The following is a 144,179-nucleotide window of genomic DNA, read 5'->3' on the forward strand; positions in this document are numbered from 1 at the left end:
CAGATCATAACCTATAACTTTTCAATTGAAAATATAAAAGTAGAATTCATGATTTTTGTTTTTATCCAAAGTTGCTTCTCCTTGTCAAGCTTAATTGAAAATCTAATAAGAATAAGGGAAAATAAAGTTAACTAAAAGACAGGGACAAAATACTATGAAGGTAAAACTTCAGATTACCTGCAGTTATGCACATAATTTCTGATTAGGGTAGGGAACTGATGAAATCGATTAGAAAATATTATGCTCATTCTTGATTTAGTTGTTTTCCTTGAAAAACTGTCAAAAATATTATTCATGTAAGTTTGGAAAATATGTTTGCCACCTATGAAAAGCACATATTGAATAGCTGAAGAAGTTAATTCTGTTTTGCTTCTCTTGACTTGTGCAAACTAGGTCAGACCTCTCAGTTATCCTGACCCACCTAAAAAGGTGACCTTCCTGGGCATATGCATGGCCTCATAGCACAGTGGCTGGGAGGACAGAGGTCTTTGTGGGCAGCCCAGTACTTCAAGGTTGTGTGGATCCCCCAGGATAGGGTCAAATTCAGACCTGCTTTTGTAAATAAAGTTTTGTAAAGACATTTTTGTGACTAAACTTTTACAGGTACTTTCATTCATTTCCATATTGCCTTTGGCTGCTTTCATCCCACTATGGCATAGTTGCATAGTTGCAACAGAGATCAAGCGGCCACAAAGCCTAAAATATTGGGTTGGCCCTTTAGAGAAAAAGTTTGAAGACTCCTGATCTGGGGTGAGAAATTTCACTGTTTTGTTGGTTTGTTTGTTTGTTTTTGTTTTCCCTTGGGGCATGCCATAATGCTTCATTTTTCATTATATAAAGGGCATGTTCTTAGAAAAACAGGATTCATGGTAATTTAGTGCAATTTAAAAAAAAGCATAGCTTTCCAGGTAGGTGGAACATCACCCCATGAGAGCACCATTCTTAATAATCTTAGTAGCTGTAATATTCTGAGTAATTTTTTTAGTCTCTCTGAACTTCAGTTACCTTATCTATAAAATGAGACTAACAATAACTGCTTTGCAGGTCTTTTGTGAAGATGAAATGAGATAATCTGTGAACAGGCTAGAAGGAGCCTTGTGGGGAGTGAACACATGTTAATCCCCCCTCACCTGTTCCAGATGCACCAAAGGCCCCCAGAATCCAAATCTGACAAATTCTCATTTTTTGATGGCACAGGCTTTTGTGTGTGTGTTTGTGTGTGTGTGTGTGTGTGTGAATTTCTAAATTTTTGCAATTTCTAAGGCAACATTGGTGACACAGAGATGAAGATCCTTTCCCATGGCATGACTGGCAGGCCCTAATGAGCTGGTGGGGGAAGGGGAGTACTAGCATTTCTGGAAATGTTTGGGGGGGGGAAATGGGGGCAGGGTGGGGGAGGAAGGGGGAAAAAGTCATTTCTTCAGGGCCTAACCTGATTAATAAGGTGATGAGTTTGAGATCATATGGGGGTGGATTTCTCTGCTTTCTCTTTGCTTCCTGAGGATTCTGGGTTTCCTGGGTTATTATTTTTTTTTATTAAGGAATATATTTTGTATATACTATTGGCAAATGACCACCACACTGTCTAGTTAACATCTGTAACCATACATAGTTACAATTGTTTTTTTCTTGTGAGTGGTGTGAACCTGCAGAGCATGAACTCTCCCATGTCTCCTTGGTGCAGCCCACCCTGCACTCCACCAGCTTCACACTTATGGTTGTGACTGCAACCTGGCTGTGGGCATGAACCAGAAGACTTTGCTCTGAACAAGAACCCAAGTTAGCCTAGAAAAACCTAGTCAGCTGTCTCTGCATACAACTGCTGTGGGCTAGTCTGGGAGGATGGGATTAAAATGAGCAGAAAATGGAGATGACATTCATATAAAATACTAGAATAGAATAGATGAGGATAATCAAAACATTTCTGCACATATAAATATCTGCAGCAACACACACACAAAGAAAACTGAATATATTACTCAAATCTAAATTAAATATGGACAAAGAAATTGCAGATATAAAAAATTGAATAAAATATTTTTAACCTGGGACATAAATGAACCACATTTTCATTTTCTTTTTGTTAATAGTTATGTTCAGTTTCTTTTGTTTGTTTGTTTGTTTGTTTTTTGCGGTACGCAAGCCTCTCACTGTTGTGGCCTCTGCCGTTGCGGAGCACAGGCTCCAGACGCGCAGGCTCAGCGGCCGTGGCTCACGGGCCCAGCCGCTCCGCGGCATGTGGGATCTTCCTGGACCGGGGCACGAACCCGTGTCCCCTGTTGAGGCGGACTCTCAACCACTGTGCCACCAGGGAAGCCCTCAGTTTTTAAGAGTTGGGAAAGATATAAATCTCAGGTAAGTTTCTCCAGGAAGGAAACTTTTAGCAGCTGTGTCCTCCTTCATTAATCCCCCCAATGAAGCCAGCTTTTCTGTTTCACAGAAAAGTTAAGGCTGGGTCATTGCCCAGAAAGCTGACTTAGATACTAGTACATCCAGGACTGAGCTGGAATTTCTGCCCAGGAACTAAAGAAGCTGTAGAAAGTCTTCTGTTCTGAGCTGGGCATTACCCTTCAGCAAAAATTGATCAGACCAAATTTACTAAAGAACCATCAGACTGGTAAAGCAATGGTTGAAGGGCTTAGAAACTTCTAGGATGCAGAAAAAGACAGCAATGCAGGGACATCAGAGTTGTGTTGAAATGTGTTAAGAAATGTCACTGTTAGGCACGTTCTGAAGTGTAGAACTGACAACATGAGTAGAAAACAAAGAGAGTGATGTTAGCTCATAGTAGAACTTTTAACAAGGCTGCCCAGAGCTGGCGTGGCATACTCTATGAGGGAGTGAGTTATTTTTCAGTAAAGATAAATCAACGTGCTATATCTTAACAATCAGCATGAGAGGATAGATGGGATTTAAGTGTCTGATGAATGGTTAGACTACATGACCTTAAAGACCTCTTTCTACTCTGAGATGCTAGGATTCCAAAAATAGTTAATTAACCCAAGGAAACCTTTGAACTGCTCTGTAATGATTCCTCAGAAGGAGGGAATTAACCCCTAAAGATATGTAAATCCAGAAATCTTCACAGATACAAGCTTATAATGAACAACTGGAATCAAGTAAAGGAACTAAGGCAGTTCTATCGTGTACAGAATTTGGAATAATTCATAGAATAAGGTTCTCTGTGAGCAGGATACTCTGAGAATTATGAAGTGAAGGTTGGAAATTAGGGAGAAACAATTAAAAGGACCATGACTACACGTCTGCTCAGTGAAGAGCATATTCCAGGTCACGATTCCAGGCCAGAAAGTGACTTTGGTGACTCTGAAGCTTCAGAAAGATTTTGTTCTCCCCCAATTAACAGTCTCCATCCCATGCTCCCCATCTTTGCATGTAAAGGTAAAATACGATTTTGTTCATCAAAAGAACAAAAACGTACATATGTGCTAAAAATTGAGATTCTTTTTTAGATTTCTCTAATCGTAAAACTCTATAACTTCATCAAAGTTGAATTATTCTTGTGTGTGTGTGTGTCTCTCTGTGTGTGTGTCCCTTCTTAGTGGCTTCCCTAAGCACTTATGATTCCTTGAGGTTTTGTGGGAGAAAGGAAAAATACTAATTATTTTAAAATAATTTTAAAAAATATTCTGTGCATCAGTCTACTTTTCCTGACTTCTGTAAAAGCAAAGCTTATCTCACTGCAAGGGATGAAAACTCAGGTCTACAGTGGTCAAGCATGAAACATCAAGTGGGCAGCTGCCTGCACTACAAAGCACCTGCCTAGTGACGTTGCCTTTCAATCAGTGTGCAGGCCTGTAGGACCAAACAAAACACCTCAGAAGGCTGGTTGACCTAAGAGTCATTGGTTTGCAACAAAAAGGTTTCTAATGTTTAGTTCTTCTTAGAAATAAAACGAGGAACTGCCTAGCAAGAAAAATTGGCTAAGGCTCACAAAGGTGGACGAGTAGCAAAAACTCCTCAACAAAAATGGTGAGAATTAAAAGGCTAAATGAGCTAGTGTTGCTTTTCCCAGTTAGCTGTTCCACCAGTTCATGGTCATGTACTGTAGACTGTATGGTGATGGTCTTGAAGTGTTGCAGCTGAAGGGATAGGGTGATCGGTAGAAGGGAGAGCTCCACACGTGAGGTTCTCACTTTTACAGACGCTGCTGGAACCCAAAGAGCTTAAGTGACATGTGCCAGGGGAACCAGGTCTAGAACCCAGTTACCATGTGTCTCAGAGTAGCTTATTATTTGTTATTAGAGACTGGAATATAAATTGCTCTTCCTTTTGTTTCTATGAAGAAGAATCTCACTTTAGGTGAGTGTCTATGATAATCAGTCATTGGCTTGGGTCTTCTCCTGTTTGGTCACCTTCTTCCTTACTGGCCAGTTGCTTGGAATTAGAACTTTATTAGGTCTATCAATAACAGGACCAGAACAGATAAGAACCAGGTGACAATTTTGGCGAATGCCGAAAAACAGGTAGATGTCCTTTTGGTTTGTTTTAACTTTTTCATAATTGCTTTGGATTCATTAGAGAAATATCATACCACTGACATTTCAGCCAGTTACAGAGACCTCTGGCAATGCCTTCAGACCCTTCTGCAGTCTTTTAGTCAAATTCTACTCAACCTAATTCCTGTTAAGGTTTTCAGAAGTATTAAATTTATCTCAGGCATGTTCCCCATTATCTTTGTTGCCTTAATGAGTAACATTTTATCACAGAAACTGACTTAACTAAATGTTATTCTTTATTTTTTTTATTAGTTGCAGAATTGCAAGATACATCAAAAATACTTTATGACTTACTGTCCCCATTTAATTGAGCTAATTCTTCCTCTAATTCATAATGAAGGTGTGTTTTAGTGTCATTATGAATATTGACTAGATTTCCCATACTATATATCAGTAAGTTATATTATGAGATTCGTGCCTAAAACTTTTAGGTACTAAGATCTCAAAGCATGTAAATTTTCTAAGAATACAGCTTCAGCCATTATTTAGGTCTGTTATTTCTGGTTGCCACTGTTCATGCATTAGTTCTTCTCTGAAGAATTTAATTCTCTGAGAATTTACATTATGCTTATTTCTAACATGTAAAACCAGAATTGTAAATGTGTTTTGATTTAATTAAGGCCTACAGCATTTTGATCAAATTTGTTGAATTAAAATAGCTATAGACCTTCAAATGTGGATTCAGGATGATTTTATAAAAATTTCTTTCCCCAAAAAAACTTCTTAGCACCCAAAATTCTTCTATCCCCAGCCAGTTAATCCATGGAAGAAGCCAGAATAGCCTCAGAACCAACTACCCATATTAGACCCAAAATGTATCAGGCAAAAATCCTCAAATGTGGGGGGATATTTTTAAAATTTGTTCCATTAAAAACAACAAAACACTGTTTCTATTAGTGATGTGGTCAATGGCCATACTTCTTTTGCTGAGAAAGATAATTTTTAGGAATAAAACTAGCAAATCAGAGATTGAGGGCCACAGTGTGGCCGGCACACATTCAGCAAGATGCTCAGCAGGTGGGAGTTTGTGGTTCCTTGCTGTGTGGCTCAGGGCTGGGACAGCCTTAACTCAGTGGAATATATTTGAGCTATTTGCGGTAATCTCTATGTCTGCTTTCCTCTCCAGACCCTACACAATCCTGTGGGTTTCATGGATCATCAAAGCAACATGCTTAATTTCCTCCACATATTTTAACAAAATGTTTGGTGCCTCTCCAAATTATAAGTAAAATTAATCCGTATGTTATTTTGTTGAGCTATTGTTTGATATTCAAATGGAGAGCATTCAAAATTCAACATTTTTGAGCTGAAAGATATCTCAAAGATAATCTAATCCAGCCCCAGCATTTCATTAAGGAGAAACCCAGAGCCCAGGTGATGTAACTTTTCCATTGTCTCACCGCTAGTGTGTGACAGAACCAGGAATACTGATCAACATTACTTCATCCTCTCTTTGGTTGGTTTGTGACAAATCATGCAGACTCAGGCATGAACCCAGCCCTTTTGGATATCACTATTTAAGGAAAGAAAACAAGAGTAGCCACTCTGCAGATATATTATTTAGATATATTATTTAGTCACATGCCCTACACAATTTTGTATTATTATAGTTTCTTCAGTGCAGTACTGCCAGGGACTTATTCCTCTTCTCCTTCCCTCCTGAAAAACATCAGAAATGCAGGAAATATGTTGTTGCCATAAAGTATATGTGGCATAATTCTCAAAAAAATACATATCTTAAATATCAAATGTGTAAACTTCATAGGAATCCTATGGCTGTCATGAGAATATGCCTTGCAGACCACCAACTACTGAAACAGTCATTGACCACGGGCCCAGCTGCTACACTGAAATTCATCACTACCTTCTGATGACTGACAGCAGCAGGGGTACTCGGGCAGGCCCATTGGTAGAGACATGGAACTCATCTGATGACTGGATTTGGCTCATGGACTCCCCGATGGCCTTGTTGAACCTTCCTTAGGTTTGACCACAGTGTAGAGGGCTACATGCTAGTGTGCAGTACTTCCTCCCATCCTGTCCTCTTCATTTCCCTGACTCCGGTTCACACTTGCTCACGGTCTGACAGCTCTCCCAGTCCTTTCTCAGCACCTTCTCTATCTTCTTTCCCATAGGAATTTCCTCCAGTAAAATCTTTACACATATAATTCTCTGGGCTGGAGAGTTTAAGAATCCTCTCCAGGGTTGCCAGAAAAAGGCTATTCAACCCCATTGCTGTTGTTCAACCTCTTAGTTCTTCTTCTTCTTTCTACTTTTTTACCTCTGTTGACCAGATAGCAACTTCTGTTCCATTGGCTTCAGTCCAATAGCCATCCTGTCCACATCGAACATACCTCTGCAATATATACACAATTAGATTTCAATTTTACTACACAAATCTGTTTACCTAGTGGGGCTCCGTAGGCTATCCATCTGCCTCCAGGATAGGATTAGAAGGCTTTAAATGGCAGCAGAAGGAAATACTTTTAGTCTGTTCTAAAGTAGCGGTTATCTTTAGCCATAATTTAGAAAAGCAACAACATTTGATAAATAGGAGCTTTAAACAGATCCATCTCCATAGACCTTTTGGATTCAAAATTATAATAAAAATCTTTAAAGTCAAATAATACGCAAGCAGAGCACAGTGTACAGAGCTCAGAAGCATTAAAAATATTGTATGAATACAAAGGTCTATTATTTACTGAATAACAGGAATAAGAATGAGTCTCGAAGAGTAAGAAATGTATTACAATTAGGGCCCGCTGGGCAGCTACCCCGAGATGGCCACTAGAGGAACCACCGGGGAAATAACATCACTGGAGTCCAGAAAAGAAATAGAAGTGAGAAGTAATGAGGAGACTGTGCAATATCAGAACAAACAGAGTGGGAAAATAATAGCACTCACATCTAATGCCCTAAGTTATTACTTGGCAAAAGGGAAAATGAAAGGCTCGTCTGTGAGATTAAAGGAGGTGCATATGTTAACAGCCCGCTATCAAAGCATGGGGGAAATCGCCTCTGTAATTCCAGCTTTCTGTCTGATACTGAAAACATTAATGGCATCAGGTCCCTTTGCACTGCCTTTCGTGTGAGATGCTCTGTATTTTAAAGATCATTAAAGCCATAGGATAATTACTGAATCTGAATTAAAAGAAGCAAAGTAGTTATGAAAGGAAGGAAATGATTCCATGCAGTCATCAATTCCAAAATCTATTCAACTTTACAGTGAAGGGAAGGACATTCTTCCCTTTTCACAGGCACTTGGATTTTCCACTGGCCTGGCTTCGACTCTCAGTTACTCATTAACCAGATTCAATTTATGGGAGCTCCAGCTACACCAGTTTTCTTTTCAGAAAAATCTTCTTAGAAATAGTTTGGATATTTTTTTAGGTGTGATTTTCTATGGAGGTAAAAGCTAGTATGGGTCAAAGATATAAGTAATAATAACAACAAACATACAGCTGCACACTGCTTTAAAGTATTTATTTGTATTTACTCTTGTATTCTTCACAATGACCCTTTAAGATATTATTCTTATGCCCATTTTATAGAAGCAAAATTGACACATAGGGAGGTGAAGGAATTTAATCATAATCATGCATTTAGATCACAGAAAATCACATCCTATGTGGCATTCACAAAATGTAGTCAACTGAGCAATCTGATTCTGAATCTTGCACTCTGCCCTCTGGGACCCTAAAGTTCATGCTTTCTCAGCACTGGCACTTCTCAAAATAGCCCTTTGCTCTACATTATTTCTCAAGCTCTCTTTCCAAGGGCTGCTTCCCACCTGCTCTCAAATACTCTGTTCTCTTCACTTCTAAAAAAATATTCATTTGAATCCACCACCTATATGTGGGCTGGTCTGTACTACCCTCTTTCCTTCAAGTGTATAACTTGCTGAAGATGTTCTCTTTACCTGATATGTCCACCCTCCCCCTACGCCATCTCTTTCTTAACAGACCCTGCCTATGCCATCCCTGAATCTCCCCATCCATGCCTAAATAGCTTCTTCTGTCTGAAACCACCTATGACCTCCTGCTAACCAAATCCAGGGGATTTGTCCTTGAGTTAACTCCCAACAGCATCTGACACTATGCCCTTCTCATTACTTGATTCTCCATCTGGAAGTTATATCAAACCTATCCTCTCCTAGATTTGTTTCTTTCTTTTCTAATTTTAGTTTTTCTGTTTTCTCACTGTGGGTATTTTCAAATGCTCTCTCCTTTGTTCTGGGTATTTCTCTCTATAGTTTCGCTTTCTCTTCATGTTCTGACTTGGTCTTCCCAAAATCTACATCTCCATAAGGTGTGACTAAATCAGTTACAAAGCAACTAAATGAGGAACTTTGGGTAAGGACTGAGCATCATATATTTTAAAATCTATCCAAGTGATTGGAATGTACAGGCAGAGTTGAGAAACACTGACAGAGGTCTACCTCTTGAGATTTTAAATCAATTTTATTTATTTATTTTTTAAAATAAATTTATTTATTTATTTATGACTGTGCTGGGTCTTCACTGCTGCACGCAGGCTTTCTCTCGTGGTGAGTGGGGGCTACTCCTCGTTGTGGTGTGCAGGCTTCTCATTGCAGTGGCTTCTCGTGTTGCAGAGCACAGGCTCTAGGCGCGCAGGCTTCAGTAGTTGTGGCAGGCGGGCTCAGTAGCTGTGGCTTGCGGGTTCTACAGCACAGGCTCAGTAGTTGTGGCGCATGGGCTTAGTTGCTCCGCGGCATGTGGGATCTTCCCAGACCAGGGCACAAACCTGTGTCCCCTGCATTGGCAGGCGGATTCTTAACCACTGCACCACTAGGGAACTCCCATAAATTTTATTGTTAAGGGAAAAAGTCATTAGATAATTTACAGTGTAATCACCTATTATAACAAGCAGTAGGGCATAGGGAGAAAGAGCTTCTGGGGGAGGCAATGGTTCCTGTTGTTAAAGGTTCTTTCCATGTACAAGCCACAGCATTCATTATTTTAGTTCAGTAAATGGATTAGATCATCATCCAATGAACAGGGTCCCTCTTGTATGCCACGTTACCAGAGATAGGAAAAATCATCTTTTTACTTGAGTTCCATGGACATAGACTCCAGAATATATGCTCTGCTAAAAATTAGGGGAGATGGGTGTGTTTGGCAATGCCCAATAGAAACAATTGTAAAGAGAATGTTAGATAAAATATATCATTATATATTTTTTGGCCCATCCTATAATCATGTTTCATTGCTTTCTAAAGACTTTCACTTATCTCTTTTGAGAGCCTCCTTCCTTTGCCTTCATCCAAATACCATCTTTCCCACTTTATATTACTGGGCTATTTAGCTCTGAAATCTCTTCTCAGCTACAAGCCCAACATTGCATACTAAAAGATTCTGCTATGCCCTGCCACAGGAAAACAGCAAGGGCCAAAAATAAATAAACTGGAAGATGCTTTGAAATTTTCATATTGTCTCACCAGTGCCTGTAAGAAACAGACTTATATTATCCATTAATACAAATCATGGGATAGCCTTTAGAATATAAAACGAGTCACAATCAAGTTTGGTTTAAAAAACTAATTTTTCTCTGACTTACAAAGATTTGTTTTTAATTACAGATATAGAAAATGTTAATAGTCTTTATCTCTAGGTAAGGCAGTAGGGATTTTTATGCTTCATTACATTTTCATGTACTTTTTTGAATATTTTACAATAAATGTATGTAAATTTTATAACCAGAAAAACCATGACTGTGAAAAAAACTCTAGTCCTATTTTTTCAACTGCGCTTCATTTCTCTATTTCCAAATTACTGCAGGATACTTCCACAAGAGTGATCAGAATTAATGAATCCCCCTGACCTTTCAGATCAGCCCCCTTTCCTAGTACTTCATTGTAGTCTCCTTTAAATTTTAATTTTTCTCCCTTTCATCTTTCATTCATGCCCCCGTCCATTCACTCATTCAATAGGGATTTATTGAACTTCATTACAAAAAACACTGGGCTCAGTGTTGTCTAGGCAGTCTATAAAAATCTTAATTATGGAGCGACTTTCAAGATGGCGGAGGAGTAAGACGTGGAGATCACCTTCCTATCCACAAATACAACAAAAATACATCTACATGTGGAAAAACTCCTACAGAACACCTCCTGAACACTGGCAGAAGACGTCAGGCTTCCCAAAAGGCAAGAAACTCCCCACGTACCTGGGTAGGGCAAAAGAAAACAGAAAAAAGAGACAAAAGAATAGGGATGGGACCTGCACCAGTGGGAGGGAGCTGTGAAGGAGGAAATGTTTCCACACACTAGGAAGGCCCTTTGCGGGCGGAGACTGTGGGTGGCGGAGGGGGGAAGCTTCAGAGCTGCGGAGGAGAGCACAGCAACAGGGGTGCGGAGGGCAAAGCGGAGAGATTCCCGCACAGAGGATCGGTGCCCGGCACTCATCAGCCCGAGAGGCTTGTCTGCTCACCCGCCGGGGCGGGTGGGGCTGGGAGCTGAGGCTCGGGCTTCGGTCGGAGCACAGGGAGAGGACTGGGTTTGGCTGCGTGAACACAGCCTGAAAGGGGCTAGTGCCCCACGGCTAGCCTGGAGGGAGTCCGGGAAAAAGTCTGGACCTGCCTAAGAGGCAAGAGACCATTGTTTCGTGGTGCGCAAGGAGAGGGGAAAGAGTGCTGCTTAAAGGAGCTCCAGAGATGGGCGCGAGCCACAACTATCAGCGCAGACCCCAGAGATGGGCATGAGGTGCTAAGGCTGCTGCTGCCGCCACCAAGAAGCCTGTAAGCAAACACAGGTCACTATCCACACCCCCCTTCTGGGGAGCCTGTGCAGCCTGCCACTGCATGGGTTAAAAACAAAGAAAAAAATATTAAAAGCACCAAGGGAAAAGCAACAAAAACATACAAGGGAATCCCCATAAGGTTAACAGCTGATCTTTCATCAGAAAGATGATCTTTCATCTGCAAGCCAGAAGGGAGTAGCAAGACATATTTAAAGTGATGAAAGGGAAACTACTACAACCAACATTACTCTACCTAGCAAGGATCTCATTCAGATTCAATGGAAAAATTAAAAACTGTACAGACAAGCAAAAGCTAAGAGAATTCAGCACCACCAAACTGGCTTTACAACAAATGCTAAAGGAATTTCTCTAGGCAGGAAACACAAGAGAAGGAAAAGACCTACAAAAACAAACCCAAGACAATTAAGAAAATGGTAATAGGAACATACATATTGATAATTATCTTAAACGTAAATGGATTAAATGCTCCAACCAAAAGACATAGATTGGCTGAATGGATACGAAAACGAGACCCGTATATATGCTGTCTACAAGAGACCCACTTCAGACCTAGGGACACATACAGACTGAAAGTGAGGGGATGGAAAAAGATATACCATGCAAATGGAAATCAAAAGAAAGCTGGAGTAGCAATTCTCAGACAAAATAGACTTTAAAATAAAGACTATTACAAGTGACAACGAAGGACACTACATAATGATCAGGGATCAATCCAAGAAGAAGATATAACAATTGTTAATATTTATGCACCCAACATAGGAGCACCTCAATACATAAGACAAACGCTAACAGCCATAAAAGGGGACAGTGACAGTAACACAATAATAGTAGGGGTGTTTAACATCCCACTTTCACCAATGGACAGATTATTGAAAATGAAAATAAATAACAAAAAACAAGCTTTAGATGACACATTAAACAAGATGGACTTAATTGACATTTAAAGGACAGTCCATCCAAAAACCACAGAATACACTTTCTTCTCAAGTGCTCATGGAACATTTTCCAGGGTAGACCATATTTGGGTCACAAATCAAGCCTTGGTAAATTTAAGAAAATTGAAATTGTATCAAGTATGTTTTCTGACCACAATGCTATGAGACTAGATATCAATTACAGGAAAAAAATGTAAAAAATACAAACACATGGAGACTAAAAAATACACTACTAAATAACCAAGAGATCACTGACATAATCAAAGAAGAAATCAAAAAATACCTAGACAAATGACAATGAAAACACGATGAGCCAAAACCTATGGGATGCAGCAAAAGCAGTTTTAAGAGGGAAGTTTATAGCAACACAATCCTACCTCAAGATACAAGAAATATTTCAAATAAACAACCTAACCTTACACCTAAAGCAATTAGTGAAAGAAGAACAAAAAGAAAACCCCCAAAGTTAGCAGAAGGAAAGAAATCATAAATATCAGATCAGAAATAAATGAAAAAGAAATGAAGGAAACGATAGCAAAGATCAATAAAACTAAAAGCAGGTTCTTGGAGAAGATAAACAAAATTGATAAACCATTAGCTAGACTCATCAAGAAAAAAGACAGAAGATTCAAATCAACAGAATTAGAAATGAAAAAGGAGAAGTAACAACTGACACTGCAGAAATACAAAGGATCATGAAAGATTACTACAAGCAACTCTATGCCAATAAAATGGACAACCTGGAAGAAATGGAAAAATTCTTAGAAAAGCACAACCTTCCGAGACTGAATCAGGAAGAAATAGAAAATATAAACAGAGCAATCACAAGCACTGAAATTGAAACTGTGATTAAAAATCTTCCAACAAACAAAAGCCCAGGACCAGATGGCTTCAGAGGCAAACTCTATCAAACATTTAGAGAAGAACTAACTCCTATCCTTCTCAAACTCTTCCAAAATATAGCAGAGGGAGAAACACTCCCAAACTCATTCTACGAGGTACCATCACCCTGCTACCAAAACCAGACAAAGATGACACAAAGAAAGAAAACTACAGGCCAATATCACTGATGAATATAGATGCAAAAATCCTCAACAAAATACTAGCAAACAGAATCCAACAGCACATGAAAAGGATCATACACCATGATGAAGTGGGGTTTATCCCAGGAATGCCAGGATTCTTCAATATATGCAAATCAATCAATATGATATACCATATTAACAAACTGAAGGATAAAAACCATGTAATCATCTTAATAGATGCAGAAAATCTTTCGACAAAATTCAACACCCATTTATGATAAAAATCCTCCAGAATGTAGGCACACAGGGAACTTACTTCAACATAATAAAGGCCGTTTATGACAAACCCACAGCCAACATCATTCTCAATGGTGAAAAATTGAAACCATTTCCACTAAGATCAGGAACAAGACCAGGTTGCCCACTCTCACCACTCTTATTCAATATAGTTTTGGAAGTTTTAGCCACAGCAATCAGAGAAGAAAATAAATAAAAGGAATACAAATCAGAAAAGAAAAACTAAAACTGTCACTGTTTGCAGATGACATGATACTATATATAGAGAATCCTAGAGATGCTACAAGAAAAGTACTAGAGCTAATCAATGAATTTAATAAAGTAGCAGGATACAAAATTAATGCACAGAAATCTCTTGCATTCCTATACACTAATCATGAAAAATCTGAAAGAGAAATTAAGGAAACATTCCCATTTACCACTGCAACAAAAAGAATAAAATATCTAGGAATAAACCTACCTAAGGACACAAAAGACCTGTATGCAGAAAATTATAAGACACTGATGAAAGAAATTAAAGATGATACAAACAAATGGAGAGACATACCATGTTCTTGGATTAGAAGAATCAACATTTTGAAAACTACTATACTTACCAAAGCAATCTACAGATTCAGTGCAATCCCTATCAAACTACCAATGGCATTTTTCGCACAACTAGAACAAAAAATTTCACAATTTGTATGGAAACAGAAAAGACCCCGTATAGCCAAAGCAATCTTGGGAAATAAAAATGGAGTTGGAGGAATCAGGCTCCCTGACTTTACCTTATACTACAAAGCTATAGTAATGAAGACAGTATGGTACTGGCACAAAAACAGAAATATAGATCAATGAAACAGGATAGAAAGCCCAGAGATAAACCCACACTCATATGGTCACGTTATCTTTGATAAAGAAGGTAAGAATATACAATAGAGAAAAGAGAGCCTCTTCAATAAGTGGGGCTGGGAAAACTGGACAGCTACATGTAAAAGGATGAAATTAGAACACTCCCTAACACCATACACAAAAATAAACTCAAAATGGATTAAAAACCTAAATATAAGGCCAGACTCTGTAAATCTCTTACAGGAAAACATAGGCAGAACACTCTATGACATAAATCACAGCAAGATCCTTTTTGACCTACCTCCTAGAGAAATGGAAATAAAAACAAACAAACAAAAAAACCCAATGGGACCAATGAAGCTTAAAAGCTTTTGCACAGCAAAGGAAACCATAAACAAGAGGAAATGACAATCCTCAGAATGGGAGAAAATATTTACAAGTGAAGCAACTGACAAAGGATTAATCTCCAAAATTTACAAGCAGCTCATGTAGCTCAATATCAAAAAAAACAAGCAACCCAATCAAAAAATGGGCAGAAGACCTAAATAGACATTTCTCCAGAGAAGATATACAGAGTGCTAACAAACACATGAAAGGATGCTCAACATCATTAATCATTAGAGAAATGCAAATTAAAACTACAATGAGGTATCACCTCACACTGGTCAGAATGGCAATTATCAAAAAGTCTAGAAACAGTAAATGCTGGAGAGGGTGTGGAGAAAAGGGAACCCTCTTGCACTGTTGATGGGAATGTAAATTGATACAGGCACTATGGAGAACAGTATGGAGGTTCCTTAAAAAACTAAAAATAGAATTACCATACGACCCAGCAATCCCACTACTGGGCATATACCCCGAGAAAGCCATAATTCTAAAAGACTCATGTACCACAATTTTTATTGCAGAACTATTTACAATAGCCAGGACATGGAAGCAACCTAAGTGTCCATCAACAGATGAGCGGATAAAGAAGATGTGGCACATATACACAATATTCCTCAGCCATAAAAAGAAACAAAATTGAGTTATTTGTAGTGAGGTGGATGGACCTACAGTATGTCATACAGAGTGAAATAAGTCAGAAAGAGAAAAAAAAATACTGTTTGCTAACATATATATATGAAATCTAAAAAAAAAAGGTTCTAAAGAACCTTGGGGCAGGACAAGAATAAAGACGCAGACGTAGAGAATGGACTTTAGGACGGGGGAGGGGGAAGGGTAAACTGGGAAGAAGTGAGAGAGTAACATGGACATATATACACTACAAATGTAAACTAGATAGCTAGCGGGAAGCAGCCGCATAGCACAGGGAGATCAGCTCGGTGCTTTGTGACCACCTAGTCCCATAAGATAGGGAGGGTGGGAGGGAGACACAAGAGGGGGGGGATATGGGGTATAGCTGATTCAGTTTGTTATACAGCAGAAACTAACACATTGTAAAGCAATTATACTCCATTAAATATGTTAAAATAAAATAAAAATCGTAATTATTTCCTTCTTTTTAAGTGTCTACCTCGAAGAAAAAACAAGAGTCTCTATGTTCAAATCTCAGCTCCTCCACAAACTCTAAAGACTGAGTAAGGAACAAATGGGAAAGTTTTAAATTTTGCTGATCACCCACATTTTCTAAAGTGTAGACAAAACGTGAGCTACTGGAGAGGTGAAATCCTAAGGAAGGTTTCTTGCTGGAGGAAAGTAAGAAAATCCATTTTCCACTCTCAGGTAGATGTCAATAGAAACCTGGCGTCTTTAGAAAATATCTCCGTGCTTCTAACGCAGAGGGCACGGTTTCTATCCCTGGTTGGGAAGCTAGGATCCCAGGATCCCACATGCCTAGGAGCCAAAAAAAACCCTCATGCCCATTCCCAGCCCCTGACCCAGGCAACCACTAATCTACTTTAAAGAAAAAAAAAAAAAGGTTTTTTGTTTGTTTGCTATTTTTTTCTCCAGTTTTATGGTTCTCTTCCTAAAGAAAAATAAAAACAGAGACTTGAGGATGGATTTTTTTTCTAAAAATTCAGATTCAGCAAATGAATCTTTAAAAATAAAGATGGCTAACAGACTCAATCATTTTTCCATACATAGGGTTTCCTGTGTTCTGTTCAACAACTCAGGCCACATGATGGGCCCTTTACCTAGGCTGAGGCTTGAGATTTCTAGAGCTCACAACCCTCATTACAGAGAAACACATATGCCCCTCAATATCCAAATGCTGAGGACATTTTCTAATATAAAATCTTCTTATCTCTAGGGTGCTTTCACAGACCATCTGAAAGTCTGCTCTGAGATAGGGGTCTTTTAATCCAGCTAACAAATTGCTTAGTTCTTAGAGGGAATGCTTCATTATGAATAAGCAAATGATACCTTTTGTGCAAATTAAATATCATTTCAAACCCCTTTTCATACTTTCACTTTATTAAACCTATTCAAATGATCTCCTCACTGGATATTTTTATTTGGCACTATCAGTGTAAACAAAATGTGTTACAGTAAATATTTGTTAACCAAATTTGCTATCACCCCACAATGGAAGAAAGAACTGCTCTTAGAGTATTTTGATTTGTGCATCTGGTTTGCTTTCATATGAGGCCATTTGCTGCCTTTAGTGGTCACTGATGACTCATTGGTTCATGATTCTACACCAGATAGAACTTATTTATCTCCACACGTAAACGGACCCAATCATTCCTGTTATGTCTTCACGTGTACAGTGACATTTGAAAAATAATTTAACAAAAGCTTAGCATCAAAATGTTAATTCAAAAAACATTTTTTATTGTTTGTTCAATTCATGTTCAATAAACAGAAAGGAGTAAGACAAAAAGAGAAAGGAGGAAAGAGCCCATCATGTGAAAATGTGAAGAACTTTCCATCACATTACCCACCAAAATCTCTCTCTCTCACACATACACACAACACAAACACACACACACAACACACACACACACACACACAAAACTCACACTTCTTAGGGGCTCCATCACTCTTTTTTTCTCTCACACTCTTTAAGAATGATGATTAAAGACACAGTCATAGGAAAAAAAAAAAAAAGAGAGCCACATCACCGTTTTCTCTAATAAAAATCTAATTAATAAAAAACCAAGTTTCCAAACAAATTTGAAGGGCTGTAACACTCCATAGTTACTCTATACACCCTTAAATCAGGATACCTTATATGCAGGTATGACCATATCAGGATATTGGGAGCAAAGAGAAAAATTAAACCTACTTTTCCTTGACCATATTTCCTGTTCAGAAGCCCTGTTCAGATTTCTTCCACATCTAGCACCCCAACTGTTAGAGCTGCCACCTCGTTCTGATGGGGCTTGGCATTCACGAGTCCCTGGGGACCATGCAAAATAAAAAGGTGGTGGGATTGCTGGGTCATATGGTAGTTCTATTTGTAGTTTTATAAGGAACCTCCATACTGTTCTCCACAGTGGCTGTACCAATTCACATTCTCACCAGCAGTGCAAGAGTGTTCCCTTTTCTCCACACCGTCTCCAGCATTTATTGTTTCTAGATTTTTTGATGGTGGCCATTCTGACTGGTGTGAGTGATATCTCATTGTAGTTTTGACTTGCATTTCTCTAATGATTAATGATGTTGAGCATTCTTTCATGTGTTTGTTGGCAGTCTGTATATCTTCTTTGGAGAAAAGTCTATTTAGGTCTTCTGCCCATTTTTGGATTGCTTTGTTTGTTTTTTTGTTATTGAGCTGAATGAGCTGCTTGCATATACCCTGAGAAAACCATAATTCAAAAAGAGTCATGTACCAAAATGTTCATTGCAGCTCTATTTACAATAGCCAGGAGATGGAAACAACCTAGTGTCCATCATCGGATGAATGGATAAAGAAGATGTGGCACATATATACAATGGAATATTACTCAGCCATAAAAAGAAACGAAATTGAGTTATTTGTAGTGAGGTGGATGGACCTAGAGTCTGTCATACAGAGTGAAGTAAGTCAGAAAGAGAAAGACAAATACCGTATGCTAACACATATATATGGAATCTAAGAAAAAAAAATGTCATGAAGAACCTAGGGGTAAGACAGGAATAAAGACACAGACCTACTAGAGAATGGACTTGAGGATATGGGGGGGGGTAAGCTGTGACAAAGTGAGAGAGTGGCATGGACATATATACACTACCAAACGTAAAATAGATAGCTAGTGGGAAGAAGCCGCATAGCATAGGGAGATCACCTCGGTGCTTTTGGACCACCTAGAGGGGTGGGGTAGGGAGGGTGGGAGGGAAGGAGACACAAGAGGGAAGAGATATGGGAACATATGTATATGTATAACTGATTCACTTTGTTATAAAGCAGAAACTAACACACCATTGTAAAGCAATTATACTCCAATAAAGATGTAAAAAAAAAACCAGAATACCAAAATAAATAAAATTGTTCCCTTGATTAAAAATAAATAAATAAATAAAAAGAGAAAATAAATAAAAAGATGGCTCTATTTAAGTGCACAAGCACTCTGAGCAACACTTCCCTCTGGCTCAGCACAGAGCGGATAAGCAAAAACACCCAGCTCTCAGGTTTGGTCTGTCGCCTGTGAGGGACTGGACTGCTCATCTAACATCCTGACTTTCCCAGCTGCTGCCTGAAGGTCGGGCTCCCTCCCCACAACATCCTATTGATGTAACTTTATTTTTGATAATATTTGTTTTGCGAATGATTTGATAAATCATATCTTTCAGAGAACTTTGAATTTGACTACTTGTAAGCCATTTTGTCATTCTTTGTCTGACCAATATACCACTTCCATTTCTATATGGAGGAATTTCCCAGTTATGTGTTTAGACCGTGTGAACGTATCCTGAATTGCTGCTTGCGCTCAGATACATCTTTTCCCACTTCTAGGTTCTTCATTTATTACAAGGGCTGGGTGTTTGGGAACTACATTTCCCAGAATCCCTTTCCAGCAGAGTTCTGCCTATATTTAAACAATAAGGCATTACACAAAATTTAGAAAGTTGAAAGAATACAGAAGCTCTTTTTTCTCTTCCAGCAGCAATGAGCTTCAGGAGACACTGTTTTAAGAGCATCATCTAAGAATTCCACCACAAATTGCCTACACAAATACTCAGGCAGCTGCCATTCTGGACCCTAAAACATATTGGTACATCTTGAGTGTCTGAAGGATAGAAGGAAAATGTGAAACTGGAGGTGGTGCCCCTTATTCTCTAATCTCATGCTCTCCAGTGGTTTTCTAAGCACCTAAATTCCTGTCCTAAACACTATCCTATCTGAAATACCTAGATTCAGTACTCCTTTGTTGACTATAAACTGGCTGATACAAAGGAATTCCCCACTTTGCCTTGTAGAAGTACTGTAGGCAAATTCTACTTTTCCTTACCATTTTAGACAGGGCTTAAGCACCTTAACTAGCCTAGTCTCATCTCCTTCCTGGGAGGCAAAGATAAAGAAGCAGTAACCATCAGTTGATGTGGTATCCAGGCTAACCAATTACTGATAGGTTTCTAAATGAAAAGTATTGCTGTGCTTTTTTTAACTTTTTATATCTACCCAAGTTTGGCCAATTTTCCAAGCCCGGTTTTCTACTCCATTATCAATGTTATATATTTCTAATACATTTCCTTTTTTTTTTTCTTAAGAGAAACAGGGCCAGTTTCTGTTGCTTGCAACCAAATTTGTTGATGATACAAAAGGAGAAAAAGAAGTCAGATCAATAGATCCATTGTTTTGTTTGTTTGTTTGTTTATTTATTTTTGGCTGCGTTGGGTCTTCGTTGCTGCCCGCGGGCTTTCTCTGGTTGCGGCGAACAGGGGCTACTCTTGGTTGCGGTGCACGGGCTTCTCACGGTGGTGGCTTTTCTTGTTGCAGAGCACAGGCTCTAGGCGCGCGGGCTTCAGTAGCTGTGGCATGTGGGCTCAGTAGTTGTGGCTTGTAGGCTGTAGAGCGCAGACTCAGTAGTTGTGGTGCATGGGCTTACTTGCTCCGTGGCATGTGGGATCTTCCCCGACCAGGGGTCTAACCCGGGACCCCTGCATTGGCAGGCGGATTCTTAACCACTGCGCCACCAGGGAAGCCCAGATCCATTGTTAATTTTGGAATTCCTTGCAGCAAACGTTAATTTGGAAGTATTGTGCTCAGGGGAACTGAAATATGAAAGTGGTTTGTTTCATAAATGGTTTTTGTAAATTACATTGTATGAATATGGGCTTACTATCTACCCTGCTTATATGAAAGGTGGTCTCTGTTTCCAAGACATTAACATCATAATGTCAGTGTTACTTTTTCTCCTAGAGAGAGGAAAACCACAGGTCTTTAGAATCTAGCCTGGGAATATTATTAAAGGATAACAGGCAAACCTATTTTGGATGACAATAGTAAATCTTGTGTGATTGATTTATTTTAAAGTAAGTTTGCAAAGCACTGGAAAGTAGATGATGAAATATGTCATTTAAAAGTTCTCTAATTCAAACTTCACAATATTATTCAATATGTTTGCTTTTGACTTTTAATTCAGAACCCACCTATTACTTAATGATGATAGGCAGTTTTGAAAAATGCTTTTCAGCGTTTCAGAGTTAATTGGCTATATTCTTACTTCTGTTATTAAAACATGCTATTTATGTTTTTAATATTTCCTTAAAGAAATCGCACCAATTTCTTTCCATGCTTATTGTAAGCTATATAATTTAAAATGTTACTTTTCTTTTGAGATTTTAAAAAACTTTCTCAAACTGAATTCCCTATAACTATAATATAATGTCACTTAGACTTTGTCTTACTTCAAAGCAGGACAAAAATCATTCTTAATGAAATCTGCTTTGTATTACCATATGTCTTCATTTAAGTTTGTTTGATTTTTATTTTTCTAATTATCAATCTAATAACTTCTTTCATTTTTCTTGAGTTTATTCTTCCATTTTTAGCATTTCTTCAGTTTATCTTTTAATCCACTGAATACACAACTTTTCTTATTCTCCCTATGCATGCTATTGTTTTTGTTTCATGTTCAACACATTTTGGTTTACGGAGAGCTATAGCTAAACTTCCCCCCGCCCACAAAAGAATAGAAAACTATGCTGATGTCACTTTTTCTGTTTGTCTTTAAGTAATGCTACATTTTATCCAGCCTCCATTTTTATTGAAGAAACTTTAAAAACTTAACTTGTGTCAAGGAATAATGGTATACAGCTATCTATCTATGTTTTTGATTGACATGGACACAGAATTATAATATGTTTAGCTTTGTGATTTTAAATCCAGGTGGATGAAGAAACAAATCAGTATGCTCCAGACTTTACACTGCTTTTCCATATTTAACCTTTATATTTTGTTTAAAAATCTTACAATTTTTTATATTTATTTTTATAAAAGAACACTGAGTGTGTTTCTGAATTTCCAGCTTTCATTAAGAAAAACTGAAACTGACCCACATGCTTCACATTATACACTGGACAGGGTTTGCAAATAGATTCCTATATATCATGAAGCAGGGCATTAACACTTAACTAGAAAATGGATGGTAGTCAGGAGTCACATGGAAACTTCAAGATGACAAATGCTCAGCCAATCAATATACAAAATTATGCATTTAGTAAATCTTTAGCTTTAGATAGAGAAAAACACAGACTAGAATAAAGAGATGGATAAGTAATTAGCAGTTGTGTTTAAATTATGAAAATATGGGTAATATGTGACCTTTGCTTTTCATGTCATTTTATTTTTTCAAGTTATTGAATACTCTGTATTACCTTACACAGGAATTAGCAGGGGAAAGGGAAAGAAAGGAAAGATTCACAGTGCTCAGAATGCTGGTGGAACAGCTAGCATTATTAGTCAGGTGTCAGGCAAGGATTGGAAAGACAGGCGAGTATAAGAGGTGAGAAATAAACAGGAGAACAGGAACTAGAATAAGAAGGATTTGGAGAAGTTGGAGGTCTGGCATCTTCCCAGACTGATCATTTATTCAGAACTCCTAAATCAAGCCTATTTGGTCCATAATATAATTCCTGTCCATTTAGAAACTGTATTGAGACACAGACAAGCTTGTGTCTAAGCTGGCTGCACTGTTTTTTGCAGAAGGAGGAAACTGTGATAAGAACATGGAGATTTCCACTATTGAGATATAGGTTGCAGATATGAACCCTGAAGTGTGGGCTACAGTGGTAATTTCGACGAAACTGCAGGAATAAGTCAGTGCAAAGAGAAATCCATGATATCATGTTTGAGATACTAAAGAGATTTACCAAGTCCTCAATCCTATCTGTTTGAATTCTGCTCTTTCCTCCTATACACTCCCCACCAACTGCTCACCTGTTTACTAACCTCTCGTTCTTTTCTCCCCCTAGTTTTATTGAGATGTAATTGACATATAACATTGTGTAAGTCTAAGGTGTATAACATGGTGATCTGATATATGTATATATTGTGAAGTGATTACCACAATAAGATTAGTTACCACATCCCTCACCTCACATAGTTTTTGTTTGTTTGTTTTTGGTGGTAAGAACATTTAAGATCTACTCTGGTAGCGACATTCAACTATACAATACAGTGTTGTTAACCATAGTCACCATGCTGTATATTAGATTCCAGAATGTACTCATGTTGTAAGTAAAAGTTTGTACCTTTGACCAACAGCTCCTCCATTTCCTCCACCCCTAGCCCCTGGCAATGACCAATCTTCTCTTTGTTTTATGATTTCAGCATTTATTCACAATAGCCAAGACATGGAAACACCCGGAGTGTCCGTCAACAGATGGAGGGATAAGATATTTATATAAATAAAATGGTTAATGGTTAGTGGTTAAGTAACACCAGTGCCTTCAGAGTCAGGATATGGTCTAGGATTCAAACATAGGAAATTTCCATCCAGGGACCACACTAACAATTATGCCACTAACCATTGTGCCATCTTACCTCCTACCCATTTTCCTTATCTCCTTTGCTGAGCTTCTCCACAGTCTGAACCTAAGTGCACAGATACTCCTACATCGTGGCAGCAGTTCTTATTGTAATAAATGTTAAAGAGCCTCTGGTGGAAATTTTATAGCATCAGAATCTCATCTTCACGATTGCTGATGTCGTTGCTTAATTGTCTCATTTTCCAGGGTCACTGAACGCTGTCAGGCTCTATCTGCAGGAATCTGTTTGCTAAAAGGCTCAGCAAAGAACTTGATATACTGCTACTGCATCAACATAGAACTGAAAACATGCAATTTTAGAGTTTTCACTTTTAAATCTTTATGTAGTTAGCTTGATACATAAAATTTACATTTGGACATTGTCCTAATAACTTTCTGTAAGAAAAACTAATTGCATTCTGAGAGATCAATTACATAAGCCTTAAATAACCAACTTACCGCGGTGAAAACCACTTATTTCATTTTCCCATAGTCATTTTTTTACATTATATAAAATGCACTTAGCTCTTAATGGCAATACTTTTACTTCTTTCTATGGTAATTCACATATATTACTTAATTTTTCACATGCCATTTTTATGAGAGCTGCAGATCTCATTCCCAGATAAGAAGAAAGCATTATTATATGAAAATAGGAAAATATAAGTGAACCTAAACAAAAACACAGTTTCTGGGCTCAGTGTCAGGGAACATGGAATAGACAAAATTGTCCCTATTCTCCCTATTAAGTACAACTAACAACCCTGGACATTATACATAAAACAAACGTAAGAAGACTCTGAAAGGTTAAAAACAAGAAGACAGATCATCTAGGGACCTAAAAACCTAAATGGCATGCTGGTGAGTTCCATGGGTTTTCTTTTTGCCTTGTGTATCCCAGCCCAAGTACTACAGAAGCTGGCAGCATGGAATTGCCGATGGGCTCAGACAAACAAAAGTCTCAAGAAAAGAAAAGCCTGGTTTCCCTAGAAAAGAACCAGGAAAAGGGCAGCCTAGAAAGACAGAAAACTTTCAAACACAAAGAAAAACTACAGCCCCACGCCCACCTCCACCAGCAAAGGCTGAGAGGAGAGACTAGACTTCCACCCTTGCTAGGCTTTGCTGAGGTGCCTTAATCCCCGACCAAAATGGTACCAGTCAGAGAGGGTAAAGTGGGAAGCCAGGTGGTAAGCAGGCCTCCCTAACTCCCATGGCATCAGTGGAAGGAAGGAAGGAAGGAAGGAAGGAAGGAAGGAAGGCAGGCAGACAGGAAGGCAGACCTGAATAAGTATAGAGTTTCTCTAGAAATATAACCACAGCTTAATTTCTTAGTTTCACTGCTGGTCCTTAGTTATTTTCTGATTTAAAAAAATGATCCTTAACTGACGTGTGTGTGTGAGGGAGAATGAATATATATGTATGCAAATTCAAAGAAAAAATCACAAATATGATGCACACATCTTGCTGATTTTTTTCTAATCAAGGTTCATTAAGCAGAAAGAAAAACTGTATACAAAAGAAGCTATTTCTGACCAAAACATCTTCATTTATATATGAATATGAATAAACTACTAATTTGAAATTTGCATACTTTAATTATCTAATCAAATTTATATATGTTACTGTAGCATTCTCTAATTTTGCATAATAAAAATTTTATTTCATCCTATTGGACAAAAATACTCTATATCTAAATTTTTACCATCTATCTATCATCTATCTATCTATAAATTTGATGGTTTTTAGGAAGACAAAAAATATATTCAGAATAAGATGCTTCCTGTTAGATTATTGTAAATATAATTGTGCAATTTCATGAGACTTTTCATGACTCTTTCTAATAGTGAATGTGTAATATAATATATATCAATGTAATATACATCCATTGTAATAACTGGATTCACTTTGTCTGTATTTACTGTAGCTATGGACTGAATTGTGTCTCCCTAAAATTCATGTATGAAAGCCCTAATCCCCAGTGTGATGGTATTAGGAGGTAGGCCCTTTGCAAGGTGACTAAGTTTAGATGAGGTCATGAAGATGGGGCCCTCTTGATGGAATTAGGGCCTTTAAAAGAGAGACACCAGAGTGCTCTCTTTCTGTTTCTCTCTCTCTCCCTTTCTCCATCTATTTCTATTTCTATCTCTCCAATCCAGGAAAAGAGCACTTACCAGAAAATGAATTGGCTCACCTTCAGACAATGAGAACATAAATTTCTGTTACTTAAGCCACACAGCCTGTGATATTTTGTCATAGTATCCTGAGCAGACTAAGATATTTATCATTAATCTTATGTCCACCAATTTTTTTCTTCCTTGTTTTCTAAATTAACTACTCCCTCATCTGTGCTCTTTATTCCTCTCATTTCTGTCTCTGGATGAATATTTCTCTAAAAGTTAGTGTTTAGGAAGTATAATTAAAAACATATCTTCTTTCAGCCCTCTATAAATGTAGAAGAAAGAAAAACAGTTTCATTATTGAAAAAGCATTAAACCAGAATGTGAGGCACATCACAGGCAGCCCACTAAAGAGGCTGTAGAGTCAGAAATCTCACCTTTTTACAGCCAAGCAGTTACAACCCATTACACACATGTTCTCAAGAGAAACGACAGATAATCCTCAAGAAACGGGACTTGCCAGCATCCTTTGTCACACATAGTTCATCCTAAATTCACCTGCTAACTGTGATGACCTTCTGTGTTGGTTAATTGACTTTATTCAAAGGAAAACTAAACTTGTCACATCTTTATGACAGGAAGTAGTTTTGCAACTTGGAGCAAGGTGCCCACTGAGGTGAGGCTCCTACCTTCCCACAAAGACTGGGAGACAGGGGTGCTGTCTTCCTTGATGATTACATTTCAAAGACACAGTTTCCAGATTCTTGAGAAAGACATTCCTGGTTTGAAAAGCTGCTGAGAGGCTTATTTGGTTTTTAAAATGGCTCAGATACTTTTCAAAGAGACAGAGAAAGAACTTAAAATGACCACGTTTTCTAAAGTAAATGCATGATGAAAAAGGAGTACGGAAAGTTGTGTCCTTATTTTCAACAGGGAGAATTAAGCCTCTCATTTTTAATTTGTATTTGCTTATAGAGTAGCATCTATCTTTTTTTTCACCTTCAGTTTCTCCAGCTTTATTTGCCCTTACTCCTCAACACGTTTAAGTTCCATGCTTAAACTCATGAACAAAACACAAAAAAGAAGGGGCTTCCCTGGTGGCGCAGTGGTTGAGAGTCCGCCTGCCGATGCAGGGGACATGGGTTCGTGCCCCGGTCCGGGAAGATCCCACATGCCGCGAAGCAGCTGGGCCCGTGAGCCATGGCCGCTGAGCCTGTGCGTCCGGAGCCTGTGCTCCACAACGGGAGAGGCCACAACAGTGAGAGGCCCACGTACCGCAAAAAAAAAAAAAACACTGAAAAGAAGGAGAAAGTCTTCTTCCTCAATCTGCCCCTAAACCATCCATTCCCTCTTTCACCAAGGATGTTTAATTTAGAAAACTTGCACAATGTAATAGTCTAGATGCATAATAATTACTTTATAGAGTTGAAAAGTAATTTTTCTCAAGTCAGGTTTAGAGGAATATTTAACCTACAGTAAAATTCACCCTCTTTAGGTATACCTTTATATGAATTTTGGTAAGCACATGTAGTTGTGTAACCACTACCAAAATTGAGCTATAAGACGCTTCCATCACTACAAAGCCTTCCCTCTTCTCCACTTTCAGTCAATCTCCTTAATATAAGCAACAGTGTTTCCTGATTCTGTCTAGTGGCTTACAGTTTTAACTCTGTAAGAAAGAAAAGAGAGGACGGGATGGGTTGGTGCCTCTCAGCGTCCCTCGGTCCTCCTTCCAGCCCCGGTCTTACTCTTTACCACCTGGTGGACCATGGACAATGGTCCTTAAATAAGACTTTCTCTTCTTGTTTGGGCCACCCAGGGGTCCTATTCTATTATGTCACGGTAGCCCACACTCAGCCTTTAGCCATGTATTAACTTTATATGCTTCCTGCTTATCTACTAATATGCCTGCTGGAAATTTTTTCTCCAGTTTTGCCACAGGGCAGGGAATTTGCTTAGCTCCTCATTCAGCAGTCCCAGAAGCCCCGCTTAGCATCAGCTTTTATATATTCTGCTCACACGTCAATCCACCTAAACATCAACTAAGCATTTCTGTCTATTATATGTCAAGAAATGTTGTAGACTACCAAGACATAGCTGTGCAAAATAGACAGTTTTCCAGTTCTCATGAAACTTGTGGAAGGAAAATTAATTAATTAATTTCTGGTAGCAATAAGTGCATTGAAGAAAGTAAACCAGAATGACTTGTTATGATTACGATTACAATTGATACTACAGAGAATGACAGGAGGAACATGTATGTTTCCATATGACACAGTGTTTAAAATAGTCCTATCAAAGTTACATTTGTTCTTTTATAGGTATTTTAGGTATCCTTTTGCTTAACATCAATTTATTCTGTTTTCTGAACAGGCTACAAACTTTTCTCACTTGCAGGACTCTTATCTTCTTTTTCTTTTATAATTCCTTGATCAGGCAATTCTTTCTGTAATGTGTCTTTAAACACGTAGTTTCTTTTAATAAACATTATCTGATTTAGTGATTTTTTAAAATAATTTTATTTATTAAAATAAACAACTTTGGAGAGGAGTGAAGATGGCAGATTAGAAGGATGCAGAATTCACGTCTCTGCACAACTAGGGCACCTACCAGGCACCGGTGGGGGATCACGGACACCAAAGGGGATGGGAGGAACCCCCAGCGACCGGGTAGGGTGTGGGGAGTGGTGGGGAGTGAGGGGGGAGGAGAAGTGGGGGTGGGATGGGACTGGTGCCCCTGAGGGGCAGCGGGGGGAGGGGAAGGGATCCCACACCTGAAGGGGGAAATTTGGGAACCACTGGGAGGGCAGAGTATCAAAAGAGAGCGTGGCCAGGCTCCCTTCCCCACTTGGACCCCCAGGAACCTGCTGAGATCTCCGGCCTGATCCTCTACCCACTGAGGCCCCCTCCAGCCACATGGATCCTGAGGGAGTGAGAAGGAGGGAAGGGGGAGCAAAAGTAAAGGCCGGACGTCCGGGACCGGCACCTCTGAGGAGCAGCTGTGGGTAGGAAGGAGTTCCATGCCCAGCAGGACCCACCCACGGTTAGGGGTCCAGGGGCAACGGGGGAGACCCTGGGGGAGACGTGGGGGGATGCGGAGGAATGGAAGGGAACACAGCCAGTGTCTTCCCTGTCCACTTAGTCACCAAGGACCCTGTTGGGCTCCCGGGCCTAAACCTCTGCCTTCGGAATCTCTCTCCTGCTGTGCAGAGCCCAAGCTCCACCCCTACACCCCACCCAGGGCCCCACTTCTACACTCAGAGACCCCCTCAGGGACACCCTCCAACTGTGCTGGGCCTAAACCTCACCCACACACCGTCACTTGGGGCCCTACCTCCAAACTCGGAACTCCACATTCCAGAGGTAGCCCTTTGGATGTGCTGCCTCTCCGCTTCCGAGGGGGGGGTGCTAAGCAGAGGCCCCGCCTCTGTCTAAGTTCCACTTCCGCCTAAACTCCACCCCCCCATAGCCAAGGTGTATTCTTTGTTTTTTTTCTTTTTTCCTCTTTTAGATTGGGGTTCTGTTTTGCCTTGTTGATTCATTTATATTTTTATTTTTTCTAATAAATCTTTAATTTTTCTAATTTTATTTTATTCTTTATACTTTGTTATTGTTCTGCTCCTTTTGGCTTGTTCCACTTTTCTTTTTTTCTTCTTTCTGTTGTGGTTTTGTTCTACCTTATTTCAGTTGTTACAATTATGTTTTTATTTTTCCTAATATATTTTTATCTTTCTAATTTTATTTTGTTTTTTATTCTTTGTTATTGTACTGCTCGTTTTTTTTTTTTTTCTTTTTTTGCCTCACCACATGGCTTGCAGGATCTTGGTTCCCAGGCTGGAGGTCAGGCCTGAGCTCCTGTGGTGGGAGCTCTGAATCCAAACCACTGGACTAATAGAGAACTTCAGACCCCAGGGAATATTAATCAGAGTGAGGCCTCCCAGAGGTCCCCAATGACCTGCAAACTACAGTGCTGCATGTCTCAGGCCAAATAACCAGTAAAACAGGAATACGGCCCCACACATCAAGAAAAAAAAAAAAAAGAAATGACAAAAAAATATGTTACAGTCAAAGAAGAAAGATAGAAACCTACAGGACCAAATAAATGCGGATGAAATAAGCAAACTACCTGAAAAGAAATTCAGAGTAATGATAGTAAAGATGATCCAAAATCTCAGAAACAGAATGGAGAAAATACAAGAAACATTTAACAAGGACCTAGAAAAACTAAAGAGCAAACAAACAGTGATGAACAACACAATATACGATTTTTAAAATTCTCTAGAAGGGATCAGAAGCAGAATAACTGAGGCACAAGAACGGATAAGTGACTTGGAAGATAAAATAGTGGAAATAACTACTGCAGAGCAGAATAAAGAAAAAAGAATGAAAAGAATTGAGGACAGTCTTAGAGACCTCTGGGACAACACTAAATGCACCAATGTTCGAATTATAGGGGCCCCAGAAGAAGAGGAGAAAAAGGAAGGGACTGAGAAAATATTTGAAGAGATTATAGTTGAAAATTTACCTAATATGGGAAAAGAAATAGTTAATCAAGTCCAGGAAGCACAGAGAGTCCCATAAGGATAAATCCAAGGAGAAACACGCCAAGACACATATTAATCAAACTATCAAAAATTAAATACAAAGAAAACATATTAAAACCAGCAAGGGAAAAACAACAAATAACACACAAGGGAATCCCCATAAGGTTAACAGCTGATCTTTCAGCAAAAACTCTGCAAGCTAGAAGGGACTGGCAGGACATATTTAAAGTGATGAAGGAGAAAAACCTACAACCAAGATTACTCTACCCAGCAAGGATCTCATTCAGATTTGATGGAGAAATTAAAACCTTTACAGACAAGCAAAAGCTAAGAGAATTCAGCACCACCAGATCAGCTTTACAACAAATGCTAAAGGAACTTCTCTAGGAAGGAAACACAAGAGAAGGAAAAGACCTACAATAACAAACCCAAAATAATTAAGAAAATGGGAATAGGAACATACATATCAATAATTACCTTAAATGTAAATGGATTAAATGCTCCCACCAAAAGACACAGACTTGCTGAATGGATACAAAAACAAGACCCGTACATATGCTGTCTACAAGAGATCCACTTCAGACCTAGGGACACATACAGACTGAAAGTGAGGGGATGGAAAAAATATTCCATGCAAATGGAAATCAAAAGAAAACTGGAGTAGCAATTCTCATATCAGACAAAATAGACATTAAAATAAAGACTATTACAAGAGACAAAGAAGGACACTACATGATGATCAAGGGATCAATCCAAGAAGAAGATATAACAGTTGTAAATATTTATGTACCCAACATAGGAGCACCTCAATACATAAGGCAAATACTAACAGCCATGAAAGGGGAAATCGACAGTAACGCAATCATAGTAGGGGACTTTAACACCCCACTTTCACCAATGGACAGATCATCCAAAATGAAAATAAATAAGGAAACACAAGCTTTAAATGATACATTAAACAAGATGGACTTAATTGATATTTATAGGACATTCCATCCAAAAACAACAGAATACACATTCTTCTCAACTGCTCATGGAATATTCTCCAGGATAGATCATATCTTGGGTCACAAATCAAGCCTTGGTAAATTTAAGAAAACTGAAATCGTATCAAGTACCTTTTCTGACCACAACGCTGAGACTAGATATCAATTACAGGAAAAGATCTGTAAAAAATACAAACACATGGAGGCGAAACAATACACTACTTAATAACCAAGTGATCACTGAAGAAATCGAAGAGGAAATCATAAAATACCTAGAAACAAATGACAACGGAGACACGACAACCCAAAACCTATGGGATGCAGCAAAAGCAGTTGTAAGAGGGAAGTTTATAGCAATACAATCCTACCTTAAGAAACAGGAAACATTCAAATAAACAACCTAACCTTGCACCTAAAGCAATTAGAGAAAGAAGAACAAAAAAACCCCCAACTAGCAGAAGGAAAGAAATCATAAAGATCAGATCAGAAATAAATGAAAAAGGAATGAAGGAAACTATAGCAAAGATCAATAAAACTAAAAGCTGTTTCTTTGAGAAGATAATCAAAATTGATAAACCATTAGCCAGACTCATCAAGAAAAAAAGGGAGAAGACTCAAATCAATAGAATTAGAAATGAAAAAGGAGAATTAACAACTGACGCTGCAGAAATACAAAGGATCATGAGAGATTACTACAAGCAACTCTATGCCAATAAAATGGACAACCTGCAAAAAATGGACAAACTCTTAGAAATGCCCAACCTGCCGAGGCTGAACCAGGAAGAAATAGAAAATATGAACAGACCAATCACAAGCCCTGAAATTGAAACTGTGATTAAAAATCTTCTAACAAACAAAAGCCCAGGACCAGATGGCTTCAGCGGCAAATTCTATCAAACATTTAGAGAAGAGCTAACACCTATCCTTCTCAAACTCTTCCAAATATAGCAGAGGGAGGAACACTCCCAAACTCATTCTATGAGCCCACCATCACCCTGATACCAAAACCAGACAAAGATGTCACAAAGAAAGAAAACTCCAGTCCAATATCACTGATGAACATAGATGCAAAAATCCTCAACAAAATACTAGCAAACAGAATCCAACAGCACATTAAAAGGATCATACACGATGATGAAGTGGGCTGTATTCCAGGTATGCAAGGATTCTTCAATATACGCAAATATATCAACGTGATACACCATAATAACAAATTGAAGGAGAAAAACCATATGATCATCTCAATAGATGCAGAAAAAGCTTTTCACAAAATTCAACGCCCATTTATGATAAAAACCCTCCAGAAAGTAGGCATAGAGGGAACTTTCCTCAACATAATAAAGGTCATATATGACAAACCCACAGCCAACATCGTCCTCAACGGTGAAAAACTGAAACTCTTTCCACTAAGATCAGGAACAAGACAAGGTTGCCCATTCTCACCACTATTATTCAACATAGTTTCAGAAGTTTTAGCCACAGCAATCAGAGAAGAAAAAGAAATAAAAGGAATCCAAATTGGAAAAGAAGTAAAGCTGTCACTGTTTGGAGATGACATGAAAATATAATAGAGAATCCTAAAGATACTGCCAGAAAACTACTAGACCTGAGCAATGAATTCGGTAAGGTAGCAGGATACAAAATTAATGCACAGAAGTCTCTGGCATTCCTATACACTAATGATGAAAAATCTGAAAGTGAAATTAAGAAAACCCTCCCATTTACCACTGCAACAAAAAGAATAAAATATCTAGGAATAAACCTGCCTAAGGAGACAAAAGACCTGTATGCAGAAAATTATAAGACACTGATGAAAGAAATTAAAGATGATGCAAAGAGATGGAGAGATAGACCATGTTCTTGGATTAGAAGAATCAACATTTTGAAAATGACTCTACTACCCAAAGCAATCTACAGATTCAATGCAATCCCTATCAAACTACCAATGGCATTTTTCACAGAACTAGAACAAAAGAGTTCACAATTTGTATGGAAACACAAAAGACCCCGAAGAGCCAAAGCAATCTTGAGAAGGAAAAATGGAGTTGGAGTAATCAGGCTCCCTGACTTCAGACTATACTACAGAGCTACAGTAATCAAGACAGTATGGTACTGGCACAAAAACAGAAATATAGATCAATGGAACAGAATAGAAAGCCCAGAGGTAAACCCACGCACATATGGTCACTTTATATTTGATAAAGGAGGCAAGAATATACAGTGGGAAAAAGACAGCCTCTTCAATAAGTGGTGCTGGGAAAACTGGACAGCTACATGTAAAAGAATGAAATTACAACACTCCCTAACACCATACACAAAAATAAACTCAAAATGGATTAAAGACCTAAATGTAAGGCCAGACACTATCAAACTCTTAGAGGAAAACATAGGCAGAACACTCTATGACATAAATCACAGCAAGATTCTTTTTGACCTACCTCCTAGAGAGATGAAATAAAAACAAAAATAAACAAATGGGACCTAGTGAAACTTAAAACCTTTTGCACAGCAAAGGAAACCATAAACAAGATGAAAAGACAACCCTTAGAATGGGAGAAAATATTTGCAAATGAAGCAACTGACAAAGGATTAATCTCCAAAATTCACAAGCAGCTCATGCAGCTCAATATCAAAAAAACAAACAACCCAATCCAAAAATGGGCGGAAGACCTAAATAGACATTTCTCCAAAGAAGATATACAGATTGCCAACAAACACATTAAAGAATGCTCAACATCATTAATCATTAGAGAAATGCAAATCAAAACTACAATGAGATATCATCTCACACCCGTCAGAATGGCCATCATCAAAAAATCTAGAAACAAATGCTGGAGAGGGTGTGGAGAAAAGGGAACCCTCTTGCACTGTTGGTGGGAATGTAAATTGATACAGCCACTATGGAGGACAATATGGAGGTTCCTTAAAAAACTAAAAATAGAACTACCATGCGACCCAGCAATCCCACTACTGGGCATATACCCTGAGAAAACCATAATTCAGAAAGAGTCATGTACCAAAATGTTCATTGCAGCTCTATTTACAATAGCCAAGACATGGAAGCAACTTAAGTGTCCACCAACAGATGAATGGATAAAGAAGATATGGCACATATATACAATGGAATATTACTCAGCCATAAAAAGAAATGAAACTGAGTTATTTGTAGTGAGGTGGATGGACCTAGAGTCTGTCATACAGAGTGAAGTAAGGCTGAAAGAGAAAAACAGATATCGTATGCTAACACATATATAGGGAATCTAAGAAAAAATTTAAAAAAAGGTCATGAGGAACCTAGGGGCAAGACGGGAATAAAGACACAGACCTACTAGAGAATGGACTTGAGGATATGGGGCGGGGGAAGGGTAAGCTGTGACAAAGTGAGAGAGTGGCATGGACATATATACATTACCAAATGTAAAATAGATAGCTAGTGGGAAGCAGCCGCATAGCACAGGGAGATCAGCTCGGTGTTTTGTGACCACCTGGAGGGGTGGGATAAGGAGGGTGGGAGGGAGGGAGACGTAAGAGGGAAGAGATATGGGAACATATGTATATGTATAACTGATTCACTTTGTTATAAAGCAGAAACTAACACACCATTGTAAAGCAATTATACTCCAATAAAGATGTAAAAAAAAAAAAAAGTACATACTGTATGATTCTATGTATATAAAATTACAGAAAATGCAAGTGATCTACAATGACCACAGCAGATCCAGTGGTCATGCGGAACCAAGCAGAGGGTGAAGTTGAGAGGGAGGATCACAAAGGACATGAAGAAATTTGGGGGATATTGGATGTGTTCATTATCCTGATTGTGGTGATTGTGGCTTTACAGGTGCATATTTGTGCCAAAACTTAACAAATTGTAGACTTTAAATATGTGTAGTTCATTGTGTGCTGATTTTACCTCAATAAAGCTGTCAAAAACAACAAACAAAGAAACGAAAAGAACATACATATCTAAATGTATGCATGCTCGTATTTGCCACTGTATTGTAGAGGCAGTAAAGCAATAGTTAAATGCTTGGCATTTATAAATATGTAAATTGAAGATATGTATATATCAATAAATATATATGTATCAATATATGTGTGTATATATATATATATTCAGGTACATATATATTTAGAAGATATATATACATACACATAAAGGCATATATTGACATGTATATGTTAATAGCATATAACATTTTAGTTGTCTTTATCAGTGATCAAAGGATTATGAGGTTAAAAGAGATAAACCACAGAAAGTGCTTAGCAGAGGATTATACTATTAGGCACATATTAAACATGTTTATTTCTTTATAGTCATAAATTTTATATATTGTTTGTGCCACTACAGATGATTTGGGATTGTGAATTATTTTAATAATAAAGGTAAAAATTTTAAACATTTATTTAAAGTAAATGCCTTATTAAATGGCCAAATGAATGCAGATATAAAAGTAAGTAAACTTCTCCAGAGACTTTAAAAAATAATCACTAATCAGGCAGAAACATAAGTTTAAAATCATCAACAAATCTAGAGCATTTGCGCAAAATCTCTGAAGTTTAATAGAATAACGATTTATCTTTCGGGAAGTAATTTGACATTATTTATGAGAACTGCAATTATCTAAATTGACAGGCAATTAGATGAAAGAAACTAATTTTAGTGGAAAGAAAATAGACACGGTTTGTGTAAATATGGATGACCTAATGGACTGCTAACAAACTCATATTTCAAAGGTTTTCTACTAATTAAAATTTTCATAAAGTTAACTAAATGAAATGTATGACATTTGGAAGTCATCTTTCAAAATTGCTTCAAAAATGTTAAATTACTTTTGGAAAATTTGCAAACTGTAACAAATTTGACAGGAGGCAAGAGAAGCATTTCCTTTTTCTATTAGCTCAAAAGGATGGCTATTTATTTATTCAGAAATAGAATACATATGTTCAAGGGCAAGAATAAGAAAAGATATCTCCTCAAAAGCAGAGATGGGATTCACAATAGTGGGGTGGAAAATGTTGATGGAACATTTCAAACAATATTCTTTTCAGCTTTGATGCTTAATTTAAATTTCTCTCTATCCAAAATCATAGTGCTTTCGTGCTAACATTCAGAAATAATTTAACCTGGTTTAATACCATGTTCAAATAATTGATAATTATCAATTATCTTTCATAAAATGAAAAAATGTTGTCTTTAATTCAATATTTTAATACAATTGAGAGAGATTTCAATTATATTGAATTAGAACCTCTTTTTTACTTTTAGGTTTTAAGTTCATTTCTTAACTTGATATTAGTGGAGACAAGTGAGTCTCAGTCAGAACACTTTAAAAATTCAAATTACTTTTTTTTTTAAAGATTTTTTTTGTGTGTGTGGACCATTTTTTTAAAGTCTTTATTGAATTCTTTACAATACTGCTTCTGTTCTCTTTATTTTTTGGCCACGAGGCATGTAGGATCTTAGCTCCCTGACCAGGGATCAAACCCACATCCCCTACATTCGAAGGCAAAGTGTTAACTGCTGGACCACCAACAAAGTCCCTCAAATTATTATTTTTTTTAAACATCTTTATTGGGGTATAATTGCTTTACAATAGTGTGTTAGTTTCTGCTTTATAACAAAGTGAATCAGTTATACATATGTTCCCATATATCTTCCCTCTTGCGTCTCCCTCCCTCCCACCCTCCCTATCCCACCTCTCCAGGCGGTCACAAAGCACCGAGCTGATCTCCCTGTGCTATGCGGCTGCTTCCCACTAGCTATCTACCTTACGTTTGGTAGTGTATATATGTCCATGCCTCTCTCTCACTTTGTCACAGCTCACCCTTCCTCCTCCCCATATGCTCAAGTCCGTTCTCCAGTAGGTCTGTGTCTTTATTCCTGTCTTACCCCTCAAATTACTTTTAAAGAATGTATAAATGTATAAGAACGTGTAAGCTATAAAAGGTAGCAAGATGACAATCTGTTTTTTACAATTCTTAGTTTGTCCTCTGGAGCAAGTATCGCATTGGAAGCTCAAGAATAAGAATAATATAAACACTACTTTATGAAATAAAGCATCACTATTCCTAGCAGAAGACAACAATCCATTTACTTTCTTGGGCTCTAGCACTCTTAAGTTCCTGGTTTAGAAACATTGGCTTTGTGAACAAAACTGGTGTGTTATAGAACGGGTTCAAGATTTCTTTTTCAAATCCTTTCTCATCTCAGCCTGGTTCAGGAGATTTGAGCATTTCTCAACGCAAAGTTGAAAGGGAAAAAAAAGGTTTGTAAGGAGTACTAAGGACAGGAAGAAACGAAGATGCCCTCTGCCTTAATTGTTTTCACCGAGGTGAGGATATCTGCCTGGCCCAGATACTCCTTTCTCAAGGTAAATATGACTGGGGTTAGATGAGAGATCAATGGTGTTCTTAGATTATGACATGGATGCTTCAGGGGAATCACAGAGGAGGTGTAGCTAGTTGTTAGAGCGTTGCCTGCACAGGCACACTTTGAAAGCCCACCATTCCCAGGTTAGGGGGCCCACTCCTATACACCCACATTTGTCCGTCAGAAACGGGCCATCTCATAAACGGTTCCACTTCCCCAAGGTAATTACATCAGAAACAGAAGATTGTCCCTCATTAACTCGCTTAAGTCCCTGTAAGTCCAGAATTATTGTCATAACTACCTTATTTTACTTGAAGGGTCAACACAGTTGACAGCCAGATCTCCTTATTCATTTTTTAAATAGAATATACTCAATAATTTAACTTGAAATATTCAATACTTGCTTTTACTTCTCTTTTTGCAAAGGCAGGTAAGAATACCAACATTCTTTGGGAAATCCCTCATACTCATAGGCTACTACATTCTCTTCCCTTTTCTTCATCTCATCAAAATAAAATAATCACAATCCAAATTTTTAAGAATTCTTTTTTACATAATACATGTTCAAAAGTAGGAAACATAACCAAACTAACTATATTTCTTACCCACTGCCAAAATAGTTCTTAAAACTCTTGCCTGCTTTTTATGGAGTATTTCTCTTGAATTTTGTTTATAAAACCATATAAAAATTGTGAATTATTAAAGGATATAACAGAATCTCTACATACAGCATATACATGTATATGCGTGTATGTGTAAATACATGTGTGATTATATCTTTTTATATGTGCATATACATATTATATATACACACATACATGTTTAATTTCTACCTGCAATGCATGATTCTTCTACCTTACTCTTTGAAGACAGCCTAGAAACCTTTTAATTCCTAGAAGATGACCCAAGTTATCTTTTTACTGACACAACATTAACCTTGTTATTTAGCTAATACCAGCATTTATTGAACACTTAGGATCATATTAAATTTTATTCTAACAACAATCCCATGAGGTAAGTTTTATTACATAAATATATTTTATTCATGATAATTTTGAGAAATTATTCAAAGTTACACAGCTATTAAGAAATTCAAACTCAGCTCTTTCTGACTGTAAATGGATGCTTATAAATACCACATAATGTGACTGACTTCTGATGGGTACTTCAGAGCTAATTTTGCATGGCAACCTAGGCAGTCATTTTTATAGGTAATACCTCTTAAAATAGGTCCCTTGTCCTAAAATATCTCCCCTGGTTATGGTTATACCTAAAATCCCACAGTATGTCATACTCCTTAAAGCAATGTATTCAATTACATATGTGAATGCACGTTCTATTATCACCTCTCTATCTTCTTTTACTCTTGTCTCAGATGAATAAATATTTCTTCCTCTTGCCTAGGTAACACTTCCACCTGTATTTTCGTATCCATCATTTCCTGCTTCCTGTAGGACAGTAGTTCTCGGACTGTGCCACATGGAGCCTGCAAATATTTTTGCTGAAAACAAAAACAATTAATTGCAATATATTTTTATCAAGTCCATGACATTTCTGTACATAAAATGGTCCAGTGTTAACATCCCAGGCGATAACATACAAGCAAGATACGTACACACACCTAATCTCTTAGTTATTCACACTGATAATAAGTGTTTGCATCAGGTGACTATGTTTATGTTTAACCCATTTGTCAACTTTTAAGCAGCAGCGCTATTCACTCTGATAATGCTTCTTCCAAGAAGCAGTGTCTTTGTCACACGTTTTGTCTCCAAATAACTGGTTATACTTATTGAAATAGTTCTCTGTATACTGTGCTGTGGGATATTCACATGCTGCTAATTTAGAATGAATCCATTCTACCTCTGACTTTCCTGGAAAAAAATGTAAGTGGATTTCACTAACATTTCTCAACTATAGAAACTAAAAAACTGCAATTACTAAAGGAACGTCTGCTGAAATGAAAGAAGCGGGCAGATCAGACAGGCAATTTCACTGGTGGCATGCAGCCATTCAGTGTAGGGCACACAGGCCTTCAATTTCATATATACGGAGGTAAACATAATGCAAGCATTTTCACTTTTGTGTGCATATCTGCATAAAACATCCATAGCAACTGGATCATTGTATTTCCATTTCAAAGTTTGCAATAACTTTGATACAGTCTTGCTTTTACAAATAAGTACTGATGTTTATCTCAGCTGAATTCCTTAAGAAAAAGGAACTAGAAATTATACTAAAACAAAGTGGCATATCCAGCTTGCCACTGAGAAGACTTCTCATGTGTCAGAAAGAATCTATTTTCGTACTTTACCTTTTAACTATTTGTGCTGTCTTTCATCCTGAACATTCTTGATCAAGGTTTAACCCGGCACACACAGAGGAGCACATGTTACTTTTGTGATCATCTGTTTGCTGCTTTGATCTGCTTCTGGATCTAGAGGAAAAAATAAGCAGAAATTAGTGTCCTTTTTATCACACATCTCTGACCTTGGAAGAAGATCCAAGGGCTCCTTATTTCCAATAAATCCAGTAGAGATACTCTGGCTGACAGTAAACCTATGGGTTTTGTATTAGTCAGGCTTCTCCAGAGAAACAGAACCAATAGGATATATACACACACACGCATCTGTGTATATATATATATATACACGTGTATATGGAGAGAGACAGAAAAAAAAAAGAGATTTGTTGATATTTATTATGAGGAATTGGCTCACATGATTATGGAGGCTGAGAAGTTCCAAGATCTGCAGTCTGCAAGCTGGAGAACCAGGAGATCTCATAGTATAGTTTCAGTCTGAGTCCAGCTTGAAGACAGTCAGGCAGTGAGAGCAAATTCTCCCTTACTCAGCCTTTTGTTCTAGTCAGGTCTTCAATGGATTAGATGAGGCCCACCCATAATGGGAACAGCAATCTGCTTAACCCAGTCTACCAATGCAAATGCTAATTGATCTAGAAACATCCTCACAAACACACCCAGAATAATGTTTAACCAGATATCTGGGCAACCTATGGCCCAGTCAAGTTAACATACAAAATTAACAATCACAGGTTTATCATCATTTTAGTTTTTGCTGGGAGGCAATGTAGCCTAATGGTTAAGAGCCTATCCTCTGAATGTAGTCTAACTGGGCCAAAAACCCACTTCTTGTGGATGGACCTAGAGTCTGTCATACAGAGTGAAATAAGTCAGAAAGAGAAAAACAAATACCGTATGCTAATACATATATATGGAATTTAAAAAAAAAAAAAAAAAGGTTCTGATGAACCTAGGGGCAGGACAGGAATAAGGACGCAGATGTAGAGAATGGACTTGAGGACACAGGGAGGGGGAAGGGTAAGCTGGGACGAAGTGAAAGAGTGGCACTGACATATATACACTACCAAGTGTAAAATAGATAGCTAATGGGAAGCAGCCACATAGCACAGGGAGATCAGCTCGGTGCTTTGTGACCACCTAGAGGGGTGGGATAGGGAGTGTGGGAGGGAGACGCAAGAGGGAGGGGATATGGGGATATATATATATATGTATAGCTGATTCACTTTGTTATACAGCAGAAACTAACACACCATTGTAAAGCAATTATACTCCAATAAAGATGTTAAAAAAAAAAACATCTCTCTGATCCATCTACCTCATGGGGTTATTGTAAGCATTCAATGAAAGTGTATAAACAATATAGGATAGTTTGCCATTATTATTGAATTATTACAGTAGTCTTTGTAGGAGTCTCCAGGGTACCTGACTTTAATCCCCTACTTTCAAAATTCTTCTCTTTTTACAGGCATAAAACTGTAAATTTGGGAGAGAAATAGAGCAAGTGGGAGTGCAGAACCTCATTGTAATTTTGAAGCTGACTGAACTCTGATAGAAGCCTCAGTCTCCAGAGGCCTGACCTAAAACACTGTGTAACTACCACACACGGAGAGCAACATGTGGCCAAGAATGCTGTCCAGAGGCTGCTGTCCTGATGGTCACTGTCATCTTAACCTCTGTTACACCGAGACTTTATGGGCCATAATTCTAGGATAGCTCTAATGGTCAGTTTGAAAGTTGATTATGAGTTATTTTGAAGGGGATTTTAGCAGTTTTAACTGCTCCAAGATCTTTTTATAAACACCATCATGTGTGAAGTAAACTAGACGATAGGGCGTATAGTTAATATAACCAAATTCTAAAATTGACAAATGTCTTTTGTACTCCTTGAAGTAATCCAGCTTTGCAACTCTCTGTGAAGTCATGATATTGGTTACGAAAATCTTTCACCATCCGATTGTTTATTTGCCGTCAACTTTCACCAACAGGGAGAGTGGGATATCTCAACTCAGGGGAGCCAAAGTGAAGGCAATTCCAGGGCACTCTCAGATTGCCTTCTGTGTGTGAACAGGAGAGAAATCCAATAACTCAAAATTTAAAATAAAATCTAAGAATTTCATTTTTTACTGGTTAGGTTTTCTAACTGGTCAAAGTGCCAGATGCTGCCACATATTGTCCATTTTTTCTCAGTTGGACTTTGAACTCAGAAAATGGTTAGGACATAATTTTTCTTTTTCAGTGCAGTTTAATGGGTTACATTTATAGAGTTCTTGATAGTGTTCAAAGAGTCTTCTGTGTTCTTTTTTTTTTTTTTTTTTTGCGGTACTTGGGCCTCTCACTGTTGTGGCCTCTCCTATTGCGGAGCATGGGCTCCGGATACGCAGGCTCGGCGGCCATGGCTCACGGGCCCAGCTGCTCCGCCGCATGTGGGATCTTCCCGGACCGGGGCACGAACCTGTGTCCCCTGCATCAGCAGGCGGACTCTCAACCACTGCGCCACCAGGGAAGCCCAAGTCTTCTGTGTTCTTATGCATTCTCTCATTATCTTCGTAAATTTAATATACAAGGTGTGTGGGACAGGCATTATTTTCACAACTAAGAGAGGGAGGGTGAGGGTGGAGAGAGAGGTTCTTTGGGATTGAGTTACGTAGCCCTGAAGCACTAACCTGGTTCACAGTCATGAAAACTCCATAAGGAAAGGTAATTTGGTAAGTTGGCCACTCATGCATGCTCTGCCCTGAACAATACCTGGCACACAGTAGGTGCCAAAAACTTTATGTGGGATAATCAACGAATCTGATTAGAAGAAGAACTGTGAATAGAATTTAGTTCTGCCAACTTTTATGTTGCACCTTTTATACTGGCAAGAGTCCTTCTCTGTCCTCATACTTCCCCGATTTTCCTCCGTCTATTCTTGATGCAGCTGTTGTTGGGTTTGCGGAGGCAAGGCCAGTGAGCCCTCTCCACTGAGGGGTACCGGAACCCCAGCCTCACAGTGATGGAGCACAGAAAGGAGGGGCGTCTATGGGGGACTCCTACCTGAGAGACTAAAGCTGACGCCCCCTGAGATGCCCAAGGACGTCAGGAAAGAAGGTCCGCTGGGTCCCTCTGTCCTGAGGGCGCTGGTCTCACTTTGTTGCTGGTCACGGTGGTGGAGCGGGATTCTCTAGTGGAGGCCCCGCATCCCCCGGCCCGCATGTGGCCGGGCTAGGCTAGCGCTCTGAGGCTTCCACACTCGCGGCCTCCGCCGTGCGTCGGGCTGGCTGCGGGGCACGCGGGACAGCTGCCCTCCCCTCTCGGACGCTGCCGCTGTGCCCACCCATAGGCCAGGAAGTCGGGCGGGGCTTCTACGGGGCGAAGCCTGCGAGGTGCAGGAGGCGGAGCCTGCTGGGGGCGTGGCGGCCGCGCGAGGAGTCTGCTGCCCAGGCTACGCTCAGAAGGCGCGGCTGTCTGTCGGCGGCCGCGGCCACAGCAGGAGCACCTTCCGCTCTTCCTTTTCTTCTCCACCTCTCTCTTCTCTTCCACCTCTCCCTCTCTCTCCATTCCCGGCCTCCCTTTCTCTCGTTTGTTTGTTTTTTTTCTTTTCCTTTCCTTTACAGCATTTGTTCTCCAAGTCACAGATTCCAACCTATTTGCGCTCAGGTAAGATATCTGTCACTACTTCTGCTACTGTGTAGGGCGCTTTGCACATCCCTCTCCCGGGTGTCTCTTGTGCAGCAGAAGCCTCAGCTGGGAAAAGGTGGGGGAGGGGTCTCCATGCCTTGGCAACTGGCCAGGTGGACCGAGCTGTCTGGCCCCCACCTGGCAGAAGCATCAGTCTCGGCCTCTCCACGTGTCATCATAGACGTCGGTACTGGGCTCTAGAAAAAGAGGGTGCCACCTTGTTAAGGACCACTTTAAAGTGCCAGGGATTACTGTTACCTGAGGTAAGAATGTAGAGTTATGCACGGATAATGGGGGTGGGAATTCGAGATGAAGCAAACTGTGGCAGTGACCTGCTTGTTGTGGAGTGAGGGGAGCTTTGGCACTTACAAATAATTTTCCCTGCAAGCACTCTAGAAACAACTTGAAAGCTAAGATAGATAAATATTCAGATTTCTAAAATGCAAGGAAAATCAAGATTAATGCAAGTGGATGGTGGGGCGTGAAGTAATGAGAATGGAAGAATTTTACCCTTTTCCGAATTTTAGTCTTTTCTCCTTTATTTCTCCTCGTTTATTAAAATGAGAGAAACAAATATCCATACCTTATATAATCCTTTTTTTCTTTCTTCTTTTTAAAGGTTGTTTCAGAGCTGCTGTGATGGCTGACTTCTTTCTCCTTTTCTTTTGTTGGGAAATTAGGTAGAAATTTTGAGAAAGTGTGTATAAGAGGGCAAGAGTTTGGAGGTGTGTGTCCTGGGAAGGGAAAAAGTAAAGTGACCCAACTCAGAAAGACCATCCTTGAAAATTGGAAAATTAGTATCATTCTACCTGGTACTACCAGGCTTTAGGATTATGTCAGCAAATAAAAACCTTTCAGTTGCAACAAGCCCACAGCCAACTGCTGTGAACCCCCTTATTATAGTGCTTCCAGGATATAGACCCCAAGGTTGAGGCATACATCCGTGTATACACACAGACATATGTAATGTTACAAAACAGCAACGAACTTTTTAAAGAAAAATAATTTGAGGGCTTAGAGATTGAACTATGCATGACAATTGTAAAACAAACCAAAAGGATGTGTGAATGTTGTTAAGGGTATGTGAAATTAATTTTAAATGTACACTAGATTTTAAAAAGACCAGCCAGGATTGAAAGTAGTTGCAAACTCAAATGGACAGTTGAATTTAAGTGATATTACCAGGAGTTTATTATATTTGAGAAAAAAAATCAAGCTTTCTGGTAGAAGAATCTCTTCTGCTACTAAAAATACCAATTTAAGTTTATTTTTAAATTACTTAAGGTCTCTTTTGCTTCACACACTTGATGACTTTGTCTCTCTCCATCCAATAAAAATTAAATTAAATTCCATTGTCATGTGAGGTAGTTCTCCTCCAAATCCACATAGGTTCTCGAAGATGAAGTGTGCAATGGAAATGGATCCAATAAGTAGGCAATTTGCCAATTCACTCCTCTTAACTCTTCTGAAAGCAGAGGGGTGAGGTTTTGTTAAAGCCTTTTCTCCATTCCAGTTCCTCCATGAGTTCCAAATCTCAAACAAGCGCAGATCTGAGACTGCCTAAACAAGATTGGCACTGCAAAGTGTCCTCTGACCTCATCTAGGATCTTCCAAGGATCAGTCTATCCTGCATTTACAGCATACACGATATAGGGAAAAGCAATATCAATGTGAAAAGTCTGAACATTGAAAGGGATCTGATAGGGAATTAGATCAAGTAAAGGATATACTGATCTAAACAATTAGTCCAGGGAACTATACTAGGCATCATAGAGATGTTTATATGATAACAAGGAAGAAGGAACATATACGTCAGAGAGCTTCACAATGGAATGGGAAAGACACACACACACACACACACACACGTTATACCTGAACAATTCTTTGTGCTTTGTTTCCCATATATGTGAAATGGGGAGGATGATAATGAAGACGATGATAATACAAATAGTAATAAAGTAATATCTGTCACTTAGTATTTTCTATATGCCAGGCATTGTTCTCAATGCTTTACTTGTATTAAATTCATTCATATCTCACAATAGCCTTATAAGGTAGCTACTGTTTTATCATTACCCCAGTTTACAGACAACGCGTGAAGAGACTGAGTAACTTACACCCAAGATCACTCAGCTGGGAAGTGACATCATGATTAGTGGTCCACACAAATCACAGATTTTGTTTTACTCCATTTGGAAGATTCCTTTGGATCAAGTTATTATCATTGCTATGCCATTCATATGGAATCATTCTACTACTCCTTGTGGTGCATGGTTCTGAGGTGCCACGGTGGGTGGCTAGTCCATACAGAGCTGAAAGGAAGGACCAATATGTGAAGAGTGTTAAAAATAGTGCCAGGTGTTTTAATTAAATGTGACAAGCAGTTGAGAGTCACCAAGCAAAGGTGACTATCTACATTATATTTGAAGAATCAGATGACTGTAATAGTATAAAAACGAAGGAAAATTAAGGGAGTACAGTGAAGATAGCATATTAGTTCAGGTGTTAATAGATTAGAGCTGAGAAACAAGGAGAAAAGGTCAATCCAAGATTATAACGCATAAGAATATCTATATCAAAACATGGAAGGTAAGTAAGAAGGAGGGAGCAGAAAACAAAGCTGTCTACAAAGTTACAAACCTTGTATGCAGAAAATTGTATGCTAGAGAAGGAAGACCTTTTGATTTAAAGGAGAAACTCACTGTGTGATAGGCAATGATATGTCCATGTGGAAATGTCCTGTAGAAGTGTTGTCCCATTATGTAAGTATTGAAGATTGGCTTAAGTAATACGTGGTGTCAATGATCTTTAACCAAAACCAACCAAACATGTCTGTATTTGAACAATTGAACAGAGTTAAACTAATGGCCTTTTTGAAATGATAGAAAATATACACCATGGGAAACCATGGATGGTTTCAGTTAGAGGGTGTTAGAAAGGATATATAGGATTCAGACATAAGTTAGGTGACTGGGGGAGGGTTTAAGGAAGCAGGACTTTGCTTGGGTTGAATGATGTCAGGAAGCAAAGGTAATTACCTTTGTGATTGAGGATCGTAACAGTTGTTATCTAGATGAGAAGGATGGAGCAAGACTGGAGCTTAGTTGGATTAAAAAAATCAGCATTTTCTTATAGTATGAGCCAGAATGTGAGAATAAGAGAATGTTGGTCATACTTTTAATTTGCATATATTCTCATACTTGATTTTAGAACAGCTTTATTTTGTCTTAATCCATCTCAGTTACAAAATCACTTTGTCCGACACTGGAGTTCAGAGAAATTGTTTGTAAGGCCAGGCTAGCTGTGAGGAAAGACCAACTCCTGGCACCACTGATGCCTGACGGATGGCACCAACCAGTAATCAGTTTGACCATCTTGTCATGGCTGCTTTTCTTTTTTTTTTATAATGGGTATTCTATACTGTTATAGTTATGTCATTATTTTAATTAACTAGTACGGCATACCTGTGGTTTTATGGTAGTAACATAAAAGTGAATTGAAAAATCGTTAGCCATTATTAGAACAGATGTTAGGTTTAAATGGTAAAGGGTTGAGTATGGTATGTAAAGCAGGGACATTTGGGAGACGCTGCCGTATAGGATGCTGTGATGGTTAATTTTATGTGTCAACTTGACTGGGTCATGGATGTCCAGATATCTGGTTAAACATTGTTTCTGAGTGTGTCCATGAGAGTGTTTCCAGAATACATTAGCATTTGAATCAGTAGACTGAATAAAGCAGATTGTCCTCCCCAACGTGGGTGGCATCATCTAATCCATTGAAGGCCTGAATAGAACAGAAAGGTAGAAGAAGGGAAAATTCTCTTTCTCTGCTTGACTGTTTCGGCTGAGACATTAGTCTTCTCCTGCCCTAGGACTGGGACTTACGCCATTGGCCCTCCAGTTGTCAGGCCCTCTAACTTGGACTAGAACTCACACCACTGGATCTCCTGGTTCTCAGACGTTCAGACTCCAGCTGGAACTAAAGCACCAGATTTCCTCGGTCTTCAGCTGACAGATGGCAGACTGTGGGACCTCTCAGCCTCAGCCTCCATAATCACATAAGCCAGTTCCTCATAATAAATCTCTTTCCATACATATATGCATCCTACTGGATCTGTTTCTCTGGAGACCCGTGAATACAGATGCTGTGCTAGATTGCGTGTGATCAACTCGACACCACCATTGCTCCATTCTAAGTCTTGGAGTTGTGTCTCTCAGAATCTCCTCCCCATATGACTCTGGATTGTAGTTTGCCAGTGAGAGAAACTCCTGCAAGACTTGGAATGCAGAAGTAAAGAAGAAGCAACTATTCTCAGGAGGTTGTGGTGCCCAAACATGGTAGCTTCACAGATGCCCAACAGAGTAATAGAGCCGTGTGGCCAGGGCCTCTAGACTTCCCCAAGAGCAGTGACTCTACTACTCAGTGCAGTGCTTCAGCCTAAGGGTGTTGGTGACTGATTTTCCAACCGTCCAGCCTCAGCATTCCAAACCTTTACTGCCTCAGCAACTTCATCATTTAATTAAGCACTAATTCCTATATTAAACCCCTTCCCCATTATACTTACAGTGTCTCTGTTCTGGTGAAACCCAGAGTGTACATATTTGGAACATAGGGGATTGAGTAAAAGTGTTTGAAAAGCTAGGCTGAAGAGTACTAGGTAGCTCCAAATATTGGCAGAATATCTCTAACAGTGACTTCCCTTGAAATCTGAATTTCTCCACTGTCACCTTTGTGACATATATGTGTGTATTTTGCCCCTGACATTCTGCTCATCAGTAATCTCTGAACATCTAAAATATGAGGAAATACATTGCTCACAATGATGATTCTTAATTAGTGAGAAGCCATATGAATCATCACAAAATCAAGTAGTATTCTGTACAATTTTATTAAGTATATATCAAGTACTTGATTTCCTCAAAGTTAGTAATCCAAATCTAAACCTAGGCATTTTGGTCGCTTTTTAAAAAATGATAGTAGTTTTTTAGACCATCTCATTTTCCAAACACACTAAATAATAAAAAAGAATTTCTGAATACTTTTTGTGTTTCCAGATTTTTATGGATCCATATATTTATGATCAAGTATATATATGTTCTCTCATATAAGGAATAATTTTAATTTGCTGGGTTGCATATAGAAAATTGCATTTTTTTCTCTTAAGACTGAATCAAATTTGCACTACTTCTCATTTCATATTTCAGGGAGACTTGTTCTGGGAAGGAAGCCTGTGGTAGAGCAGGAAAAGTTTACACTCATTCCTGATAGGTGACCTTGTTACTCAAGGTATTTCTGCAATTGACAGTTTCTGTGGTAGAAATACTTTTGCCATGACCCATTCCAAGATGACAATATTTTAATAACCAGCTCACAGATTCCTAAAATTTTATCAGTCAGTCTCCTGATGCAGTATGAGCCAGCTCCAACACATCACTGTTACTTCTGACACCCTGCAGAATAATTGGAAGGGGCAGAGGCACAAATACAATAGAGGAATGTTTGCCACAGGAAAAACGAAAACAAAAAAAGTTTCAGAAGTCTCCCAGGGTCCCCACACTCTCAGTTGTAGAAATTTAGAACAAAGAGTAGAAAAACAATTCAAAACCACTCCTGGCATAAGGAGGTCCTTTGGCTTCCAGAATTGGAGGCTGACACTTCAAAGGGTGGATCTGAGGATTGCAGTTTACAAAGAAGACAGAACCCTAGCTCTTTCCACGTTCCTTCCCCACTCTTGAAGCCAGTGAAGCCTAAGCATGGAAAGACTGTCATGTGTATTGGAAATGTGGTTTCATAACTAAGATCAAAGCTTTAATTTAGGGGAAAATTAAAATTCACTCAAGCAAAGAGCCCAAGATCTAGAAGTTGTGGCGTCTGCTTAGAAGTCTCTTAATTGTGTTCAGCTCCGCTTAGCCATTGGGTCTAAAAATAAAACAAGACTAGAGTCTCTTTTTTTAGCATTTCCTTTTAGTTTTATTTTATTTGGGCCTGTAAAGTTATCTGCACATTTAGAATTAGTAAAGGAACATTGAATTGAAAACTGTTTCTTCAGCAGAGCCAAGTTAGAAATCTTATTTTTCTCTTTGGGACAGAATGATGCATATTCACTAATCATTTTCGCTTACTTAATGATTATGTTTTGGGGTTTTTTGTTGTGTTCAGATCATGGAAATGGAAGCAAAGGAAGACATGTCCATTCTGGCCTAGAGCCACCACTGTGTGGTGACAAATAATCTGGAACCTTCTTTGTAGTAAAGCTGTGAAGAGAGATGCTTCCAAATACACTGACCACGACATGGCCTGTCTTCAAGGAGCCTCTGGCTGAAGCAGAACTTTCTTAATTTTCCTAATAGCCATTCTCCTATAGAGAAATTAAGCTTATATTTCTACTTATTTTGTTTGATTTAAACACTATTCTTTCAAAGACATTGGGTATGGGTGCCCTCTGCTGTAGAGAAGTCTAGGGAAATTGGCAGAAAAGAGCTTCAGGGGATAGAGACTTGATTGCTGAGCGGTGATGTTTTTGGTAAATACTTAAAGCTTTGTGTCCAAAGCTATTGGTTTCTTTAATAGAAATATTCAGAAAGCATTGCCATTGTAATTTGGTAACATTTCAAGACATTTGTGGAATATACTTCCTTGTTTTCTTTTATCTAATTTTCCAAACGAACAACTTGCTACTGTCCCTTTCATTGGCACAAACTGCTAATGAACTCTACAGAGCCCCTAGTCCTATGCTCGGGCTGGGAGTTCTGTGGGAGGGAGTAAACAAAATGAGAGAAAATCTGGCAAAAGAAATGAAACAAATATGACAACATGTTTTTAAAAAATATATTATAAAAGCCTCTGTTTTCTAAGGCAAAGCCTCACATTGTAATAGAGATTTACATAAATATTGACAACCATGGGGAAAAAGACATATAGAGGGTGCAGCACACTCTTATCAGGAAAACGTATTGATTTCTTTTACGTAGTATTAATAGGTAGTTCCAACTACAGTGTTAAAAAAAAAAAAAACTGAATGAAACCATGAAGGGCATGGAAACTCTCTTTGAACAAAGCCAAACTTTATATTTCCATGATGGTGGAAGAGGCAGCATTTACATTAGAAACGTGCCATGTATACTCTTCTGATTTTGGTGTACCTGCTAACTGTGCCTTGGGTTGCCATTATATATGTACGTGATTATTGCTCCTTGCCAGGACTGTGTGGGAAACGTATTTTTGATTGCCTATAGAGCCCCAACATCAGTCTTTCCTTCCCTTTCCTTGCAGTGCCCAGATCCTCCTAGTGTTTGAGTGTCTGCATTCAGAACTCCAGGAGTGAACCTGAACTAGTTTAAACCAGTTAAGATAATCCCATACTTTTCTTCCCCAGTGATTGGTTCAAAGATAGGCATGTGATCTAAAATAATCCAATACCAGTGAAAACCAGGTCTTTTGTTCAGATGGTTTGGAGAAGGATGCTATCTAATCTCCCTGAACGTGAAGGAGGAAACATGGTGCCCTGGATACTGTTAGCATCAATCATGTGTTTAGGAAAGGAGGTATCCTTAAGATGAAGCTGACACTGGAAAGGAAGAATTAAGGGACAAAATGGAAAACGGAAAATAGATCCCAGATTCTTAGCGAGTGTCCGCTGAGTCTCTGAATTAAACCACCAGCAAGCCTGTCTTCACACTGTGCCTTCCAATCACATGAGGTAATAAATTACCTTTTGGTTTAAGACACCATGCTTTGGATTTGCAGGTATTTGCACCACAGTAAGCCCTAAGTGATAATAGGTTACTTTTTTCTGAGAACTGTTCTCAGAAATAGACCGAGACTGATTCTTTTCTCAACCCCCCACCTTATTGGGACTTTGTAAAGAGAACGTTCACAAGTAGGCACTCAATATTGCTTCTAGAATTGCTGGGTTATTTTTTCTTTCCCACCTTTAAAACACCTTCTGTTTCAAAATATAATCCTCCAATCCAACCCAACTGTCTTTTTAAATTTTAAATCTCCATTATTTTCTCACTCTTATTTGTATCTAGTGTCACAGTTTGACTCATTTTTGTCATTAGCTTCGATCCCTTTATTCCTTCTTCAGGCTTCTCATTCAGTATTGTTTTTTTAAAAGTACTTAAATTCACTTTGTAGTTAGAATGAGAAGGTTTTCCTAGCTGCCAGAATTTGCTTCTACAGCTTAGTTTTATGACTCGGAGGCAGAGTTCCTGGGGAGCAGTAAACACAGAACAATCTATTCCTCAGTTCATTGCTCCCTGTGAGTTCCCTACTCCCTTCTTCATTATGTGTTTATATTCTCTCATTAAATTATAAATCCTCCTATAGAGTAGCTCTAGCTTGGTCTTTGAGCTGGAACTCAATAGGTGTCAGATAAACCACACTGTCCCTAAGTAAGAGAGCCCCAGTAAGAGGCTAACTCTGCTGAAGCCAATTCCTTCAGCCTTTTAAGGGACAAGAGTCTCTCAAACAAACCAATCTGAAGTAAAGCACTAGTACTATAAATGTTAGTAAATTAGAACCTTATTGTGCAGCCATTCAAAAATATCTGTGGAATTTTTTGAAATATGCTTTGATAAAAAAATTTCCATTCTTGGAATCCATTCTGAGAAATCATTCCATTATTTGTCATAGAAGAAAACACATAAATATTGACCAATATGGGATGAAAATAATCTGTAATCTTTAAAAATAGTGATTACTATCAGAACATGTTTGTGATCATTTTATGGTAAAAGTATATTATAAAAATGTGAGCCCAAACACTATTATTGGAAATTACAGTTGGCACAACCATTCTGGAAAAAATATTGCAATTTATAGTAAAAGTTGTAGATGTACCTATCCTACAACCCAATAATTCCACTACTACGTATAAACTCTAAAGATATTCTTGAACAAGAACACTAAAAATGTAAAAGAATATTCAAAACAACTTTATCCATAATAATGAAAAACAAGAAGGAATCAAAATGTCCATTAAACAATAAATAATTGTGATATAGTCATAGAATGGGGCACAATAAAACAGGAAGAGTTAATGAATAGCTACATACGTTAACAAAGACATAATCTTAAACAAGAAAAAAATACATACAAAAAATGATTTTATTTAATTAAAAACCAAAAAATGGGCAAATATAAACAACATATAATATGTAAAGATATGTAAACTATAAATCAAGGGAATAATACTATAGTAAAACTATAGTAAAATAGTAAAACTATAAAGCAAGGGAGTGATGAGCACAAAATTTAGGATTGTGATGAAGAGAGAGGAAGATGTGATTAGAAAAGCCCTCCAGTAGATTCACAGGTGCGACTAATGTTCTAGCACATGTATTGGATACCGTATTTGTTTTTTATTCTTCTTTAACTTATTCACACATGTTATATATATTATTTTTGTACAAGTTGTATTTCATTTTAAAACAAGTTGCATGACAATAGGTTTAGTATAAACCCATTTATATAATATTATGTATAAATGCATTTGTATATAATTGTATATGCATGCCTTGGTCCTAGCAATCTTACTTCTAAGAATTTGTACTAAAGGAATAATTGTATGTATGCAAAGATGTATGTAGCCTTAATTTTCAAAGCTTTATGGGCCTATGAATATAGATTTGATCACTATAATTGTTGACTAAAAAAATGTTCACAACCTCAAAGTTGAGTTATGTTTTATTCGGCAGGCATATACTGAGGACTTCAAACCTGGGAGGTGGCATCTCAAGTAACCCTGAAAAATAAAGGAGTTTTGTGACAAAGGGTATGAGCATACTACCTCTCAGAGTGTATTATGCAATATAATATGTTCTGAAAATAACAATATAAATGTAATTTACCTATGTTTGTTCATAACAGTTTGGGTTTTTATTTATACATTAGTATGCTTATATAGTTGTATTGTTGATAAAACATTAAGAAGGTATCCTAAGTTCTTTTAAAATTATTATTACATTTAAGGTAAAACCATTCTTTTCATTATGTCAGCTTGCTTTCTCCTATACTGTATTGAACCGGAATTTGATTATAGGACATTTCTTTTTACCCCATCCTTTACTCTGAAAAATTGCACCTTTGTAAAAAACGAATTAATAAATTACTTTTATAAATCACACATGTTGTTTACCTAAGCCTTATAGCAGTATCTGAATTGGGCCTATGATTCACATGGTGAAGCACTTTGTTCCTTCACCTAATTACAGCAGGACTGAACTTCACAAGTAATCAGATAATCAAAAACCTCTCCAGCAATGTGAGTAGGTGGAATACGTTCAATTTAAGCCTATTTAACAAAATATCTATCCTCAAATTTTAATTCTCCAAAATGCTGTGAAAAATAAATTGTTGACAGTACCATATGTATAATATTTATAAAAGAACTACGAAAGAAATCTGAGTTCATGAAGAAAAATAAACAATACAAATTTTCCTATTTTGCTAAAGAAAAATATACTCATGTATTTTTCAAATACATGAAAAATGTATTAGTCATATCTCAGATTTTTAGGAAAACCTTCATATTTATAAGAAATCAGAAATGAAATCTTTTAAAATATTTAAACATATAATGAAAAAATTTTAAACATCAAAGTAAAATGTGCTTCGTTAATTTTTCAAAATAATTTCAAAGTTCATCAATTATCTCTTGCTGTGTAACAAATCATTCCATATTTAGTGGCATAAAACAATATTTTCATTATACTCATGGATTCTGTGGGTCAAAAATAAGTATAGCACACATCAGGAAAAACTTGTCTCTGGGGCCTTAGCTGGGAAGACTCAAAGGCTGAGCTAACTTGATGGTGGTGACTGGAAGGATATGGTGATGCTTTCATTCACATGTCAGAGTGTTACTGTCAAGTAACAGTGGATCTCAGGTGGGCTTTCAGATAGAATATCTGCATGCGACCTTTCTCTGTGATAGCTCTGAGTGGCTATTTTGGTCTTCCTCACAGTATGCAAGTGGCTGCTAAGAACAAGGTTCTCAGAAAGCAAACCTGGATGCATGACATTTTTATGATCAACCCCCAGAAATCACATAGTGTTTCTTCTCCCCTCTGCTATTGGCTGAGGAGCTCACAAAAGTCCAGCAGGTTCAGGGTGGTTGGACATAGAGCCAGCCCTTCATAGAGGAGTGGCACAGTCCCATTGTAAGAATAGCATATTGGGTAGAGTATAGATCAACATGACCATCTTTTGGAAATACAACCTACTGCAGTCTTTCCATAGAGACATAACAATTCACCTCTCTCCCACATAAAATACAACTTATATTCTCCCACAATGTCCCCAGGACTCATCAAATTGTGAGAATGAGTTTTATTTTCATATCCCATAAGTCCTGGCTCCTTTGTTTTTAAGTCTCTTTCTTAGCTTATCTCTCTCTTCTCTCATTTTCTAGTAAGAAGCTGATAGCCAGATGTCTTTTCAGCATTGCTTTTTATTCTTAGCTAGATCTTCATATTTATTAGGTATATTTTCTTTTTTCATGTTATTGCAGAAAATAATTTTTCTAAACTTCTACCTCTACATAACCACTCCAACTTTGACTAACAATCTCCTTAAGGCTCTTCCAGCTTCTTCCTAGTCCCAAAGCCAATGCTACCTACATATTTTAGGTTTTTGTTATGTTAGCACCCTGCTCCTGGTACTAAAACCAATATCTATTGCTACCATAATAAACCACCTCTAAAACTTAGTGATGTAAACCAGCCATCTTATGCTCAAGGATCCTATGGGTCAGGAATTTGAGTAAGGAATGGCATGGATGGTTTGCCTGGACCCTGTGGTATGAGGGTCCTCAGCTAGTAAGATCCAAAATCTAAGAGTGAGTGTTAAATAAAAATATGAAACTGCAAGGGTGTAAAATAAAACTGTCTCTCAGAAAGGAAGACGTTACCAAATAAGGCTGATTCTGAGTTCACATCTCTCTTTGACTCACAAAGTAGATTGCATGTGTTCGTTGTTTTTGCTTTTGTTTTTATGATTGGTTGCTTTCAAATATAGTACTTCAACAGAACAGGAACCATTTTTAAAGAATTGTAAGATGTGTTGCATAATATCTTGGAGGATTCAGGTCAGATGACAGGCAGTATCATGTGTGCGTGTCCCAATGATATATAGATTTTTTTTGTTTACTATCTTCTACAGTGCCGTGTTTATTCTCTTAAGAAAAAAGTGCCTTTATTGTGCTCCTATCACATTCTACCTGCACATGTTGTAAATTATAAAGATGACAGAAAATCTCTCATCAAACTAAGTATAGAAGGAAGCCTATTAAACTAATTAAAAACATTTGTGAAAAATCTATAGGTAAAAATTATACTTAGTGATTAAATACTAAAATCTTTACCCTTAAGGTCAAGAACAAGGCAAGTGCTATCTGCTGTCACCACTTCTATTCAACATTTTACTAGAGGTTCTACCATATGCAGTAATGAAAGAACAAGAAATAAATTAATCCAGACTACAAAAGAAGATACAGAATGTTCTTTATTCACAAACACCTTGATCATCTACACACAAAAAAAGTATGAAATCTACAAAAAATTACAATACTTAGTGATTGAGTTTATTAATACACAAAAATCAGTTGCACTTCTACACTCTAGAAATATACAATTGGAAATTGGAAATTGTAACTAAAATATAATATCATTTACAATAGTATCAAAAATATGAAACATTTAGGGATAAATCTGACCAAAAAAATTGTCATTAAATAAACTGAAAACTACAAAACATCATTGATACAAATTAGAGAACAATATTCATAGATCAGAAAACTCAAACAGATAAAATGTAACTTCTTCCCAAGTTGATCTATAGATTCAATACAATCTCAATCGAAGTCCCATTAGGCTTCTAAAAACAGAAATGATTAGCCTATTCTAAAATTCACTTGTTTATTTTTGTTTTTATTTTCATTACTCTAGTAGGGGGGTCAAAAAAGATCTTGCCGTGGTTTATGTCAAAGAGTGTTCTGCCTACGTTTTCCTCTGAGACTTTTATAGTGTCTGGTCTTACATTTAGGTCTTTAATCCATTTGGAGTTTATTTTTGTTTATGGTGTTAGGGAGTGTCCTAATTTCATTCTTTTACATCTAGCTGTCCAGTTTTCCCACCACCACTTATTGAAAAGGCTGTCTTTTCTCCATTGTATATTCTTGCCTCCTTTATCAAAAATAAGGTGACCATATGTGCTTGGGTTTATCTCTGGGCTTTCTATCCTGTACGATTGATCTAGATTTCTGTTTTTATGGCAGTACTATACTGCCTTGATTACCGTAGCTTTGTAGTATACTTTGAAGTCAGGGAGCTTGATTCCTCCAGCTCCATTTCTATTTCTCAAGATTGCTTTGGCTATTCAGGGTCTTTTACGTTTCCCTTTTGCACAGCAAAGGAAACCATAAACAAGATGAAAAGACAAGCCTCAGAATAGGAGAAAATATTTGCACATGAAACAATGGACAAAGGGTTAATCTCCAAAATATACCAACAGCTCATGGAGCTCAATATCAAAAAAAACACAAACAACCCAATTAAAAAACGGGTAGAAAACCTAAATAGACATTTCACCAAAGAAGACATACAGATGGCCAAGAGGCACATGAAAAGATGCTCAACATCACTAATTATTAGATAAATGCAAATCAAAACTACAGTGAGGTATCATCTCACACCGGTCACAATGGCCATTATCAAAAAATCTAGAAACAATAAATTCTGGAGAGGGTGTGGTGAAAAGGGAACCCTTCTTCACTGTTGGTGGGAATGTAAATTGATAGAGCCACTATGGAGAACAGTATGGAGGTTCCTTAAAAAGCTAAAAATTGAACTCCCATATGACCCAGCAATCCCACTCCTGGGCATATACCCTGAGAAAACCATAATTCAAAAAGAGACATGTACCACAATGTTCATTGCAGCACTATTTATAATAGCCAGGATATGGAAGCAACCTAAATGTCCATTGACAGAAGAATGGATAAAGAAGATGTGGCACAGGGCTTCCCTGGTGGCGCAGTGGTTGAGAGTCTGCCTGCCGATTCAGGGGACACGGGTTCGTGCTCCGGTCCGGGAAGATCCCACATGCCGCGGAGCGGCTAGGCCCATGAGCCATGGCCGCTGAGCCTGCGCGTCCGGAGCCTGTGCTCCGCAACGGGAGAGGCCACAACAGTGAGAGGGCCGAATACCGCAAAAAAAAAAAAAAAAAAAAAAAGATGTGGCACATATATACAATGGAATATCACTCAGCCATAAAAAGAAATGAAATTGAGTTATTTGTAGTAAGGTGGATGGACCTAGAGTCTGTCATACAGAGTGAAGTAAGTCAAAAAGAGAAAAACAAATACCATATGCTAATGCATATATATGGAATCTACAAAAAAAAAATGGTACTGATGTGGCAGGACAGGAATAAAGATGCAGACATAGAGAATGGACTTGAGGACACGGGCAGGGAGCAAGGAAGCTGGGGTGACGTGAGAGTAGCACTGACATACATACACTACCAAATGTAAAATAGATAGCTAGTAGGAAGCAGCCGAATAGCACAGGGATATCAGCTCCGTGCTTTGTGAGCACCTAGAGGGGTGAGATAGGGAGGGTGTGAGGGAGGCTCAAGAGGGAGGGGATATGGCGTTATATGTATGCACATGGCTGATTCACTTTGTTGTACAACAGAAACTAACACAGCATTGTGAAGCAACTATACTCCAATAAAGATGTATAAAAAAATTCACATAGAAATACAAATGACCTAGATTAGAAAAAAAAACTTTCATAAAGAAGAATAAAGCTGTAGGACTTAACATTACCTGATTTCAGAACTTATTACATAGCTGCAGTCATCAACACAGTATGGTATTTTTATAGATATAAAGGTAGACATGAATTAGTGGACCAGTATATAGAGTCCGGGTATAGACTCACACATATATAATCAATCAATTGACAGAGAAGCATAGTCAGTTCTGTTCATAATGAAGGTCATTTCAAAAAATATTGTTAGAACAACTGGTCATATGCAAAAACAAACAAAACTTTGATGCATACTTTACAACATAAAAAATTAACTCAAAATGGATTATATGTACATGTGGGATACTTTACCTTTAGGTAAATCAGGCTTATTTAAATTTAGTATTTAAATTTAAATACTGGAATTTAGAGAGAAAGCTGAGTCCCAGCACTCATGGATGTAGATATAGCATCCTAGACAGCACTCCTTTCCTCCGCCCATGATGCTACTTGTGTTGGTGGTGCTACCATTTGCTCTCCCACTCTGTTCTCCACACTTGGTCCTCAATGTCGAAGGGGCAGCCCCAGTGAGCTCCTCTCAGACGTGTGTCCTCTCTCTCCATAGCCCACTGCCTCCTTCGGTTCTCCCTCTGTAGCACCAGGGCCTTGGCAGGACTCTTACCTCCCCAGCACCCCCCACTTAAAGATTTCCCTTTAGTTTAATCCAAAGTTAAATCTTAAAATTACAAAACTTCTAGAAGAAAACAGGAGAAAAGATTTAGTGACCCTGAGTTAGACAAATATTTCTGTCATACTTCTATTATTTCTAAATATTTCTATTATTTCTTCTACACAGCAGCAAATCAGGATCCTTAAAAGAAAAAAAATGACAAAGTGCACTTCATTAAAATTAAGAACTTCTGTTCTTCAAAAGACACCATTCTTAATGAAAAGACAAACTACAGACTGTCAGAAAATATCTGCAATCTCATATGTGATAAATTGTTTTAACCCAAAATATTAGAGAACATTCAAACCTCAATAATAAGAAAACAAAAGTCCACCCCCCAAAAAATGGGCGAAATATTTGAACAGACACTTCACCTAAGAATAAATATAGATGGCAACTAAGCACATAGGAAGATCCTCAACATCTTTTGTTACTCAGGGAAATGCAAATTAAAATCATAATGAGATACTACTACACACATATTAGGATGCCTGAACTTAAAGAGTTTGACCATACAAAGTACTGTTGATCATGAAGAAAAACTGAAACTCACATACACTGCTGATGGGAATGTGAAATTATACAACCACCTTGGAAAACAGCTTGGCAGTTTTTTTTTTTTTAGCTTAAACACACACCTACCATATGATCCTCCCTTCCACTCTACTCAGGAAAAATGAAAGTATATGTTCATACAAAGATTTGAATATTTGTATGCAAATGTCCATGTCAGTTATATTTGCAAAAGTCAAAAATTGTAAACAATAAATATTCATCAATAAGGATTTACTTTATATGCCCAATCTTTTTAATCATACACATTGTAATAGAAATATAATGAATTTATAGTGGTTGCTTGCTGTTTATCTCAGTTGTGAATAGGACTAAGCCAATTTTATTTTTCATAATTGTCTATTTTTAATGAATATCGGAAGCCTTTTAGGTAAGAAAAAGATGAGAAATCAATACCTTACACCTGGTGGTAGGTTACTACGAAAGTAAGTCCTAAGATCAAAGTATGCCATACATCAAAAACATCTACTAGGAAAGGGTTTCAAAAGGAGTTTAACTGTTACTGTAAACTTGAACTCCCCTCTCTCTTTCCTTTTATGCTTTCTGAGTAGCATCTTGCTAGTTTATTCAGAAGCCAAAATGACAATATTCTTTTGCTGTCATCAATTAACATTCTGATTGGATCATACAACATAATCTATTGTCACATGATGGATGACAATAGCAAAAAAGGGAATTCTGAACTGCACGTGCTACTCCAAAGGTAGGTATAAAACCTAACCACCAGCCTCACTTGGTTCATAAACCCTATTCATACAATAGGGTAAAGATGCCTGTACCACATGTAGCCAATTTACATGTTCTGAAAATTACTCAACTCATGAATAATTTGGTTAATATTCCTCATATTTACTAATGAATTCCTTAGTGTACAGATTTGAAATGTAAGCCAAAGCAGCTAGAGACTTTTGGTTGTTTCCTGGTCTTAAAGTGTGTTTTTCTAATTGAGACACTTCAAATTTAACTAACTTCTCCTTTAATGTAGATAAAAATTACTCCACATATATACATACCACACTGTAAATGCTGAATCATTCTTTAAAAATTTATAACTAAATTTTTATGCTAATAATGCTTTTGTAGACAAAACAAAGCATCGTTTTGAATCCTTGTATGCTTTGCATATTTATTTACCCCCAATTTCGTCGCAGAGCCTATAGGTTCCAGACATTTAGAGACTTATCTTCATCAAAATATATTTATTTGTGCTCTAATTTCTTTCAAAACACTCTGTTCCTACTGGCACCAATCTGTTGCATTATCTGTTGTTGAAATAGCTAGCTTAGTCATATCAAGCCCTCACTGGTAACAGTGTTACTTTGATGGGCTTTAGCGAAATGGACACTTTAGTGACCTCACTGTGTTAATGTAAAAACATCATTGGCAGCAAGAACATTTCCTAGTACTTCTCAGCACTACCTACAACTGATTGAATATGGCATGTTGAAAGACTGAAAATTAAAGTAATCAGCAGTTAGTTTCACGGGCCTGATTAAGATGTACATCATAGATTGGTCATTAGGGAGATAAACAAGTGAATGTGACTGACAAGTGTAGTGGGAAGAACTCTAAGATGGTCCCCAAGATTCCTATCCCCTGAGGTACACACTCCGTGTAATGCCCTCCCTTTGGGCATAGACTGATGAGATAGTTAATTCCTTGATTAGGGTATGTTAATATGACAAAGGTAGGGTGATTGTGCAGGTGTTATTAGTGCTCTAAATCAGCTGGCTTTGAGTTAATCAACAGGGAGATTACCTTGGGTGGACCTGATCTAATCAGGTGAGCCCTTAGAAAGGGAGTCCAGGCCTTCTGTAAAGAGATTTAAAGTAGAGACATTCTTCCGCTCGCCTTAGAGATAAAAAAGCCCATGTTGAGAACTGCCTATGGAGAGGGCCAGGTGGCAAATACCTGAGAGTACTCTCAAGGAGTTGGGAGGGCTCCCCAGCCAATAGCTAGCAAGAAAAGGGGGCCCTCAAGCACATGGTCCCAAGTAAGTGAATCCTGCCAACAACCTGAGGGATTTGGAAGTACATATTTCCTTAATAGAGCTTGAAGATAGAGACATAGCCAGAGGACACATTGATTTCAGCCTGGTGAGAATCTGAAAGAAAGCCTCTGCCAACATGGCCAACTCCTGATCCATAGAAACTGAGATCATAGACATATGTTGTTGTAAGGCATGGATTTTCTGGTAATTTAATTCACAGCAGTAGAAAACCCATACAGTAGTACAGAGATGAAAGCACAATCCCTGGTAGGGCTCTTTGCGTCCTCAAGATGGAATATCCAATTTGGGAATTACTGCTCTGGCAGTATATGCTCTTATGCCAGGTGACATAAAAAGCTACCAGTGTGAACAGATATTCCAACTTTCCATGTCATCCATGACTGTTACATCAGCAGCTCTCTCCCAGCTCACGCTTAGAGCTGTGTGGGAAGTCACTTATGATCGGCTGATGGAGAAGGAAGTGACCCAATGGCCCAAGCTTTTTGGGTCATGGGTAGGTCAGCTTGGTATGTGGGTACAAACTGAAAATAGATAGTGGCAGTTGCATTATACCCTCACTAATGAATGGCCTGGAAAGATAGTGACAGATGAAATCCTCCTACTGAGCAGTATTTTGGGCAATGTACCTGTTTATCCATTTTCTGTGTGCAGATAAGTGACCAAAATTTAGAATGTACAGGAACATGTGGGCAGTAGCCAGTGGTCTGTCCAGCTAATTAGTAGTAACAAAGGAAAAACGTGGAAATTTGGGGGCAGAGGCATGTGGATGAATGTATAGGAATGGATACGAAGTGTAGAAGTCTTTATATCACATGTAAATGCCCAACACTGTAAAAGAGCATTTACAATAAAGAGACACAAGAATAAATATATAGATAAAATGACTTGTTGGGTTGATACAAAACAGCATTTGCCACCCTAGTGCTGGCACGATAGGCATATGAATGAAGTGGCCATGGTGACAGACATGGAGACCATGCATAGGCTCAGCAACATGCCCTGTCCCCTTCCAAAAGCCATCTAGCTACTGCCTCTGCCAACTGCCCCCAACATGCCAACAACAGAGGCCAATGTTGAGCCCCCTATATGGCACATTTCCCTTGAGGAGACTGCTAGTCACTTGGTGGCAAGTTGACTGCCTTAAGTTCACTATGACTGGAAGGATATGCAAATGGGTATGAATTTGCCTTTTCTGTATGTAGGGCCTTGGCTAGTCCCACTATCCAAGGGTTTATGGAGCATTTGATCCATTGTCACATCGTATCAACCAAAAGTACTGCTGCACAGTAAAAAAAGGTGTGGGAAAGGGTCTGTGATCATGGATCCACTGGTCATAGTCATGAGTCACCACCCAGGAGTTCTTCTGGAATCAAAGAATTTTATATAATGCCAAGTCCCCAACAGTAAAATACATGGTTCTGGAAGCAAAGGGATGGAGAGGAGTGATTCCACTTACCTCTCCTTTCAAAGACCAACTTAGGAAATTTGTGCTTATTGTCTCCACAGTCCTGTCCCCGGGGTTAGATGCCCTGGTTCCCAAAGAATGAACACTTTTACCAGGGTTTGCAACATGCATCTTGTTGAACTATCAGCCTGTGTCCATGGACCAGCAGTCAAGAAGACAGCATAGGATGTTTGGCATCCAGGTGATCCTCTGTCACCTCTTGGTACTCCCCTCTGTTCAATTCTGACAGTAAATAGAGAAATGCAGCATCTGGGATCGAGAAGGCCATGTTAATCAGGGGCTCAGATCCTGTTGAATGAAAAAGCTATCATGAATATTTTCCATTCCCCTCTTCTAGCAAGGTCACTTTCTTTACGAATCTTAATGTTACAGGGTATAACATCTTAACTTCTGTTTTGACTTTTATTTTATTTTATATTACATTAGGAATTACTAACAATGGTTATTTAACTCCAGCTCAGAGAGATGAGGTTCATTATTTCCACGTAGAAAAAATAATGAAAAATGGGAGCAAGATACCACTTGAAAATCATTTTAGAAATTAAGTATTTATTATGCTGCAATTTGGGAGGGAAATATTCTCCAAGAGTAAAATTTTGACCATGACTGCTGATTGATTTCCTTGATCTTTTTTTTTTTTTTTGCGGTACGCGGGCCTCTCACTGTTGTGGCCTCTCCCGTTGCGGAGCACAGGCTCCGGACGCGCAGGCTCAGTGGCCATGGCTCTCGGGCCCAGGCGCTCCGTGGCATGTGGGATCTTCCCGGACCGGGGCACGAACCCGCGTCCCCTGCATCGGCAGGCGGACTCTCAACCACAGCATCACCAGGGAAGCCCCTGATTTCCTCGATCTTTAAGAGTAGACAGTTTGTTATGACACTTACTAAGATGATAAAAGCCTTTTGAAGTAATTTTCTCTAAAGAATAATAGTACTTTGTTACATAATCTCAGGGTCAGTAGTAGATTTTTATCTGTTAAAATTAGATGTAATCTAAAAATATTAGAAGCAGTCTAATAAAGTTGATTTTTTAAACCATATTTCCTACAAAAAATAAAAATGAAAGGGAGGATTTTAAAGCCATTTGGAATGTTTATTTCTGAGTTTTCCTTTTCCTCCCCTTTGTTGTAAAGTAAAACAGCAGAATGTTAAGATTTGAAAGTGATTTTCAAATCATTTGGTTAAACTCCCTCACTTTTTAAAGAAAGAAACTAGAAAGGTTATTTGAATTACCTAAGGTCATGATGGTTATTGCCAGAACTCCCAATTATAATGTGTCAAAATCTATTGTAAAATATTCTCTGTCACTGTGTTCTTGGAATAATTATGGTAGATGTTTATTTTTTCCATATTTCTTGATGACAAATTTCTTGCCTTTTTAATTTGTGTGCTTGTTTTTTTCAATATCTAAATACACTTTAGCCTGTAGTCTGCACTTCTATTTCCTTTCCTGAAAAAAGATATAATATTTAGAGAGGCTTGCTTTACATGTGCCTATATAATATTAAAATATGAAAGAATCACACATAAAAAAGACTATTCACTCAATATATTCTTTTTTCTAATTCACAAGATGTTTAAAATTTCCTACCCATGCCTCTGACACAAAGATGCTGCTCCAAAGGATACCAGCGTCTGCAGCTCAAAGAAGAAAACTAGGAATATAAACAGATTTCTACTAAAATTCTTATTTTGCTTAGATCTTGATATCTCTCAGCTCTTGGGTAGTTTTTTGCTAGACACAGGTGTTTTTTGTCTTTTTTTTTGTTTTTAATTCTTACTTGAACTATTAGTGATTCAATGGAGCTTGTTAATGTTTAGAAAATTTCTAATAACCTACTATAGCTGTTTTTCCCCTGCGTTTTGCTTGTACTTTCCTCTTTTTCTTTAAAATTACATGAAATCTAATAGTTTAAATTTATTACTGTTTGATATCTTTAAAAATAAGTTAGTAGCTATAAAAGAGAACACATGAGCTTAATTTAATTTTTGGTTTTTCTGCATTTCACCCCTTTCTACCAGAATCCCTCTCCTTTATACTTTCTTTACAGATGTAGTCCACACTTTGGAAAATTTGAGGTGCTTGTAATGCAGTGCTTCTATTTGACATCTCTTTTTCAGTGCTTTACAATTCAATTTTATTTTTATTATCTTTTTTAGCATGCTGCTACAAATGGGATTTTATATAATTCTTGCTTACTGTATAATATGCATTTCATAATGTCATTGACAGATGAAGTCAAAAAGTGAACGGCCCTCGTATGATTTCCTGCTTTGAATATGTGTGCTACAAACTTCAAAAAGAAGCACAGTTCTATTTACATTTGCAAAATGATTTGTACTTCCTTTATAGGAGAGGTTTCTATGTGGATGATAAGAGGTATTCTCTCTGCTGCAGCTTATTAATTTCCATACTAATAATAACACTTCGCCTTTATATGTCGTATTTCTGTTGGGAACTTCAGCACTTTCCTGTGACTGGTGTCAGGGAATTATAGCTGCCTCTATCTGGGAACACTTCAATTACTTAATTATAGATGATTTTGTGTAAGGCATCATATATTTTATGCTCAGCATGCTTTAAGAACTCTTCAATAAGGAATATAGTTACTGGAAAATGTATTGTTTGAATCTTGGGCGTAAACAGCTTCAGTGTTAATCAAATAGATTGAAGTAATAAAACAATATCTGCTACTTATTGATTAGAGAATTAAGTTTGTCACATTCTTTGAGAAAACATGGTAAAAAGCTTTAGCTGAAAGTAATTTGGGGTCTCAGTTGTTTATTTTCTCTGCCAAGTCACTTAGGAATATATTCATTTTCTTAACTTTTTGCAGGTCTCCATTTACATCATTTTGCATCATTGCCTTTTAAAATGCCTCACAACTCAATCATAAGCTTGACTATCAAAAAGGGCCTTAGGGAGCAAAAATAGATTTTGTGTCTGTTAAACTTTGTAAAATGACTCATTCTATCTGTCTTTATAGGTCAGCATGAAAAGTAAAAGAATTTCATCAAGATTTTTCTACTTCATAAAAGGATTGATGCTGTTTATTTTTAATTTCATAGAAACCTATATTCAGCTAAAAACTTTGCATATTATAAGCTTGATGTTACGTTCAGAAATGGAAAGTATCATGGATGGCTAAAATAATCTATAGTGAGAGGAAAAGCACATTCTCAAATATCACTAAAAGAATCGTTAAATAAACCTTGAAAATAGAGTCCAAACTGAAGTCATCATCTACAACCAATTGTAAATTTGTAAAAGCCCATTTGCAGCATATTCTTTCTCCCATACCTTCAGAATCCCTGACCCTGGTGTTCTGTATCCTTAGCTGAAATCTGGTTGCCAGGATCTTCAATGGGGGTGTCCCAGTCATTCTTGATGGTTTTAGAATTGTGCCATGAACCAAATGTTTTCCAATTTCTGCACATCAAAATGTCTCATCTGGGGACTTCCTTGGCGGCCCAATGGTTAAGACCTCATGCTTCCAATGCAGGTGGCACAAGTTAGATCCCTGGTGGGAAAATAAGATCCCGCATGCCCGTGCCGTGTGGCCAAAAAAAAAAAAAAGCTCTCATATGTATGCTTAATTTTCGAAATAGCTGTCTTCTTGTTTGTAAATGGTATGCCAACTAGATAAACTTGTTTTCTAGTTATAAACTAATATATCTATTCTTGATTTATTTTTTTAGATGTTCATTTCTCTCTATATTGTGGTTTATAGGAAATACATTTATATTTAAAGGTGATTAGTGTCTGCACAATACATTAACCTAATGGTTTCCAAATTTTTCTTTTAAGAAAATATTATTTTTAGCCACTTTCAAAGAAAATCCTATGTTTCCTCTACTATATAAAGCAAGTAAAAGTACTCTACTCTGGAGCATAGAGGACAGTGACAACTCCTCTCTCTGACTCTTGCTGCCTGAGATGGCACAGAGGCACTTTTGAGAAACTCTAGAGCTCTACAGAAAATAGTTGTTCAATCTTCCTTGAGTTTCTCCATGGTTGTAGGGATGGAGGAAATCTGTATGGGGAAGGGGCTGATAATCTCATCCAAGCATCAAGAAAGACCAGCCAAGTCAATTACACAGGAAAAGGAGAATCTAGATTTAGAAAATGGGAGTCTAGGTTTAGAAAAAAAATTGGCAATTCTTTAGATGTGTATATCATTGACCCTGAAGAATTCCATTTTCATTATCAAAAAGTGGTCATGAACGTTCATTGAGTTTATGGTGTTATTCAAGTTTGCTTGAATAGGGCCTTTGAAACATGTTTGTCTGTTGCAAGTGTTTAATGAGCTTGATTAAAAAAACAAAAATAAAACAATTGCAAACTGGAAAACAAAAAAGAAAACAGTATTCAAACCATCTCCTTAATTTAATTTATTAACTAATGTGGAGGAATTTTAGAAATAGACAGACAACCTCTTTTTAAGTACACATTGAGCACATGCCATGACTATAAAGATGAATACGATGAACATATATGTGATTATTTCATGAAGAGGCTGAACCTAAATAATTACACACAGATATTTTCTGAAATGATTTCCTCATTTAAATCCTCAAAAAGATTGTAAACTAGAGAATTTGTTGGAGTAAAATTTGATTAATAAAATCAGCATTAAAAGAGTGCTGATCCCTACATCTTGGAAAATTATAAAACGCCTCCTTATTTTTCTATTTCTACACCTCTTCCCATTGTCTACTGCATTGGTAAAACCTTATCATGAAGAACTGATTAAAAGTTTAAAAACAACTTAATTTTGCTTAACATACAATTTGTCACTTAGTTTAAAAGAAAGTAAAAATATAAAAGGAGTTAGAAGACAAAGCAAAATCAGAGTGTTACTAGAAACTTTGAAATCTCCTCAAGTATTCATGAGAGAATATCTGGATTTCATTTTTCTTTCTTTTCTTTTTTTCTTTTTCTTTTTTTTTTTTTTTGCTTTTGCTGTTTATAGCTGAATGCCATCCTTAGAATAACACAGCTGCCAGCTATTTTGAAGAATGAAAAGTGAAAGCAGGACACATTAGAGAGATGTATCAATGTTGCTCTGAGGCAACAGTGCTGATGTGTTTATGAGCCCAGGCCTCTATAAAAAGTGTTGGATGTTAATAATCTTACTAACCCTACAAGAGTTTTCTAGTTTCTTTTCTGTACTAATCCTCCACAATTTCCCCAGAGATAGCTAACATATAAAACTTGGTTCCATTTTAGTTTTACATATGGTGGCTTCCAAGAAACTAGTCTATAAGCTTGCTCTAAAAATCTTATGGTTATATCCTGTATATTATTATTTTTTAATAAGCTTCTTTTTTTTTTTTGGAAATTGTATTAAGTGGAACTTCCAAGTGAAATTGAATCAGAAGATAGAGTTGATACTAATGGCTTAGAATACAGTGCCTAGTGCATGGTAGGGCCTGGTGTCTGTTAACTGGTTGAATAATATGTTAATATATACGTTTTCCAAGGATTAGGTGTATAAAAGCAAGTATAACATAAAGAGGTCAACCAGACATCTTTCAAGTTGAGAGTTACAGAGCAACCAGTTATTGCATACTGATAAAAATGAACATAGTTATAAAGAAAAAGACATGCTAAAAGAAAAATGCAAAAATGCTGAGTTGTAAGCTCATTACTGGAAGTGCTAAAATTGTCCCTCACAAGGATAAAAGTTTACAACTTTTACAATATGTAGGGCACATAATCGATGATTGATAAAGATCACAACACAGAGGAAGAAAATAATAGGGAGTAGATCATTATTTGAATTTAATATCTCTTTGGGGAAGACAGAATAAGGACTTGGTGAGCCGAGTGGCAATGATTAAGCAGAACTATTGTGAACTATTTTTCTTCTTAGTATTGGTTAGATGGAAACACTACTTGCTTAAAAGACTGGAAACCTGAAGGCGTTTAAAAAGAAACCAGATTGTTTATGCTTACAAGTCTCCTCCCACCACACACAAGTACACGTACCACCTCCACACATACACCAACACGTGCAAAGGGGCTCTGAAAATATTTCAGGTTGAAAGCAGAACATAAATTTACTTTTTAGATGCAGTGCCACCTTCCAGCACTGTGGTTCCAAATACTTCAGACTGAAAAGTGACTCATATCAGACCCAGAAAATTAGGGATATGGAACATGCTTGAGCAGTTTTTATATAGTTATGCTTGTTCTTATTAAATTTCCATTCCTATTACTCATTGCCACCCCTCCTTCCTTGAAGTGTTTGTTTCAAACTACATAACAAGATCACATAATTGCAGCTTGAATCCTAAGGAGGAGAGAATCAATTAAACTGGCACATTCCCCAGATACCACGATTGCCATGGGGGAGGAGTGGGTGCCCAAGCTGTCACACTGAATGTCTGCCAACTTAGCTACACTGGAGTGAGGACCCTGCATGCTGCAGGCACAGACTCCTGCCTCGGGTCCTCCTCTTCCTACCCCATGATTATCCCTCTATTGTAGCAGTTTTTTATTCTGGACATGAACATAAGCATTCACATGTTTATCTCTTCTAATATTTTTAACTCCCTGATATGGAGATCAAGTTTTAAACACATCTGTATCCTCTGAAAGGATTAGCAGAGTATGTCTGATGCAGAGCAGGCCCAGTGAAAGTGTAGTGATTGGATGGTGACTGAATGAGTGAATGAATGCAGTGAAAGAATAGTGACTGGATAAGGGAGGGAGAGAAGGAGTGTGTTGGGACAGGAGAGTTACATTTAGAATATCCTTTTCTGCAGACAGTGTCTTGACTTAATTAAGATCATAGTAGAGGGTATTAGCAAATGCCTTCTGAGCCCAGAAAGATAAGGCGAATGTGCAAAATTTCTGGGAGTAAACCCATTAGTAAACCAGCAGGGAGTGTTGGGGCCTGTGACACACACTATCTAAAAGCATTCTAACTCAAAAAAATTATATATATGTGTGTGTGTGTGTGTGTGTGTGTGTGTGTGTGTGTATATATATACACACACATATATATAACCTCTAGCTAAATCTGAAGGCAGGCTGCTTTGTCACGTTAAGGATGAACTCTAATGATAGATATTTTAAGCAAAGGAGTAGCCCCTGGGATCCATGTTAGTGGAGGATGCCTTTTACCGTGTATTATTTTGTCTATGGAATGCCCATAACTATTGCTGAGCTAAAGTGGCAGGGCTTATATTGCATTTAATTTTATTTTTCTATCTTCGGTAGAAATAAGAGAGGAGGAGAAACTAATCCTGCATTTTTTTTTTTTTTTTTTGCGGTACGCGGGCCTCTCACTGTTGTGGCCTCTCCCATTGCAGAGCACAGGCTCCGGACGCGCAGGCTCAGCGGCCATGGCTCACAGGCCCAGCCGCTCCGCGGCATGTGGGATCCTCCCGGACCGGGGCACGAACCCGTGTCCCCTGCATCAGCAGGCGGACTCTCAACCACTGCGCCACCAGAGAAGCCCTAGTCCCGCATTTAAAAAACATTTTTACTATTGAAAATATCAAGCATGTACAAAAATAAAGAGAAGAGTTTAATAAACTTTCAATATCTCCATCACCCAACTTCAAAAATTTTCAACTCATGGCCACCTACTCCCAACAGGGGTATTTTAACACAAACCCTATATATTATACAATTCTACCCATAAATATTTCATATACATAAATATATACGTATGCATATATGTAAACATAAACTAAAATGCTATTGTTACATCTAAAATTTAATAATTTCTTAACATTATTAAATATATAATCCCTATTTGAATTTCCCTGATAGTTTTGGAGGAGCTTTCTATACTTCATTCATTTAAATCAGAATCCAAATAAGGTTTACAAATTACATTTGCTTGAATTGCCCCTTAAATATATTTTATTCTATAAGCTACCCCTCTTTCTTATTTTTTCCAATTTATTTGTTGAAGATATTAAGTAATGTGTCTGGAAATTTTGGTCTGTTTTTGCTTTTTGCATTGATACAGTGTCATTTAATATTCTTCTCTGGCTTTTCTAACCAGACATTTAAATGATAATTGATCTCATTCAGGTTCAATTATTTTAAAGTAAGCTTCTTGGGCTTCCCTGGTGGTGCAGTCGTTAAGAATCCTCCTGCCAATTCAGGGGACACAGGTTCGAGCCCTGGTCCAGGAAGATCCCACATGCCGTGGAGCAACTAAGCCCATGCGCCACAACTACTGAGCCTCTGTGCTGCAGCTACCAAAGCCCATGTGCCTAGAGCCCGTGCTCCACAACAAGAGAAGCCACTGCAATGAGAAGCCTGCACACTGCAACGAAGAGTAGCCCCCGCTTTCCGCAACTAGAGAAAGCCTGCATGCAGCAATGAAGACCCAACACAGACATAAATAAATAAATAAATAAATAAATAAGTGAATGAATGAATGAAGTAAGCTTCTTATCAATGTTCACAGCTACTGATTTGAGCATGATTTCTTCATCTTTTTAATGGATAGGATTTAAACATCTAAATATTTTTTGAATTTTATTTGTTTATTTTTTATACAGCACGTTCTTATTAGTTATCTATTTTATACATATTAGTGTATATATCAACCCACATCTCCCAATTCATCCCACCACATCACCCCCTCGACCCACTTTCCAGCCTTGGTATCCATACATTTGTTCTCTACATCTGTGTCTCTATTTCTGCCTTGCAAACTGGTTCATCTGTACCATTTTTCTAGATTCCACATATATGCCTTAATATACGATACTTGTTTTTCTCTTTCTGACTTACTTCACTCTGTATGACAGTCTCTAAGTCCATCCACATCTCTACAAATTACCCAATTTAGTTCCTGTTTATGGCTGAGTAATATTCCACTGCATATATGTACCACATTTTTCTTATCCATTCGTCTGTCAATGGGCATTTAGGTTGCTTTCATGACCTGGCTACTGTAAATAGTGCTGCAATGAACACTGTAGTACATGTCTCTTTTTGAATTATGGTTTCCTCAGGGTATATGCCCAGTAGTGGGATTGCTGGATCATATGGTAATTCTATTTTTAGTTTTTTAAGGAACCTCCATACTGTTCTCCATAGTGGCTGTATCAATTTACTTTCCCACCAACAGTGCAAGAGGGTTCCCTTTTCTCCATACCCTCTCCAGCATTTGTTGTTTGTAGATTTTTTGATGATGCCCATTCTGACTGGTGTGAGGTGATACCTCATTGTAGTTTTGATTTGCATTTCTCTAATAATTAGTGTTGTTGAGCAGCTTTTCATGTGCCTCTTGGCCATCTGTATGTCTTCCTTGGAGAAATGTCTATTTAGGTCTTCTGCCCAGTTTTTAATTGGGTTGTTTGTTTTTTTAATATTGAGCTGCATGAGCTGTTTATATATTTTGGAGATTAATCCTTTGTTCGTTGACTCATTTGCAAATATTTTCTCCCATTCTGAGGGTTGTCTTTTCATCTTGTTTATAGTTTCCCTTGCTGTGCCAAAGCTTTTAAGTTTCATTAAGTCCCATTTTTAAATTTTTGTCTTTATTCTCATTTTTCTAAGAGGTGGGTCAAAAAGGATCTTGCTGTGATTTATGTCATAGAGTGTTCTTCCTATGTTTTCCTCTAAGAGTTTTATCATGTCTGGTCTTACATTTAGATCTTTAATCCATTTTGAGTTTATTTTTTGTGTATGGTGTTAGGGAGTGTTCTAATTTCATTCTTTTACATGTAGCTGTCCATTTTTCCCAGCACCACTTACTGAGAAGATGGTCTTTTCTCCATTGTATATCCTTGCCACCTTTATCATGATTAGTTGACCATAGGTGCATGGGTTTATCTCTGGGCTTTCTATCCTGTTCCATTGATCTATATTTCTGTTTTTGTGCCAGTACCATATTGTCTTGATTACTGTAGCTTTGTAGTATAGTCTGAAGTCAGGGAGTCTGATTCTTCCAGCTCCGTTTTTTTCCCTCAAGATTGCTTTGGCTATTCGGGGTCTTTTGTGTCCCCATACAAATTTTAAGATTTTTTGTTCTATTTCTGTAAAAAATGCCATTGGTAATTTGATATGGATTGCATTGAATCTGTAGATTTCTTTGGGTACTATAGTCATTTTCACAACATTGATACTTCCAATCCAAGAACAAGGTATATCTCTCCATCTCTTTATATCATCTTTGATTTCTTTCATCAGTGTCTTATAGTGCATACAGGTCCTTTCTCTCCTTAGGTAGGTTTATTCCTAGGTATTTTACTCTTTTTGTTGCAATAGTAAATGGGAGTGTTTCCTTAATTTCTGTTTCAGATTTCTCAGCATTAGTGTATAGGAATGCAAGAGATTTCCGTGCATTAATTTTGTATCCTGCTACTTTACCAAATTCATTGATTAGCTCTAGTAGTTTTCTGGTGGCATCTTTAGGATTCTCTATGTATAGTATCATGTCATCTGCAAACAGTGAGTTTTACTTCTTCATTTCCAATTTGGATTCCTTTTATTTCTTTTTCTTCTCTGATTGCCGTGGCTAGGACTTCCAAAAGTGTGTTGAATAAGAGTGGTGAGAGTGGACATCCTTGTCTTCTTCCTGATCTTAGAGTAAATACTTTCAGTTTTTCACCATTGAGAATGATGTTTGCTGTGGGTTTGTTGTATATGGCCTCTATTATGTTGAGGTAGGTTCCCTCTATGCCCAATTTCTGGAGAGTTTTTTTTATCATAAAATGGTGCTGAATTTTGTCAAAAGCTTTTTCTGCATCTATTGAGATGATCCTATGCTTTTTATTCTTCAATTTGTTAATATGGTGTATCACATTGATTGATTTGGGTATATTGAAGAATCCTTGCATCCCTGGGATAAATCCCACTTGATCATGGTGTATGATCCTTTTAATGTGTTGTTGGATTCTGTGTGCTAGTATTTTGTTGAGGATTTTTGCATCTATATTCATCAGTGATATTGTTTTTTTTTTTTTTTTGTAGTATATTTGTCTGGTTTTGGTATCAGGGTGATGGCAGCCCCGTAGGATGAGTTTAGGAGTGTTCCTTCATCTGCAATTTTTTGGAAGACTTTGAGAAGGATGGGTGTTAGCTCTTCTCTAAATGTTTGATAGAAATCACCTGTGAAGACATCTGGACCTGGACTTTTGTTTGTTGGAAGATTTTAAATCACAGTTTCAATTTCAATACTTGTGATTGGTCTGTCCATATTTTCTATTTCTTCTTGGTTCAGCCTTGGAAGGTTATACCTTTGTCCATTTCTTACAGGTTGTCCATTTTATTGGCATAGAGTTGCCTGTAGTAGTCTCTTAGGATGCTTTGTATTACTGCGGTGTCCATTGTAACTTCTCCTTTTTCATTTCTAATTTTATTGATTTGAGTCCTCTCTCTCTTTTTCTTGATGAGTCTAGCTAAAGGTTTGTCCATTTTGTTTATCTTCTCAAAGAACCAGCTTTTAGTTTTATTGATCTTTGCCATTGCTTACTTTGTTTCTATTTTATTTATTTTTGCTCTGATCTTTATGATTTCTTTCCTTCTACTAACTTTGGGTTTTGCTCATTCCTCTTTCTCTAGTCCCTTTAGGTGTAAGGTTAGATTGTTTATTTAAGATTTTTCTTGTTTCTCAAGGTAGGATTGTATTGTTATAAACTGCTTTTGCTGCATCCCTTAGTTTTGCATCGTCATGTTTTTGTTGTCATTTGTCTCTAGGTATTTTTTGATTTCCTCTTTGATTTCTTCAGTGATCTTTTGGTCATTTAGTAACGTATTGTTCAGCCTCCATGTGTTTGTGTTTTTTACGTTTTCTTCCCTGTAATTTCTTTCTGATCTCATAGCATTGTGGTCAGAAAAGATACTTGATATGATTTCAATTTTCTTAAATTTACCAAGTCTTGATTTGTGACCCAAGATGTGATCTATCCTGAAGAATGTTCTGTGTGCACTTGAGAAGAAAGTGTAATCTGCTGTTTTCGGATGGAATGTCCTATAAATATCAATTAAATCTCTCTGGTCCATTGTGTCACTTAAAGCTTTTGTTTCCTTATTAATTTTCTGTCTGGATGATCTGACCATTGGTGTAAATGAGGTGTTAAAGTCCCCCACTATTATTGTGTCACTGTTGATAGCTGTTAGCATTTGCCTTATGTATTGAGGTGCTCCTATGTTCGGTGCATATATATTTACAATTGTTATATCTTCTTCTTGGATTGATCCCTTGATCATTATGTAGTGTCCTTCCTTGTCTCTTGTAACATTCTTTATTTTAAAGTCTATTTTATGTGATATGAGTAATGTTACTCCAGCTTTCTTCTGATTTCCATTTGCATGGAATATCTTTTTCCATCCCCTAACTTTCAGTCTGTATGTGTCGCTAGGTCTGAAGTGGGTCTCTTGTAGACAGCATATATATGGGTCTTGTTTTTGTATTCATTTAGCAAGCTTGTGTGTTTTGGTTGGGGCATTGAATCCATTTACATTTAAGGTAATTATCGACATGTATGTTTCTATTACCATTTTCTTAATTGTTTTGTGTTTGTTTTTGTAGGTCCTTTTCTTCTCTTGTGTTTCCCACTTAGAGAAGTTCCTTTATCATTTGTTGTAGAGCTGGTTTGGTGGTGCTGAATTCTCTTAACTTTTGCTTGTCTGTAAAGTTTTTGATTTCTCCATCAAATCTGAATGAGATCCTTGCCGGATCTCATTGTTGGATCTTTGTTGTAGGGTCTTCCCTTTTATCACTTTAAATATATCATGTCACTCCCTTCTGGCTTGTAGAGTTTCTGCTGAGAAATCAGCTGTTAACATTATGGGAGTTCCCTTGTATGTTATTTGTCATTTTTCCCTTGTTGCTTTTAATAAATTTTCTTTGTCTTTAATTTTTGTCAGTTTGATTACTATTTGTCTGGGCATGTTTTTCCTTGGGTTTATCCAGCCTTGGACTCTCTGCACTTCCTGGACTTGGATGGCTATTTCCTTTTCCATGTTAGGGAATTTTCAACTATAATCTCTTCAGATATTTTCTCAGTCCCTTTTTCTCTCTCTTCTCCTTCTGGGACCCCTATAATGCAAATGTTGGTGTGTTTTATGTTGTCCCAGTGGTCTCTTAGGTTGTCTTCATTTCTTTTCATTCTTGTTTCTTTATTCTGTTCTGCAGCAGAGAATTCCACCATTCTGTCTTCCAGGTCACTTATCCGTTTTTCTACCTCAGTTATTCTGCTATTGATTCCTTCTAGTATATTTTTCATTTAAGTTATTGTATTGTTCATCTCTGTTTTGTTCTTTAATTCTTCTAGGTGCTTTTTCTTTAACTCTTCTAGGTCTTTGTTAAACATATCTTGCATCTTCTCGAACTTTGCCTCCATTCTTTTTCCGAGATCCTGGATCATCTTCTCTAACATTATTCTGAATTCTTTATCTGGAAGGTTGCCTATCTCCTCTTCATTTAGTTGTTTTTCTGGAGTTTTATCTTGTTCCTTCATCTGGTACATAGTCCTCTGCCTTTTCATTTTGTCTTTTTTGTGAATGTGGTTTATGTTCCATGGGCTGCAGGACTGTAGTTCTTCTTGCTTCTGCTCCATGTGAATTTTTAAGAAAAAATATATTATGTACTCATATTGATATTTCCACTTCAAACTTAGAGCTGAGATGAGTCTCCTGGAGGCAGCATATAGCTGTTTCGTTTTTTAAATCTTTCCAGCCACCTGTGTCTTTTGATTGGTGAATTCAATCCATTTTCTTTTGGGGAATTATTAATAAATGAGGACTTAGTACTGACATTTTATCTTTTGTTTTCTTGCTGCTCCACATCACCATTGTTTCTTTTTCCTTCTGTTTAGGTCTGACATTTTAGTTTTGTGGTTTTCTCTGATGTTTTTCTCAGATCCTTTCTTTTTTGTATTTCATATCTCTGTTCCACTTTTGTGTTTTGTGGTTACAATGAGTTTTGGATAAAATGTCTCATAGATAAAATATTCCTTTTTCCCTGATAGCATTTTATCTTCATTTGTCTCTATGGGTTGTGTCATTTTCCTCTTCCACTTTTGTGCTTTTGGTGTCACAAATTATCCCATTTTATTTTGAGTTTGTTATCAAATTGAAAAATCTATAGTCATTTTTCCTGCTTTTTTTCCTCTTTAAACTTTATGATATAATTGTTTAACAACCTCTTCTGATATAAAGTTGCAGTTTTCTGATTCTATTTATCACCTTACTCAAAATTTTGTGTATTTCTGCCTTTTTGTTTCAGGTAGCAGAGCTCCTTTCAACATTTTTAGTGGTGATGGACACACTCAGCTTTTATTTTTCTCAGAAAACCTTTATATTTATCCTTCATATCTGAAGGATAACTTTTCTGGATAGAATATTCTTATTGACAGTTTTTATCTTTCAGTATTTTGAGTATGTCATTCCACTCTCTCCTGGCCTGTATATTTTCTGCTGAGACATCTACTGATAGCCTAATGGAGATTCCTTTGTAGGTTACAGTCCTTTTTTCTCTGCCTGCCTTTAAAATTGTCTCTTTGTCATTGATTTTTTTAAAATTTAATTTAATTTAATTTTTTATATAACAGGTTCTTATTAGTTATCTATTTTATACATATTAGTGTATATATATGTCAATCTTAATTTCCCAATTCATCCCACACCCAACCCCACCTCCCCTTTCCCCCCCTAAGTGTCCATATGTTTGTTCTCTATGTCTGTGTCTCTATTTCTGCCTTGCAAACTGGTTCATCTGTACTGTTTTTCTAGATTCCACATATATGCATTAACATATGATATTACAATGGAATATTAGCCATAAAAAGGAACAAAGTTGGGTCATTTGTAGAGATGTGGATGGACCTAGAGACTGTGATACAGAGTGAAGTATGTCATTGTTTTTTGACGGTTTTAATGTAATGTGTATTGGAGAAGGTCTTTTGGGTTGAGATAATTATATGTTCTTTTAGCTTCATGGATTTGTATAATCTTTTCTGTCCCCAGGTTGGTAATTAGAGGCCTTTCTTTTGTTTTTCAGTAGGTGGCGCTATAGCACAAGTTTTGGGTTTCCCTTATTGCGCTGCCTCTGGCTATATTTGAGAACCTGCATTTTACCCCCACCAACACCGCCGCTGGAAAGGTCGCCTGGTGCCCTCCTTGTCACTGCTTGTGCCTCTAGGGTTGCTGGTGCCTTGTTGCTGTCCCTGTCACTGCTGTAGTTGGTGTCGCTGCATGGGGCACCAGAATGGTAGGCACCTCTGCTGCATCTGGGGTCGCCTTTGTTTGCTGGTACCACCAACATGGGGGGAGGGGGTGGGTAGTGGGGAGAGCCAGGATTGCAGGCACCTCCACCGTGTTCAGGGTTGAGGGAGATGCTGCTGCAGGTGAGTGGGGTGGGGGGTACGCCTGGAGTCACACACGCCTCTGAAGCTAGAGGGAGGCTCAGGCCCCACTGCCAATGCTGCTCCGTTCCCTATGGCCACCAGCACCACTGCGGCCAGGAGGCCAGATTTGTATGCATTGCCTCTCCTGCTACTACTGGATTTTCTGGGTCTGTAGTCTCAGCTATGGAGGCAGGAAGGCCAGGATTGCAAGCACCACCTCTGTTGTTTCCTCAGTTCCACTTCCCCTATGTGTTCCAGTCCACCACTTTTAGATGTCCAGATGTGGGAACTCTTCAGCATCCTGGTGTGCTGGGAAGAGGAACCTTTGATGAGTTATAGGTGTTTTACTGGTTGTAGATTGAAAGGGAGAGACAAAGGGAGCATCTCATGTCTTCAAGATGTTGATATCACTCTTCTTTTCATAGTTTTAATCATCTCTACAATTTTGATGTCATGAAAAGCTGTATTTATCTGTAATTAATACGTGGGAATTTCCAACAGACATAAAGCCAATATTGTATTATGCTGACTTAGTTAACTTGCACAAATTTGATCTAACCAGTAAATTCCTTGGGATTTTGCTGTGCAATTCACTGAACTATTTTACTAAGAGCTTATGGATACTGATTAATTTAATTTAAAAAAAACCCTTTGTTCTAGCTAATAGGGGAGCTGAATGGTAAAAATTAAATAATTGGAATGAGATTAACTAAATTGGTTGACTCTTCAGATATAGTATCTGAAAAGCATCCTTACTGATAATAATGTGTCATCTTCAGCTTAAATTTAACATAGCACGTTTCATAAAAGTGTGTAGTTTGTGGTACACATATGTCAGTTATGCTCACTCATAAAATAATGTAAGGAATCATCCTAGGATGCTTTTTTTTTTTTGGCCGCACCACACAGCATGTGGGATCTTAGTTCCCCTACCAGGGATCGAACCCGTGCCCCCTGCAATGGAAGCACGTAGTCTTAACCACTAGACCATCAGGGAAGTCCCATAGGATGCTTTCTATTGTTTTAAATAAACTAAATGAATGAACAACTTCTTAGGTGCTCACTTTTAATTTACCAAAGTATCTGGAAAGATACAATAATGGGAATAATAAACAAATACATGCAAGCAAAGTGTGTTAACTATTTATCTGGCTTTACAAAGGATGAATAGTGGTAGAGGATGTTGATCATTGGCAAATCCATAAATGAATATTCTGAATCAGTTGCTCCAAAAATATCAACTCTGACACATATGCTGTTAATAAGTACCCAAATGTTCCGAAATTGTTTTATCTCTTATCATGCCACGTATGAACCTCTGGTTACCTGCCTGACTCCTGAAGGGCAGTTAAATGGATTCAATAATTGTTTCTTGAGCTGAAATAAACTGAAGGGTATCTTAACTATTAGCATAAGTAATACATTCTACCTTAAAACAGTTGTTAATAGAAAAATACTCACCCAAATTTTGAATACTGCTGTCAAAAACAAGATATCCAATTAGCATGTACTTAAGAAATTAAAGATTATAATCTTTTTTATATTATTTACATGGTGTGGTAGACAGAAAAATGGCCACTCAAAGATGTTCATGGGCTTCCCTGGTGGCGCAGTGGTTGAGAGTCCGCCTGCCGATGCAGGGGACATGGGTTCGTGCCCCGGTCCGGGAAGATCCCACATGCCGCAGAGCGGCTGGGCCTGTGAGCCATGGCTGCTGAGCCTGCGCGTCCGGAGCCTGTGCTCCACAACGGGAGAGGCCACAACAGTGAGAGGCCCGCGTACCGCAAAAAAAAAAAAAAAAAAAAGATGTTCATATCCTAATCCCTGAGAAGTATGAACATGTTACTTTACATGGCAAAAGGGACTTTGAAGATAGGACTGAATTAACGATCTTGAGACGGGGAGATTACACTGGATTATCTGGGTGGGCTTAATGTAATCACAAGTCCTTATAAGGGTGAGGCAGGAGGGTCAGAGAAGGAGATGGGATGATGGAAGCAAAGGTCAGAGTGTTGTGAGAATGAGGGCCACGCGCCAAGGAAGCAGTCATCCTCTACAAACTGGAGAAGACAAGGAAATGAATTCTCCGCTAGAGCCTTCAGAAGGAACATAGCCCTGGGAACACCTTGATTTTAGGACTGTGACCTCCAGACTATAAAATAACAAATTTTTGTTTTTTTAAGCCACTGAGTTTGTGGTAATTTGTTACAGCAGCAGCAGCAAACTAATAGGCTGCTTAAAGCAGAGCAAATTAACACAGCACTAGAAAACAAAATCTGGTAAGTTCTTTTTAAATTGATTTTATCCTAAAAATTGACCTGACTTGGTTAACAAGGCATAAAGAAGAAAACTGAAAGGAAAATGGATTCACCAGCAGGATATGACTTTCTTTACATTTGTGCTAATGAAAGCTGTGGAACATTCCTAGACTTACACTGCTCTCCGTGTACTCGTTGGTGGCAAAAGAAGGACATCAGAAGTCCTCAGGCTACGTCCTTACAAATGCCTGTCTCACAACCATCTCATTCATTGTTTTCATGGCTTTTCTGCTTTCACATATAATACAAGGGATAGCCAAGTTACTAATATTTGAGAACCACTAGCAATATCTAAACTGTAGGTTTGATTGTCCTAAGTCAAATTTTTGCAATTTTTCCCAGCTTATTGAAAATTTAGATCATGAAGAGCTGGGTTGGAAGCCTGCCTTTTCTACTCACGACCATGTATCTTGCCTATATTGTTTAACCCTCCTAAACCTTAGCATCCTCATCTGTAATATGGGAAAGGAGAGCTATTGTATGCTTGATAGAAAGTAGTTCAAAATATGTGTTCAGTAATGTAGAGGGATTCTTTTCCTTTCATCACTGAAATCAATTGCCCTATTATCCCATTAATTTAAAGCTCTGAACCTTACTGTAGTAAAAGCATTAGAATATTTAGCTCAGCTTGCTAGTGTAGAAAACTGGATATAAAAATAAATATCTGTTTAACCTTAAGAAGCTTCCTTAAGCATTTTGACTCTCACGTCTCTCATCAGTAATATGGAGATGATGAGAAATGTGAAAATATGATGAGTCCTTTCTGGCATATCATAGGTGTTCAATAAATGTTATTTTATTTTCTTCTCTTTATTTAAAATAATTTATTTTAAAATTATGGAAGCATATATTACTTTCAAAGGACAAAGGAATACTAAATATTGTGGTTTGTTTCACTTAATGAACAGCCCTCACTATCTAACAAAGTAAAGAAGAAATATCTTAGAACAGATATTTTTGGTTCTTTGAATTCTGATAATGACCATGGCAGATAGACAGGATTTTGCCCAATGTATTCCCACTTCAAATTCATAAGCAAGTTATTTCACAGTTTACCAAATGCAGTCATTAAAAAAATCCTAATATTCACTTAGGAATAATCCTAGCATTCACGTACAATATTTAATCTATGCTAGCCCTGTTCATCTCCCTTTCCCCAACAAATATAATAAGCAGAACAGGAGATGGGATGATGATCTGAACTGAAATCTGGTCTGATCTGAAAAACAAATTCTTGGCTTGGTTTATTTCCTCTGATAAACTCTGCCCAATCCTATAACATCTCCACATTGAAACTAATCTTAAATACTTGAGCCCAGACACCAAAACCTCCTAAATAGTTAGTTACTACAAATAAGAGAAACATAATGGGCTGTAGAGCTTTTATTTTCAGTCAAAAATAAGACATATTCATACTTAGAGATAGACTTTTTTTTATCATGAGTCTCAAGCAAGAGTTTGATATAAGTTCCTTGTTTACAAAGGAAGAACACTGAGCTATGTATAAATAGCCTGGTGAACATGGAATGAAGAAAGTGTTAGGCAATCAAATAAAACACTATGCAGTGACTTAAAATACTAAGAAACATGATTCAAAGACAAAAGAACATGTCTGTGTATTTTGATTGCATTTATTTTTGTTTCTTTTATTTATTTATTTTTTATACAGCAGGTTCTTACTGGTTATCCATTTGATACATATTAGTGTATATATGTCAATCCCAATCTCCCAATTCATCACATCACCACCAACCCCCTCCCCTTGATTGCATTGCTAAGACATAATGAGCTTGAGTTGGTGGTTAATCAAACACAGTGGTTTTCTAGCGAGCCACTTTATCTTTTTCTTTGTTCTCCAATTACTTCTTAAATTTGATCGTTTGATCATAAGGCTGAAAAAGAAGAACTTCATTACTAATGAATGGAGATATAGAGCATACAAGTGGCTTGCACATGGACTGCTCATGGTTAGATGAGGGCAAAGTCAGATTTTCTAATTTCCAATGTAGGACTTGGTCCTTTAGCAACACTTCCTTTCTGGGCACTGGTTCAAATCTCCAGTTCCTTTTCTAGGAGTAATATTACTTTTAGACGCACAGTCCTTGATACCAAATTAAGATTTGTCAAGCAGAAGTTTTACAAGATCCCCTTACCAGATGCAAAAGAGATTAAAAAACAAAAATTGCTTTTGGCATTCCTTGACAAAGAAGCAAGGATTATCAATGTCTCTTCTCCTCCCAACACCCACCCAAAGAAGCCTTTTTTGGGAATGGAAACCTATTAAATATGTAAGAGAGAACTAGAGGTTGAGAGGGGAAGACTAGTTAAGAGCACAGTCCCAACAGCTCTGGAGGATTTGGACCTGATGTAAGAGTTTAAAAAAGAAAGACAGATATACAATAGTGTTTGGCAACTATATAAAACCACCAATATATGTATATTAACTTATTTTAATATTTGATTACATATAAATATTTAAATATTGATAAATATATAAATATTCAGGAAATAGTAATTTATCAAATAGTTTTTGATATCTGATGCTCAGTAGTATTAGAAATATATATTACCCATGAGTATCCTGGTCTGATCTAAGATTGAAATTATTGATCCTTTTTTCTATATATGGTGCTTTATTCATTATGTCAGATTGATATAGTCTTTGCTGCCCTTAATTATATTTAAGTTATAAAAAATTAGTCTTGTAGGTTATTAATCTAAAATTTATTTTTAGCATCAGAAAAATATTATAATATTATATAGTTTCCTTATTGTTATGCTAGTTGCTCACAGTTTGTTCCCACTAATTTAACCCCACCCCCAAGTAGAATGTAAGCTCTATGAGGGAGGCATTATATTTTGTTGTCATTGTTCACTTATCTAACCCAAGTGCCTTGAAGAGTATCTGACAAGAAGAAAAACTCAATGATATTCATTGAATCAACTGATGAGTCATTTATGATAAGAATAAAGTGGCAAAGTCTTTGTGTGACAGCAAATCACTTACGCTTTTACACAAAGGAGACTTAAATGGTGACAGCTCACTACAGTCAAAATGTATGCTCTGAATGATAGTGCGTGAATGGCTTGGCGATTTTCACTTGACATGGCAACTGTCTTTCCCAATGTCTTTTAATTGTAGTATATAAAATGCCTCAAGTAGGCTTATCTAAGAACCAATGTGTTTTTAAATCTTAAGGCTTACTCATGACTCCTTTGGTCTTTGTCACCTTTTTCAAAATCATGATACAAACCAAGTAAAACGGGATGGGATGATTCAGCTCCATGATTCATCCATGTTTTTCCTCTCTGTCTCTGTTAATCTTTTTTTTTTTCCCTCTTGGACTTACTCTACCATAATTTATCTTTGATTTTATACTTTCCCTTATTTCTCTCCCTGTCTTTTCATTTTCTCTAATAAACTAAAATTCTGTCAAGTTTATTTTTATTATCATAATTCCTTTTTTAAATTATTATTTTTAATTTTTATTTTATTTTTGGCTGTGTTGGGTCTTTGTTGCTGCACACGGGCTTTCTCTAGTTGCAGTGAGCGGGGGCTACTCTTCATTGTGGTGTGCGGGCTTCTCATTGCGGTCGCTTCTCTTGTTGTGGAGCACGGGCTCTAGGCGCATGGGCTTCAGTAGTTGTGGCACGCGGGCTCTAGAGCGCAGGCTTAGTAGTTGTGGCACACGGGCTTAGTTGCTCTGCGGCATGTGGGATCTTCCTGGACCAGGGCTCGAACCCGTGTCCCCTGCATTGGCAGGCGGATTCTTAACCACTGTGCCACTAGGGAAGCCACTGTCCAGTTTTTAAAATAAACAAAATGAAGAAATAAATTAAACATAAAACATTGTGTACTGTGTTTCATCCAAAATTCTTATTTTTTATATATAATTATCTTTCAGTATAAACTATAAATTATTTATCTTTGTGATGGAAGCCATCTTCCATATATATGTATGTGTCCGTACACCTTTTTTTTTCAAAAATCAGACAAGCTTATTATAAAAATTGAGAAAATAGAGAAGAGTACTAAGAACTCAAAAATTTCACTACTCAAGAACCACCATTATTAAAAAGCGATTACAGAATCTCAGTTTAAGACATGTTAAGCCTAAAATGTCTATTAGACCTTTAATAGAAATATCAAATATGTAGTAATATGTATCAACTTGGAGTTCAGGAAAGACGTTCAATTTGGAGATGTATGCTTGAGAATCATCAACACATAAATGGTATTTAAAACCATGAGACTAGATGAGATCATCAAAGGAGGGAGCATAGATAGAAAGATATCAGATGTAAAGACTGAGCCCGGAGATACTTCAGTGTTAAAAGATCAGGGAGACAGGAGGAACCAGCAAGGGAGACTGGAGAGTGAAAAGAGAACAGAGGGGGAGGACAACAAGGAGAAGTGATGTCCCGGAAATCAAGTGAAGGAAGTCACTTCATGGGGTGGTCAATGGTGTTGAATTCTGCTGTATCCTCTGTGATTTGTAGATACCATAACCCTCATTATAATCTACCTGAATTGTGAAATAATAAATATTATTACTCAAAATTGTGTTGAGCACTACTTAGCGTCAATATGATGGGTCGATGCAATTATATATCCTGTTCCCAAAGGACTTGCAGTCTGATAATGATCTCCTGTTCTTTAGAGATTCTTCCTCTTGTGCGGAATGAATGAGAGACAAGAACGATGAGCATCACTGCCAGTAAGAATCCCACAGTATGAGTATCTTCATCTTCTCCAAAGAATATTCAATAATTTACATATCTGACATTGATGTCAGATAGTTCAAGATTTTCAATAGAGGCAATTATTCTAGGTGAAATTTAAATCTGTATCATCAAGATTATTGTGAGACTAAGGTTATGAAAATTAATAGTGCAGAGTCTTCCCTTTAAAATTTCTTAACATTTAACATCAAGTAAATGTTTAGTTTTTAATTAGAGGTTAATTTGGTTCATGACTTTTTGATAGTTTTAGAAAATCTTCAAACTTTCTATGAAGGTTTTATACTTCATACTTTTTATACTTTAAACATTAAGTTGTGCAGACGTAGAGAATGGACTTGAGGACATGGCAGGTGGGGGAAGGGCAAGCTAGGATGAAGTGACAGAGTAGCATGGACATATATACACTACCAAATGTAAAATAGATAGCTAGTGGGAAGCAGCCGCATAGCACAGGGAGATCAGCTCGGTGCTTTGTGACCACCTAGAGGGGTGGGATAGGGAGGGTGGGAGGGAGACGCAAGAGGGAGGGGATATGGGGATATATGTATACGTACAGCTGATTCACTCTGTTATACAGCAGAAACTAACACAACATTGTAAAGCAATTATACTCCAATAAAGATGTTAAAAGAAAATAAGAAAACAACGTTGAGTTGTTCCCACAGAGAGGATTTTGCCATAGGGATCTCAGTTGAACAAGTATAATTAATATCACATAGCCTTCAAGTTTATACTTAAACACATTTAAAATAATTATTAAAACTTTTGAAATGATGAAAATATTGGATGGGAATTTCTTTATAAAAGAGACTGAAGTGTCTCAGCTCCAACTCTAGGGAAAGTGAAAGAAGAAGGAGAGGAGGGGAGATAATTTGAGAGGGGAGGGAGAAGGAGGAAGGAAAAGAGTAGAAAAGGAAAAACCTATTCGGAGACTATTTGATAGCTGGAGCTTCTGTCTATAGTTCTTGCTTCTCTTCCTCCCTCAGTTACTCTCAAATAGCACATTTAGAATATTCTAGATGACCTTGTCATTCATGATTTTCCATTTCCTTGGAAAACAGAAGTAAGATAAATGAGAAAGAAAATTCTTCTTTCTTCACAGTTCAATTATGTTCATTGTTTAAATAACATCTTTATTATCACACATTTTTCAGCAAACTGCTCTAATTATAAGACTGACACAGTTAAAAAGATTAACACAAACACACAGATCACTAAGCATGGGAAATAGGCCAGTCTTCAAGTTTTAAAGCTACTCATTACATTTTTTTTAACATCTTTATTGGAGTATAATTGCTTTAGTGGTGTGTTAGTTTCTGCTGTATAACAAAGTGAATCAGCTATACGTATACATACATCCCCATATCTCCTCCCTCTTGCATCTCCCTCTCACCCTCCCTATCCCACCCCTCTAGGTGGTCACAAAGCACTGACCTGATCTCCCTGTGCTATGTGGCTGCTTCCCACTAGCTATGTATTTTACATTTGGTTGTGTATATATGTCAATGCCACTCTCTCACTTCATCTCAGCTTGCACTTCCCCCTCCCCGTGTCCTCAAGTCCATTCTCTACCTCTGTGTCTTTATTCCTGTCCTGCCACTACGTTCATCAGAACCTTTTTTTTTTCTTTTAGATTCCATATATATGTGTTAGCATATGGTATTTTATAATGTTCAATAAATATGGTGGAAGCATTTATACCCACATCAGACAGTGGCTTTGCAATTTCAAATGTACTATGATGAGCATTTTAAAGGTGATTTAAGTACATAACATACATACAAAATTGCATTTATATCATAAAGTGAACGTGTACAGATCTCTTAAAACTATATCAACATCATTCAGAGAACCAAACAGAACATTACCGGTATCCCATGCCCCCTTCTATCTACTAACTTTCCCTCTAGGGCAAAAAACACTCTCCTGATTTTAAAACCATAGATTAGTTATGTCTGTTTTTGCAGTTTATATTAGTGTGGTCATAGTTTATTAAATGATTTCATTTCTGGCTTCTTTCACTCAACACAGTGATTTTGAGACATTCCATGTTTTTGTGCTTAATTGTAGATCATTCTTTCTCAGAGATGTATAGCAATGAATGCTAAAATACTATACAGCTGTACAGCATTTCATTGTGTGACTATACCACAATTTATTCATTCATTCTACAAAGATGAGCACTGGGGTTGTTTCCAGTTTGGGGATCTTATGAAAAATAATACTATGACATTCTAGTAAATGTGTTTGTAAAAATATGTACATACATTCCTGTTGGGTATCCCTAAGAGTGGAATTTTCTGAACCATAGGTTAAGCATAAGTTCAGTATGTATAAGCATATAGTAAATACAGCCAAACTGCAGCAATTTACAACCCTAAGAGAGGATATGAGACTTAAGGATGCTGCTGCACATCCTCAGCAATACTTGGTATTTTTAAAAATATTTTTCATTTTTGTCATTCAGATGAGTATGTGGTTGGAGCTCATTGAGATTTGAATTTGCCTTTCTCTGATGACTGAGAAAAGTTGCACATGCTTTTATAAATTCATAGGCCATTTCAGTATCTATTATAAAATGCCTGTATCAGACCATAAGGTATTTTAGCTATTTTTATGGGGTTGTCTTTTTATTAATAAAATTGTAGTTGTTATGTACATATGCTTGGTTAGAGTTCTTTGTCATTATATGTAGTACCAATATTTCACACTGGGCTTTTAGATTATTATGTTGTGGAATTTAAAAGCAATTCAAAGCAATAACAAAGTTTTCTTCTTTCACTATATTTTTCTCTTTAATAAATAAATATTAAGTGATATATGTTCATAGAAAACACTACTTAAAATTAAATTTTTGTAATTTAAAAAATTTTCATTATTTAGCCATAATCATTCAAATTAATTACCAAAGAGCATATTCAAGAAATAGTTTGTCATTTGAAGTGTTTCAGCTTCAATAACAAATTATGGATTTTGTTGTTTAGCTCAGAAACGTATATTCTGTGATAATAAAGTTTATTAAAGTATAGTGTATTATGTCCCTTCAAAACACTGCTGTCACCCTGAGACGCCCCCCCAAATGATGACCTCATTATCAATTCCACTACCCACATGGAGGATAACTTATGCCTTTTACAAGCTGACTGAATTCTGATCTTATTTCCTAGTCCTCTATTCCAGCCTGGTGACCTGTACAGAGCTCACCTGACTAGGGCTATTTCCCTTCGTAGAACACCTTTCCTTTTCTCTGTGATTCTTCCAATTATTTTGCTTATTTGATTTGTATTGATCTTCAAGGCAGATTCTTGTCTGATCATCATCTCTGCGAAACTTTAATTGTATTTGTAATTGACCTTCATTCATCACTCCATTCTGCAAACAACACCTTCATGTTTCTCTTTTTTTTTTTTTCATTTAAAAAACAATATATTGGAAGGAGCTTCAAGATGGCAGAAGAGTAAGACTTGGAGATCACCTTCCTCCCCAAAAATACATCAGAAATACATCTACATGTGAAACAACTCCTACAGAACACCTACTGAACACTGGCAGAAGACCTCAGACCTCCCAAAAGGCAAGGAACTCCCCACGTACCAGGGTAGGGCAAAAGAAAAAAAAAAAACAGACAAAGAGTAGGGACGGGACCTGCAACAGTGGGAGGGAGCTGTGAAGGAGGAAAGGTTTCCACACACTAGGAAGCCCCTTCGTGGGCGGAGACTGCGGGTGGCGGAGCGGGGGAGCTTCAGCGCCGCGGAGGAGAAACCAGCAACAGTGGTGCAGAGGGCAAAGCGGAGAGATCCCCACACAGAGGATCGGTGCCGACCAGCACTCACCAGCCCAAGAGGCTTGTCTGCTCACCCGCTGGGGCGGGCGGGGGCTGGGAGTTGAGGCTCGGGCTTCGGTCAGAGCGCAGGGAGAGGACTGGGGTTGGCAGCGTGAACACAGCCTGAAGGGGCTAGTGCGCCACAACTGGCCGGGAGGGAGTCCGGGAAGATGTCTGGAGCTGCCAAAGAGGCAAGAGACTTTTTCTTGCCTCTTTGTTTCCTGGCACACAAGGAGAGGGGATTAAGAGCGCTGCTTAAAGGAACTCCAGAGACGGGCCTGAGCCATGGCTATCAGCATGGACCCCAGAGACGGGCATGAGACGCTAAGGCTGCTGCTGCCACCACCAAGGAGCCTATCTGCAAGCACAGGACACTCTCCACACCTCCCCTCCTGGGAGCCTGTGTAGCCCGCCACTGCCAGGATCCCGTGATACAAGGACAACTTCCCCGGGAGAACACACAGCGCGCCTCAGGCTGGTGCAACGTCATGCTGACCTCTGCCGCCGCAGGCCTGCCCCGCATCCGAACACCTCCCTCTCCCCGGCCTGAGTGAGCCAGAGACCCCGAATCAGGGCCCCTTTAACCCCGCCCTGTCTGAGCAAAGAATAGACACCCTCAGGTGACCTACACACAGAGGCGGGGCCAAATCCAAAGCTGAACCCTGGGAGCTGTGCGAACAAAGAAGAGAAAGGAAAATCTCTCCCAGCAGCCTCAGGAGCAGTGGATTAAATCTCCACAATCAACTTGATGTACCCTGCGTCTGTGGAATACATGAATAGACAACGAATCATCCCGAACTGAGGAGGTGGACTTTGGGAGCAACAACATATATATATATTTTCTCCTTTTTCTCTTATTGTGAGTATGTGTCTGCTTCTGTGTGTGATTTTGTCTGTATAGCTTTGCTTTTACCATTATCCTAGGGTTATGTCTGTCCTTTTTTTATTATTACTTAAAAGAAAAATTTTTTTCTTAATAATTATTATTTTTTATTTTAATAACTTTATTTTATTTTACGTTATTTTATTTATCTTCTTCTTTCTTTCATTCTTTTTTTTCTCCCTTTTATTCTGAGCTGTGTGGAGGACAGGCTCTTGGTGCTCGAGCCAGGCATCAGGGCTGTGCCTCTGAGGTAGGAGAGCCAAGTTTAGGACAATGGTCCACAAGACACCTCCCAGCTCCACGTAATATCAAACAGCGAAAATCTCCCAGAGATCTCCATCTCAACACCAAGACCCAGCTGCACTGAATGACCAGCAAGCTACAGAGCTGGACACCCCATGCCAAACAACTACCAAGACGGGAATACAACCCCATCTATTAGCAGAGAGGCTGCCTAAAATCATACTAAGGCCACAGACACCGCAAAACACACCACCAGACGTGGACCTGCCCACCAGGAAGACAAGATCCAGCCTCATCCACTAGAACACAGGCACTAGTCGCCTCCACCAGGAAGCCTACACAACCCACTGAAGCAAACTTAGCCACTGGGGACAGACACCAAAAACAACGGAAACTACGAACGTGCAGCCTGTGAAGAGGAGACCCCAAACACAGTAAGTTAAGCAAAATGAGAAGACAGAGAAACACACAGCAGATGAAGGAGCAAGGGAAAAACCCACCAGACCTAACAAATGAAGAGGAAATAGGCGGTCTACCTGAAAAAGAATTCAGAATAATGATAGTAAAGATGATCCAAAATCTTGGGACTAGAATGGAGAAAATACAAGAAATGTTTAACAAAGACCTAGAAGAACTAAAGAGCAAGCAAACAGAGATGAACAACACAATAAACGATTTTTAAAATTCTCTAGAAGGGATCAGAAGCAGAATAACTGAGGCAGAAGAATGGATAAGTGACCTGGAAGATAAAATAGTGGAAATAACTAATGCAGAGCAGAATAAAGAAAAAAGAATGAAAAGAATTGAGGACAGTCTCAGAGACCTCTGGGACAACATTACATGCACCAACATTCGAATTTATAGGGGTCCCACAGAAGAAGAGAAAAAGAAAGGGACTGAGAAAACATTTGAAGAGATTATAGTTGAAAACTTCCCTAACATGGGAAAGGAAATAGTTAATCAAGTCCAGGAAGCACAGAGAGTCCCATACAGGATAAATCCCAGGAGAAACACGCCAAGACACATATTAATCAAACCATCAAAAATTAAATACAAAGGAAACATGTTAAAACCAGCAAGGAAAAAACAACAAATAACACACAAGGGAATCCCCATAAAGTTAACAGCTGAACTTTCAGCAAAAACTCTGCAAGCAAGAAGGGACTGGCAGGACATATTTAAAGTGATGAAAGAGGAATACCTACAACCAAGATTACTCTACCAAGCAAGGATCTCATTCAGATTTGATGGAGAAATTAAAACCTTTACAGACAAGCAAAACCTAACAGAATTCAGCAACACCAAACAAGCTTTACAACAAATGCTAAAGGAACTTCTCTAGGCAGGACACCCAAGGGAAGGAAAAGACCTACAATAATAAACCCAGAACAATTAAGAAAATGGTAATAGGAACATACATATCGATAATTACCTTAAGCGTAAATGGATTAAATGCTCCAACCAAAAGACATGGACTGGATGAATGGATACAAAAACAAGACCTGTATATATGCTGTCTACAAGAGACCCACTTCAGACCTAGGGACACATACAGACTGAAAGTGAGGGGATGGAAAAAGTATTCCATGCAAATGGAAATCAAAAGAAAGCTGGAATAGCAATTCTCATATCAGACAAAATAGACTTTAAAACAAAGACTATTACAAGAGACAAAGAAGGACACTACATAATGATCAAGGGATCAATCCAAGAAGAAGATATAACAATTGTAAATATTTATGCACCCAACATATGAGCACCTCAATACATAAGGCAAATACTAACAGTCATAAAAGGGGAAATCGACAGTAACACAATCATAGTAGGGGACTGCAACACCCCACTTTCACCAATGGACAGATCATCCAAAATAAAATAAATAAATAAATAAATAAACACAAGCTTTAAATGATACATTAAACAAGATGGACTTAATTGATATCTATAGGACATTCCATCCAAAAACAACAGAATACACATTCTTCTCAAGTGCTCATGGAACATTCTCCAGGATAGATCATATCTTGGGTCACAAATCAAGCCTTGGTAAATTTAAGAAAATTGAAATCGTATCAAGTATCTTTTCCAACCACAGCGCTATGAGACTAGATATCAATAACAGGAAAAAATCTGTAAGAAATACAAACACATGGAGGCTAAACAACACACTACTTAATAACCAAGACATCACTGAAGAAATCAAAGAGGAAATCAAAAAATACATAGAAACAAATGACAATGAAAACACAATGACCCAAAACCTATGAGATGCAACAAAAGCAGTTCTAAGAGGGAAGTTTATAGCTATACAAGCCTACCTTAAGAAACAAGAAACATCTCAAATAAACAACCTCACCTTACACCTAAAGCAATTAGAGAAAGAACAAAAAAAAAACCCCAAAGTTAGCAGAAGGAAAGAAATCATAAAGATCAGATCAGAAATAAATGAAGAAGAAATGAAGGAAATGATAGCAAAGTTCAATAAAACTAAAAGCTGGTTCTTTGAGAAGATAAACAAAATTGATAAACCATTAGCCAGACTTATCAAGAAAAAAAGGGAGAAGACTCAAATAAATAGAATTAGAAATGAAAAAGGAGAAGTAACAACTGACACTGCAGAAATACAAAGGATCATGAGAGATTACTGCAAACAACTCTATGCCAATAAAATGGACTACCTGGAAGAAATGGACAAATTCTTAGAAATGCACAACCTTCTGAGACTGAAGCAGGAAGAAATAGAAAATATGAACAGACCAATCACAAGCACTGAAATTGAAACTGTGATTAAGAATCTTCCAACAAACAAAAGCCCAGGACCAGATGCCTTCCCAGGCGAATTCTATCAAACGTTTAGAGAATAGCTAACATCTAGCCTTCTCAAACTCTTCCAAAATATAGCAGAGGGAGGAACACTCCCAAATTCATTCTACGAGGCCACCATCACTCTGAAAACAAAACCAGACAAAGATGTCACAAAGAAAGAAAACTACAGGGTAATATCACTGATGAACATAGATGAAAAAATCCTCAACAAAATACTAGCAAACAGAATCCAACAGCACATTAAGGGATCATACATTATGATCAAGTGGGGTTTATCCCAGGAATGCAAGGATTCTTCAATGTACGCAAATCAGTCAACGTGATACACCATATTAAAAAATTGAAGGAGAAAAACCACATGATCATCACAATAGATGCAGAGAAAGCTTTTGACAAAATTCAACACCCATTTATGATGAAAACCCTCCAGAAAGTAGGCATAGAGGGAACTTTCCTCAACATAATAAAGGCCATATATGACAAACCCACAGCCAACATTGTCCTCAATGGTGAAAAACTGAAACCATTTCCACTAAGATTAGGAACAAGACAAGGTTGCCCACTATCACCAGTTTTATTCAACATAGTTTTGGATGTTTTAGTCACAGCAATCAGAGAAGAAAAAGAAATAAAAGGAATCCAAATTGGAAAAGAAGAAGTAAAGCTGTCACTGTTTGCAGATGACATGATACTATACATTGAGAATCCTAAAGATGCTACCAGACAAATACTAGAGCTAATCAATGAATTTGGTAAAGTAGAAGGATACAAAATTAATGTACAGAAATCTCTTACATTCCTATACACTAATGATGAAAAATCTGAAACTGAAATTAAGAAAACATGCCCATTTACCATTGCAACAAAAGGAATAAAATATCTAGGAATAAACCTACCTAAGGAGACAAAAGACCTGTATGGAGAGAATTATAAGACACTGATGAAAGAAATTAAAGATGATACAAAGTGATGGAGAGATATACCATGTTCTTGGATTGGAAGAATAAACATTGTGAAAATGACTCTACTACCCTAAGCAAGCTACAGATTCAATGCAATCCCTATCAAACTACCACTGGCATTTTTCACAGAACTAGAACAAACAATTTCACAATTTGTTTGGAAACACAAAAGACCCCAAATAGCCCAAGCAATCTTGAGAAAGAAAAACGGGGCTGGAGGAATCAGGCTCCCTGACTTCAGACTATACTACAAAGCTACAGTAATCAAGACAGGATGGTACTGGCACAAAAACAGAAATATACCTCAATGGAACAGGATAGAAAGCCCAGAGATAAACCCACGCACATATGGTCACCTTATCTTTGATAAAGGAGGCAAGAATATACAGTGGAGAAAAGACAGCCTCTTCAATAAGTGGCTCTGGGAAAACTGGACAGCTACATGTAAAAGAATGAAATTAGAACACTCCCTAACACCATACACAAAAATAAACTCAAAATGGATTAAAGACCTAAATTAAGGCCAGACACCATCAAACTCTTAGAGGGAAACATAGGCAGAACACTCTATGACATTAATCACAGCAAGGTCCTTTTTGACCCACCTGCTAAAGAAATGGAAATAAAAACAATAAAAAGAAATGGGACCTAATGAAACTTACAACCTTTTGCACATCAAAGGAAACTATAAACAAGACGAAAAGACAGCCCTCAGAATGGGAGAAAACATTTGCAAATGAAGCAACTGACAAAGGATTAATCTCAATAGCATACAAGCAACTGATGCAGCTCAATATCAAAAATACAAACAACACAATCCAAAAATGGGCAGAAGACCTAAATAGACATTTCTCCAGAGATATACAGATTGCCAACAAACACATGAAAGAATGCTCAACATCACTAATCATTACTGAAATGCAAATCAAAACTACAATGAGATACCATCTCACACCAGTCAGAATGGCCATCATCAAAAAATCTGCCAACAATAAATGCTGGAGAGGGTGTGGAGAAAAGGGAACCCTCTTGCACTGTTGGTGGGAATGTAAATTGATACAGCCCCTATGGAGAACAGTATGGAGGTTCCTTAAAAAACTAAAAATAGAACTACCATACGACCCAGCAATCCCACTACTGGGCATATACCCTGAAAAAACCATAATTCAAAAAGAGTCATGTACCCAAATGTTCATTGCAGCTCTTTTTTCAATAGCCCGGAGATGGAAACAACCTAAGTGCCCATAATCGGATGAATGGATAAAGGAGATGTGGCACATATATACAATGGAATATTACTCAGCCATAAAAAGAAACGAAATTGAGCTATTTGTAATGAGGTGGATAGACCTAGAGTCTGTCATACAGAGTGAAGTAAGTCAGAAAGAGAAAGACAAATACCGTATGCTAACACATATATATGGAATTTAAGAAAAAAAAATGTCATGAAGAACCTAGGGGTAAGACAGGAATAAAGACACAGACCTACTAGAGAACGGACTTGAGGATATAGGGAGGGAGAAGAGTGAGCTGTGACAAAGCGAGATAGAGGCATGGACATATATACACTACCAAACGTAAGGTAGATAGCTAGTGGGAAGCAGCCGCATAGCACAGGGAGATCAGCTCGGTGCTTTGTGACTGCCTGGAGTGGTGGGATAGGGAGTGTGGGAGGGAGGGAGACGGAAGAGGGAAGAGATATGGGAACATATGTATATGTATAACTGATTCACTTTGTTATAAAGCAGAAACTAACACACCATTGTAAAGCAATTATACCCCAATAAAGATGTTAAAAAAATTTATTTCATTTTCTCAGGTATACTAGATTTCTCTTTAAAGCAACATTAATGTAAGAATAGAACATTAAAATGATATAGGAAAAATAGCTGTACATTTTGAAAGAGTAACATTTGTATACATTATTTCCATGATATTGGAAATAGATTAGACTTTGAAGTAAGCTGTGCACACATAGTTCACTTAAAACAAAATATCTCTCAATGTGTTTATTTTCCTCTAAAATGTATTAGAGCCACTTTTCTTAGAATACTAATTAGGAATAAGAATTTTGCAGAGAATGCTTTCGGTGATGAATTCTTACTGCACACTGTCTGCTCACCATACTGAATTGCTAATCATAATCATAGATTTTATGAGATTACTACAATGTACTAGGAAAGAGCACAGTCTCTAAAAATTATATAGACCAAGGCATCTTTCTCACTAAGTGTGTCTCTGCCAGAGATGTAACTTCCTCTCTATCAGAAATGGGGTTGAACAGACCATGCTGCAAGAGGGATTTCTTTTTATTTAAGCATAGTCTCTATTCTTCTACCCACCTATGTAGCCTCATTATCTGAAAGGTCACTAAACATCTCTGTGATATTTCCTTTAGGCTTCCTGAAAAGTGCTTTTAGTTTTATCGTGTTTAAATGCAATTTTGGTTAACCAGAAATTGTCATTCTCTCTCGTTATCCAAACATCAGAGAAGGAGAGTTTGGAGAAAGTAAAGTGAAAGAGGAAGATCAATTTAATATTTGGCTCATTTTCATGTTATTGGGCTGTGATGACCTAGGGTTGACCTATATAACTTTTCAAGATGGTTTCTAATCCAGCCGAGCCAATATAAATAACTTTGTTAAGTAGACTTCATTTGCTGTCTGAGCAGGATGACTTAACAGGCCACAGTTTACATCTCTCTGGTGACTTCTGTCAGAATCATGAGGTTTTGTGCCAAAGGATCCTTTCATTTTTGGTAGCCCATCTTCTCTCTTGGTCTTTATTATCGTCTCCTCTCTTTTACCAGACCCACTCAGCATTGCACATGTGGGCTGGAACCACACTTCAGGCAGTCCAGCTGATGGACAAGAAAGACAGCATTGAAGTGAGAAGAAAATGAAATACATGCTTTGAGTTTGTAAAAATTCAAATCAAATTATAATCCAATCAACCTTTTTTCAAATCAAGTATTTCAAAATAAGGATGACGCTCTCACTGGTAGAATGTATATGTCTGTTAGATTGGTCATAATGCACCTAGTGTGGATGCCTCAAAAGGGCAGGAGTACCAGAAATATACAGAGTTTCAAGTCCCCTCTGTAGAAGTGTGCTCTCATGGCCACTCTACCCACCAATTCTGGTGCTTACTGAGCTACAGTGAGCACCTGGAACATGAACTTCTCCTGAGTCTCAGTTGGCCTCTTGTTCATGACGGGCAACAGGACACTGCACAGCTGGCTGCTAGAGTAGACACAGGTGGTGTAGCTCAGGGTATTGCAATGGAACAGTGAGTGTCTGATATCTCACTGTGCTTGTGGATTGTGGAGACCACCAAGACTCTGCCAGATGTTGGTCTTCTCAGGCCAAGGAAGCCTGAATAATGCAGTGCACACCCAGAGCTGGGGAAGCACTAGAATAACCTTAGAGAGGATGAAGCTGGACAAGTATAAGATGAGCCTGATTTTTCCATTTTCATACTGTTCTTGTCTATGAAGTTTAAAAAACTCACAGAATGAGTTGGCAAGTGTTTTGGTTATCTATTGCTGCATCCAAACAAACAAACAAAAAGCCCAAAGTTTTCTTGCTTAAAACAACAACAATAAGAGGATTCCCTCTTTCAGGAAGATAAAGTAGACATCATTTCCCCTGTCCCTCCCATGAAGTAAAACAAACATAAGCCTTTGAAAGGTAAAGATTAAAGGCAGAAAAGCTAGGACTTGGGGGTCCAAAAGAAAGACATGGTGAGGAGTTTATGAGGTTTTTGTTTTTCTTCTCATGTATCTGAGGCTGAGGCTGGCTGAAGAAGCCAGCCAACTGGAAGCAACCAACAGTCACAGAAAAAATGCCTCAACAAAATCCTTTCTCTAGCCAGAGGATCAGGAAAGGGGGAGCAAAGCTCTAGCAGGACTGCCATAGAAAAGAGAGAAGACAAAAATCTCTAATACCTGGAATGAAAGAGGGAATATCACTATAGACCCAGCAGACATCAAAAGGATAATAAGGAAATTCTACAAACAACTACATACACATATTTTACAAGTTAGACAAATGGATAATGTTTTTGAAAACACAAATTAACACACTCAGCATGAAGTAATTCAAATAGTCCAATAACTATTGAGGAAATTTAATTTAAAATTTTTAAAAACTCTCCCCCAGAAAGAAATCTTCAGGTCCAGATGGTTCTGGTAGAAAATTATACCACCAATGTAAAAAATTAACACCAATTCTATAAAATCTCTTCTAGAAAATATAAGAGGATAGAGCTCATTTCACTTTATGAAGCTAGTATTACCCTGATACCCAAATCAAAGACAGTACAACAAAGGGAACTACAGACTAATATTCCTCATGAATATAGATGCAAAAATCCTTAAAATATGTTAGCAAATTGAATTTGGAATATATATAAAAATTATATATGTTGACCTGGTAGAGTTTATTGAAAGGATGCAAGTGTTTCAATAGTCAGAAATCAATCAATGCAATCCACCATATTGACAGACTAAAGAAGAAAAATTACACGATCATATCAGTTAATATAAAAAAAAGCCATTGACAAAATTCAACACTCATTTATGATAAAAACTTTCAGAGAAATAAAAATAAAGGGGAACTTCTTAAACTTGATAAATAGCATCTGCAACAAAAAAGAAAACATAGCTAACATAATATGTAATAGCAGAAGACTGAATGGTTTTTCCCTAAGATTGGGAAAAAGTTAAGGATGTTTACAATCACCAGTCTTATTCAGCTTAGTACTAGATATTCTTGCCAGTGCAATAAGGCAAGAAAAGGAAATAAATGGCATACATATTGGAAAGGAAAAAATGAAACTGTCCCTAGTTATATTGACATATACATAAGAGATAGATAAATAAATAAATAATGAGATTAATCATTGGATTGAATTTAGGACACTTGTCTCTTCCATTTGCAGAAAATTCTCATCATCTATCTCATGTCTTCCATTTTTGCTTCTCCACCATTTTCTCAATTCTGTTCTTCTCTAATTCTTATTAGAAAGATCTTGGAGTTTCTAAATCTCTTTTAAATGCCTGAAAATATTGCAGATGTTTTATCTCATTTATCTGGATGCTTTTTAGTCAACAGCTCAATTCTGTTTTCCAACTTAATTGTTTTTCATGTCTGTGAAAACTAAAGTTTATCTTGGTTGTGTCTTATTTATTTAAACGACTAAATTTTTATTGCCAAAATTTCTTTTTTATTATTTTTATATCTACTAGTACTTATTTGAATTCTACTCACTGTTTTCTTTTATTTTTTAAAAAAAATTCTGGTACACAGTAGTTGAGAATCCAGTTTCTGAAGCCAGATTTCATGGGTTTGAATTTGAGCTCCACTACTTACTTACTATGTTAGGCCAGGCAGATCACTTAAACTCCCCTCTCTTAGTTTTTCCATTGCTAAATGGAAATTGTTCTCTTAAGGTTTTTGTAAAAAATATTGAGTTGTTAAATGTAAAGCTTTTAGGACAATGTCTGGCATGTAAAAGTGTCCTCATAAATGTTGGCAATATTATCATTCATTTTTATTAATGTCATTTCTTAATTTGCCTCTTCTAGAGTCTAAAAGAAAATTTTCAAACATTCTTCATGTTTTAATTTCAGCCAGACAAAATGCATATTCTGTTTATAAATCTCTTGTTGATGTTGTTACCAAAACCTTTTTTTCACTTACATGCTTTGGAATTTTCATTTGAAAGTTCATTTTGAGTAGGAAATCTTAATTCCTTTTCTCTCTTTTTCCGTTCATTTCTTACATCTCATGTTCATCACTATCCTGCAATCAAGTCCTATTGCAGAGCTTATTGTTCTATATTGTAAACAGCTCGCACACAAAAAAGTTGAGTGACATTTTGATGTAGATTTGTTCCTTCATTTCCCATCTTAGCTACATGTTTAAAGTTAAAAACAAAAATCAATTCTACTGATCAGGCTTTCTTCCACGTTCAGCCCCTTCCCACTCCATTCCCAGAGCCAAACATTTATATCTCCTAGGAGAAAAACCTTGGTTATAGGTTCAGCTGTCAATCTCATGATTCTATGCTTCTCTCTGAGGCTCAGAAAGAAATTTAGTACACCCTGTTTTACCCTTGTTTGGTTCTTGGAAGAACACTTCAGGAGGTTTATTTTCCCTCTAATTATAAAAGAAATGTGGGTGTAACAGAACTACAGTGGAACTCCCATCTAAGGCAGAAAATGCAGAATCCCATCCTCATCCCCAAGTACCTTGGCAAAGAACTTCCCTGAATATGTTAGAACCTCTATAGAAAACAGAAGACAGAAAAATGAAGGTCAGAAAAACAGGGTAAGGAGAAACTTTTTGTTTTTGTTTATTTGCTATAAAGCAAACATGTTTTTCTTTAAACTTACTCTATAAAAGTTAAAACATGGTAAAAGAATTACTTACTGCATCAATATAGTTATAGCGTTCTTTAACATGAAATTCATTATTTCATTATTATTACTACAATATTCTTTCCAACTCCTTTAAAAATCCACTTGTTGTGTCTCTAGTGTGTAATATAGCACATTACTGCTCAATAATGGAAGCCACACACTCTGAATTTTGTTCCAGTTAATATTGGCATTGGGACAATATTTTCCTCTTGAAATTAAGCAAAGTATTTCCTTACCCATTTTGCAAATATGTTTTGTAGTCGCAAGTAAAATATGCATCATTAAAAAGGAAATTATTTTGATTGATTTTTTACCTTGTTTATATAAATCTAGAACTACCTGTTTTTTAGCTCTAATTAAAAAGAACAAAATTGATTTTCTAATCATAGCCAATTTTATAAAAATTGGTTTTATAAAAAGGACATAATCTCCCATCAAGACATAGGAAGAACTTGAACTATTCCATTTAGGATGTTCTTCATCTCTAATTCTCAACAGCTCTGAACATTAGCTTTATCTCGTAATTGGCTTTTAGTGCTTCTGGCCAAGCAGGCCCTGTTGAATAAAATCTAAAAGTGCTCTGTTTTATAGATCATTTGGAAAGTAGTATGATCTTGTTGCTCTTTCCTGAACACAAACTGAAGTGCCTCCTTTCCTCTGCAATCACTGCTTTGCCTGGAGAATGGCTTCTGTGAAAACACTGCAGGAAAGAGTCTGGCTTCAGAGCTATGGCTCCTGTAAATTCTGAAAAGGACCTATGTGTTCCTTAATTGCCCTGCAACATACTCTTATAATATATACTGAGCATCTTATAAATGTGATATCTAAGGCTAAAATATTTGGCATAATACTTTCTTGCCGGATAAATGGCTTGAGAGAAAGGATAACAGCTCCTTATTAGTGCTGGGAAATAATGAGGTTTTCAATCCTATTCATTTCTGTTGGAAAGGAACATGATATATTTCTCAGTCATTCTCTAAAGATTAAAAATCTAACCTTAACCCTAGTTTGAAATCAGTGAAAGTGATTTTTTTCAGAGACCCAAATCTGAAGACGTTTGTAGATCTGACTTTGTTGTCCCTTCCCAGGGTTATAAGTCAGTAGCAGGTATTCAGAGACACAGACATTTTTCTTCATACAACTCAATGATCTTACACGCATTTTCTCCCTAAGAACAAGAATGAGAGGAGCTCACTCTTAATATCCTCCACATGGGCAAAAAGGCTTTGGCTACACACAGTGGCTCTGTCACTGGAATGTGAACTCCATGAAGGCAGAACATATTTTCAGTTTGTTTACTGCTGAATCCCCATTGCCCATAAAAGTGCCTACTGCAAAGTTCAATAAATATTTATTGAATAAATAAATTTATCCATCCATCCATTAATTTAATTAATTAATTAATTTATTTTTGACTGCGTTGGGTCTTTGTTGCTGTGCGCAGGCTTTCTCTAGTTGTGGTGAGTGGGGTCTACTCTTCGTTGTGGTGCACAGGCTTCTCACTGCTGTGGCTTCTCTTGCTGTGGAGCACGGGCTCTAGGCACACGGGCTTCAGTGGTTGTGGCACGTGGGCTCAGTAGTTGTGGAGCACGGGCTTAGTTGTTCTGCGGCATGTGGGATCTTCCCGGACCAGGGCTCGAACCTGTGTCCCCTGAATTGGCAGGCAGATTCTTAACCACTGAGTCACCAGGGAAGTCCCCATCCACTCATTTTTAATTCATTTAATCTCTTTGGATACTGACAGATATTTAATGATTTAGATAGTGTCATTACTATGATTTCATACATGAATTTCGTGTAGGAATATCTTACTCTGGATGACTGAGAAAGCATATCCTGAGAAGGAAGCTTATTTGATAATACTTGAATGGAAAGAGCAATTCCAGGATGGAAGGGTGAGGGGAAAGAAGGAATGAGTCAAGAAAAGTAAATATGAGGGCAACCTTACTGAACAGATTACATGTTTATAACAAGTGCATTTTGTTCTCAGTGTCAGGTGACATCTTCCCAAGATATCTTTGGGGAAAAGGGAGGAGAATTTGTCCACTGACTTCCTCCTCTCCCCTGTCTCTCATTAGTCCAAGCTAATCTTCCACACTTTCTGGTAGAGTTACCTGACCTCTCCAAAGAGTTGTTTGAGAAGCAATGGTCCTGAAGACCCTGATCCAGCCAGTGTACAGAGGCAGTGATTACCCCACCAGTGGGCACTGTGTGGGTAGCTGTATTGGCATACTGGCTCCCGATCTTAGGCAAAACAGAAACTATTTCTCAAACATCTCCATCCAGAAAACTGGACAAGTGTACCTGTCTAGGTTGAGCATAAACTGAATTTGCTACAACTAGTAATCCAAATCCCAGTCCAAGTATTCTACAAGGTATGAGTGGCTGAACTGGGACTTGAACCTTAGGTGTTTGATTACATACCTACCTTGTTACACATGAAGTTTTCTCCTCATCTATTTCTAGTTTTCAGTACATATATTTAAGTCAAGAGGGAACTGTGCAAAAAAAAAAAGGGAGAAAGTAGGATTGAAGTCATATTAAGTACACACACACACACACACACACATATACAGGGCAGTATCTTTTGAAGTCTGCTTTTTCTCAGAAGTTCTTCTCAGGTTCGTTAATCAGTAATGCATCTTCAGACAAACAATTAAAATTTAATCTGAAGAATCGGGTTCATCTGCTTTTATGTTTAATATATTGCCGTGTTTTCTTTTTAAACACATTTCGCTACTAAAAAAAAAAGTTTGGGGAAGAATAGAATTGAAGACACCATCGACTGTAAGTCTGTTATTTACTCACTGAAATCATGTATATGGATAATTAACACTTTGGAATAAACAGAAAACTTTTCTGTTCATTAAACTATAAGGGGTTCTGAGGAATCAGAAGACACCCAGAGTTTATAGCTAATTTACTCTCCTTCAACTTCTGATTATAGCATTTATATAGCATTAGGATCTAATTTGAGCATGAATCATAATGCACCTGGGGACAGTTGTGAAAATATTCTGAGCTCTTTGCTACCAGTGGGTGGAGTAGAGGATAGTTATTATAGGTGCCCTAGGACACTGCCAAGATAAGAATCAATAACATTTAAAAAGTAACGATTAAGACGCAGTTTGTAATAGCTACTTCAGAGCTCTTCCTAAAGACCAAAAAATGTGTTGGGGCAGTGACGCTTACCCATTTACATAACAGGAGATCATCTAATCAGACTAAGAACTAACTCACTAAGGTCTAGAGTCTCTTTTCGCGGCACAGGACTGCATACAGCTACCAGGAGGAAACACTTGAGTTTTACTCTGTTAAAGCCACCCTCTGGAGCTGCTGTTTCATTTCTGATACTACCTATGCTCATTCTAGTAATGGGACAACATATGAGAATTCCCTAACCTTTCTGTCTCAGCCCCTTTCTTCCCACCATCCAAAAGATTTTATCTTTACTTGCCAATTTTTACATCCAAAGTTTTATTTTTTCTAAAAGTTTTATCATTTTAGTTTTTATATCTAGTTCTATGATCTCTTCGAGTTAATTTTTGTCAATGGTGAGAGGTAACATGTAGATATCCAGTTTTTCCAGTACCAGTTATTGAAAAGATTATCTTTTCCCATGTGTCAAAATTACATTTCTGTAAAATAAACTGGCCATATATAAATGGCCTATTTCTAAACTTGCACTTCTGTTCCATTAATCAATATCCTTATGCCAGTACACTGTACCTTTGAAATCAAGTAATGGAAGTTTTCCAACTTTCTTTTGCCTTTTAAACAATTATTTTGATTAATCTAGATTTTTGGCGTTGTCATACAAATTTTACAATTGGCTAACAACATTCATAAAAAATAAATGAAAGAAGTTTACTGGGAGTTGCAATTTTCTGTAAGATGATGTAGCCTCATTTCTCTCTGATGAGTACAACTAAAATCCTTGGACATAATACAACATGTAATCATAAAATTACTCTGAAAGGTAGAAAGGCATACTAACTAGGGACCCCAGGACTTCAGGTGGAGCTGCCTCATTGCCTGGGCAGGACACTTAATAGGCTCTGTTCATGCCCACAGCCCCTGTAGATGTTCAACAATTAGATTAAGCCAGTACATCATATCCAGGGATGAATGGAGTCACACAATCTCTAAGACTCCCTCCAACCAGGAGGCAGAGATGTGCTCATACAGTCCTTGTGTCTGCAGCCACATGCAGTAGGGTGATGGAGGGGTGTAGTTTTTTCTGTGGTGTTCAGCTGGACCAAAGCCTGCGCCATCAAAATGTCTATCCTGCAGGACCTCCTTCTCTCTCAGTCCCCTGCCCAGAAACAGCAGGCTTATCCTGCTTTGTTTTCATTTTGTTTCTGTCTGTGCCTGTTAGTGTTTTAGGGTTGCGCACTTCTTCTGTGCCAAGAGCAGGACAGATAGAAGACAAAACAAAAACAAAAAACAGGGGGCTTACCACCGAATTTCTCCTTGAACACCCGAAGTTTCTTGACAGTCTACTTTCTTATCTCTCCCTTTTAGAGTCTTCTGCAGTTTGCTTCATTCATCTTTACCATGATTTTAACTATCATAAGACCTCCACAGTTAATTTCTAGTAATTCAAATTGATAAATCTGATTTGAGATACTTTATGCACAGGGAAAAAAAGCCTTTCCTTAATTGTAATCAGAATTTATGTATGTATGAACATATTTGAATTTAAAGTTTGGAATCAGGAAAATGACCTTATTGTAAGGATAGATCATTTTACATACGTAGAGATTTTTCTCTCTCTCTCTCATTTCCCAGGGATAAATTATTCCCTAATTTGTGAGGTCCTAATGACATAGTTATGCTATGAATGATTTTTCCCTTAGATAAAATTTTAAGGATTTTTCAATGTAATGACTACACGCAAAAGGATAAATAAATAACTTGTATAATATTATTTTGAACTCTTTAGTTAAATATTTTGGCTATATCTTGTCTCAGCTATGAAAAAAATTTTAATTTACAGCAACTATTGAGGAAAAATAATTCCTTGTTTTGGGGAGAATTCTAATTTTGTAAGTTAGACTTAACATGATTTTTATTCTGTTTTCTTTTATTTAAATTTTTTCATGTATTTGTTATTTTAGCATAATAATTTGCCTCAAAGATGAGACCAGACCAGTGTCTATATATCTTAATGAGTAGAAAAATCTGTGTAGAAAAGTCTGTGCCCTTTTCATAACAATAACTTTTTAAATATAATCAATTTAAATATTTACCCTATAGCAGCAATCTTAAACAATCACAAGCTGTACTGCATATGAGTATATTTATTGTGGGGCATTCCCTCTAAAAATAGTTATCCCATGTTCCTTTTTTTTTTCACTCTAAGTATCTTACAGTTTTGTCAATTATATCTCAATAAAACTCAAAAACATTGACAACAATAGTACTAAAAAAATCATCATGAAATACTTCTAACTCCACAGAAAAGTGTAACAAATAAACAGGCATTTGACACCTGATTGAAATGGCAATATTTCTCCAAATGTGCTTTAGATCTGTTTTAAAAGTAAATAAAAACTGATATATACAGTTGAAGCCTGCATTTGCACATTCCCTATCACATTTGCTCCCTCTCCAGTGAAGCTGAGATGGGTCCTCCATGCACAAACAACATTGATCTTGTGTTTTTTAAATTAATAGTAAACTCAATTTCAGTTGAATTTACTATTGTCAATAGTACTCTTATTATGATTCATATAGATCTAATAAGGTTTCTTAGCTGAGATTTAAGTTCTAGCTCTTCTTCAAATCTGCCAATTCCTTGGTCTACTCCCCAGCTCATGTTCTTGAAGGAGCACTCCCCATGCAGCACAGCAGTCGCATCGATAAGGAGCAGGGCAACCTGTGGTGGCTGGTACAGGCAATACAGGCATGGCTTCCTGGAACTGCCCTGAAACCCAGTTGCTCAGTCTCCTTTTTTTTTTTTTTTTTTTACATCTTTATTGGACTATAATTGCTTTACAATGGTGTGTTAGTTTCTGCTTTATAACAAAGTGAATCAGTTATACATATACATATGTTCCCATATCTCTTCCCTCTTGCGTCTCCTTCCCTCCCACCCTCCCTATCCCACCCCTCTAGGTGGTCCAAAAGCACCGAGGTGATCTCCCTATGCTATGCGGCTTCTTCCCACTAGCTATCTATTTTACGTTTGGTAGTGTATATATGTCCATGCCACTCTCTCACTTTGTCACAGCTTACCCCCCCCATATCCTCAAGTCCATTCTCTAGTAGGTCTGTGTCTTTATTCCTGTCTTACCCCTAGGTTCTTCATGACATTTTTTTTTCTTAGATTCCATATATATGTGTTAGCATACGGTATTTGTCTTTCTCTTTCTGACTTACTTCACTCTGTATGACAGACTCTAGGTCTATCCACCTCATTACAAATAGCTCAATTTCACTTCTTTTTATGGCTGAGTAATATTCCATTGTATATATGTGCCACATCTTCTTTATCCATTCATCCGATGATGGACACTTAGGTTGTTTCCATCTCTGGGCTATTGTACATAGAGCTGCAATGCTGGAGAGGGTGTGGAGAAAAGGGAACCTTCTTGCACTGCTAGTAGGAATGTGAATTGGTACAGCCACTATGGAGAACAGTATGGAGGTTCCTTAAAAAACTACAAATAGAACTACCATATGACCAAGCAATCCCACTACTAGGCATATACCCTGAGAAAACCATAATTCAAAAAGAGTCATGTACCAAAATGTTCAGTCTCCTTTTTAATGCCATTGATCATTATCAGAGACCCCAGCTCCTTTACTCTCCTGTCATCATGGTCACTATGTCCATATAGTTCTCAGCATGAAAGTCACAGATAAGGGCATGCAGACATGGTTCATGGTGCAATGTAAATGAAGAGAACATATTAAATTAATAGTTTTAGATAAAATTAGTCATGGGGAGAGAAAAGGTAAAAGTGAGACCTCCACCTCCATAAAAAAGCAGAAATTTAGTAAACCCGATGAAAGGAAATACATAGTTCTGTGTTTCCAGTGAAAACAACTAGGCTAATGACTACAATATGACTATCTGCAGGCTCATTTCAGCTTGATCCTACTTTATTTTGACCCTAATCTAAAGTAAAACAGTATAAACTCCCTCATAACTGTTCAGTTTCAGTTAATAATGCTCAAAAAAGAACCATCATGGGAGGGAGCTGAACATCATTAAAACTAGGATCTTTCACATTTCCTATCCATGCTTCTTAAAGAAAAATGAGAAGTTTTATTGATTTCTTTTTTAATAGGCTGTTGAAATGTATTTCCTAGGTGTATTCAAGAGCAAATAGAATCAAGAAAAAGAGCTTAGAGCTAACATAAATATCTTTGAATTATAGAGTTAGCATAAATATCTTTGGAATTGTAAAAAAAAAAAACCACACAAATATTACAGAAAATCTCTGATAACCTAGCAAATAGGTTATTTCTTTCTGTGTTCAAAGACAACATTGTCTACCCCCAAGTCATAAAAATATTTTATTGTATTTTTTTCTGAAAGGTTTATAGGTTTAGCTTTAACTTTTACATCTCTGATCCATCCCAAATTCGTTTTCATGAGGTAGAGGATGAGGATCATTTTTAAAATGGATATTCAGTTAGTCCAGCAACATTTGTTGAAAGTTTTCCTTTCCTCACTAGATTACACTGGTTCTTTGTTGAGAATCAGCTGAGGGTATAATAGCATTTTTTAAAAAAATCCTGACAGAAATATTCTTCCCAAGAAGAATAAAGTCAACCATGAACAGAAATGCCCCAAACTGCTATTTCCCTAGCATAAGCCCATCTATCATCCACCCACACCTACATATATAAACAAGTATAAATTATTTGTAATGAGGATAATAATACAACATGGCTACTAAAAACACTAGCTTCCCTAAAGGAACTTGGTTAGAAGGAGTTTACCTTCTCAAGGAAGTCATTTTTAAGACTTGCATACCTACCCTCAAGATGTCTCCTCTTTTCATTTAGATCTCCCCCATCCAATACAGACAGAATGTGTCATATTCATATTTTTTTTCTAGTATATATTATATATAACATCTCATATTTTCTTTTACTGTGGCATATATTTTTGGGCATTGATGTCATTATCTACTCATCTTTCTCCCATACTTTGGCTTTGAACTTCCTTGGGCAATCATTTTATTTTGCAGACCTTGCTCCTCATTTCTACTCCTATATCACAGTGCTTGAAATGCAAGTGTTTAATAAAAAATAAAAAAAATATTTAGGTACAATCATTTGAGCTCAGCTTTAATACCACCAGTTATCAGAAGAAAACTCTATTATTGAAATACTTTACATTCAGCTGAAAACATTTGAAATGATAACACATAAATAATCTTTTCTCAGTGTGCCATTCTATTAAAATAATGTGGGTCACCTGGTGAAGCCAAGCTGCAGCCTAGACCGAGTGAGTCAGAATTTCTGGCAGTGGAGACTGACGGTACCAAATTCTGGAATTACAGATTAAAAAGAAACTTGAGGCTAGTCAATAGAAACATTTCAGTTCACAACTCCTATCGTATTTATACTTGAACACGTTCATTTTTGTTTCCTTTAATGCAGATGGAGCCATTTCACTGGAATAAATCTTTCAGGAACAAGTGCATTCTGTTAACTACAGCTTTAGATATATATTTTTCCTAAAGAATATGAATAGTTAATCATAAGGAAGTTTAGTCTGTCTTAGTTATAATTTATTAACTCACTTTCAAAACAATATATTTTATATTGTTTTATATTTCTGTACAGTGACATTAAAATGACAGTTTACTTAAAGCAGATAGGACATTTTCATATTTGGCAGCAGTTACCTCCAAATAAAATGTTTCAAACTTGTAAGTATACATGTACAAAGATGTGAATATGGAATTGACAGGGTACGGGAAAATAATGGACAGATTTGACCAACTCAGGATAGGTAAAGTCTTTTAAACTTAGCAACACCTTAGATTTTGTACAAGGGAAATAGATAAGGAAAATCAAAATGATGCATTATGAGGATCTTTCCTCTGCAGAAAGTCTCAGGTTTCACTAGAATCAGTTTATGTCCTCAGGAAAAATGTCTAATGATTGATGACTCAGTTTGGAAGGATTCTGCCCTCTCTGGAATTTTAGTTCATCTAGTCTTCACTGCTTCTACTTTATTCTAGTGCCTTTCAAAATATTTCTGTAATTCATCCAGCTTACTTTTAGTTGTTGCACTGGGAACTTTGGCCAGTCGCAACCTATTGTACCCTGCCTGGAAATGGCTGTAAGCCCTAAAATTCTACGGTCCACCGATGGTGAGGAGAAGATTGTAAAAGCTTGAGAAGAACAACTTTGTTGAATTAGATCTCATTCACAATGTAGGGTGTGGCTCAAAAACAGTTATGCTGACTTCCTCAGAAAAGCGACAATGTGGACCTGCCATCATTTTGTCTATTAGGCATGTTTTTTTTCTCTTCCATTTTAACTACACATCAGTTTATTGGGAATATTGCTACATGGTTTGATTACTACATAGAAACAAAAGCCAGTATCATGGAGATTTCATAAAAGTCAATCATTGTAATGAATATAACTATGGGGTATAAATAGCAACCAAATTTTAAAAATTAAACAAAATGTACTATATTCTGTATTTTTATATCATTTAATACTCTATGTTTTATATGATAAAGATTTTGAGAATTTGGATTAGATAGTATCATAATTTATAGGCTTTTATAAATAACATGAGAGATTCTCACTATATTCAAAAAGTTAAATAACAATTTCTAAATTGTTTCTAAAGTGAATAATTTCTAAGTATGAAAACACCTTGGTACTGAATACACCAAAGTTCTGTGGGATGGTACTTTGATTTCTCAGTATTATATTGTTTCTCCATCCTACCAGTCATTACTTCTCAGTGATTATAGAATCTGGGTGAGAACAAATTTCTAAACCATTTACTTCTGCCTGTCTTATGTGATACTGGGTAAAAAAAGTTTGTTGTATCAAATCTGTTCTATATATAGATAACACCACACATACACAATCTCTTTTAAAAAAGATATTAATACATTACTAGATTTTAGGTATCGTTTCATTACCCAACTATTCTAGAATTTATCACTCCATTCCTCTCTTTGATATTCTTACTTCTCTGAAAGAACAGAGTGCCAGGCTACTGTGCTCTTCTACTTTGTTACTTCAAAGTTTCTCTTATCTGTAAACTGAGATTCTTAGGAAATTTTATTCAGAAGCACTAAGCACTTTATTGCACTACTGCTGAACCATAATCACTGAGCTTTAATTGCTGAGTCATTAAGGACAAGGCCATTTCTAGCAGGGGCTACAAAAGTGTGGGAAGATCATTGAGAATACAAGAATAGCTGCCTAAATTATTCATAGTACTGAATTTTCATCATTTAGAGATGAAAGCATTTTCTGTGCTAATCAAGAATCATTCATCCACCTGGACCCATGACTTTCTCTCCCTTTCTCTTTGACAATTTTTCTTTAACAATTTCCTGATACTGGTTTGGGGTTCAACCCAACCTTACTGACTCATGACTGACCCCCTTTTAAAAAATGGCTATTACTGTAAATGGCAAAATTCCCAGTTAGTCCTACAGTTAATTTTTTTCTTCCCTCATTTTATTGTGAACTCATACATATAAGATTATCAGCTGCATCAACTTCAGAGTGTTCTCTTCCAAGCTTTCCTTTTTGGGAAGGCTATGAAGGTAGGTAAGGAAGTAATTCACCTTTCTGCACTATTACAGCCCTACCTCCACACCTCAAGAGGATTTGGTGAAATACTGCTTTCTGCCTAGACTCAGTGCATCTGTAGGTGGATCCAAAACATCTTTCAATATCACACAGCCAGTTGTCTCACTTCTCACACTTACATTAGTATTTTTCATTGAAATTCATGTTTTCCCCCTCCATGTAACACACCTGAATTTTTAATGTCTTAAATGCAAACTGGATAAAACTTATGAAAAGCCAAAATAATCAGGATGCAAAATGTTTGATGAATTTCAAATTTCCCCAAAGGCTAGGTTTCAACCTCATATGTAGAGAGTACTAATTTATATAATCATAGGTTAGTGGAACACTGCTATAAAATAGTGGCTTAGAAACCTGAATGTTATGATAGGGCATTTTAAGCACTTTATGGAACTACTATTGAATTACAGCCACTGAGCTTTAAATTGCTGAACAGTTTAAGAACAAGGCAATTTCCATCAGTGACTACATCAGCATGGGTATATCATTGAAAACACATTAATATCTGCCTAGATTATTCATAGTACTATATTATCACCATTTAGAGATGAGAGCATTCTATGTGCTAATCAAGAGCCATTTGGCCACCTGGACCCATGCTTTCCAACCTTTTTTCCTCTACCCTGTTTGTTTTTTTTTGATAGATTTCATGTAACATTTACTCAGGATACAGAAGAGCATGAGCTGCAGAACAAAGACAGCAGCTGCCTAAGTGTTCATGCCTAGACCAGGCATGCCCTCTAGGCGTCCTCTATGTGTCATTCAGGGACTACCCTGTGATCCAAAGACCTATTCCAGGTGCTCTTAGGAACTGGTGTCTCATTATGTTCATTTTCACTCTAGGACAGCAGTTGTAATTTTTAATTCTGGCTTAAATATATAATCTACATAAAAACTCACTAATTAGAGAAGCTATCTTGAATTAACATATTGAAAGACAGGATGTATCAACCAACAGCAGTTGGTCAAAATGTAACAATTTCAATGGAAAAAGTACCCACAACTGATTCTCAAGGTTTCATTCACTAGTGCTTTCTAAGGAATTAGGGCACTAGCTAGCAAGGGTTAATGTGTGCTCTGCAAAAGTGACTTCTGTGTGTTTTCCATCCTCTCCTTTTCCAAATGGAGATTTCACACACTTACCTATTCTTTCATCATCAGTGTGCTGAGGGCACATAATTTGACTTTTAGTTAGAGCATATTACTTGGCTTCTTGCTAGAAATCAGTTCCATGATGGCAGGTATCTCTGTCCTTTTGTGTCTCTAATATATCCAGAGAACCTAGAACAGTGCCTGGCACATAACTGATGCTCAATAAATATTAGTTTGATGAATGAATGAATGGTGAAAAAGACTGTAACTCACCAAGAGATTTAGGACTCCAAGGTAGTTGCAGCACCTAAATGAGAAGTTAGAGAAGCCTCCCTAATGAAAGATACACATGTGTATAGAAGAAGCATGAGTTTCCTTCTCATCTTTAATCCCCACTTCTTCTTTGCTAAGAGAACTCTGATGTTGCTTGGGGCAGCAAAGTGCCTACCTAAACACACACTGTCCCAGTCTCCTTTGGAGTGGGGAGTCAGATAAAAAGGGAAAGAAGTGGACCTTTCTTTCCAACTATAATGGGTAACAAAAGGAGTTTGGTACAGATTTCAGCCTGGTATTTGTACTTCTGATCTGACATTGGCAGTTGCCTAAAATCATGCTTCTTTTTATATAAGAAAAATAAGCACTTACTGCACCAATGAAGTTGAGGGTTTCTTTAACTTGCACATGAATTCATTTCTAAAACATATCATCAGTACACCTCTTTTCCACTCCTTCACTTTTAATTTTCCCTTGATATACTCTAATTTGGACTCTGACTCCAGATATTAATGAAACTGCACTTATTTCTCTTACTCAATCTCGCTCTAACATAAAACATTTTAACCTTTGCTTATCCCTTATAATTTTCTCCATGTTAGGTTTACTGACACCACTAACCTGCCTTCCTACTAATCAACATCCTCCTTTTAATCTCCTTCATGAGTCTCATCAATATTGGTACTCTCCAGGATTCTATACTCAGTTTTCTCTATTTCTCACTTTACTATTGTCTCTTCAAATATACTAGCAGGGTTTCGAATGGCATCTACATGCTGATAACTTTTATTTTTAATTAAAAAATCATTGAGTATAAGAACCCACAAGCATGCAGAAAATAGTGTGAATCCTAAATTTAATGAGTCATCAAAAAGTAGAAACTTAGCAATCACCACTCAGATCAACCAATACAGTAACAGAGCACTTCAATATCTCCATCAGTCTCTGTGGCCCCAAAAGTAACAACTATCCTGATTCAATGACCATTGATTTGATGAATTTTGTCTGTTCTTAATTCATATAATTGGTGTCACAGAATGAGATTTTTGTGTCTGACTTTTTTTCCTCAACATAATGTCTGTGAGAATTCATCCATGCTGCTCTGTGTATCAGTAGGGTTCTTTTTCCTTATTGCTGTATTTTATTTCTTGGTGTGAACATATCACAATTTGTTTATCCATTCTATCCATGGACATTTTGATCATTTCCAGTTTTTTGGCTATTATAAATCATGCTACTATGGACATTCTAGTATATGCCTTTTCATGCAAATATGTACTTATGGATGTGATCCTCTAAGTGGAATTGCTGGTATGACTGAGCAGGACCCCCTCCAATTCCTCCTCCTATCTCTTGTGTGTAGAAAAACTTTAGCCTCCTAGGCCTTCCCCAAGTTCCAAAGAACAAATTTAATCAGAGAAATAAGAAAATGCAGAGATAAAGGAAAACAGTCAAACAAGGCAAAGTAATAATAGTTTGGCCATTAAACAAAGTCAAGGACCTTTAAGTCCTCCTCAAGGGCTACAGATAATATCCTGAGCCATATACTTCAACTGTTTTGCATATTCTGAAACCCCCACAATGTGGAAGAAGTTAACTATATGCTGACTACAAGCACATAGACTCCAGACTAGTTGGAACCAGAAGGTTGATGATATGTTGACTCCCGATTACCTCACCATCAACCAGTCAGAAGAATGTCCACAAGCTGATCATGCACCCCACAACCCTGTCTTTAAAAACCTTTCTCTGAAAGCCATCAGGGAGTTCAGGTTTTAGAGCATTAGCTGCCCACACTCCTTGTTTGGTTCCTGCAATAAACACTGCACTTTCCTTCACCACAACCCAGTGTCAGTAGATTGACTTTACTGTGTGCAGGAGAATGGACCCAAGCTTGATTCAGTAACACTGGTCCATGGGATGTGTGTAGGGTTCACTTTAGTAAATACTGTCAGTTTTCTAAAATGGTTGAATCAATTTGTAGTCTCACCAGCACTGTATGAGAGTTCTGGTTGTTCCACATCCTTCCACATCCCTATTAGCCCTTGACATTTTTTCTCTTTTTCTTTCTTTCTTTCTTTTTTTTTTTTTTACATTTTAGCCAATCCAGCGGCTATGTAACTATATAGAATTATGATTTTAATTTGTATTTTCCTGATCACTAAAGAGGCTAAAGAGATTAGCTAGGTTTGCTACATTGGCTAGCCATTTAAATATCATCTTTTTTCTATTATTTCTTCAAGACTTTTGAACTTTTTTTCTATTGTTTTTCTTTTTTTTCATATTTACTTATAGTCATTCTTTATATATTCTAGATGCAAACCCTTTGTGAGATACATGGATATGTTATCTTCTATCATTTTGTGGCTTACTTTTTACTCTCCTAATGTCTCTTAATAAAGAAAAGTTTTTAATTTTAATAAAGTCAAATTCATTATGTTTTCTTTCATGTTTAGTGGTTTTGTGTTCTGTTTATGAAATATTTTCTTAATCTGAGTTCATGAATATAGTATTTTTATTATTTCTTCTAAAAGCTTTCTCTCGTTTTTTACCTTTTATGTTTACATACAAAATAATTTAAATTTATTTTTGTGTAAGGTATTATGTTAGAGTTAAAAATTATTTCCTTTTTTTCTATATGGATAGAAACTGTACTAAAACAACATCCTTAAAGTGCTAAAAGGAAAAAAACAGTCAACTCAGAATTGTATATCTGGTGAAATTATCCTTCAGGAATGAAGGCAACATAAAGACATTTTCAAATAATGGACATATACAAGAATTTTTCACCAGTAGTCCTAGTGCAGAAGAACAGTTAAAAGAAGTTTGTCAGCCTATAGGAAATTATATCTAAAGGAAACTTGTACCTTGAGAATGAGGAAAGTACATGAGAAATTGTAAATATCTGAAAAAATATAAGATAAAATTTTCATCTTAATACTTCAAAAACAGGTATGACTATTTAAAACAAAAATTATAACATTGCCTTGTGGGTTTCAGTGTAGGAAGCTGTAATTTGTATGACAGCTATAACACAAAACAGCTACAAAGGGTGGATGAATGTAAGGGACTGAGAGAGATACAAAGTTTCTAACTTTTACAAGAAGTGATGCAATATTAATTCAAAATGAACTATGAAAGATATATATATATATATCTTTCATACATATACGATAATTTCTAGAGTAACCAAAAAATAGATAAAATGGAATAAGTAAATTAAAATAGAATACTAAAAGTGCTCAAATAATTCAAACAAAGGCAGGAGAAGGCAAATGGATGAACAAAACACAAATAATAAAATGGTAGGTATAAATCCTACAATATCCATTGAATGGCAGAGATTGATAGAGTGGATAAAAAAGCAAGAACCAACTCCATGTTGCCTACAAGGGAACACTTTACATATAATGACATAGGCAGGTTGAAAATGAATGGATGGGAAAAGATACACCATGTAAACAGTAAGCATAAGAAGGTGGGAGAGATATATGAATATCGGATAAAATAGACTTCAAAACAGTGTATGACTAAAGATACTGAGGAACACTGCATAATGGTAAAAGGGATATTTCACTAGGAAGACATAATTCTAAATGTGTATGTTTAAAGTTTTAAAAATACAATAAAATTTTATTTTTAATTTGAAATCATAATTATACTTCCATCAATTAAAATAATAGGGAGGAGAGGGGGGAGAGACAAGATGGTGGAGTAGAATGACGTGAGCTCACCTCTTCTCGCAAAAACACCGAAATCACAACTGCTGAACAACCATCAATGAAAAACACTGGAATTCACCAAAAAAGATATTATACATCCAAAGACAAAGAAGAAGCCACAATGAGATGGTAGGAGGGGTGCAGTCACTATAAAATCAAATCCCATACCCACCAGGTGGGCAACCCACAAACTGGAAAATAATTATATTGCAGAGGTTTTCCCACAGGAATGAGAGCTCTGAGCCCCATGTCAAGCTCCCCAGCCTGAGGGTCTGGCATCGGGCGGAGAAGCCCCCCAGAGCATTTGGCTTTGAAGGCCAGTGGGGCTTGATCGCAGGAACTCCACAGGACTAGGGGAAACAGAAACTCTACTCTTGTAGGGTACACACAAGGTCTTGTGTGCACTGCGACCAAGGGAAAAAGCAGTTCTCCATAGGAGCTTGGGCAAGACCTACCTGCTGGTCTTGGAGGGTCTCCTGGGGAGGCAGGGGCCAGCTGTGGCTCACTGTGGGGACAAAGACACTGGTGGTGGTAGTTCTGGGGAGTACTCACTGGTGTGAGCCCTCCTGGAGGCCACCAGTGTTCCATACACTTTCTAAAAAAGAATACTTGCACTCAAATCCTTGTCTCATGGTCCTCTTACTGGAAGACTAAGATTAACACAGATAACAAAACCTTAAATGAATTCTCAGTTCCTGAAAATACTGAAGAAAAATAGGAAGCCAGTCTCAATTATTTAGCTTTAGGTTTGCATAAGCAAAATACACAAATGCAAATAATATGTTAATAAATACATAAATATGAATAAAACTAGTTTCTGTGTAACTTTATTATGCAAATAAAATTTTACTGTGAGATTTTAAATTTTTAAATCTTATTCCCATCTAAATTCAGCAGTTGATTATTTCATTATATTGTTTCTCTGACTTTATTTACAATGGTTTGACATTTGAAAATAATACTCTGGTGAAGAGCAAGCCATATGATTTGTATTTCACTTTTTCAGAGATTTTTTTAATTATACCACCAATAGTGATTATAAATGTAAAAATCATAATCTCAAATATGTATCTCCAAAATTAAATCTGATATTGAGTACAAATAAATGTGTAAAAATAAAACCAACTGGGCAAAATGCCCAGAAAACACTTCAGACAGCAAAATAATTAAACAGAAATCAAATGTCCCACATGAAAAACTGGGAAAAATTAAGATTTAATATGACTAGAGTGTTGAGTGATCTGAAGATTGTGGCACGATGCCTTGAGACCTAATGTCTCTATTCCGCTCTTAACCATTAATGCAACATTTGCCAGGTGGTTCACCTGAAATTGGTCATTAGTCATAATATTCTTTTCAAAGTTGTAAAAACGGAAATGAAAGGAAGACTGCTCCCCTTTAAAAATGCCAATAATTGGTTTAAAAAGCACAAAATCTGTGAGTCCAGCTAGAATAAAAAATGAGTTATTATTAAGAATAAGACTTGCCTAAACCTTTTATCTACCAATATATTCTGAATGATTCCTTATGGCTATACCCATAGATGATTCAACCGTTTTGAGTACTATACAACATGCTAACTTATTTCTTGTAGTTGTACTTGTGGGTGAAATTTATGCAAAAGAATATTAACATTTATTTTAGTAAAAGTGTTTATAAATGGTGGGAAATGTAGCATGTTGAGGGAAGAATATACAGAAAAAGGAGATACTATAGTTAAATTTCAATCAGGTATATTTTCAAAAATCTATGTGATGAAATTTATTAATTCAATAAAAATTCCAGTATTTAAGCAAAATCATATTTTTACTTTTAAAAATTACTTATCTTACTCATTTTCTGATCTGATCATTAGCATCAACTACTTTTGCCTCACAGAGTTATCTGTAACTTGAAATTATATATTATAAGGAAAATGTTAAAATAGAATGGATTTGTCTAATATTATTATTAATAATTTTATTAATTTTAGTATTCTGATATTCCTTTGCTACTTTCTGCCTGTATAGCTGCTTCCTAACTTTAATGACACCAGTGCAAGTCCTATCCTTTATTTTATTTTATTTTATATTGGAGTATAGTTGATTTTGTATTTGGTAACAGCAGCTCTAGCAAACTAATGCACAACCCTAAGTGATTATAGTTAGTATCACCAGTAATAGAACAAACATTATGTTCTCCTGATAGAATGCACCAAGAAAGACATAACATCACTTCTGTGGGACTTTGGCAAAAATGAAAAACCTGAATTTTATAATGATGAAATGGCTGATAAATTTATATTGAGGGACATTCTATTTTTTAAAAACCTGGCTAGTATCCTTCATATATGAGTATGAAAGACACGTCATGAAAGACAAGGAAAGACTGAGGAATTGTTCCAGATTAAAAGAGGCAAATGAGACATGACACATAAATGCAATGGTGGACATAGATTAGATCTTAGACCAGAAATAATACATTAGTGGAACTATTAGCAAACTCTGAATGAAGTCTCTAGATCAGCTAATATTATTGTATCAATATTAATGTCCTCATTTTGATAATTATACAAGATATTAATATTTGAGTAACCTTGATGAAGTTTATACAGAAATTCTTTGTACTATTTTTCCAACTTACTTGTGAGTCAGAATATTTTTCATTGTGAAAGTTAAAAACATTCAAACAAAAACAAAAGCAAAAATAAAGTCATGCTACAGATGCAAACCACCAGAGAAATTTTCTTCCTTATTCATCTGCAAATTAAACCCTTCCAATTCCACAAGGTAGTGGATTAAAGGCAATTTTAAAAAGTTACGTGTTACCCCCTTAGGCAGTATTATAACCAAGCCATCATAGCCCAGTGATTTGGCAGTAAGATTCAACTATTAATTCCCTCTTCTTATGCCATTTAAAAATTCTTTCTCTGAGTATATTTTCTGATTTTTAATTATTTTGAACTCCTCAAAGATAAGAATGAACTCTTCTGATTATCCACAATTATATTTAAACATGGTAACATTGAAGGTACATTTCGGAATCCTGGAAAGGATTTCATTATATCACATTGATAAGTCACAGAAATGTTTGACCTTTTAGATACTGAGGCTACACTGGTGGTACAACAGAGAGTCTTCTGGTGACACCAAATGATTTCTCAACACAGGGTGGTCTCCCCAGCCACAGACTGATGAAGAGGTTCTCTTTTCAGAGATCAATAACACATATTGATAGAAAGGCTGATCATATGTACAGTGTGCTCCCAAGATAAAGTAAGAATTTTCATCCTCTTAAAATGACAAATTTCAGGCTTCTACATACACTGGACTTCTCAAACATTAGGGGTTTTTTATTTTTTCTTTGCTTTTTTTGGTTTTTGTTTGTTTGTTTGTTTTGGTATGGGTGGCTAGTGGGGTATGGAAATGTTTCAAACTATAAATGAAGTCTATCTACCATAAAGAGAAACGGTTTCTCACATGCAGTTGGGTATTTGGTATTGCTACACTACAACAGCATCTGGTAGGGAGCACCTACCGTCTGGCACAGTTAATTTACAGTTAAGCTTCTGAGTCATTGCCTGCAATTTAGAGCAAGAGAGAAGCTGTACACAGAGCATTCAGCTGGGTAAAGTATTAGAGGAAACATGATTTAGGTTGTGTTCTCTAAAAGGGAAAAGAGTTACCATACCTATGTGTCCATTCACTTTCCATGGGAGCACGATGCACATCTTTTGGTTCTATCAGTGTGTTCATTGCTTCTTGTGGCAGACACACCTAAACTGACCCCCAGTGAGTCATACCCTCGTATGATCTCCTCGACTTGAGTGTGGGTGGGTCCTGTGACTTGCTTCTAACCAATAGAATATGGCAAAAGTGATGAGATGTCATTCTTCCCTGGATTGAGTCACATTATATAAGACTTCCTCTTAGTGGACTAGGTAGAGAGGCTCCCCTTGCTGGCTTTGAGTAAGTAAGCTGCCATGTTCTGAGGTCCTGTGGAAAGAATCGAGAGTGGCTCCTAGAAAACAGACAGGAAAAAAAAAAAAAAAAAAGCAGGGGCCTCAGTCCTAAAGCTGCAAAAGGATGAATTCTGCTAACCATCTGAGGCAGCCTGGAGGTAGCTCTTTTCCAGCAGTGCCCCAGATGAGAATGCAACCCTAGCTCACATCTTGACTTCAGGTAGTGAGACCCTGAAGCAGAAAATCCAGCTAAGGGTACTCAGACTCCTGACTCAAGGAAACCTATGAGATAATAAATGTGTGCTGTTTTAAGCCATTACATTTGCAGTAATTTGTTGCACATCAATAGAAAACTTACCTTCCCTCCGCCCAAATCCTTGTATTATGAAATACTTGACCTTACTTCAGTAGATAGCCCTGTATTTGTCCTTCACTAGAGGCATGGAGTGCCTCTAGTGCCTGTCCAAATTCTCGGCAATCGAAAGGTCTTGATCATTGAGAAACGGAGCCAAAGGATAGGGAGTAATGAGTTCTGACCTTGGGCAGCCTCTCATCCATCAAGCGGTCAGTTTTTAATTAGTAGGTATTTTTTTGCCATTTCATGAAAACAATTCCTGTCCTCAGCTTAAAATTGGAGAAATCCTAGGTAATACAATATAAAACTTTTATAAAAAATAAATTGTCTAATGGAACACTCTAACTAGCCAAAAATTTCCCATGCCCAGAAAATGGGGCAGACAAGTATGAGTCTTTTCTGTGTCCTTCTCAAATGAAAAAACCAAATGAGTTTTGTCTTGAACCTGTGCTTTGGGACCTGCCTTCCTTTCTGAATACAATCACACACACACACACACACATTCAATCAGTCACTCACTTGTTCATTCATACATTGTATGGATAAAAATACCGATAACTTGAGAGTAGCAAAAAGGTAATTTTGACCTTCTTTACTCTACAAGCAGTTAACAAGAAACTGGACTTACTTTATAGCCAATTGTGCTGGATTGAACCATGTATATAATGGATGATTCAGATTTTTGGGGGGTTTTGCTGGTGTTTTAAGACAGTCTGTGCTTCAGTGTTACTAACAGTCCAGTCCTAGAAAGAGGATTCTACTTTTGACTGAACTAAATTCTGATTTATGAAACAATCCATCACAGCACTTTCTTTGATTCCGTTGGCACAATTAATGTTCCAAGTTAGCAAGGAATCAAATGTTGACCTGGCATTACCTCATAACCCTCTCAGCCTCATAGATTTGGTTTAAGAAGCAAAAGGTACTTCCACGAGATTTCTTATGGAGTAAAGAAATCAAGTACTCATATTCTTCTATTGGTACGGCCCTTCATGCAACATTAATGCAAAGGAAAAATACTGACTTTCTGAATTAGCTGATGACTACCACAGCACCTGGGTTGTCTCCTGGGAGAGATTCTAAGTGTGTTTATTTGCTCTCTGGTCCAGTGCTAGCTCTACCATAGTCTTACCCATATAAATGGCACAGTTTACCCATCCTCCTCTTCTCTCCAACCTAGAATTCTGACGTCATTATCTATCCTTTTTGTGTTACTGGTGAAAGAATCAAGTCACTTCCCTAATTGTTCAGTTCTTACTAGAGAATATCCAATCTTGAACAGAGGGTCTCTGCTATAGAATAAATAAAAATGGAACTGTTCAGCAGAACTCAAAATAATATTTTCCTTATATTTTATATAAACATTGCAGTTAATGAGACCCCTTGGAAGCTGGAAAGACAACAACTGATGGGAATTCTGACACAATGGACTGCTGTCTTTGGCTCAATATTTCAATAGTTAAAATGGAGTGAAGAATGTGGTACAAGATATTCTTTCCACTAATTGGTTACTGATTTTATTTAGTTGTTAAAAGAGGAACAATATAATAACACAATGCTATTCCATTAAAGTTAAAATAAATTTTATAAAACTTGATTCCAGCAGAGGTGGACAAACAGGGCATTTAAAGAGCTAATTAAATATCCTTACTTGCAGGGCCAGAGCAAATATTTTCAGTGCGTTTTGGTTCTTCTGTGAGAAAATGAGTCTCTGTGAAACAATTGCTTTTCCCCAAAGACCCATTCACTTTCTATTTCTTTGCATTGAGTGCCTTTACATTGTTTATCCACAAATAGCATGATGGGCTTAGGAGATTCTGCCAATATCAAAGTTCTATAACCTGATGAGAGGGAGATCTGCTGACTACACACCTTAGAACTATCAAGGGGTCTGTGGGTAGTTGGGTCTACTGTGCTCATAGTACTAATCTCACTAGATGTAGAATCACTACTGTTCTGCAGCTGAGCACAAATTTGTCCTCTGATTGATGTATCCTGTCTAACAAATAGGCAAGGAAGAGTGCCTCATAAATGAGATACTTTATTCAGTGGGTGCCCGCCCTGTTGCACACTGTGAAGGAAGGCAGGTTGTTTTGATAGCCTTCTAACTCAGAGATTCTTCAAACCCAGACTCACCTGGGACCTGGGCATATTAATCCAGAAGCTCAGGGCCCATGTCAAGCATTGCTATTTTTCTATGTGCTCCAGGTAGTTCTGATGTCAGGCAGGGCTGAGAATGCTTGCACTGAATAATGCCCATGGAAGGAGAACAACTAGGCAAACAGCACTGTGAGATAGGGTCACTTGGCCTGACTCCAGGGCTCAGCTGTGCCTGGGCAGAGGGGCCCTCCAGACAGTGGAGGCTCCAGAGGTACCCAGCTTTCCAGGTTCCACAGCAAAGATGAGCACGAACAGGAACAGTAGGCACCAGCATGGCTTTAGAGATGTTGGACGACAGTGGCCTTGGCATGGCCATCTGGGTTCCGGACATAAGCGAGCACCAGGAACAGTGGCCACGGTGACGTGGCTCACACGGCATCCCAGATAGCAGAATCCTCCATTGCAGGCATGGCTGGGGAGATCCCCATCGGGGAGGAAAAAAAGGCAAATGTCAAATCTGGGAGCACATGTGAGACGTGCCCTGGAGAAACCAAAAAACGACTTAAGGAAGAGGCTAGAGGGCTTGAAACAATGAGCAGGAATAAGAAACATAAATTTTGTTTATTATGACTAATATGATCACATTTTCCCCTGGGCTGAAGAGTTCTATATATTCATGGGTAATCTACCCACACACAAGTTTTAAAATAGTAAACAAACTTCTCAGAGCCTGATTAGGCAGATAATCAAAGTTGTCTAATACCATATGGTTTTACATTGGCAATACATTTGGGCTAATCCAGTTTTCGCTCATGAAAAAAAATGTTATGGAGATGTAGGAAGCCGCACATCACAGTGGTTAAAAGTACATGGTCTGAAGCCAGGTCTAAATTCTGGCTCTCCAAGTAATTAGCTATATAACTTCGGTACTCCGGTTTTTCATTGTGGAGTTGTGGAAATTAACTGAGATAGTACATTTAGGTATTCAGTTAGTATACCTGGTACATAGTAAATTTTCAAGGAATCATTACATTTTCTCATATACTTTGATATAATTCAGTGAACAAAGACTGATTTAGAATCTTAATTGATATTTGGATTTGGCTCGTTCTACCTGAACTATGTCATATTTCTAAAGCATACACTATGAAATACAAATTCTAAACTTTGAGTTATTTTTAGTGGTTATAATAATAAAATGTGCACCTTTAACTTACCATGATATATTTTCAACTAACATTAGAGTGCTTTACAATGTCTGAACTTTATACCAGCATGCTTTCACTTCCCTTTCTGTCTTTTGTGTTCGTGTTGTCCTATATTTTATTTTTATGTGTAATAAACTTCACAATGTATTATTACTACATATGCTTTAAATTAAGAAACAGCCTTTAAATATATATGTATATATATTCTGAATATATATATTGAGTATATGTTAAAATTATAGATCTATAGATCTATTCTGCTTTCATTTTGCTGATTTTCTAGGATCCATTGGTTGATATCTTTCATAAATCTTGGAAAGTTCTTGGCCATTATATCTTTAAATCTTTATTTTGTCCCTTTGTTTCTTTACCTTATGTGCCTCCAGTTGCCCATGTTTTATACCATTTGATGTTGTCTCAGAGATCTTGACATTTCCTTTTCCTTGCAGATTTTTTTATTCCAATATATCCTGAATCATTTTCCACAGCAACACGCAGCAGAACAGCACATATGCTAGTTTGAGAACATTATCTCCGCATGTGCCCTGGGGATCAATTCATTTTCTTTTCAGGGATTCTCTGTAAGTTATACATCAAACCATGCTTCTGGAGTTTTTATAGATTTCTCACTTTCCAGTTATTATGTTGTTTTTAATTTTTTTAATTTAATATTTATTTTATATTGGGGTATAGTTGACTTACAATTTTGTGTTAGTTTCAGGTGTACAGCAAAGTGGTTCAGTTATACATATACATATATCTATTCTTTCTCAGATTCTTTTCCCATATACATTATTACAGAATATTGAGTAGAGTTCCCTCTGCTATACAGTAGGTCCTTGTTGATTATCTATTTTAAATATAGTAGTGTGTACATGTTAATCCCAACCTCCTAATTTATCCCTCCCCACCACATTTCCCCTTTGGTAACCATAAGTTTGTGAGTCTGTGGGTCTGTTTCTGTTTTGTAAATAAGTTCATTTATATCTTTTTTTTTTAGATTCCACATATGAGTGATATCATATGATATTTGTCTTTCTCTGTCTGACTTACTTCTCTTAGTGTGACCATCTCTAGGTCCATCCATGTTGCTGCAGATGGCATTATTTCATTCTTTTTTATGGCTGAGTAATATTCCATCGTATATATGTACCACATCTTCTTTATCCTTTTGTCTGTCAATGGACATTTAGGTTGCTTCCATGTCTTGGCTATTGCAAGTTCCACCCTTGACATAAAATCTTTAAATGGGACTTGCACACAGTACCTACTGCACATAAGTTATTAAATATCTCTAGTCTCATTTCTAGTCTCAAGTATGCAATTACCCTAAAATTTGTACTCCTTTTTATTTTTCCTACTTCTTTTTTTTTTAAAATAAATTTATTTATTTATTTTTGGCTGCGTTGGGTCTTTGTTGCTACGCATGGGCTTTCCTTTAGCTGCAGCGAGCAGGGGCTACTCCTCGTTGTGGTGCATGGGCTTCTCACTGCGGCAGCTTCTCTGTTGCAGAGCATGGGCTCTAGGCACATGAGCTTCAGTAGTTGTGGCTCGTGGGCTCTAGAGCACAGGCTCAGTAGTTGTGGCTCATGGGCTTAGTCGCTCCACGGCACGTGGGATCTTCCCAGACCAGGGCTCGAACCCATGTCCTCTGCATAGGCAGGCAGATTCTTAATCATGGCGCCACCAGAGAAGCCTTTTCCTACTTCTTAGAACATAAAAATGTCAAAACTTAATACTAATACATGTGCATAAAACATGTTACATAGATTATAAGTATATCTATAGAAATAAATCCTATATTTTATTATTGTTGTCATTATATTCATGTCCTATAGATCCCTACAAAATCCCACTAAATGCTTGTTGATTGAATAATCCCTTACCCTATGTGCAAATACTGTTAGTGATATAATCAAATATAGTATCCATGTTAAACAAATCAAGACCTTTAACTGTTAGTGTAAATTCTTTGCTACGACATGAAATCAAAGCCCAGTGTCTTTCCTTCTTTAGGTACTCAATAAACTTACCAAGATTTAACGGAATGTATGAATGAGAAAGATGCATTAAGACAATTGCATAATCCAATGTTAAAGCCTGTTTTCAATTGTGATGCTGTCATGTTGCTTCTTTTCCTTTTTTCCCTCTCCCCTGACAAATTTTCCACTTGTATTCTCCCTTCTCTGTGCCTGGGAGGCTGTACGTGTGGGCTCCCTTGCTGGCTGACTTTAGATGGGGTTTGACCAATGCATGGTACCTGTGGGAGAGTAAGAGAGGAAAGGGCTCAGGGCATTTTTTGCCTTGTCTGGTGGAGCTTCTCTGGATACACTACCTTTCTCTGTGATCATAGCTTCTGCAGGGTAGCCCCTCTTTCATGGTTGCTGATTTCACTGGAGAAATGGTAACTTTTTTTCCTCCCCTTGATGGTCTAGTCCCAGGGATGTTAAGAGAAGCCAAAGTTGGTAATTCCTGTGAGTATCAACAACTCTTTATTTCTTTTTATTTAGCCATGTCCACTCTTATGTAGGTTGCCCCTTTATTAAATTCTCTCCATTTAAACAAACTATCTGATTCTTCTACCTCCTGGGACCCTGACTGATGCTAATATAAAGAACCTTCTTTTATATCTTTTAACAATAACTCACCCATATTAAATACCAATCTGTTCTTGAATTTTAAAGGTTAACTTTCAAACACTCCTCTGGATCTCATTTGGTAAAATGGAGATTTGGGGCAACACTAGCATTGCTGTTTAGATTTCATGAGATTTTATTTCCTATCACAGTGTCTTCCCCAATATGTATCATCAATTAGCCTTTAAGTAGTTCTCACTTAATGTTATAATGTACAATGGGCAACAGGAGACAACATTTCAACTTAATGTGACTTTCCTAATGTGAAATGGTTATTTTGTTATGGTTAATAGCATTTCTACTATATAACAAAACAATTTACATTGTCATTTATAACTCAATGAACACAGTTTAAAAATTTTAGAGTGGTCAATGTTGTATGCTTTTTTAGATTAAAAGCTCTAAATGGGTCTTTATAGTTTAAGTATGAATGTACACTCATATGACTAATTTTGTTCCTTAAGACTAAGACCACAGAGTCTCAGGAAAGAAGTTTGTAAATTACTAAACTTGTTTCCATTTGATGTCATCAATTTAAATCTTGCAATTGATTTTCTTCTAATTGAGCTATATGTTGTATCTAGCTCTAAAATTTATTTTCCCTTCCATTTTTCAGATATATAAATTCTTCCTTCAAATTTTTAAAAAAATAATTGTAAAATATAATATAAATATGTAAAATATTATATCATTATATATATTTTTCTCTCTCCTATTTCATCAATTTTCCTGTCTTTATTTCTTTTGCTGAATGCCCCCTTCATTTTTATTTCAAAGATATTTTTATGATTTTTTGAAGCTGGAAGGTCAGAAATGCTTTCCGTGACATTTACCTGCCAAGGATTTTGTGTGTAGCAATTTCTTCAGGAGAGTTCTAACGCCATTCTTTACTTTTTAAAATGGTAGCATAAGAACACTTAAAATGGTAGCATAAGAACGTTTGAATTTGTTTAATTCAAATTTCAAGTGCAGAATTATCATTTTGAAATATAAAAATGTGACTGAAAAATTGATGAAAGAAATTATAGATTCTACTATTAACAATCAGGAAGAGAAATGATGGTTTTCCTAAAAGAGTAATGGTGAGAACCAAGTAATACTCCAGATAAAGTCTCACATGGAAATATATTTCAATCAACGGATTGAAAGGTGCAAACTGATAGTTTTCCCCAAAGTATTATACAAATGAGGGAAGAAAGAAGAAAATGGAAGCAAGACTTTTATGCCCTACTAGGTGTCAAACATGGAAATAAGCATCTCACATGTTATTTTATTAATCCTCACAATAACCCAGTAAAGTATTACACCTTTGCTTTAGAGGTGAATAAACAAGGGCTCAGAGAACTTGAGTAACTTTTGAAAATCACAGAAATAGTATTTAGTATTTACTTGTATAAACATTTGATTTTATTGTTTTGCCTTTTTAACAATTTTCAGTATAACACATATCTTCTCATTGGGCAAAAGATAATGCCATTTTTATTCTTTGATCTCTTAAGTTTATTACCTAGAGAAAAGCATAGTCTGAAGGCTGAATTAATGGCTAATTATTTCTCTTAATCCAAGATGTCTTAGATCATTTGAAATGTGCCAATGACCCTTTGGGTCCCTACTGTGTGCATTTGTCTTTCCCTGGACTTCTTTATTTCTACACAATAAATGACAATCATTCTAGGGGGAAAAGAAACACATTAGTACTCCCCTTGGTTTTGAATGAATTTTATGACCATTAAAGGCCCCAGAAGGAAGCTGCTCACTATTTACAAGAGCCGGGACATGGAAGCAACCTAAATGTCCATTAACAGAGGAATGGATAAAGAAGATATGGTACATATATACAACAGAATATTACTCAGCCATAAAAAGGAATGAAATTGTGCCATTTGCAGAGATATGAATGGACTTAGAGACTGTCATACAGAATGAAGTAAGTCAGAAAGAGAAAAACAAATATTGTATAATACTGCTTATATGTGGAATCTAGACAAATGATACAGATGAACTTATTTGCAAAGCAGAAATAGAGACACAGACACAGAGAACAAATGTATGGATACCACGGGGGTGGGGTGGATGAACTAGGAGACTGGGAGATTGGGATTGACATATATACACTACTATGTATAAAATAGGTAACTAGAGGACCTTCAAGATGGCAGAGGTGTAAGATGCGGAGATCACCTTCCTCCCCACAAATACATCAAAAACACATCTACATGTGGAACAACTCCTACAGAACACCTACTGAACGCTGGCAGAAGACCATAGACTTCCCAAAAGGCAAGAAACTCCCCACGTACCTGGGTAGGGCAAATGAAAAAAGAAAAAACAGAGACAAAAGAATACAGATGGGACTTACACCTCTGGGAGGGAGCTGTGAAGGAGGAACGGTTTCCACACACTAGGAAGCCCCTTCACTGGTGGAGACAGGGGGTGGGCGGGGGGGGAAGCTTCAGAGCCACAGAGGAGAACACAGCAACAGGGGTGCAGAGGGCAAAGCAGAGAGATTCACACACAGAGGATCGGTGCTGACCAGCACTCACCTGCCGGAGAGGCTTGTCTGCTCAGCTGCCGGGGCAGGCAGGGGCTGGGAGCTGAGGCTCGGGCTTCGGTGGATCCCAGGGAGAGGAATGGGATTGGCTGCATGAACACAGTCTGAAGGGGGCTAGTGTGCCACAGCTAGCCAGGAGGGAGTCTGAGAAAAAGTCTGGACCTTCCTAAGAGGCAAGAGACCATTGTTTCGGGGTTGAGGAGGGGATTCAGAGCACCACCTAAACACACCTAAATGAACTCCAGAGACAGGCACGAGCTGCGGCTATCAGCACGGACACCAGAGACGGGCATGAAACACTAAGGATGCTGCTGCCGCCACCAAGAAGCCTGTGTGCAAGCACAGATCACTCTCCACACCTCCTCTCCCGGGAGTCTGTGCAGCCCGCCACTGCCAAGGTCCCGTGATCCAGGGACAACTTCCTGGGAGAACGCACGGCGCGCCTCAGGCTGGTTCAACGTCATGCCGGCCTCTGCCGCCGCAGGCTTGCCCCTCATTCCATACCCCTCCCTCCGCCCGGTGTGAGTGAACCAGAGCCACCAATCATCCACTCCTTTAACTGCCTCCTGTCAGGGTGAAAAACAGATGCCAGAGGGTGACCTACACGCAGAGGCAGGGCCAAATCCAAAGCTGAACCCTGGGAGCTGTGCGAACAAAGAAGAGAAAAGAAAATCTCTCCCAGCAGCCTCAGGAGCAGCAGATTAAATCTCCACAATCAACTTGATGTACCCTGCATCTGTGGAACACATGAATAGACAATGAATCAACCCAAAATTCAGGCGGTAGACTTTGGGAGCAACTGTAGACTTGGGGTTTGATGTATGTGACAGACTAGTTACTGATTTTTATGTTTATCTTATATAGTTTTTAGTGCTGGTTATCATTGGTAGATTAGTTTATTGGTTTGGTTGCTCTTCTTTTTCTTTAATTACTTAAAAAAATTTTTATTTTAATAATATTATTTTACATTTTTTATTTTAATAACTTTTCTTTTCTTTTCTTTTTCTTTCTTTCATTTCTTTATCCCTTCTCTTCTGAGCCATGTGGCTGACAGGGTCTTGGTGCTCTGGCTGGGTGTCAGGCCTGAGCCTCTGAGATGGGAGAGCCAAGTTCAGGACATTGGACCATGAGAGACCTCCCGGCCCCAAGTAATATCAATTGGCTAGAGCTCTCCCAGAGATCTCCGTCTCAACGATAAGACCCAGCTACACTCAACCACCAGCAAGCTAAAGTGCTGGACACCCTATGCCAAACAACTAGCAAGACAGGAACACAACTCCAACCATTAGCAGAGAGGCTGCCTAAAATCATAATAATGTTACAGACACCCCAAAACACACCACTGGACATGGTCCTGCCCACCAGAAAGACAAGATCCAGCCTCACCCACCAGAACACAGGCACCAGTCCCCTCCACCAGGAAGGTTACACAACCCACTGAACTAATGTTACCCACTGGGGGCAGACACCAAAAACAATGGGAACTACGAACCTGCAGCCTGCAAAAAGGAGACCCCAAACACAGTAAGGTAAGCAAAATGAGAAGACAGAGAAATATGCAGCAGATGAAGGAGCAAGGTAAAAACACACCAGACCAAACAAATGAAGAGGAAATAGGCCGCCTAGCTGAAAAAGAACTCAGAATAATGATAGTAAAGATGATCCAAAACGTTGGAAACAGAATGGAGAAAATACAAGAAATATTTAACAAGGACCTAGAAGAACTAAAGAGCAAACAAAGAATGATGAACAACACAATAAATGAAATTTAAAATTCTCTAGAAGGAATCAGTAGTAGAATAACTGAGGCAGAAAAACAGATAAGTGACCTGGAAGATAAAATAGTGGAAATAAGTACTGCAGAGCATAATAAAGAAAAAAGAATGAAAAGAACTGAGGACAGTCTCAGAGACCTCTGGAACAACATTAAACGCACCAATATTTGAACTATAGGGGTCCCAGAAGAAGAAGAGAAAAAGAAAGGGACTGAGAAAATATTTGAAGAGATGATAGTCGAAAAGTTCCCTAATATGGGAAAGGAAATAGTCAATCAAGTCCAGGAAGCACAGAGAGTCCCGTACAGGATAAAAACAAGGAGAAACACGCCAAGACACATATTAATCACTCTATCAAAAATTAAATACAAAGAAAACATATTAAAAGCAATGAGGGAAAGACAACAAATAACATATAAGGGAATCCTCATAAGGTTAACAGCTAATCTTTCAGCAGAAGCTCTGCAAGCCAGAAGGGAGTAGCAGGACATATTTAAAGTGATGAAAGGGAAAAACCTAGAAACAAAATTACTCAGTAAGGATCTCATTCATATTTGACGGAGAAATTAAAACCTTTACAGACAAGCAAAAGCTAAGAGAATTCAGCACCACCAAACCAGCTTTACAACAAATGATAAAGGAACTTCTCTAGGCAGGAAACACAAGAGAAGGAAAACACCTACAATAACAAACCCAAAACAATTAAGAAAATGGTAATAGGAACATACATATTGATAATTACCTTAAATGTAAATGGACTAAATGCTCCAACCAAAAAACATAGACTGGCTGAATGGATACAAAAACAAGACCCATATATATGCTGTCTACAAGAGACCCACTTCAGACCTAGGGACACATACAGACTGAAAATGAGGGTATGGAAAAAGATATTCCATGCAAATGGAAATCAAAAGAAACCTGGAGTAGCAATTCTCATATCAGACAAAATACACTTTAAAATAAAGACTATTACAAGAGACAGAGAAGGACACTACATAATGATCAAGGGATCAATCCAAGAAGAATATATAACAACTGAAGACTCAAATCAACAGAATTAGAAATGAAAAAGGAGAAGTAACAACTGACTCTGAAGAAATACAAAGGATCATGAGAGATTACTACAAGCAACTGTATGCCAATAAAATGGACAACCTGGAAGAAATGGACAAATTCTTAGAAATGCACAACGATGAGACTGAACCAGGAAGAAACAGAAAATATGAACAGGCCAATCACAAGCACTGAAATTGAAACTGTGATTAAAAATCTTCCAACAAACAAAAGCCCAGGACCAGATGGCTTCACCGGTGAAAACTGTCAAACATTTAGAGAAGAGCTAACACTTATCCTTCTCAAACTGCTCCAAAATATAGCAGAGGGACGAACGCTCCCAAACTTATTCTACAAGGCCACCATCACCCTGATACCAAAACCAGACAAAGATGCCACAAAAATGGAAAACTACAGGCCAATATCACTGATGAACATATACGCAAAAATACTCAACAAAATATTAGCAAACAGAATCCAACAGCAAAATAAAAGGTCATACACCATGATCAAGAGGGGTTTATTCCAGGAATGCAAGGATTCTTCAATATACACAAATCAGTCGATGTGATACACCATTTTAACAAATTGAAGGGTAAAAACCATATGATAATCTCAATAGATGCAGAAAAAGCTTTCAACAAAATTCAACACCCATTTATGATGAAAACCCTCCAGAAAGTAGGCATAGAGGGGAATTACCTCAACATAATAAAGGCCGTATATGACAAACCCACAGCCAACATCATCCTCAATGGTGAAAAACTGAAACCATTTCTACTAAGGAACAAGACAAGCTTGCCCACTCTCACCACTATTATTCAACATAGTTTTGGAAGTTTTAGGCACAGCAATCAGATAAGAAAAATAAATAAAAGGAATCCATATCAGAAAAGAAGAAGTAAAGCTGTCACTGTTTGCAGATGACATGATACTATACATAGAGAATCCTAAAGATGCCACCAGAAAACTACTAGAGCTAATCAATGAATTTGGTAAAGTAGCAGGATACAAAATTAATGCACAGAAATCTCTTGCATTCCTATAAACTAACGACGAAAAATCTGAAAGAGAAATTATGGAAACACTCCCATTTACCATTGAAACAAAAAGAATAAAATACCTAGGAATCAGCCTACCTATGGAGACAAAAGACCTGTATACAGAAAAGTATAAGACACTGAAGAAAGAATGAAAGATGACACAAACAGATGGAGAGATATACCATGGTCTTGGTTTGGAAGAATCAACATTGTGAAAATGACTCTACTACCCAAAGCAATCTACAGATTCAGTGCAATTCCTATCAAACTACCAGTGGCTTTTTTCACAGAACTAAAACAAAAAATTTCACAATTTGTATGGAAACATAAAAGACCCCAAATAGCCAAAGCAATCTTGAGAAAGAAAAATGGAGCTGGAGGAATCAGGCTCCCTGACTTCAGACTATATTATAAATCTGCAGTAACCAAGACAGTACGGTACTGGCACAAAAACAGAAATATACATCAGTGGAACAGGATGGAAAGCCCAGAGATTAACCCACGCACATATGATCACCTTGTCTTTGATAAAGGAGGCAAGAATATACAATGGAGAAAAGACAGCCTTTTCAATAAGTGGTGCTGGGAAAACTGGACAGCAACATGCAAAAGAATAAAATTAGTATACTCCCTAACACTGCATAGAAAAATAAACTCAAAATGGAGTAAAGACCTAAATGTAAGGCCAGACACTATAATACTCTTAGAGGAAAACATAGGCAGAACACTATGATATAAATCACAGCAAGATCCTTTTTGACCCACCTCCTAAAGTAATGGAAATAAAAACAAAAATAAGCAATTGGGACCTAATGAAGCTTAAAAGCTTTTCCATAGCAAAGAAACCATAAACAAGATGAAAAGACAACCCTCAGAATGGGAGAAAATATTTGCAAATGAAGCAACTGACAAAGGATTAAGCTCCAAAATATACAAGCAGCTCATGCAGCTCAATATCAAAAAACCAAAGAACCCAGTCCAAAACTGGGCAGAAGACCTAAAAGACATTTCTCCAAAGAAGATATACAGATTGTCAACAAACACATGAAAGTATGCTCAACATCACTAATCATTAGAGAAATGCAAATCAAAACTGCAATGTGATATCATCTCACACCAGTCAGAATGGCTATCATCAAAAAATCTACAAACAATAAATGCTGGAGAGGGTGTGGAGAAAAGGGAACCCTGTTGCACTGTTGGTGGGAATGTAAATTGATACAGCCACTATGGAGCACAGTATGGAGGTTCCTTAAAAAACTTAACATGGAACTACCATAAGACCCAGCATTCCCACAACTGGGCATATACCCTGAAAGAACCATAATTCAAAAAGTGTCATGTTAACACAGTGTTCATTGCAGCACTATTTACAATAGCCAGGACATGGAAGCAACCTAAGTGTCCATCGACAGATGAATGGGTAAAGAAGATGTGACACATATATGCAATGGAATATTACTCAGCCATAAAAAGAAATGAAATTGAGTTATTTGTAGTGAGGTGGATGGTCCTAGAGTTTGTTATACAGAGTGAAGTAAGTCATAAAGTGAAAAACAAATACTATATGCTAAGACATGTACATGGAATCTAAAATTTAAAAAAAGGTTCTGAACAATGTAGGGACAGGAGAGGAATAAAGACACAGACATAGGGAATGGATTTGAGGACATGAGGAGGGGGAAGGGGAAGCTGGGATGAAGTGAGAGAGTGGCATTGACATATATACATTACCAAATGTAAAATAAATAGCTAGTGGGAAGCAGCTGCATAGCACAGAGAGATCAGCTCGGTGCTTTGTGCCCACCTAGAGGGGTGGAATATGGAGGGTGGGAGAGAGACACAAGAGGGAGGGGATATGGGGATGTATGTACGCGTATAGGTGATTCACTTTGTTATACAGCAGAAACTAACACAACATTGTAAAGCAATTTTACTCCAATAAAGATGTTTAAAAATAAATAAAGTAGGTAACTAATGAGAACCCACTGTATAGCACAGGGAACTCTACTCAGTGCTCTGTCATGACCTAAATGGGACGAAAATCCAAGAAAGAGGGGATATATGTACATGTATAGCTGATTCACTTTGCTGTAGAGCAGAAGCTAACACAACGTTTTGAAGCAACTATACTCCAATAAAAGTTAATTTGAAAAAAGAAGGAAGCTGCTGTTTTGATAAATGGTGTCAGACACACTTATAAAAATGTTGAGTGATAATGATAGCATTGATCTGCAACGATCACACTTGGGAAACTTTCAGAGGAATTTTATAATGTGTAGAAAGATTCAATGTGTTTCACTAATTTTCCTTTTCCTTTTTCAATATGTCTGTAGATACGTCACTTGAATCATTATGTATTAATGTACCAAGCACACTGCTAGTCAGTTTGCATATATTATCTCTACTCCTAACAAAACCATCATGAAATGTGGGCTATTATCCCCATTTTATATTTGAGTAAACTGAGATATCATGATGTTTCATCATCTGGTCAAAGTCATAGAGCTGTGAGTGTTGGAACTGAGATTAGAGCTCAAGTTTTGGAGAATCCAACACTGTCCTTGCACTATCTCATGAGAACTTCTTTAAAAGACAAACAAAAAAAATATTCCAGAACCATAAAAATAACGCAAAAATCTTCTTTTAAACACCTCAGCATTAAATAAGTTGCATTATTCAAATGAATTTTTTAATGATTTTAACATCATGTATATTTTGTGTATTCTATTGAAATATTTTGCTGCTTAATGTACCCATCCTCCCCTTACCATGTTGAATTCATAAAACAAAAGCTTTGCTTATTTACTGAAAATCTTTTGCTAGAAATATGAGAACAAAAAATGCTCTCTTTCTCAGGGAAGTCTTAGAAAAATGATAAAAGCATGATATGTATCTGTTTTGTCATGTGTAAAGTGAATATAACTTTCTTTTCAGAAAACAATTATATGTATTTTCTAATTTAATTAGCAGAATGTTATAATTGGGTTTTTTACAGAACATAATCTTGCATCTATGGGGAATTTTTATTTTTCTCATAAAGCTACACTGAACATATAGTTTCACTAAAGAGAAGTGTATGCTTTGATTAATATTGGTAGAAAGCCCAGGATTTTATCATTGGAGAGAAATCTGCACACTTGAGAGCTGAATTGTCAGAATAAATATACTGATTGTCCTAAAGATTTTTTTTTGCCAGTTCTTCAACAAATATTATTTCAATATAAAAGGAAATAAATGGTTCATGAATTTAAACGTTATTCTTTTTTATTTCAAATTCCAAATTTCCCATAAGAACTGGATAAAATCCCAACAGAATAGCTGAGAACATATATCCTGGAATGTACTGTGGGTATTACTTCTATTTGATAGGGCATTGCTGTTGTTGAATTGTACTGAAACAGAAGTAACTTTTTCCTGGAAAAGTCTTCTTAATATGGGAAATATTACTTGAATAAATGAAGATCTGTCAATCACATGAGTCAAAAAAAGGAAAACTACTGAGAGTTAAACAGTCAAGGACCTTCATTATAACATAACCATACAAACTAGACTGTATTTCCAGGACCTAGAAATTAGAAATATTACAATACAAATCTGCGAGAATTCTAAAACAATTTGAATAAATGTCAACCAATATTATTTGGCAAAAGTACAATATATATTATTTGGCAAAAGTACAATCATTGCTGATGAAAAAATACTAGAAAAAGCATAAAGCTATATGTTAATAATATTGTGTAAGTCTGGCTTGCTGTTTGAATGTGGAACACTTATGTAGAGCATTCATTCAATTCTTATTAATTCATAAATACTGCATCAGGGAATTTCAGATTATAAGGAACAGGACATGGCCAGGTAAATTGTTTAGCATTTATTATCTAAACACAAGAAATACTAGACACTTGCATATCCTTCTTTAGAAACCAGATTTTGCTCCCTCCCTCTCTATTGATTTCATGATAATTATAACCATGCTTCTTTACTGTTTTTACTTCTGCTGTATGTGTAATACAGTCCCTGATTCAGCTCCTTTCTCCTGAAATCAAGATTTTCCCAAAGGGAAGGTATGAGTGAATAACATTAGTTATTATCTTACTTGGAGCAGAGTTCTCAAACCAGGTCACCTCAAAGGCCACAGGCTCTGTACATCTAGCCCATGTAGAAAATGTCTGTTGGCTGAAGCATTGGGTTGTGTCCATGGAAACCAACGTACATGACAAAATTCTTGGTGAATTATAAGAGGAAACTGCTTGTGGCCACATTATTTAAATGAGAGCACAGGCCCAGCAGTACTTAGTGATTTGTGGGCTTGTCTCCTGTGCAGTTATGCAAGGTTATATATTATATAGATTATAGAAATAAGGAAAATCCTGTTCTTTAAGGAGGTTTCAGTCTCAACTCAGTTTTTACTGGTTTTTAGACACAATCTTATTTAAACTCTCTTCATAAGGGTTCTGGATTATCCTTCCTCTGTGTGTTTATGAGTTCCCTCCCTGAAACATTCAGGGTTTGACCTACCATGGGGCATAAAAAACATTTGAAAATGGGTAATCAACTTATTTCTTTAAAAAATGTACCATTTTACCAAGGAGACTATGTTTTACCTGTCTATCTACCTATTTATTATTTATCTACCTATCTCTGTATATAAACATATATACAGTAAATACTACAGAATTCTAGATTATGTGTTATATGTATTTGAATGGTGTAAAAATAATAATCAGGTTTTAATAAAATATGAGAGGATTCTAGGAGATATGACTGAAGCATTTCCATAGCGTATAAAAGCAGTTATTTGGGGAACTATACCACTTTCCTTAATTTTTCAGAAGTGTGATGTTCTTTTATTTGCTCATGTTAAACATATAACTTAATTGAAAATTCATGTTTTACATCGGAGAAATCAAAAATTTTTGTAAGCAACATCATTCTCCAAATGTAACAAATCCTTTCTTAAGGTCCGATAAATCATGAAATTATTTAAATTAGAAAATGTTTCATGTTTCTAGATAAACATTCTTGATCAGCACATACTGAGTATTCACACCTCTATCAAGAAAATAAATCTTTATGAGTTGTTGCCTTACATTTTATGGTTGTATCCATTGTCTTCACTGAACTATAAATTCCGTCAGATTATATCTTTTATCTTTATAGCACCAGTACCTGGAAAACTTAATTAATATATGCTATTTTCTGAATTTAGTTGCTTTGAAAAATAAATGACATCAATAATAAGCAGAGTTCACATGCATTTAGATTATTAGGCACAGCTGCTTTAAGTGAAAGATTATAGATGACCTTAGAGAAAGCAGTCGATGGAGTCAGAAACCAGACTGCAGTGGGTGAAGCGAGGTTAGTGAAAGTACTTTAGACCGTCACAAAGTTCTGTAATGAAGAGAAGAAAAAAGAGAGAGAAGTGTTTTAGTGCAAGAGCAGGGAAGGAGACTTTGATTGTTTGAGGGTAATGAACTGAAATCTGTGTACAGACAGAGTTAAAGCAGGAGAATTTGAAGTTGAAAAAAATAGCACCTATTCTTTTAGGAAAAAATAAATGCAGCAGAAGATAGAAGAGAAAAGGATTAAAGCAAAGAGAACACAAGAAGGAACTCTTCCTCCTTTGGACTGGGATTGAAGGTAATAAGGATATATTGCGAGTAAATGCATACAGTTAGCCTAGTGAATAAAATTTTATATATGTATAACTTCTAAATTATATTGTCTTGTTTCATTGGCTAATGTGAAGAGTGGGAATGAAAATATTATTTTGAAAATATTTGACTTTCTCCCTGACATCCATCAAGTTCTTAATTCTTACATATATGTATACACACAAAACACATGTACAAACATATATGTTATCTATACATACATATATATTTATATATAAATTATTATAAATATATGTATATATTATATATTACTATAAGTATGTGTATATATTATATATAACATATGTTTGTATATATATAAACATTTTCTCTGTATAATATTATGTAAATGGTGAGCTTTAGTGTGCAATTTTAAAAGTCAATGAATGTGGTAACTAATAAAATTAAATATTGTAAATCTTTCTATAAGATAATTTAAGCATGGGAGCTTCTGAGTCAGCAGCCTACTCATTGTTACATAAGTGAATAAACTCAAAAACAGAAATAGCTTCCTTTATACACAACTTTAGCTTCCTTTTTCACTTAATGGTTGTTGGTTAAGACAAGGCAAACAAATAAAAAAGCATTTCAGCATGAATCATCCAGGAATATACCGATGAATATATGCATGTGTACTCACACACACACACACACACACACACACACACACACACACACACAGAGCCATTACAGATAATTTTGAAGACTCTGTTTCCAAAAAATGAGGAAAGGCTTTGGACACTGAACAGATAAGCCATGGTTGATTCATTCTAGAGAAACTCTATATTCACTCAGTAGTTTTCACTAGCAAGCTAGTGGAGAAAACTGAAATATAATGAAAAGTACACGCTATACTAAAGAGAAGCAGTAAAAAAACTGTATTCCTGCGGGGCGACAAGGCATGCCACAAAAAGCAGCATTCAGCACTTGGTCAGCTCAGAAACCTCTGAGCATGTCCACTATGGCTGTAGAGCTCAGATTTCTTGGAAATATTTCATCCAGCTTCTTCGTGTCACCTCTACTTGCTTTCAACTTTACATACATGAAGAAGTACAGTCTCTGGCACATTAAATCTTTTGCTTTCTACTACCTGCTTCTTCTCTACATACACAGTTAGAGTTACCTTTATGTGACTTTGCTCTAAACTTGGAATCCTCTAAAGTGGCCAGAACTTATCTGAACAGTTCCTTGCACTGGTGAAGCAGATAACTGAGCCTTTGGTGAAAGTTTTTCCAATGGCTTTGCCAATCACGACGATCATCTCCTTGTTTCTTGAACCAAGAGGTATTTGTTCATATTCCACAGGGTAACCAAAAGGTATCTTATAATGTGGTTCTGTAAGTTAATTTATAACAAAATCTAAGGTTTTATTAACACTCTTTTTGGGAACGGCTTTCTTCAATATCACCATTTTAACAGTTACTGTCTTCCCTTTACAATTAAACTTTGGATAGCTAATAATTATTTATTACCTACTGTATCCTTTAACTTTTAAAACAACTTCGGAAGGTAAATGTTTTTATATCCATTTTTCAAGCAAAAAAGTCGAAGCTAAAAGAATTTAGATAATTTCCACAAGGTCTCACACACACACACACACACACACACACACACACACACACAGCTTTGATGAACAACCAGGACTAGACCATAGTGATACTAGTTCTACATACTTTCTTCTACACCATGCTTAATATTGCTTTGCAAATAATTTCATTAAGATTTTAATCCCACAGCTTGCAATTTATTACTTAAGAATGTCTTCACCTAAAATAGGTTGCATTTTAAGTGAAATACATGATTTAAGATAAAAGATTTAAATTGAAAAACATTATAAAGATGAGACCCAAGAAAAAAAATCATAGAAATTACTAGATTAATAGCAAAACAAAGGATTACTCAAACATAAAGAAAGGGAAAACTTGTAAGTTAAAGAAACACTTCATTAATGATTCATCTTCTGAGACACAATCAAGTAGGAAAAATAATTTAACTTGATATGTATAAAAGGCACAGGAAATTCATTCTGAGAAAAGGAGTTTTAAAATCTTGAGAAACTTAAAAATATTTTTGAGTATATAGCACAAAATAAACAGGTAAATAAATCAGTTAGGTTTATTTCTGTGAAGAAACTTTAGAAAAATTAATCTAAATATGTCCAAGAACAGGAAAAAATAATTGCCATTTAATTACAAAATTTGAAAAACATACTTAATAACTGTTTCTTTTATCATTTACTAGTGCATGTGTACTGAATGAAAAATCTAAGCAAAACATTTATTGAAAATTACTAGGGAATTGGAATAAGAAATAGTTTAAAAATTCACATTGTATCACCATAGCTCTTCACTTAGTAATGCATAATTATATCTTTGGCAAGCATTTTGCAATAAACCAACTGCTAGAGCACTTACTTGTCATCAAAGTTAGGTATGCCAGTACTGCTTAAAATAGTCCCATATGCTAAACTGTAGTTTAACTGGACTAAATTTAACTGATAGTTAAATTTGATAGTTTCCACCCTTCTAAGATATTAACTGACACCAACAATATGGCTTTAGTGTTTTAGAAATAGTCTCTACCTCTTATATAAAGGCATAGAAGATAAAATGCCCTCATTCAAGTGATGTAATGTTAAGAAGCCAGAAAATGTTGTGAATTTAGCAAGTTTACCTTCTTTATATTTATTCCTTCCCCAGCCACAATACTTTTTTTTCATTGTTCTACATCTTCATTTTTTCCCCTCTTTATTAAGCTACAATTGACATATAACATTGTGTACCTTTAAGGTGTACAATGCGTTGATTTGATACACATATATTGCAAAATGATTACCATCAGAGTATTAGATAACACCTCCGTCATGTCATGTAATTACCCTCTCTTGTTTGTCATGAGAACATTTAAGGTCAATTCTCTTAGCAGTGTTTGGTAGCTATCGATGTATAAGTACTAAGCATCTTCTGTCAAATTTATCGCTAAATATTTCATATTTACTAATGCTATTGTCATTGGGATTGTTATTTTCATTTTTACTTGTCAGGGAGGAATAAATTTTCCTCCATCCTTCTAAGTTCTTCTGACACGAAACCGATTAATGGGAGAAAATTAAACAAAAGTTTATTAACATGTACACATGGGAGAGACCCAGGATAACTGAATAACTGGCCAAAATGCACTGGCTGAATCATTCACCTTAAATATCTTCAGCTAAAGACAAAAGAGGATGGTTGGGGTAGTGGTTTAGGACTTCAAAGGTGAGGAAGGCAACTGACATGAAAAATGGAAAATCAAATATTTGGTGAGCAAATGTTTGCTGGACATACAGCATGGCACTAAATGGCAATGTTAAAGGACCAAGAACTGTCTTCCTACTTCTCCATTCCTTCAGCAGCCTCCTGGGAACCAATTAGAAAAAACCACTTTCAGGAAGTCTGACTCTGTATACTTAGGGAAAAGGAGAAGGAGAAGGGGAGAGAGGAACAGGCAGAGAAAAAAAACGGTTTGTGAACAACTGAAATATGGTAATAGGATTTCTATACTCTTCACTTTTTCTATATGGGGCTTGATCAATTGGTAGCCTCAGTGCATAAAATTATCTCATACTTAAGGAACAATATTGGGGCTGGAGTGAAAAAAGAAAAGTCAGCTCATTTGGGAGGGTGTGTGAAATGCTGTTGATTATCTCTCCCTTTTCTGGTCTCAAAGGTGAAGTTATCACTTTGCTTTAATAGGTATCATCCTATTTTTAAAAATCAATAACAGGTGTCAATATGGTTCCACATCTTTGAGGGAGAAGGAAGAGTGATTGTATAGACAGTACATCCACTTATGGGCACTGTAGCAACAGTTTTCTTTCAAAGCAGAAAGTTACTCATAAAAGAATTTTCTTTGCAGTGTGTAGGAGAGTAAAGTAAAATTTGAGCAGCTTGAATCTGATTCATATATATCTGAGTTTTCTGATTAGAGTTTTCATTTGGTAAAGGAGTCTAGACAATATTGCCTTAATAGGGAGGGCTGAGGAGCTTGAAAAAATTCACCCCTAGGGAAGCAGTAGCTGGCCCATAAAGAAGCCAGAGGGGAGACGCTGTTATGAAAGTTGTGCCTGACCAGGGCACTGGGAGTTGCCTCAAGCGACCTCAAGGGACTTAGGTCTCGATCCAATGGAGAGCAAAGATGCTGTGAGTGAAAAGGAACCAGACTTTCATTAAAAACTCTCTTGGGCCTTGTGCTGCTGGTAGCCATGCCAGAGTTATCCTATTGACAGAATGTGGTGGAACCCAGGAAAGAGCCTGATGACTGGCTGTGGAACTCAAAAAGCCTGGCTTGGGCTTCCCTGGTGGCGCAGTGGTTGAGAGTCCGCCTGCCGGTGCAGGGGACACGGGTTCGTGCCCCGGTCCGGGAAGATCCCACATGCCGCGGAGCAGCTGGGCCCGTGAGCCATGGCTGCTGGACCTGCGTGTCCGGAGCCTGTGCTCCGCAACGGGAGAGGCCGCAGCAGTGAGAGGCCCACGTACCGCAAAAAAAAAAAAAAGCCTGGCTACTGCAAAGATCCTCAGAAATGATTGGGAAATGATTGGTAGAGGTGGAAGACTATAAGAAAGTCAGCATCTGAGCAAGATGAATTATTATTTAAATTAACCTATTATAAATAGGTTAATTATAATTAATTAACCTATTATTTAAATTATTTCCTATTATAATGGGAAAGAAGGCAGGACCTCTGTGTATAGATGCAGTTGGGTGGGAGATATGACAGTGGGAGTCTGCAGAAGCTGTCTTCAGCTTGCTTCCATTTCCCTGGGAAGATAGGAGATTAGGTGATCATTGGAAAGGGGATTGAGGTGCTGGAGGAATGAGAAGAGAGGAAAAGTCACTCATGGGAGAAGAAGAATAAGTCAGGAAAATGTCATCTGATTCCTGGGTAGCACTAAGGACCCACTTGAGGTTAGTGATCCGGAATGAAAAGTGAGCCTGCCGGCAGGTTGTAACTCTTCCCACCAATTCTGGGCTCTGCTGTGCCCTTACTGATGGAGGAATGAAAGGGGTAGTTCCCAGAAGCACATGGGACTTGGGGACCTCTCTTCATACCTAGTAGGATCCTATAGTAGGGAATCCTGTTTGCAGGCATTGATAGCACCTCAAGGATATCACGGCCAAAGTCTCTGCAATTCTTTTGATTGGTCTCAATAAGGTTGCTATTCTTCCAGCCCTCATGTCTGAGTTCTAGGTAAGAGGAATGAAAAAGGCAAATGAAAGCAATGACTGTCCACCAATTAGGAACAAAAAGAAGTAATTAATGAGAAAGATATCCATTGCAACACTCATTCAATAAGCATTTACTGAATACCTATGTGTGTCAGTCAAATTGGGTATAAGGATCCAAAGGAGAACACGACAGGCAAGGTGTCTATTCCCACAGAGCTTCTACTCTACTGGAGAGACACAGAAAATGAACAAACTAAACGAATACAGGTGACCCTTAAATAACGTGGGCTTGAACTGTGTGGATCCACTCATACACAGATTTTTTTCAATAAATATAGTACCTTATTTTCATTTTACATAACCCTGAGGCTAGATTA

The sequence above is a fragment of the Monodon monoceros genome, unplaced genomic scaffold (assembly GCF_005190385.1).
Source record: "Monodon monoceros isolate NGI ecotype Baffin Bay Population unplaced genomic scaffold, NGI_Narwhal_1 Super_Scaffold_16, whole genome shotgun sequence".
In the NCBI taxonomy this organism is placed as follows: domain Eukaryota; kingdom Metazoa; phylum Chordata; class Mammalia; order Artiodactyla; family Monodontidae; genus Monodon; species Monodon monoceros.